General features: G+C 50.7%; 2 long non-coding RNA genes across 3 annotated transcripts; both read left to right on the top strand.

Annotated features, from left to right (window-relative positions):
• The first annotated feature begins 21,398 nt into the window (after window positions 1–21,398).
• On the top strand, window positions 21,399–67,737 carry LOC103885462. Its single transcript, XR_002522785.2, has 2 exons — window positions 21,399–28,710; window positions 62,266–67,737. It is a non-coding gene; the product is annotated as an uncharacterized LOC103885462 (long non-coding RNA).
• A 16,682-nt stretch (window positions 67,738–84,419) lies between these two features.
• Window positions 84,420–109,313, top strand: LOC110743540. Of its 2 annotated transcripts, XR_002522784.2 has the most exons (5): window positions 84,420–86,495; window positions 94,822–94,934; window positions 96,067–96,219; window positions 99,371–99,660; window positions 100,173–109,313. It is a non-coding gene; the product is annotated as an uncharacterized LOC110743540 (long non-coding RNA). The 2 variants fall into 2 exon arrangements; XR_004183836.1 differs by having other exon boundaries at window positions 99,371–109,313.
• Window positions 109,314–122,823: the final 13,510 nt, after the last annotated feature.

The raw sequence follows: 122,823 nt of genomic DNA, 5'->3' as shown, positions 1-122,823 counted from the left end.
CACCCCCTCCCCCAAGAACTCAGGTGCAGGACGGGGTGGGAGGTGACCGCCGGGGAGGTTTTGTGCTGCGCTGCCTTCTTCCCCGGGCGACCCCAGGACGTGCAGTCGTTCCCGGGTGTATCCATTACCGCTCCCCACTCTTTGGCAACGAGTGTGAATTGCGGAACTGGATGGGATAAGGGGCGGGAGACATCTCTCTGTCTGTCGCGTTCTCCCACGCTCAGGAACGAGGGTTGGAAGTCGATTTAGGGGAAAGGAACAGAAAAGGTCTCAGCCTTGGTCTCCGACTGCGCTCCCCTCCCCCCTTCCGGGCTCGACCGGCCCCGGCCTCCTCCGTCCGGCTCCCGGGTAAACACCGGCTCCGGAGAGGTCGGAAAACAGAGACCGGATCAGCCGGTTCCTGGCCCCGCCTCCCAGGGCGCTGCTCCCTCCTCCGTCCCTCCCCCACCACCCGCTCCGCGTCGCGCGCTTTTGCTCGGCCAGCGTCCTCGCTCCCTAGGCCGGTACTGTGTGGGCCTCGCTCCGGACCCCGAGGTCGGTCCAGCCGCTGGGATTAGCCGACCGCAGGGACTAATCCCGGATGAGCCTCGTGTAAACCCGGATCGACCGCGGGGACGGCTGGGGTTGCTGGCACCCCTTCATCCGTTCCCAGACGCGGAGCATCGCGGGGCCTAGAGCCCACCCCGAGGCTCCTTGCTGCTTTCGGAGAGACCCGAGTTGTATCTGCAGTTGGGGGCGGAGCGGGGCAGGAGATGAAGAAGGCAGGGCCGGGATCTGACGCGCCGAGAGCCTGGCCGCGGGGTGACCGGGGTGTGGGGCGGAAAGGCAGAGATCTCTCGGGCAGTATTTGAATCTACGGGGTTAACTCAGCTCCCTAGCTCAGTCTGCAACCGAAGCTCCCTACCTATCCTTCAGTTACAGAATCACAGACCCTCCCCCTACCAGTGGCTGTGGCAACCCTTTCCTAAACCTGAAGCCTCACCTCATTAGAAGAGGCGCTGAATCAGCGGGGGAGGGCCCCGCATTGTCTCCACCCCTGACTTGACCCTACAGTGGAAGGTGAGGAGTTCCTTCTGTTAAGGCCTAGCCCAGGAAAAGGTGTCTGAAGTTAAGGAAGTTGGAGGAGATGTGGTGGCCGACTGGGTACCAGAATCCTGTCACTGGTTGATTTACTCATTCTACAAACATTTCCTGAGCCCCTCCCATGTGCCAAACCCGCACAGGGTACTGGACCCCAAGAATGACACACAGTCTCTGTGGGAAAGGCAGACAGGTAAACAATGACCACATCTTGTGTTTGGCCCTGCCTTGAGCCGGAAATTCTGGCAGGAGACCCAAAGGCACTGTCCTCTCCAAAGTCTAGAGGCTTCCTGGAAGGGGTGGTGCCAGAGCTGAGTTTCAAAGGGCAAATGAGGGATAGGCTACTGAGGAAGGGGTCAGCCTTGCAAGCTGAGGAGGAGTGTGTGCCAGGGACTGGAGGTGGAGGAGGAGGTGAGGTGGCTCAGGACAGGAGAAGCTGGAGAAGAAGGCAGGGGCCACAACTAACGACCTGCTGGTCAATTTAAAGTGCTTGGATTGAGGGGTTGGGGAGGAGCCACTTACAGATTTTAAGCCTATAAAAGAAAAGGTCAGATTTACATTCTTCCAGATTCTGTGTTCCTCCCTTCGCTGCCCCAGGTTTCTCTGGGTTTGCTTGGGTTGGGAGTGGAGATACACAGGCAGACAGACAGGAAGAGGAACCACGTGCAGTTTAGACTGGTTAAGAATGGTCCCTGGCTGGTCAGGGTGGCTCACACCTGTAATCCCAGCACTTTGGGAGGCCAAGCTGGGCAGATCACGAGGTGAGGAGTTCAAAACCAGCCTGGCCAACATGAGGAAACCCCATCTCTACTAAAAATATCAAAATTAGCTGAGCATGGTGGTGCACACCTGTAATCCCAGCTACTTGGGAGGCTGAGGCAGGAGAATCGTTGGAACCCGGGAGGCAGAGGTTGCAGTGAGCCGAGATTGCACCACTGCACTCCAGCCTGGGCAACAGAGCAAGACTCCTTCTTGGAAAACAAAAGAATGGTCCCCATTTTCTGTCACACTTAGAGTCAGAGAGACCTATGTTAGAAATTTGACTATACTTCTTTCTAGTGGCATGACCTTGGGTAGGTGGCTGAGCCTCAGTTTCTTCCTCTGTAAGGTGGGAATAATAGTGCTTACCATCACCAAAGGTTATTGTGGGGCTTCAATGAGATAATTTGTCCACTTTTTTATCACACATCTAGCACCTACTAAGTGGCAGGCACTGTGTCAGGTGCTAGCATTATGGTGCTGAATAAGACAGGCATGATGCCTACTCTCTCTCTGGGAACTTGCATTCTAGAGGAAAAGACAGACAATAAACAAATAAATGAGATAATTATAGATTGTGTTAAAGTGCTGTGAAGGAAACAAACAGTGGGACATGAAGGAGGATAACTGGAGGTGGGGGAGGGGAAGGGACTGATTTACCCAGCCTAGCCAGGGAAGCTTCCGTGAGGAAACCTGAAGGTTGGCCAGTGTACTCCAGCCTAGGCGACAAGGTGAGACCCTGTCTCAAAAAAAGAAAAAAACCCTGAAGGTTTAGAGCTTGGCAAACTGCAGGGAAATTGCCTTCAAAGGCCCTGAGGTGGGAGAAAAGAGCATTGCCGCAGTACTGTAAGATGCTAAGCTTCCTGAGGGCAGTTACCTGGGTCTCTTTTCTTCTAACCTTCTGGGCAAAGTGAGTAGAAATGGAGGGGAGTTGGCCGGGTGTGGTGGCTCACACCTGTAATCTCAGCACTTTGGGAAGCTGAGGCCGGCAGATCACCTGAGGTCAGGAGTTTGAGACCAGCCTGATCAACATGGAAAAACCTCGTCTCTACCAAAAAAAAGAAAAACAAAAATACAGCTGGGCGCGGTAGCTCAAGCCTGTAATCCCAGCAGTTTGGGAAGCCAAGGCAGGCGGATCACAAGGTCAGGAGAGCGAGACCATCCTGGCTAACATGGTGAAACCCCGTCTTTACTAAAAATACAAAAAAATTAGCCGGGTGTGGTGGCAGGCACCTGTGGTCCCAGCTACTGGGGAGGCTGAGGCAGGAGAATGGTGTGAACCCGGGAGGCGGAGCTTGCAGTGAGCCGAGATCTTGCTACTGCACTCCAGCCTGGGCGACAGAGCGAGACTCCGTCTCAAAAACAAAAACAAAAAAATTAGCCGAGCATGGTGGTGCATGCCTGTAATCCCAGCTAATCAGGAGGCTGAGGCAGGAGAATCGCTTGAACCCAGGAGGTGGAGGTTGCAGTGAGCCGAGATCACACCATTGCACTCCCGCCTGGGCAGCAAGAGTGAAACTATGTCTCTAAAAAAGAAAAAAGAAATGGAGGACAGTTTCCATCCTGCTGGGCCAACCCACTTCCCCTCCAACCTCATCCCCTGGAGTAATATTGGGGAGATGCGGGCTTCATAAGTCAGCCCATCTGTCCAGCTTAATCTTCCAGCTGTTCTATAGCTGCCCCCAACCCCCCTCCCAGTTTCAGGACAGGTCTCAGCACACTTTTTCCCAGTGGGTTCTGGAGTTCCTAGTCCTCTTGGGCAGGAGGGGCAGGTTAGGGCCCCTCCAGAATCTGCCAGTCCAGATCCTGGATGAAACAGAATTTAGTATCCGACTTGCAGGGGCCAAGGGGAGGATGTTTCCCAGATGAAGATGAGCAAGGGCTTTAGGGGCTTAGGCCTTTTGGAGTTTCCCCTTGGCCTGGGTCTTGCTTCAGGGAGGTGGCCTGGATCCCTGTCTGGTTCCCCCTCAAAGAATGTTTCCTGGAACATGGATGCATTTCACATACAGCCGCCCGCCCCTGCTGCAGAGCGCACACAGCTCCTCTCACACACACTCACCATCCAGCTGCACCGTGCATCTCCATGGCAACCAGTAGGCCTGGTCCATGGATGTTAGAAATAAGTGCCAGAGGAAGAGGAGAGAGAGAGGGAGAGGGAGAAGGGGAGAAAGAGAAATAAAGAGACTTAGAAAGATAACCTCCCAAGGAGAGGCCTACCCTTTCCTTACACCCCTCGCCAGGAAGACGTGATTCGGGCCCTGAGGATGGAGGAGCTCAGGGTGGGGACTAAGCAGTAGATTAGGGGCTGTCTGGACACAGGTAATAGGGCACAGTGGGCAGTGAGGAGCGGGCAGAATAAAAGGAACTTTCTTGACGGTCTGGAGTCTTGGGATAAGAATACTTGGTCTAGGTGAAAAAGGCAGATGGGGGTGGGTGGGTAGGGGTGGGAGATTTGGGGAAGCTACTTTCTCTTCTTCCCGGCCTAATTGAGTGTTCAGTCCAAAACCACCTCTTAGTCACTTAGTCTAATTAGAATTGTTCTGGAGAAGACAGTGGAGGAGGGGAAGGAGAAGCAGGGGTGTGAAGGGGGAGGGTGGGTGGAGACAAAGCTGGGTGAAGGTGGGGGTGGGAGTTCCTTCCACCACCTGCCATCCATTCTATCGCCACCCAATGGATGGGGTGGGCTGTGACAATACAGGCTGATGGGTCACTCTAACAGCGCCCCAGCTGCCACTAGCACCCCCTCACGCCCACTTGCTTTTTACTCTGCCCCTTCTCATCTGTCTCCATGTATCTCTGTCTCTAGCTCTAGCTCTCACTCTCACTCTCTCTCCTGCTCACCCTGTCTAGCTCCTCACCTTCCTGTCTCCCCTTCCTGGGAGTCTCCTGACCTCTGGCCACCAATATTTGTCTATGGAACAAATAAAGGATATAGGATTGCTGATCTGGGCCGATCCACTGGGGAGTGGAGGAGGAGCAGGAGGAGGGGATTATACTGAGAGGAGCCCTGTCTTTGGGGAGAAAGAGAGAGTGGGGTGGATGCTGGCCTGGCATGACTTCCCTGGCCACCCACCCACACAGGTCAGGGGGTGTGTATGTGTGAGTTTGGTCTTGAGCTGGAGGGGCTGACTCTCTCAGACAAGTTACTTAATCTCTCTGTGCATCACTTTTTCTAACTATGAGATGAGGATAATACATTCCAAAAATGCAGTGTGGATTTAAGGTGAGAATGCACGTAAGTTGCTTAGCATGGTATATTGTAAGGGCTCAATAAATGGCAGCTTTTATCATCACTCCAGACTCCTGTCCTTTCTCTGGGGTCCTTCTGGAGCCAGGACATCTGCATCTTCCAATCCCCTCCTCCTGCTGCTGCTTCTCCATTCTTGGGGGGCCCAAATTGCCTCTCAGTTCCCGGACCCATTGCCCTTGCCCGGCTCCCAGGGCTACTCACTACAGTGTCCCCATGCAGGGGATGAGACTGGGATCCTGACCTCTGCCTACAAGGTCTGGAAGGACACACCTCTCCTCCAGCTTAGGGTCTGTTTTTCCCTTCTCTGCAGGCCTCAGAGGGGAAGAAAGGGGACAGCCATACATGATGTAGGGGAAGCGTACTTGCTGAGAGGGACAATAAGGGATGAGCAGTGTCCAGAAGCCTAAATATTTCATGGGGCTGCAGCACTGGGAAGGGCAAAGTCCCTGAGCTGTGTTTGTGCATATGCGCGTGACTCCACATGGCTTGGAGCGGTTCCATATGCCCAATGCCCTCCTTACCCCCCAACCCTCAAAATGCTACACTCAGGAAAGCTGCTCTCGCGAAACCCTTTCCTGGCCAAGATCCCTCCAAAACCTTCCCAGCACATGTATATTTCATTTCCTATCGCTGTAGTAGTTCCTATGGCTTTTAGGCTGTTTACACAGTCATGTCTTTTTTTGCCCCTGTGTTCAGTGTTCCGCCCACCCCCCAGGGATAAAAAAGACACGACTCCCAAGGACTGGTACCCTTAACCCTCCTTCCCTCACCCTTATCAGGAGACCCCTGTAGCTGGAAAAAGCTGGTGGGTTGGGAGCAGGGGCAGAGGTTGGGGTGGTAGGGAGGAGGCCGAGGTCTCCTGAGTTTATATCTCTGTCATGGTTGACTAAGGAGGAAGGTGTCCAGCAGAACAGGTGGGAATGAGGGGGACAGCTTCAGAGTCTAGTGGCTTCCATGCCCCCTGCTTGCAGATGAGCTGGGGGACTGCCTCTGCCAAACCTCTGCCTCAGGGTAGTCCCTGTAGGGCTGCTGTCTATGACCCTTTCCTGACAACATATCTAAGGGAATAGAAGGTGTCTCTTTCAATCTTGGTCAAAGGCCCCCCTTGTCCCTTTCCTTGACCATATTCCAATCTATGATTATTTAATCTTTTTGTACATTCAATTTCTGCCTCTTCCCACTAGAATAAAAGTTTGCAGGAGGCAAGAACCTTGTTTAACTTATTTACCACCACCAAAAATATTTGTTGCATGAATACATGAATGAGTGAATGGAAGGAATTCTGCTTGGAGATTCTGTAAACCAGAGCAAGAAAAGGGAGGGAGAAGGAGGGCAGGCCCCAGATGAGTAGGGCTGTAGGTGAGAACTGTGGTGAAAAGAGGGAAAGAGGGTTAGAAGGTGAAGAGAGTGGGTGGGATAGGTTGGGAGGAACAATGGGGAAGAGGAGGGACCTGGGATGGAAGTAGATGGAGCTAGAACCAGGAGGCATGGACTTTAGGGGAAGGGATTCAGGTCCCCAGAGGCCCCAGAGGCAGGGGCTTTGGGTAGGAGGAAGGCAAACCTGGAATAGGGAGCCAAGGACAGGGTGTGTCCTTGGCAAGGGCAAGGGGAAACCTGAAATTCAGGTCGGGGCCACAGTGAGTAGAGTGCAGGGACCCACCAAGAGCAGCCGAGTCATAAGGATTTCCCAGGGCCTGCTGGCACTACCAATGTCCCTACAACTCACTCATCCCCAGATCTCCTCCCCTTGCCCTTCTAAGCCCATAAACAGGAAATGCCCCAGGCTGGGCTGGCCAGGCTGCTCTTACAGAAAGAGCCAGGGATCTTCCTCTGGCTGGGAAGGGTGCACAAAGCCACAGGGGCTCCTGACCCTTTGATTACCCATGCTCTACCCCGGGAGGCCCCTTCGGAAGCCTCGTCTTCCCAAATCAAAGGTGATGACAATATTAACTCATTAGCACTAAGCCCCTAGAGGAAACGATTTGAGGGGTAATCTTTTCACAGGGCCCCACATTGTTCCTTGGCCCTCTCCCCAGCCCAGGGGCTTCCTGAGAAGGCAGGCAAGGGACAGGGGAGATAGCCTGGAGGCTGCGGGGTGGGGAGATTCACCTGAGAAGCAGTGTCTCCCCGGGAATTGGCCAGAGTGGCTATGTGTGCAGGGATGGGGGTGAGGGAGCAGAGGAGATTGGAGGTGTGCACCTGCGGTGGTTGTCATGGTAACCTGGCCCAAGGGGGTGGCCTCTCCCCCAAAGCCCTATAAAGCTTGGAACACAAGAGTGGAGACACACACACACACACACACACACACACACACACACACACACGGTTTTGCAGAACTCTACTCCTGGGTTCTCTCTACTCCTCAGCTGCCCCTCTTCTCTCTACTTCTCTGGGTGAGGCTGACACGAGGGAGGGGGCCTTGGGAAGAGGATGTGTCAGGGTGCCAGCAAGGGGGAAGCCCTCCATAAGGTGGGTAGGGGGTGTGCTTCGCAAATGTGTGGGTTCGTGTGGGATTATGTGTGCAGCGTAGCTCGGTGGTGTCCCCGTATCCGCAGAGGACATGTATATACCCAGGTGACCCAGTCCCAGTCCTGCAGTCAGACCACACAGGAGAGGGATTTGGGAAGGATGATTATTAACAAAGACAACACTAATCACAGTTATCTTTAATTGAGAGTTTATTAAGTTCCAGCTATGTGGTTGTGGTAAACATTTTACAGGCAGTGTCTCATTTGATTCCCACAACAGTAGTACAAGGTAGAAACTATTAGCCCCATTTACAGATGAGAAAACTGAGATTCTAAGAGGTTAAGTAACTTGTTTCAGGTGAAGGAGCTGGAAAGAGGCCAAGACTCTGTAGGAGGGGAGGAGGCACAAGACAGGGGTGCCAGCTGCTGAGGCCACTAGTCCTGTCCCCAGGCCCCAGGGGTCACTCATGCCCATGTGTCCCCATGCTTCCTGGCAGGACTGATCTGGTGCCATGCCAAGAGGCAGGGCTTGGGAACTTCAGATCCTGGTGCCTGCCTGGACTGAGCCAGGCTGGTCTGGGGCAGCTGAGGGCACCTGTGAGAGTGCAGGGGTACACCAAGCAGCGGGCATTGTGATTGGCACGAGCCAGGGGAACGACTGGCAGCCTTGTTCCTGGTAAACACGAGGAGAGGTTACTTCACAAGGAAACAGTAATTAACTTTAATTAGCACCTTGCATCTCAGAATATTATTAACATCTCAATTTCTCTAATCAAGACAGCAGGAGAGGGGCGGCATCTGCTTTGCTGACTCCTTCCTGGCCATGCTCCCTGGCTTGGCTTGGGTTCCTGCCCAGCCCCCACCCCCTGGAAGGCGCCCAGGAGTACCTCCTCAGAGGCGAGTTGCCAAGGGGAGCCTGGGCTGAAGGGCAGAGAGCAGGTACGGGCCAGGGACACACCAGCCAGCCCCAGCAGATGCAGGGAAGCAGGGCAAGGGCAGGGCTCTTTACCTGCCATCTTATCTTTCCAAATAGACTCTAAGCACCGAGGACAGCGAGGCTTCTGTTCCCGATCCCAGGAATACACATGGCTGCCTTTCTATTTTCCCTTCCTCTCTTTCTTCCTTACCCCTTTCCTCCCTCCCTTCTTTCCTTTCTTTGTTTCTTCTCTTCGCTCCTTCTCCCTCCCCTCCTCTCTCTCTCCCTTCTTTTCTTTTTCCCACTCTCTCCCTCACGCTCCCTGTCCTCTCCACTGGAATTCTCCATTTTAACAAGCATTTATTTTTTTATTTTTTTTTTTTTTTTGAGACGGAGTCTTGCTCTGTGCCCCAGGCTGGAGTGCAGTGGCGCGATCTCGGCTCACTGCAAGCTCCGTCCCCCGGGGTTCACGCCATTCTCCTGCCTCAGCCTCCTGAGTAGCTGGGACTACAGGCGCCCGCCACCTCGCCCGGCTAATTTTCTTGTATTTTTAGTAGAGACGGGGTTTCACGGTGTTAGCCAGGATGGTCTCGATCTCCTGACCTCGTGATCCGCCCGTCTCGGCCTCCCAAAGTGCTGGGATTACAGGCTTGAGCCACCGCGCCCGGCCTTAACAAGCATTTATTAAGCAGCCTTTATAGGACAAGGGCCCTGCTCCCACAACTGGGGGTACAGTAATGGGCACAGGATAAATCCTGCCCTTGGGGAGTTTAGAATCCCACAGGAGAGATAAGGCTTGGGTATAAAGAACTCTCATCTGGGCTTCTTACTGACAGGCATCATAATGGCAGGGCAGATAAGGGGCTGAGGGGTTGTAGGAGGGAGGGGGACATAGGAGGGACCAGGACCCTAGTTGTGGGGCACCAAGGCACACGGAGGGCAGCAGGATCCAGAGGCAGCGAGGACATTTGGTGCTGTTCAGCCCTCTTTAGAAGGCCATCACAAGGGAAGTCCCTGAGGGTGCAGAAAGTAACTCTCTTCATTATACCCACCCTCAATGGCTGTTAACCCTGCCACGTGTCTGATATTAATAACTGACTGTCCTCCTTTGTCTAATTACAGCGGCCTGCTGCTTGCACAATTTGTTATTTATTTGGCAGTGTCCTCAAGGCTATCTCCCTAGTCCATCCAATTTGTATTTATTGAGCACCTACTATGCCTGGAGGGCTGAGTCTGCCCTGGAGTAGGCTTCCAGTGCTGGAGCTCCTCTCTACAGAGACTGGAGGGATCAGGAGAGAGCTGCCTACAGGCCTGGGCATTTCAGAAAAAAAACAAAAAACCACAATACATACACACACACACACACACACACACACACCCCACACAGAGAGAGGAACCTGGCAGTATCAGCAGGAGGTTCCCCGTAGGGAAGAGTCTGGTTCCACATTGGCCTCATCAGCACCCCTGCCCTGCTGCTGTACTTGTGCCCACAGTGTCGTCTTTGGGCACCCTCCCACAATTCCATGTCTATTTTTATACCGTTTAGAGGATAGCGTCAGAAGACTAAAGTCCAACTATAAATCTTGTCCAACATTAACCCAGAGGGCAGGTTAAATGTTCAGTGGAGACCCCAATCTCAAACCCATCTAGTTGGGACAGCACACACCATTTGATTTTGTTATTTACCTTGGTTCAGAAAACTGATCCCACATCAAGTTGCCAGGTGCAAAGTGGGACGGGTTATATCTGACCACCCAGCTAATGTGGGCCATAGAACAGGGATGGGCATTTGCTTTTCCTTTGCTGTCACTCTATTCCCCAGTTATGATCGACTTTCCTGGAGGCCTACAAGATTTTACTTATTTAATTCTCATAGTCACCTTAAAAAGTGGGAATTATTATACCCATCTTACCGTGGGGGAAACAAGACAAAGAGATGAAGTCACATAGCTGGTAAGAAAGTGAAAGCATGGTGGGACAAGAACTGCTGGATCACTTCCTCAGTTTTGATCTCCACACTTAATTGGGGGACCTCCGTCCTCCTGGAGCTTGAGTGCTGTGGAGGGGCGATGCTGGGCATGGCCCCTGCCCTTAAGGAAAATCACTTGCCAGTTAGAAACTCTAGCTCTTGGCCAGGCGTGGTGGTTCATGCTGTAATACCAGCACTTTGGAAGGCCAAGGCAGGTGGATCACCTGAGGTCATGAGTTCGAGACCAGCCTGGCAAACGTGGCGAAACCCCATCTCTACTAACAATACAAAAATTAGCTGGGCATGGTGGTGGGCACCTATAGTCCCAGCTACTCGGGAGGCTGAGGCAGGAGAATCACTTGAACCCAGGAGCAGAGGTTGCAGTGAATCAAGATCGCACCACTGCACTCCAGCCTGGGTGACAGAGCGAGACCTCGTCTCAGGAAAAAAAAAAAAAAATTTTAGCTGTCCTTCTCCCTCTCTCTCTACAGTTCCTCCCCACCTCCAGCCCCAGCTCCAGCTCCAGCTCCTCAGGGCAGGGGGCTGGGCCTCTATAATTGTAGAGTAGTCCGCACAGGCGGGGAAGAATCTGAAGTTTCCAAAGGCCTTTTTGATGTTGATGATTATGGTGATGACGAGGCTGCACGTCTCCTTCCAAGACTGGGGCCTTTCTTTGTTTCTCTCTCCGTCGAGGTCTCTCTCTCTCTGCCCTGAGGACTGGTGTTGTCAGAGGACCAGCATTGGCTCCTCTTTTGGGGAGGAAGGCGAAGGACTTGGCCAAAGTGAAAGCTGGGGAGTCAGCCCTGCGTCACCTTCCCGGCGCTGGGCTCGGGGTAGCGCGGATGTGATCATTAGCATAACATTTGCATAAGGAACAATTGAGGAGATTGGAGTTGAGCCTCAGAGGAAACACCTGCAAAGAACAGTGAATGAAAGCTTCTACCCCCACCCTGAGATGTTTCCTACAAAACCCCCCAGGATTGGGGAGGAGGGCAGGAACCCAACGCGACTAAAGATGATGATGATTGGTTGGAATTCCCAGAGGGCCTACTAAGCGCTAGGCACTGAAGTGAATGTTCTATTTCTCTTGATAAAATGTACTACCCTGGGTGGTACATTTTGTAAGCCCCATTTTACAGAGGAGGAAGCTGAGGCTCAGCTTCCCACCCCAGTCATATAGACTATGTTAGTGGTATGGTTGCGCTTTGGAATCAGGTCATGTGACTCAGTGCTTTCCACCTGTCACAGTGGGACAGGGTACTCTGGGCTGACCTTCAGGACCAAGATCCAGTCTCCACGGGTTCTGGGGGATCCTGGGAGGCTCCGAACCAGAGCCCAAAGACAGGCTCCAGCACACAGACACACATGGTCGTGCACACATGCCCAGCCGCTTTGCCTCTCCCCGACCCTGCTTCTAGAGGCAGAAGAGCTGGCTGACTTGGCCCATAACCAGGTTAGCCAAGATCCAATTAACTAGTTAGCGCAGGCAGAGCTGGGGGCAGGCAGGGCGCAGAAGAGCAGGACGGATGGGTTGGGTAATGTGCAGAGACAGCCAGAGACAGTGGCTCCGCTCTAACCTGATAAGCAGCTCCCAGCATCAAGGTGCCCCGCCTGGCAGGCTGAGCAGCCTCGATCTGGGGTGGCTGGTAGGGGAGATGGAGTCTTGTCTCTGTTGCTAGGCCAGAGTGCAGTGCTGCAATCTCAGCTCACTGCAACCTCTGCCTCCCGGGTTCAAACGATTCTCCTGCCTCAGCCTCCCGAGTAGCTGGGACTACAGGCGTGCATCACCACACCCAGCTAATTTTTATCCATTTTTGGTCAAAGTAGATAGCTGGGTTTCATCATGTCATCGTGCAAGAATGGTATGGGTGCAATCTACTTGACCTCGTGATCTGCCCGCCTCGGCCTCCCAAAACTGCTGGAGGAGTTACATGGCGTGAGCCGACCATGCCCAGCCTTGGGCCAGGTCTTTCTAAATTCTAGTCTAGTACTCTTGAGAAGACAATTGAAAAAAAAAAAAATTTCCCATCCCAAAGTCAAGGTGGGTCATGTATCTGTTTAGCTGCGTATCACAAGCTTATTGGAAGCCAACTGTGTGCAAGACACCATGCTGGGCATGGCCATTCAGGGGTAGAGAAAGTGCAACACTGCAGACTTCTCCTGCCTTTATGGAGCTAGGACTGGAGCAGGAATAGCCCTGATAATTCAGTGCTACTTGGGGACTTGGGTATCTCACCTTAGAGTTTTCAAAGGCTTTTTGGATTCCAGGCTGAATGAAAGGCCCATAAGAAAGATACTCTCTTTCTTTCGTCCATCTTAGGGCTACCATGACCATCTCTGGTTTGATTTCCTCGTGTTTTTCAGAAGCTGCACCTAAATGGTCAAGTAACAGTTAGAGCGTGAACTTCTCAAGGTCACACACAGAGACAGAAATGCAAGCCAGTTCTCCTGACTTTAAGGCTCCTTTCCTGTCAGCCTGGAGCTCCCTATTAATGGCAGCATGGGGACTTCCTAACTCTACAAGCTCTAAGTTCTGTCTGATGTCTTCTCACTACCCAATAGTGAAGGAACAGATGTGTGCCACCCATGCCCAGGTGAAGGCTCTCCATTTTCCTCACTCTGTGCCCTGGTAGGAGAATCAGCTGAATTCTTGCTGCTTTGGGTAATCTGGGGCTTTGGGGTCAGGAGCTGGGAGGTGCACAATGAACACAGCAGAACAAGAGGAAGGCCTACACCTGTGTGGGACGTAGCATTTGGGCCATTCTGCAAGAATGTATGTGCACATCTGTGTTGCTCTCTGTTTCTCTGATACCAGCACTAGAAGGGTTAAGACGTCCTAGCCCAGGGGATGGAGAAGTTGTCTGCACAGGAAGCTTCTCTCAGAGTCCCAAAGGCCTGGGGGAGGGGGAAGGGGAGCGATTTTCTCATCTCTTTCCCAGGCTCCTCAGCCTCTCTGGGGACCCAGCTACATGCCGGAGAGGTGGCCCTTGACCCGTCCCCCTCCAGAGGCCCTCCCTAGCCCGAGGAAAGTCTGATCCCGCACAGGGCACTGGGGCACTGGGAGGGTGGGATCCCTCCCAACTTCCTCACCTTGTTTTTTCCCACCATCTCACTTATTCCTTATTAGTGCCTACCCCACTCCTGTCCCAAATGCACCATATTCAGACCCTGAACTTCTTTCCCCACCCCAGTTCCAGGCCCTCAGTTCTCTCTTCCAGCCCCCGCATTTGTAATCTTCTAAAAATAAAAGCCTGTGATTCAAGTAGGCAACTCCGGAAATATACAATCCAGCCCAGGCATCCGCTGGGTGGGGGACAAGGAAGGGCCCACATACAGAGAAATACCCAGACCCAGTTCACCCTGCCCAGGTAAACACAGGAACACAGTTCCTGAGGAGAAATGCGGCAGAGGCAGGAGAATACTGCCAGGTGGGGCTCTTGAACTAAGGTCCCTAGCAAAAGAGCCTGGGGTCTCCTCGTGGCCTCCTGTCTGTCATCATAAGCCATTGCTCCCTCCTACTTTCTCAGCAATGGCTCAGAGAAGTGGGGGCTGCTTCCCCCAGCCACCAGCCCTCACCGTCTAGAGTCTGTACAAAATCCTTAGAAATCCAGGCAGCTTTGGGCCCTATCCCCTTGGAGGGCGTCCTGTTCCCAGGGAGGTGGAACTTCCTAAAGTGGAGTGTACCACTTCAGGCACAGCTGTTCAGAGGCATATATTCCCCATCCCCATTGCCTCCTTCCACACCCTGGCCAGGCCTGAGGGCAAAGGGAGTCCAGGAGCTGTATCATCTAAGATTCCCCATGTATTTCCACAAAAAGGGAGGCTCTCCAGTGGTCTGAAGGGACTCCAGCCCTGACCTGGGCCACATCCTCAGAGTGACAGAAGAACTGGGATCAAATCACACTGAACTTTGGAGACAATCATTCCCATATTGGGCCATATGGACTTCCTGGCTGGAATTTGTGTAACTACTCATAGTACATTTGGGGACCTCATGAACTATAGTAATAATTAATTAGAAGAATTATGGCTAACATTTTTCAAGCACTTACTATGCGCCAGACCTGGGCTAAGTACTACACATGCATCATTCTCACTTGGTCCTGTCAGGAACTTACTTTTATCATCCCTAACTTCTGGGTAAGGAAACTGAGGCCCGGATCACTCACAGAGCTGGCCCTAGGTCACACCAGTAAATGGCAAAGCTGAGACTTGAACTCAGGTCTGCTTGACTCCACAGCCTTTTCCCCTTAACCTCTGTGCCTGTGCCAGGGCGTGACAATGTGGAACCCTGCAGAGGGACATCTGAAAAGCAACTGTTGTCTCAGGCTCAGGTGGGCACCACTCATGTGCTGGGGATAGAAGCCTACTGGGAAGCTGAGGTTTCTTTCTGTGCCACGTGGAAGAGTCAGCGGGCATGACACATGGGGTCAGACGATCCCTGGCTCCTTCCATACCCCACTGCACAGCCTCAGGAAGGCAGCAGCGGCCAGCTGCAGGGTCTCTGGGAAGTTGCCCCGTCAGCCTCATCCCTAGCTCCTCATCCCCAGCTGGCTGGCATCCTGACTGCCGGCCTACAGGCCTGACTGGCCCTTGCCAACCCCAGCCATGCAGCCTTCCAGACAGCAGAAATCCCATTTTCTTCCATTTCCTTCTTGGGGAGGAGGGAAGGGGTGCTGGGCAGGGCAGGCAGCCTGGACAGGGCCCCACCCACAGCATTGTCAAGGAGACAAAGAACTGACCAGAACCTGCCCCTCTTGTCAGCATCTTTGGGTCTCTTCTGAGCCTTTGTCAGCCCAGCACTTCTGCTGTTCCCCCACATCTGGCTTTTGCATCCTGGGGAAGAATCAGCTCCTCCTCTTAGGCCCACGGGAGCTGTCCAGCTCTTCCTATACATGAGCAATCCCTGCTCAAAAGCAGACATTTTGGATTACTGCCTTTTTTGGTTTAGACAAAATTTATCACATGCAATTAGGTGGTGTGCCTGGAGGATCCCACCATTAAAGTATGTGTATATATGTTGAGTGTAGTAGGGATCACTCAAGGGACCTCTTAGACATGTTGCCCATGATAATAATAATGCTAACATTACTGGCTACCATTTATTATCAACCACAAGCCTGACACTGTGCCAAGCCCTTTACATGCATTTTTTTTTTTTTTTTTTTTTTTTTGAGGCGGAGTCTCACTCTGTTGCCCAGGCTGGAGTGCAATGGCATCATCTTGGCTCACTGCAACCTCTGCCTCCCAGGTTCAATTGATTCTCCTGCCTCAGCCTCCCAAGGAGCTGGGACTACAGGCATGCACCACCACACCTGGCTAATTTTTTTTTTTTTTTTTGGTAATTTTTGTATTTTTAGTAGAGATGGGGTTTCGCCATGTTGGCCAGACCAGTCTTGAACTCCTGACCTCAGGTGATCCACCCACCTCAGCCTCCCAAAGTGCTGGGATTACAGGTGTGAGCCACCGTGCCCGACCTACATGCATTCTTATTTAATACTCAACAACCTTATGAGTTAGGTGCTGCTTGTCTTCACTTCACAGAGGAGAAAACTGAGACCAAAGTCTCAGTAAGTAGATGAGCCAGGATTTGAACCCAGACCTGTAGCACATAGGGCTTTCTCTTTTCCCTCTCTTCCTTCCTTCCTTCCTTCCTTCCTTCCTTCCTTCCTTCCTTCCTTCCTTCCTTCCTTCCTTCCTCCCTTACCTCCCTCTTTCCCTCTTTCCCTCCTCCTTCTTCTTATTTTTCTTTTTCTTTCTTTCTTCTCTCTTTCTTTCTTTCTTTTTTCTTTCTTTCTTTCTTTTTTTCCTTTCTTTCTTCCTTTTTTTTTTTTTTTTTGAGACAGGGTCTTGTTCTGTTGCTCAGGCTGGAGTGCAGTGGCACCACCATGACTCACTGTAACCTTGACCCTCTCCCAGGCTCAAGAGATCTTCCTGCCTCAGGCTCCCAAATAGTTGGGACCACAGGCATGCGCCACCACACCCAGCTAATTTTTAAAATTTTTGTAGCAAGACAGAGTTTTGCTATGTTGCCCAGGCTGATCTTGAACTCCTGGACTCAAGCAGTCCTCCTGCCTCAGCCTCCAGAGGTGCTAGGATTACAGGTGTGAGCCACCATGCATGGCCACATGGGCTTTCTTGTGGTCATTCTGCTCTTGGCTGGTTGGCCCTTGTGCATACCCTACTAGTGCACATGCCCCTCTGATAAAGTTGGTAGCATTTCCTGAAACTCTAAAACTGCTCCAGGCAGTTTTGACGAGATAAGACATGTCCTGCAACCTGGGTTGGGCTTTGCTTTAAGTCTCTAATTGGCTGCTAGCCAGCACCCACCTGACTTTACCAGACTCTTCTGATCAATAACTAGTGGATGCTTTTACACTCGTGAAGCATGGTTAAGTCCATCTCATTATGGCAGCTCCTGATAGTTTCCCCCACCAAAGAATCCCTTCACCTCTTTCATGTTTGTCAGTTGAGCTACTAATTTATATGCTCCCTTTGTCCTTTGCTTTTAGGTCCTCCCTGATCCTCCCTCCCACTGTGACCTTGGGGGTCCAGGATAAATTCCATTAAAATTACTGCTCCCTGTTCTTACCAGGATGGCCTTGATACATAAATTTAACTCTAGCCCCACTGTCTGTCTATCCTGTTATCTCTTTCTTAATATTTCTTTGGTCTTATTCCTCCTGCTCCTCCTCTGACTGTCTCTGGTGTCTTGATCACTGCCTCCCTCCTCTGAGCCAATGCCACGGAACCGCCCAACATGTGTAAGTGTGACTGCCTGGAAAATGTAACCTTCAAAGAGCCTGAAGTTGAGTGACAGTAAACAGAACCTTGGAGACCCAGACATCATCTAGGGTTTACATGGACTCAGCGGCAGAGACTTGGAAACAAGGCAAGATGAAAGAGAGGGAGGGATGGGGATGATCAAAAGAATGAGCTGGAGGGAAAAGTGGGAACTAGGGAGAAGTAATATTGATTCAACCAGGCCACAGAATCCTTGCTGTCAATGAGATAAGGGCCTTCGGAGATCAGCTAGTCCAGGAGTGGCAACGATGTTTCATGTCATGAGCTAATGTTGAATGAGTAGTAGCAGCTGCCTGGAATGCATCCTGAAAAGAGAGTGCCGTAGTTGATTAGCAATGTCTGCCATGGGCATTGGATGAGAAATGGTGGCACATGTGCTAGGATTTACCTCCTTGATCTAGTTTCAACCTCTTTATTGTAGCACAACCCAGGAGTCTGCAGGGAAGGGACTTGTCCAAGGTTTTCACAGCGAGTTGCAGGCAGATCTCAAAGCTTTTGCGATCTCCTGAAACCCAGGTGGAATTTGCAAAACTAGATATCGACAAGGGACTCAGGGAGAGTGGTGAGTTTCAGAAGCCCTGAGTGCGGGATAACTAGAAAAGGAGCTTCCACTCTGGAGCTGTGGAGAAGAATGTGGATGCATTGCAGACCAGACACGGGTGAGTGCTTGATTCTCATGGAGTCATCAGTTATCTGGATCTGCCCAGCACCCTGGATACCTTTTTCACCTTTTTCCTCCCAGGGAGAAAAAGGAAACCCCTTAGAGCAGAGGCTTTGGCTCCCTCTAGACAAAGGGTAGAGAACTCAGTGAGGAAGAGAAGAGGAGGGAAAAATGGGCCTGGGCTGCGATGGCACCCTTAGGGGCAGAGCCACTGACTATGTGGCAGTGGAAAGGGCCCTGAAAGAAGGTGGCAGTTAGGAGGAGCTGAAAGCCAGGCAGGAGGCACCTGTGTGTTGGTGTGTGGGCCAGAGAAGAAGAAAGAACCTCCAGGTGACAAGAGCTGCAGAATGGGGATAATGATACCCTGACAAAGCAGCAGAGCTTGGAGCCCAGCCCAGCCAGGGGTCTGGAACAGCTAAGCCGCGATGCACCACTCACAGGTGGAGGATGTGGGCCAGTGGGTGGGATGGAGGTGGGGGCTGAGGTGGCCCAGGATCTGTGCAGCCTTGGAGGTTTGCTCCAGAGCTTTTGTCTCTGTTGTTCTTCCCTTCTCTTTCTTTCCCATCCCATCTCTTACTTTCTCTTTTCTCCCTCCCTCACCCCTCTGTACCACAGAGTCTCCACTGGGAGTTGAAATAGGGGAATAGTGAATAGTGAGAGTGGTGGTGACAGAAAGATCTAGAAGCTGCTTTAATTCAGATCATCTGCCTAAGGCTATGAAAAGAAACTAGGCTGCAAGTGTCCCAGCAGCAGAGAATCAGATCTGGATACCATACCCAATTTTTCACAAGACCTAACTGAGATCTAGAAGGTGAAGACCTCCCCATTGTCAGTGTCACGTCAGTCAAGTCTCCCATCTTCCTTCCCTGTCTCTGTGACCTAACCTGATCTTACCCCAGGATCCCAGGGTGGGCATGTAACTGGACCTGGTCAATCTGTGCCTTCCATCTCCAGGACATGGTGACTCATTAAAAGTTAATCTGGCTGGGCGCTGTGGCCCACCCCTGTAATTCCAGCACTTTGGGAGGCTGAGGCGGGCAGATCATGAGGTCAGGAGTTCAAGACCAGCCTAACCAACATAGTGAAACCCCGTCTCTACTAAAAATAGAAAAATTAGCTGGGCGTGGTGGCGGGCTCCTGTAATCCCAGCTACTAGGGAGGCTGAGGCAGGAGAATTGCTTGAACCCAGGAGGTGGAGGTTGTGGTGAGCCGAGACTGCGCCACTGCACTCCAGCCTGGGCGACAGAGTGAGACTCCTCAAAAAAAAAAAAAAGAAAAGAAAGAAAAAAAAAGTTGATCCAATAACATTAGCAGCAGATCTTTTGCTGAACTATTGAAAGATGAGTGGGTTCTTTCTGTTGGGTTTGCCATACTGGTCAGTGTAAGACTAGAGCTTCTTTTTTTTTTTTTTTTTTGAGGCAGAGTCTTGCTCTGTCACCCAGGCTGTAGTGCAGTGGCGCCATCTTGGCTCACTGCAGCCTCTGCCTCCTGGGTTCAAGCGATTCTCCTGCCTCAGCCTCCCAAGTAGCTGGGACTACAGGTGCCCACCACCACGCCCGGCTAATTTTGTGTTTTTTTAGTAGAGACCGGGGTCTCACCATGTTAGCCAGGATGGTCTCAATCTCCTGACCTTGTGATCCACCCGCCTCAGCCTCCCAAAGTGCTGGGATTACAGGCATGAGCCACCACACCCAGCCTAGAGCTTCTTAAACTGCTTGGAAAGTGGCTATCAGAGAGTAAAGCTAACACAATGGAGAGAGACCCAAAAGCTGGAGTGAGGCAGATGCCAGGTGACAATGTCTGAGCGCCTGGATTCAGCTATGCCTGAAGTCTATTCCTGTGCTTTTCAGTTATGTGACCAAAAAAGCTTAAGCCAGTTTGAGTTGTATTTCTGTCATTTGCATCTAAGAGACTCTAAGTCCACTTAGAGAAACAGAGGGAGAGAGGCCGGGTGCAGTGGCTCACACCTGTAATCCCAGCACTTTGGGAGGCCAAGGTGGGTGGATCACCTGAGGTCAGGAGTTCAAGACCAGGCTGGCCAATATAGTGAAGCCCCATCTCTACTTTAAAAATACAAAAAAAAAAAAAATTAGCCGAGCGTGGTGGCACATGCCTGTAGTACCAGCTACTCAGGAGGACAAGGCAGGAGAACTGCTTGAAACCAGGAGGCGGAGGTTGCAGTAAGCCGATAATCGTGCCACTGCACTCCAGCCAGGGCAATAGAGTGAGACTCTGTCTCAAAAAAAAAAAAAAAAAAAAAGAGAGAGAGAGAAATGGAGGGAGAGAAAGAAAACCCAGAGAGAGACACAACTACAGGGATGAGGACTGAGTCTGATGGGAAAGCAGGTGTGCATGGGGGTGGGGTGGTCATTTAGGATCACTGAACTGACATTCCACAGTGGAGCAGGAATAGCAGAACTTATGGGAAAGAACACACAGCCAAAGATGATTTTCCAGATGGGCCAATCTGAGGTTTCATGAAAGTTTTTTTGCTGCTATATAGGCTGTCTGTCTGTGTAATGACAGTAGTCCATCTGAGCTTCCAGTCTGCACAGGGCGTAGGTCTACTTGGGGTGGGGAGGAAGACAAGGTCATTGGAGTTTATCTGAACAGTCAGCAATCAGTTGCAACCAGTGTCTCCACTAACAACTCATCATGTAATCCTTGCTCCAAGACCAATCTTTATCTGTCTATCTATCTATCTATAGACAGGGTCTCGCACCGTCACCCAGGCTGGAGTGCAGTAGTGCGATCATGGTTCACTGAAGCCTCAAACTCCTGGATTCAAGCAAGTCTTCCACTTCAGCCTCCACAGTAGCTGGGACTACAGTTGCCTGCCACCATGGCTTGCTAATTTCTTTCTTTTTTCTTTTTTATTATTTATTTATTTTTTGAGATGGAGTCTGACTTTCTCACCCAGGCTGGATGCAGTGGCACCATCTCAGCTCACTGCAACCTCCACCTCCTGGGTTCAAGCAATTATTCTGCCTCAACCTTCCAAGTAGCTGGGATTACAGGTGCACGCCACCACACCCTACTAATTTTTGTATTTTTAGTAGAGATGGGGTTTCACCATGTTGGCCAGGCTGGTTTGGAACTCCTGACCTCAAGTGATCTGCCTGCCTTGGCCTCCCAAAGTGCTGGGATTACAGGCGTGAGTCACCACGCCCGGCCACCTCCGGCTACTTTTTGTACTTTTAGTTGAGACAGGGTTTTGCTGTGTTGGCCAGGCTGGTCTCGAACTACTGGCCTCAAGTGATCCACCCACCTTGGCCTCCCAGAGTGCTGGGATTATAGGTATGAGGCCACACCCGGCCAATTTCTTTGTTAATTGTAGAGACGAGGTCTCCCTATGTTGCCCAGGCTGTTCTTGAACTCCTGGGTTCCAGCAATCCTCCTGGCTCAGCCTCCCGAGTAGCTGGGATTACAGGCATGTGCCACCATGCCCTGCTAATTTTGTGTTTTTAGTAGAGATGGGGTTTCTCCATGTTGGCCAGGATGGTCTCAAACTGCTGACCTCAGGCGATCCACCTGCCTCAGCCTCCCAAACTGTTGGGATTACAGGCATGAGCCACTGCACCCGGCGCTCCTCCTTTTTTACAGCTACATAGTCATTCAGTTTATTTATCCAGTCCCTTACTGATGGACATTTGGTTTGTTTCTGATATTTTGCTTTGCAAACAAGAATATCTAATACACTTTGTGCACATGTATGAGTGTTTCTTGAGGATTTATTCCTAGAAGAGAGATTGCTGGCTCAAAATATGTATGAATTTTTCATTTTGAAAAATACTGCCAAGTTGGAGTGGAGAACTTTTTTCTGTGAAGGAGCCCTCCATCCCTAGGGCTGAACCAGTGATGAAAGTCACCCCAGGTAGAAAGAGCATAGCCTTTCCATTCAGATGTATTTGGGTTCAAATCCCAGTTCTGCCACCTCTTTCCTGTGTGACCTTGGTTAAGTCACTTAACCTCTCTGATTTTCTGTTTCCTTAACTGCCCAGTGGAGATTGTAACAGCTGCCTCACAGAGCTGTTGCAAGGATCCTATGGCATCTTGTAGGTCAAGCCTCTAGCATGGGCCTGGTGTGCAGTAGGCTCTTGGCCCATGTTGGTTTCCTTTCCCTGACTGAACCATTTTCTGCATCCATCATGGAAGATAAGCTCTGGGGAGTGGCTGGGGAAGGTGATTTATTAATGAATGTCACACAGAAGTCAGGACTCCACGGTAGCCCCTTCTAAAGCCCACCTCTAAAGGCAACTCTTAGAGTTAAGGACCATTTCAAGTAAAGTTGTAAGGATCTGCTTTTGAGGAAACAGCGTAGGGTACCGACGGAGATCAGACCTCACTGGAGGACCTCTTCCTAAATGATCCCTTCACCGCAGACACTGCCCTCCATGCCTCAGTCTCTGCAGAGGAGGAGGAAGAGAATCCTCAAGAAGAGGAGGGTGGCTGGCTTTTACACAGGGAGTGGCTAGACTTGTCTCTTCACAGAGAATAGAACCAGAAAACAGACATCGGACAGACTGAGGTTGGGCAGCATGGTGGGATTTCTGTCTTGGCACACAGCATGAGTGTGAGGGAAGCGGCAGGGTGCCCCACCGGAGGTCCCCACCCAGGATGGCCTATCCATCTCCCTGTCTTGGTTCAGGGGGAGAGGTCTGGAAATCCTTTGGAGGTAGTGGCCAGATTGTATCCAGCCAGACCCTCAGCAATGCCAAAAGCCTCTTAGCTGCAGGTCACTGTGCTCCACTGTCTCTAGGCCACTGCCCCACCTTCAGGGCTTCAGTTTCTTTCTTTTGGAAACTATATGGGGCATGAGAATCCCAGACTGGGCTGCCATTTCTGGAAAAGGATGTGTGTGTGAGGCTAGCAGCTGCTGTGATGGAGCCTGAGGTGGTGATATTGGCAAAAAAAGGCGGAGCTGAGCAGCATGGTGACAGCAGTGGTGACAAGGCCTCCAGTACACGTAGCCATGATGAGTGACACTCGGTAGGGTAGGCTGTGGCGCCTCTATCCAGAGTCTAAATGCCTGTTTTCAGTTCCATCTCCATATATTACATGCTGTGTGGCCCGGGGTCAGTAGCTTGCCCTTTCTGACCTCGGTTTCGTCGTCAGTAAAATGAAGATGCTAATACCGCCTGTCCTGTCTTCCTCAGTGTCTCCAACCAGCAGTGCCTTGAACATGCCACGAGGCAAGAGTGAATTCAGGTGGAGGTACTTTGCTAAAAGCAGCCCAGGTAGGAGGAGATGACTGAGCAGAACTGGCCGTGTTATCCTCAGAATGATTTCTTACTTCCCCAGGAGACTCCTGTTGCTGTGACGATTTTTCCTGGTTCTCAGTCCCTGGACTCTGGGGTAGCTGAGATCTTCTGGCTGTCGCCTCACATAGCATCTCACAGTGATGTCCTGGCTTCCTGCCCAGGCCCCACTCACCAGTTCTAGTGCTGACCCTGCAGGTCCCAGGTCCCTCCCAGCCGGCCTAGAGGCAGGGCCCAGGCTTGCTGGAAGGAACAACAGGAGACTTGCCTGAAAGCCAAATGTTCTACCCAACAGGACCTGATTATGGTGGCCAAGGGGCTGGACCTGGGCAGTCTCACCCAAGGCACACTTCTCAGGGGTCAGGAGAGTTTCAGCTCTGTGTTTACACATGATTCTAGGCTGAGGGGGAGAGAAAAAGCAGGGTGCGGGGGGTGGCAGATTAGGCAAGGGAATGTGTCCCGTTAGCTCATAGTGGAAGTGGGCTCTAGAGTGCCTTGCCCATGCCCTCTTCATGCTCTAGAGAGGTGGGCAAAGGACAAAGTATGCGACTACCCAGGAGAACCAGCCTCCAGATGGAGACTGGAGATGAAGGCCACTCAGTCCCCTCCATTGCAAAAAGAATAAAAGAAAGGAGTAGGATTGGCCAGTGCTTGCAAATAAACAGGAGGGGGCAGTATTGGGGCAATGACCTCCATCAGGGAAGGTCAGGAAGGGACCTGTCTTTTACTGAGCACCCAGGAGATGCACCTGCACAATTTCATTCATTCTCACAACCACCTTGTGAGGTAGGCACTATCTCCATGGCTCCATTTGGCAAATGAAAAAGATGAAGGTCTGAGAGGTCAAGTTACACTGCTGGGAAGAGGTTGACCTGGAGTGGAAACCCAGGACTGCCTGTCTGACAGCTGAAGGGGCTTTTCGTTCCTTACCTGCCTTCCCAAGGCTCCAGACCATCCCTCCTGCACCTCCGCCTCTCCCAGGCCATGCATCTATGTCCCCAGCCCCCTCCAACAGCTCCATCTCCCTAGAGCTCCTTGCATCTCCTCATTCACTCCTCACTCTTGCTTCCTCTTTGGAATCCAGCCACAGGCTTTTTTCTTCCATCTGAGGGAGAGAAAATGGTCTCGTTCCCCACCCCCAGGTCTTTCCATCCTCTCATCCATCCAAACCTAAGCATCTCTCTCTCTCCTCCCCTCCCCCTCTCTCTTTTTTTTTCTTTCTGTTTATCCATCACTAGAATCCACCCCCCTTCCCTCTTGCCTGTAGGTTCTGTGGCTATAATCAAATCATAACTTTTATTAAATTTAAGATTACTTTTTAATGGAATCAATTTCTTGTGTGGTGCTTCTCTGCCTGCCCGCGGGCTCTGCCGGCTCTGTGCTCAGCATCCCCACCCGCACAATTGTCTCTGCCGCTGGCGTTTCTGGCTAAGCTGCCTCTGAAGGAGGGGCAGGTCTGCCATCCCTAAACACACACAGAGAAACACACACACGCACACTCCTGCACACACACCAAGATGCACCTTCCTGCAAGGCCCAGACACACAGCCGCCAAGCCCCAGGTGCCCATGCTGAGCAGCGGAGAGTGGGAGAGGGGCAGGGGCAGGAGGAGAGAGCTGCAGAGAGAAAGACTGAGGGTGCAAAACAAACACGGAGCCGAGCAGACATTTCTCAGCCTGTTAATTTCCTACAGTTCTGTTTTCCAGCCTCAGAAACAAGCTGGTTTCTGCCAGTCCACCCCCTTCCCTCTGACTGCATTGTGCAGCTGGTAAGCAGAGAGAAGTTGCAGGGAGGAGGGGGTTTCAGAGGAGAAGCGAAGAGATTCAGGTTTTAATATGATTTATCGAAGTACAGGCAAGATGCAGAGATGCTTCTGAAGCTGTGACCCCCAAAAGAAGCCCAACTGGGAGATTTGCAGGCTGGACCAGTCTAACCCTACAGGTCTGGGTTTCAGGACAAAGGGAACCTGGGGGTGCTGCAGGGAATGCTTTGCAGGTAGGAGAGAAAACAGAAAGAGGGGTTGGAGGGCCACTTTGATGGAGGGAGCAGGGGCTGGGGAGAGGTATTGGGGGGTTCTCAAAATGAGCTCATGGGGGGCCTGTAGATGAGGGTTTGCAGACTCAGCAAAGACTTGGCTGCCTCCTTAAGGCATCGGGATGGCTCTGGGCTCTGCTCCAGCTTTTCTGGGAGGCTCCCTGGACAGTCTTGACAGGAGATCATGGGTGGGCAGGTGGATCTGAGGCCTGAAGGTGGCCCCCCTTGGCCCACTACACTGTCCTTAGCGCACATTGTTAGTAAACTGAGTGTCAGGCGGGAGACCTCATGTTCATCCAGGTACATGTTGCAAAGCTCAGTGAATAAGAGCACAGCCTTTGGAATTAGAGAGATCCACAAATCTAGACTCTGAAGCTTTCTAACTGTGTGACCTTGAATAAGTGACCTAACTTCTCTGAGCCTGTTTCCTACTCTGAAATAAGGATTCAGTAAAGTGATGCATGAACATCTAGCGTAAAGCCTGACAGAGTAAGAGTTCAAGTGGATTACTAATGTTTGTATTATATCTTCTAAGCACTAACCAAATGCACACACCTAGCCCATGATCCCCTGCACCTAGGTTGATGGGGACCAGACAGGCCTCCATTCTTGGATGAAATTCAGGCTGGGACCAGAGACCATGATGTGAGTGACAGTTCTCAGGATTGGAATTCAGGACACAGCAGGGCTCTTCTCCCTCCTTCAGATGGAAGAGTGGCTGAGGCTTGTCAGGAGAAGAGGTGAGGGACTGATGAAGGTCCCAGGGTACTGAAGGCCAAACTCCCTTCCTCACCCCTGATTTTCAGGGAGCCATGAACCTGAAGCTGGGTTTCCTCTAGGGCAGAATAAAGGGAAAACATCCTGTGGCCAATTCCTGCCCTGCAGCCTCTGATAGCCTCCTGTTGGTTTGGGGGACTTTACAGGGCTCTGACATCGTTAGACAAGGCCTAGAGAAGGGGGTCTATAAAGATTTAATTTGGCACAGGGCATGAGTGCCCTTTCTATCCCTCTTGTCCTTCAACCCTAGGGGGTAGGAAAAAACTCAAGAATGCAAACAAGGGGCAGAACTGGAAAAGGCTGGTTCTGGTAGTGAAACCCCTCATGTACCCAAACTTGGGAGCAGATGCCAACATGGCTACAGTCACAGTACAACCAGGATCGGCGGCTCGGCCCCATCAGGCTGTACTTTGGAGCCCAGCAGCTTCCTTGGAGAGAGGGACAGTTGGAGTCTTCTCTCCCAGGCAAGAACTCACCTCTCATCTTTCTATTACCCCTAAAAGGAGGCTGTTTCAACGGGCTCAGCAACTCCCTCGGTTTGACCCCTGACAGAAGCATGCCTGCTGAATCTACACCTGGACCTATAGACTTGTAGAGTCTGGGTCTGGATGTTCCCACAGGACCATTATCAGTCATGCATACAGAGCTTTGCTGCCCAAAGGGACTTTCTGAGGGCTGAATATTATTTACTTCAACTCTCCTTTGACAAGGCACCCGAGGCCCAGATGGGGAAAGTTACACAGGACTGTGATGGAACCTGATCAAGATCTCCTGAATCTTCCCAGTGCTGCTTGCTGTGCTTTGTGGCCCTTCCTCTGGCTGTAACTGTAACCCCACCTATACCTTAGGTTGCACATGCTCACACAGCACTTACCATGGGCCAGGCACTTGCTCTGTGTTCCCAGCCACCCTCCGAGGCAGGTGCTATTATGATTCCCATTTTGCAGCTGGGGAGGCTGAGGCTCAGAGAGATTAAATACTTCCCTAAGCTAGTATGCGGTCAAGCTAGAATTTGAAACCAGAATGTCCTGCCCCAGAATCTAGACTCCTAACCGCTATGCTGTGCTAATGCTCTTCTCTGGAAGCTTCACCTGTACCTGGACACATTTACCTTCACTTTCCTCTTCTTCTGTCCTTAGCTTTCACCACCACCTTCACAATTTCTCATTTCAGGCTAAGCCAGATAATCAGCCCAGACACAAGGGCAGGCGCAGCACTGCCAGCAAAATCCCTTTTCCTTTTATCTTCTCCATCACCATCTTAGCCTTATCACGTTCACTATCATGATCAACATCACCATTTATAAAGTCTCTAATGGCAAATGACTGTGTACCTATAGACCAATGCAGATCTAACCCCTGCCTTGGGATGGGAGGATGGGGCCTACAGTAAAGCCAAACAGTATACTCCCTCCCTTTGTAAATAAAGGTACAAAACCAGAATGTGGAAGGCAGTCTCCTTCTTAGAGTCTTTTCTGCAATAAGATGGAGGTGGTGAAGGAGAAGTTTCAAACGGCCAAAGAGTGCCTGCTGAGGGAAATTAATCAATGGCCAAGAAGATTGCTTGTCATCTTTCAATATCTATAAGAAATAACGAGCCTCCAGAGAGGGGGCTAGAGCTCCAAGGAAACAGAAGATCAGTGGGTACTCTGCCCAACTCATGCCTCTAAGGAGCTGCAGGAGAAAGATGGAGCCATAGGTAGCTTCTACCCCTTTGGGTGGTGGCTGACACCCATCTCCCCAGCCACAGTATCTCTCACAGCCCCTGGAAGCCAGCAGCAAGCAACACTTCCCAGGAGTTTTAAAACTGATTCTTCCCTTGCGCCCAAATCCCACCCACCTCCCAACCCAATGAGCTTGCTTGTTGGCTGTCCATGAATGTTGGCTGCCAGAGGTGCCATCATCCGGCACAGGATCTACAGGAAAGAGGGCAATGGCTTCCCGGACCAGAGTCTCCACCCAGAATTCCAGCCAAGGCCCCAGAGCTCCCAGGACCTGGAGAATTTTTTCCCCCTGGTTGTACTTGGAATTGGCTGGTTTTCTGGGCACCAGGCCCAGCTCAGTTTAATTTTTGTTTATTTTTATGTACAGATTCTCTTCTGTTTGGGGATGAGCTTTGTGTAAATTATTATTATTTATATGATAAAGAATAAATCACACCAAATAAAAAAACCCACAATCTCTTTTTCTCAATAGAATTACTGAATTAGGGGCTGAAAGGAACAGCCGACGTGCTGGGGTTTGGTTCAGTCAGGCTTTGGACAGGGATTCTCGCAAAACATCTTAGTAAATGGGCTCCGTTATCCTGGATTTGATGCTACCCACAGTCAGCAGAGGCATAAGGGACCTCCTAGAAAGATGGCAGCGGTTCAGGCCTAAGGGTGGCTTCCTGGTCCTCCAGACATCCCATCCCTGGAGAGATAAGTCGGGCATTTTGAAGTGATTCACTAACTCAGAATGGGGAAAAAAAGGGAAAACAGAGGAGTTGGGGATTCTTGCCAGAACATGATCAAATGCCCTGAATTGGGGTGGGGGTAGGGTTCATAGGAGTTACTTGAATAGTGGCATTATTACATCAGGGAAAAATGAGCCAATCATTTCTTTGCCTATTCATTAAATTTGCATGCCAAGACTCTATTGGTTGGAATGAAATGAGTCAGGAGGCAGGGATGCAGATGGGCAGAGGACCAGCTGAGCCTGGAAAGTGTCCCCAAGTGGCCCCCATCCCAGCCAGGGTAAGGAGAAGACAAATTCACCAAAAATAGTGCACCCTCAACAGAACTTGGATAAAGTTCTGTTTGGGAACTAGATAAAGACACACCCAGGGCAAGGAATCCATCCTGGGGCTAATATCCTAAAGACCAGATGGAGGAAGAAGTCAGCAATAGTTGTTTTTTGCTTGTTTGTTTTTGTTATTTTTGTTGTTGTTTTAAATCTCCTAGGACCTCAGGCTATCGGAGATCCATACCCGTCCTGCTACCAGAGAGTTTTAAAAAACATCTAGGCTGGGCGAGGTGGCTCACACCTGTAATCCCAGCACTTTGGGAGGCCGAGGCGGACGGATCATTTGAGGTCAAGAGTTGGAGACAAGCCTGGCCAACATGGTGAAACCCTGTCTCTATTAAAAATACAAAAAATGAGCTGGGCATGGTGGGATGTGCCTGTAATCCCAGCTACTCAGGAGGCTGAGGCAGGAGAATCGTTTGAACCCGGGAGGTGGAGGTTGCAGTGAGCTGAGATCGTGCCACTGCGCTCTAACCTGGGCCACAGAGTGAAACTCCATCTCAAAAAAAAAAAAAAAAAAAAAATACACACACACAAAAACATCTGGCACCATTGCCTATCAGCTTTTTCTCAAACTGTGTCCTCTTCCTAGAATGGACTTCTCCTATCTTCCCACCTAAGTCCTACCTTTGCGTTGAGGCACAGCTATGACCAGCATCATGGTGGGGTCCCAGAGCAGGGACTCTGGTGTCTCCTCTTGAGCTTCAAAAAGTCTACTCTGCCACTTAATAACTGTGGAAAATTTGGGCAAGTCGCTTAATCCTCCCTGAGCCTTAGTCTCCCCATCTATAAATGGGATAATAATAGCGATCACACATACGCAGAGGCTTAGAATGAGGATTAAATCAGAAAGGTCACATGTAAAATGTGCTTACACAGTAAGTGCTCTATTAAAGTGGTAGTTATTGAGAATGATACTCTAGTAAGCTATCCCAGAGCTCCCCAACTGGGAATTAACTGTGTCCCACTCTGACATGTACCTTGGGAACACAGGGATTCCACCTTAAGGTTTCCGACTGAATCATTTTTCACAATCTCCCCTGAATCAGCTATTATGTAATGAATCTGGCAGTCCCTAGCCATGCTTTGCACTTAGTAGGTGCTTGCTAAGACAATAAATGCTTGTTTAAAATGTTGCCCAACTAGTCAAATTCTCAAACCCTGTAAAATCCCACTAAATTCTAATCTCTTTGTCCTGTGTCCCACACAATGCCTGGTTCAGCCACTTCCAGTGGAGTGGAAAATGGGGAGCAGTGAAAGATGGGCTGGGGCCCCAGGAGGAGAGGGGAGATGAGAGGTGGGAAATAAATGGAGCCTGTAAGAGGTTTTACTGTGTCCAGGCCACATGGATCAATCTGTTTCCACCGCTCTTCCATAGGGCACTTTAAATTCCACCCTCGTCTTTGATTAACCAATGGCTGACCTGAGACATATCTGCTTATGCAGGTCCTCATCCAGCCAGAGGAGGTGGATATTGATTAGCTAGACTAGGGCAATGAACTGTACAGGCTCTGGATTGCCTAAGAGGCCCCTTGAGAGGTGGTCCTTGTAGGTGAGGGAGGTCTCTGAGTCACCGTGAGTACTCATGCACTTGCCCATGAATAGCCATACATTTATATGTGTATGTTTGTGGGTAAATACTGGCCGTTTTATCTTAGTGTGCATTCAGTAATTCATTCATTTGTTCATTTATTATTATTATTATTATTTTTTTAGATGAAGTCTCACTCTTATCCCCCAGGCTGGAGTGCAATGGCATGATCTCGGCTCACTGCAACCTCCACCTCCCAGGTTCAAGCAATTCTCCTGCCTCAGCTTCCTAAGTAGCTGGGATTACAGGTGCCTGTCACCACGCCCAGCTAATTTTTGTATTTTCAGTAGAGATAGGGGTTTCACCATGTTGGCCAGACTGGTCTCAAACTCCTGACCTCAGGTGATCCACCCGCCTCGGCCTCCCAAAGTGCTGGGATTACAGGTGTGAGCCACTGCGCCTGGCCTGTTCATTTATTTACTGAGGCCCTACTGTGGGCTAGCACAATGCTGATGCTAGAATGTGGTAGTTGCTAAGACAAAATTCCTGCCCATACTGAGCTTTTTTTCTAGCGAGTGGAAAGAGTAACAGTAAACAAGCAAATAAATTAACAATTTAGTTTTAGATTGTGAAAGTGCTGTAAAAATAATGAAACAAGATAAAGGGATAGAGAGCAACAGTGCATGTAGAGGGAGCTCCTTTAGGATGGGTGGTTTGGGTCAAGATCTAAATGATGAGAACAAATCAGCCTCAGAAAAAATCTGGAAACAGAGCTTTCCAGGCAGAGGGCACAGCAAGTGCAAAAACTCGGAAAATTGCTTTGGGCCAGTGACTCTAGAGATCTGTGTCATTCTGAGGCAAATGTCAATCAGCTTTTATTGCACGTACACATTTGTATCTTTCCATTGCTGTTAGAATCATGCCGAATTCCTCACTGAGACCTACAGTCTTACAACCCCAACCACTGGCCTCCAATCCCACTGGCCTCTTCCGGTCCTTGAATAAGACTGGCTCCCTCCTGCCACAGGATCTTTGCACAGTCTGATCCCATCACCCTGCATATTGTTTCCTCCCCTCTTTTGGGAGTTAAATCCTTTCTTTCTTTCCTTCTTTCCTTCTTTCTTTCCTTCTTTCTTTCTTTCTTTCTTTCTTTCTTTCTTTCTTTCTTTCTTTCTTTCCTTCCTTCCTTCCTTCTTTCCTTCCTTCTTTTCTCTTCTTTTTTCCTTTCTTCCCTCCTTTCTGTCTTTCTTTCTCTTTTTCTTTCCTTCCTTCCTTCCTTCCTTCCTTCCTTCCTTCCTTCCTTCCTTCCTCCTTTCTTTTCTCTCTTTCCTTCCCTCTCCTCTCCCCTCCCCTCCACTCCCCTCTCCTCTCCTCTCTTTTCTTTCCTCTCTCTTCTTTTGTTGCCCAGGCTGGAGTGCAATGGCACAATCTCGGCTGACTGCAACCTCTGCCTCCCGGGTTCAAGTAATTCTCCTGCCTCAGCCTCCTGAATAGCTGGGACTACAGGCATGCGCCACCACACTTGGCTAATTTTGCATTTTTAGTAGAGACGGGGTTTCTCCATGTTGGTCAGGCTGGTCTCAAACTCCCGACCTCAGGTGATCCGCCCATGTCGGCCTCCCAAAGTGCTGGGATTACAGGTGTGAGCCACTGTGCCAGGCCCCCCCTTTTTTTTTTGAGATGGAGTCTCACTCTGTCACCCAGGCTGGAGTCCAGTGGCACAATCTCTATTCGCTACAATCTGCACCTCCCAGGTTCAAGTGATTCTTCTGCCTCAGCCTCTTGAGTGGCTGGGACTACAGGTATGTGCCACCACGCCTGGCTAATTTTTGTATTTTAGTAGAGATGGGGTTTCACCATGTTGGCCAGGGTGGTCTTGAACCCATGACCTTAGGTGATCCACCCACCTCAGCCTCCCAAAGTGTTGGCATGAGCCACTGTGCCCGGCCAAATCCTACTTTCTTTAGCTCTCAGGAAGCCTACGGTGGGCCACCCTTCTACCTTCCACACTAGATCAGTTTCCTTTGTTAGATGCTTTCATATTACCAAGTTCCTGTAGTCAACTTCTTATCTTACTTACTGATTATGCATTATCTTATCTGATATTAGCATCTGACTTCCCACCAGAATTACAACCCTCTGAGAAAGCTGGTTATCTGAGGTTTTTTTGTTTGTTTTTTGAGACAGTCTCACTCTGTTTCCCAGGCTGAAGTACAGTGGCCTGATCTTGGCTCACTGGAACCTCTGCCTCCCAGGTTCAAGCATTTCTCATGTTTTAGCCTCCAGAGTAGCTGGGACTAGAGGCGCCCGCCATCACGCCCAGCTAATTTTTGTATTTTTAGTAGAGACAGAGTCTCGCCATGTTGGCCAGGCTGTCCTTGAACTCCTGGCGTCAAGTGATCCACCTGCCTTGGCCTCCCAAAGTGCTGAGATTACAGGCATGAGTCACATTCCTGGCCTGAGGGCTGGTTATCTTATCTGTATAACTTATCTGTATCCCCTGTATACAGGGGAATATATTGATAGCCTTCAAATATATTCCATGTTCAATATATTCAATATATTCAGTATATTCAAAATATTCAATATATTACCTCGGGGGAATACATTGGCAGCCTCCAAATATATTCTATGTTCAATATATTCAATATATTCAGTATATTCAAAATATCCAATATATTCCCTCAGGGGAATATATTGGCAGCCTTCAAATTCCATGAGGCTGTCACATAGCAGAGGAAGACCATGTTAACATAGGAGTGGGGAGGTGAAGAAGTGGGTTGTTTTTTTTTTTTTTTTTTTTGAGACGGAGTCTCGCTCTGTCGCCTGGGCTGGATGGAGTGCAGTGGCCAGATCTCAGCTCACTGCAAGCTCCACCTCCCGGGTTTACGCCATTCTCCTGTCTCAGCCTCCCGAGTAGCTGGGACTACAGGCGCCTGCCACCTCGCCTGGCTAGTTTTTTTGTATTTTTTAGTAGAGACGGGGTTTCACCGTGTTAGCCAGGATGGTCTCGATCTCCTGACCTCATGATCTGCCCGTCTCGGCCTCCCAAAGTGCTGGGATTACAGGCTTGAGCCACCGCGCCCTGCCAGTGGGTTGTTAAGGAGAAGTGGGCGGGGTTCCTTCTAAGGAAGGTCTTACAAGAATGAGAAGTTTCAGGGGTAGAACAGGTGCCTTAGGAGGTAGTGAGTTCCCTGTCCTTGGGGGTCTGTAAGCAGACAGGAGAATACAGGGAGGGGCCCCAGGGAGTCTTCATGTCAGCATCAAGGTTCTGTGATTAGTAGTCCACCAGCTGATCAGGTCCTTCAACCCCAACGCAGCTGTGAACATGGGAGCCCCAGGTGCTGAGTGGTGCTGGGTCTGACCCAGGGAGATAAGCGTCTGACTTAAGGAACTTGGTGGTGGGCAGGGTCATTCCCAGCTTCAGACTCGATCAGGGACTCTAGGTGGCTGCTGCTCCCCCTCCTTTCTGCCTAGCTCTGAAAGGGCTAGGAAGGAGAGAAAGCAGTGGGTGGGGGTGGGAGGAGGAGCTTCCGCACGTCTTAAGTGGCTCCCCAGCTGGAGCTATGGTGCATATTTTAAGTGGAGTTTACAGACAATGGATCTCTCTAGGGCTTGGAGGGGAAGGAAGCAGAAATTCAGGACCATTCTGTGAATTCCCAAGTTCTTTGTGTCCATTGTGTGCAGAACAAAGCTGTTTGTTCGGCACATTCACTCAAGATGGGGGGTGGGGGGAGATGGTTAGGCCCCAGTGTTCCGAGGTTCTTGGAGGGGCGGGGCTGCTCAGGGAAGGGGTGGATGGAAGCTGGAGGAACTGGGTGTGAGCCTTAAGGGAAGTGAGGATTGTAAGTATGGTTGTGTGCGTTTGAGCTCCAGGACAGCTCCCTTTAGTAGAAATATTGCTTCCCCCCTACACCTCTCCACCCTTCTCTAGAGATTCTAATCCTCAGAGGCTTCTGACGTTGATGTGTTGTCCAAAGGGTTGGGTTGGGAGGCTGATGGGGGAGTGGAGCTGTCTGTTCACCAGGTAACCTTGGACAAGCCACTGCCTCCCGGAGGCCCGGAGCCCTCACCCTCTTGCTCTGTTTCCACAGTTGAAGGGCCAGCTAGAGATGGTCTCTCACAGCCACAAAATTAGGTCCCCTCTGTACCACATCCTCAATCTCACCAAGCCTGGGCTCCTTCCTGACTCTCACCCAGTAAGTTCACAGTCTTGGTTGCCAGTGGAGGCTGTGTATCCCCAGAGTGAAGGGAAATGAGAGATGAGGCCAATGTAGGGCCTAGAACCTCACTAATGAGAAAATCCCCACTTACTGGTTAGTTAGCAGCTGTTGGACACTGTGTATACATTCTCTTATAGGGCCTGGATTAAAAGCCCTGCTCCTAGCCAGGTGCAGTGGTGCTGCACACCTGTAGTCCCAGGTTCTCAGGAGGCTGAGGCGGGAGGATCAATTGAGCCCAGGAGTTTGAGAACAGCCTGGGCAACATAGCAAGACCCCGTATGTTTAAAAAAAAAAAAAAAAAGCCCCATAGCTGGGTCACCTTAACCACCTTAACATCTCTGAGCCTCAGTTTCCTCTCTGTAGGATAAACTAGATATAATGATAATAATAATAATAATATCTACCTCACTGGGCTGTTTTGAGGATTAAATGAGATATAACATCTCAAGCACTATCTCTGGAAAGGTGGTAGAGTTCATAAATGTTGGTCATATACCTATATATAATTACTATCTCCATTTTTCAGATATGGAAAGCAAGTCTTGGAGAAGGTAGGCATCACACAGTGAATAAATTAGGGCAGATAATTCAAATCCAGGCTGGTTGATTGTGAAACTGAGTTGCTGACCATTGCTCAGCGCCTCCTGCAGAGATGGGACTGATGCCTGTCCTGACTTTCCGACAGCACCTGCCAATGGTCCAAAAGCCAAGTTTCCTTCTCCCAGCAGGAGGAGTTGCATTGTTTAACCAGGGCTGGGCTCTGAGAATCCCCTCTAGCCCTTCCCACAATCCTACTGTAAATCAGAGTCCCCTCACTCCCCAGTGACCTCTGCAAGGTAGTGTCTTATGCTGGAGGGGCACCAGAGTTAGGGACAGGAGCAGCTTCAGTACTCCTGGGCTGAGTTCCAGAGCCCAGTTGTTGCACCTGGCCTCTGAGCTACAGTTTGGCCGGTGGCTGGAGACATGGGCCTGGAGGCTGGGACCTGGCCCTGTTATGCTTGGAGCCATAAGGCCATCAGACAGCCTGGCTAGGTCTTGGATCTCCACAGAGATAGAGCTGGGAGAGGCACAGATCCATGAACTGAGACAGAGCTGGGATTGAGAGTAGAGGCTGGAGCCTTGGGGTTGGGGGGTCTGCAGGTTGGCAGAAGGCACTGAGCCATGGCTTCTTCCCATTCCTGTCCTAGCCCTCATCCACTGTAGTCCTACTCTTTCCATTCATTTCACTCTCTCTGGTCTTGGGTTCTCCATTGAATGAGAAGAGGAAGAAAAAAAGGGAGAGAACTGGGGGAAGGGGTGTCCACTTTGCCAATGTGAAGCAGTTCTTGTTCTGTGAATGAAGGTGATGTGGGTTCAGGGTGGAGGAAGGGGGGTGGAAGGAAGCGCTGGGTAGGGCAGCTGGGGATGGGGTTGCCATGGGAACGGCAGCCTGTCAGGAGCCCTGCCTTCAAAGCTGAGGTGTGTGTGTTGCAGGTTCCTGGGGGAGGCGGGTGGTGTATGTGTGTCTGGGGTGGGGAAGCAGCTCTGATGTAAGCCCCCTGGGACTCCAGCTCCTGGATTCCAGATCAAAACCTTAACCTGGGTGGGAAGCAGCATCATGTGATGCTTCCTGGCAGACACCCCTCAGCCTCAAACCCTTTTCTGTGGAATGTAAGGCAGAGATGGGGGTTAAATCAACCCTGGTGGGAGGCGGGCTGTGATGGAAGTTGTCTGCCAACACTACCCCCTTCATTTCAAATGGGGCAGGAGGGAAAGGGGATCTTACTGTGGGCAGGGAGGAATGGGGAAAAAGGGGGTTTGCTTCATCCTCTAGGCCTCGGTTAGGGGCCAGGCTCCACAATGACAGTTTCCTGAGGCCTCTGGCTCCAATTCCTCAGAAAGCTTGGAACCTAGGAATAGGGCTCAGAGGGAAGGAAGCCCACTGGGCTGTTTGTGAGATCTCCAGCTGCCCTCACTCCCATCTCACACCACCGCCACCATGACCCTCTGGCCACTAGGGGGGGCCATGGCCCAGCATCCATGGGGTTGAGGGACAGGTCAGTCCAGAGACCCAAGGTGGCCCAGTGGGGCAGTGTGGCTGAGATGTAGCCTCAGTGGCATTTGCCTTTCACGAGGTTGGCCCAGCTCATCCAGGCCCCAGCAAAACCTGAGGGGCTTTAGAGGGCACTCAACACCCTGGTGCTGCCAATTCAGTCCCGCCTTCTCAGCTGCCCAGGCAGACCTTTCCAGAGACCACCAGCCAATTCAAAACAGCTCTCAAGTGCCTACTACTCGCCAGCACTGTGCTAGGCATTGCCAGCGAGTTTGAATCTAATGTGAGAGATGGACACTAACAGAGGCTTAAAACACATGCACCAAAGTCAGGAAAACCTGGACTTGAATCCTCACTTTACTATTTCTAACTGGTTGAGTGACCTTGGGCAAGTTACTTAATTTGTGTCTCAGTTTCCTTATCTGCAAAATGCTAATAGTACTGGAGATGCAGGGAGCTGTGAAGAGGATTAAATGAGAAAGCATGTTTAAAGCCTTTGCTGTAGCATCTGGCACACAGGAAACCCTCAGTAAAGGTAACTATTGTTGGTAGGTGAACCAGGGTGCTGAGTACTAGCATGGAGGTAGAAGCAAAGCAATGAGCAGTCCTGGAGAAAAAAAAATTCAATCTGGGCTGGGCATGGTGGCTCACACCTCCTAGAACTTTGGGATGCCAAGGCAGGAGGATCGTTTGAGCCCAGGAATTCAAGACCAGCCTGGATGACATAGAGAGATCCTGTCTCTACCAAAAAAAAAAAAAAAAAAAACTAAAAATTAGCTGGGCATGATGGCACGTGCCTGTGGTCCCAGCTGCTCGGGAGGCTGAGGTGGGAGGATCACTTGAGCCCAAGAGGTTGAGGCTGCAGTAGGCCATGATCATGCCTCTGCACTCCAGCCAGGGTGATGGAGTGAGACCCTGTCAAAAAAAAAAAAAAAGAAAAAAAAAAGAAGGAGAACTGGACTCGGTGGCTCACGCCTATAATCCCAGCACTTTGGGAGGTCGAGGCGGGCGTTATCACCTGAGGTCAGGAATTTGAGACCAGCCTGGCCAACATGGTGAAACCCTGTCTCAACTGAAAGTATAAAAATTAGCCAGGCATGATGGCGGGTGCCTGTAATCCCAGCTACTTGGGGAGGCTGAGGTGGGAGAATCACTTGAACCCAGGAGGCAGAGGTTGCAGTGAGCCAAGATTGCGCCACTGCACTCCAGCCTGGCGACAGGGTAAGACTCCATCTCAAAAAAAAAAAAAAAGAAAAAAAAAGAAAAAAGAAAAAAGAAAAAGAAAAAGAAAAAGAAAAAAAAGAAAATTAAGAAAATTCAATGTGTTGAGATTATCAGGGAAGGCTTCTTGGATGTGGTGCCTGATATGGGCCTGAAGGAAAGACAATATTTCTATAGCAGGGTTGGTAAGGGCTGTAGCAGGTAGAAGGAACTCCAGGAGGAAAGGCATTTAGGAATCTTTATTTCTTCCTTGCAGCACAAAATGGCAGCCCTATGTCTCCCCCCTGGGGCATCTCTCTCCTACATCCCTATTTCCAGAGGCTCTCCCACCCACCTGGAACCCTGCCTTGGGCTCCCTCCTCCTGCTCCTCCTCCTCTTCCTTTCTCTTTCACTCCCACTCCTATTCATCTTCTTCCTCCTTCCTTCTTCCCCTAGAAAAGCCAGCTCAGAGAGAGCACGTTTCATAAACAGTGACCACTGCCCTGTGAGTGTCTGGACCAGTAGCTCTCACCCAGGGGTGGTTTTGCTCCCCACGGGACATTTGGCAATGTCTGGGGACATTGGTTGTCACAACCCGGGGTGGGGGGATGCTGCTAGCTGCTAGCTTCTAGTGGGTAGAGGCCAGGGATACAACTAAACATCCTACAGTGCACAGGACAGCCCGCACAACAAAGAAGCACCTGGTCCCAAATATCAATAGTGCTGAGGCTGAGAAACCTTGGCTTAGGTAGAGAACGGCAGCTGGGGAGAAATGCAGCCCCCTGCCCCAGGCTCCTCCAAAACCCCACCCCAAGAGTCTCTAATCCCCTTCCCCAGTCTCTTCCCATCTTCTAGTCCAGCCCTCAGTGTCCCCTGGCCTCATACTACCCACCACTCCTGCGCCTCTGCCCCCTCTCCTAGGGTCTTGTCCCCGCTCTTATCCTCTCCCACCTTCCCACTGTGGAAGGCCTGTCAGGCAGGAGTCAGCCTGCGGCTGCACGAGGCTTCGGAGACCGAGCTGCCTGCTGCACTCGGTGCTGCCTGTCCACTGATTGGCCGAGGTTGCCGTTTCCATGGTGATCTCTGGCAAAGCCCAGGCCCCCCCACCCCCTTAGCACCCGCGACAGGCCCTATTCAGTGGCGAGAGCAGCGACAGGCAGGTTAATAAAACAGGAGCCGCGTGAGGAGCCGGGCTGTGGGCCGAGGTCCCAGCGTGGTGGCCCGCCCGGAGGAGAGGGGGACGGATGGGGGCAGGGAGCGAGGAGCTTGCTCGCTGCGTCGCCGCCCTCCCCGACTCTGTCAACTGCAGGTTCTGGGGCTGCACCAGCTCTCGGGGAATTGGGGTTTGTCTCCTGGAATGCACCTTCCCATAGTGGCCTCTGGGGGCAGTGTCCCCTCCCCCATGGGTTCCACTGGGCCCCTCTAATCAGAAGGGTTGGAGTTCTGGGGCTGGGGCTGGGGAAACGGAGAGATGGAGATGGGGTAAAGAAGAAAAATGGCAGGGAAAGACTAGAATGGGGATCGGGCGGAGACTGGGGTGAGATGAGGATGGGTGGGAGTGGAGTCCAGGTTGGGGATGGAGAAATGAAAAGGGGAATGAGGAAGGAGATGGGAATGAGGCCACGGGGAGGAAGGGATGAGTTGGAGGAAATGGAGGGTAGAAACCTGCGCATGGAGAAGAGGCTGGGATGGGGAGAGGGAGGGAGCTGGTGGAAGGTGCAAGGTGGGGACGGGCGTGGGATGCAGGAAGAAGGTGGAGATGAGAGATTGGGATGGGAGCTAAGATAGAGTGAGATGAAGAAGGGTGGGGTGGGAGAGGGATGGAGAGGGTTGTTAAGAAGGGTGCGATGAGGGAGAGAGTGTCTGGGAGATAGGCACAGCCTCTGACTAGCTCACCTCTATGCCCAGCACAAGTGCTCAGCAAGTGTGTGCTTGTCACATAGTCCATGCTCACACATGTTTGTGGAATTAATGAATGGGGTGGGAAATGCTGGGCTGTAGTGGGAGAACTTTCCTGCTGGAATCAATGCCACACCTCTTCCTCAATATCAACACTGAGTGCTCCCAGTGGAGTCTGTGCCAAACTCCTTCATGGACGACCTAATTTAGTACTTTCAATAATCCTTTGAGGCAGGCACTATTACTATGTGACAGAGGTCCAGAGAGGTTGAGTAACTTCCCCAAAGTCACACAGCTCTGATTCTTGCCTCAGATACAGTGGACACATGGTCAGCTTCTGTGTCTGGACCTGAATATTTGGCTGAAGACCCAAACCACGCAGATTGGTGGTTGGGGAGGGCAGGGAGTTCTGTGTCACAAGAGCCCAAGATTGGAGACTGGTTGTGATGCTGAGTGGAGTGGCAGGCTCCTGGATTGCCAACCATGACTCAGTTTTCCCGGCTGGTGGAGATGCTAGGTCTGCTGTTGCTTGGTGCATCATTGTAGTTGCAGTTCCATATGACAGATGCAGAGACCCTTAGCAGTTCTCAAATGCTGTCCCTGAAGTCATTCATTTTGAGACAATGGGGAAGCCCAGAGCAGGTGCCCCAAGGTGTGGAGTGGAAAGGACTTTGAAATAAAATAGTATAGTCCAGCTCTGCCATCTGTGTTGTGGCCTTATGCAGATGACTTAATTTCCCCAAGCCTCAGTTTTTCCGTCTATAAAATGGAGATAATAGTACCACCTAGGGTGATGATACAGATTACAGTGAGATGATATCTATGGAAAAATTGGCACAGAGAAAGTTCTCAGGAAATGTGGTTCCCTTCTCTCCAGGGTGCCTTTGCAGGTGCTTCTGTTTCTCCTTCTGGGAAGTGTGTGATCCATCACTCCAGGACCCAGAGGGGAGAAGGAGAAAGAAGGGACTCCTGCATCTGTGTTGTCACCACCTCCAGAGGACTCAGAGTGAGAAGGGGAAACTAAACTTTATAGGCTTAGAAAGAGAAGCAGGATGGGTAGGTCCCATGCAGTGAGGATGCTTTTTTTTTTTTTTTTTTTTTTTTTTTTTTTTTTTGGTCTCCTGAGAAGTTGATGGATCCAGGCTGAAGGAATGAGGTGGGGTTCACACCCCATACCTTCTCCCTCCACTCTAGCTCTTCCCGCCCCCAGCCTGAGCAAGGGAGGACCACTGAGAGAGGCCAAGCCTCTGAACCAGAGCCAAAGCCTCTCCATCCCAGGCCAACCAGCTGGCTGCTGCCCTTCCAGCTTGCTCGGTGGCCAGTTGGGCCAGGCCAGTGGCTAGGAGCCCAGGCCTGGAAGGGCAGAGGCAGCTGCAGCAACCTGAGCACTCGATAAACCATTAATTCTTAATAAACGACAGGCTGTGCATTATTTAACAATAATGATACTTTCTGTTCCATTATAGATTAAAACACCGGCCTCTTCTTATTAATCCTACGTTTCAAAAGCTTGTAAATCCTGCACAGCCGGAAGAGATAAAAGCCGGCTCATCCCCATCCCGGGGCTGACATGCTTGCACTGACAGTGGCTCAGCGGCTTGACTTGTGTATGCACACGCGTGTGCTCTGGGCCCACCCACCGCCCAGCTGCATCGACAGCTGCAGGTGCAGGGCTACCGCCACTCTCCACCTTAGCTGCGCTCTCCCTCCCTCAATCGCCTGTCTCTCATTTTTGTTTTTCTTCCTCAGCGTTTTTCTCTGATTTTTTTCCCTTTTTCTGTTTATCTGTTCTTCTCTATCTTGCTTCTCCCTCTCTTTGTATCTCCCTGTTTTCTCTGCTTCTTCTTCCTCCTCTTTTCCAATCTCCCCCTTTCTCTCTGTCTCTCTCACACACAGATACACACAAGTACATATATCACCTGCCTCTCCATCACCTGCCTCTCCTTCATCTTCACACCATTCAACCAAACAAACCTGCAATATGCACAGACTCTATCTCCATATGGTCTTTGCTTTTTTCAGGGGTCCTCAGAGGGATGTGGTGGGGAGAAGGAAGATAATTCCATAGAGAAGGAAAAGAAGGAGGAACACAGAGAAGAAAGGCAGAGGCAGAAAACCTGAGACCAACCAGGCTGAGTAGTTTCTGAGCCCTCTTGGCAGACTCTGAGAGTCACACAGAGAGCATCTAGTGCGATCCTCAGTGGATGCTCAAATCCCTTCTGTATTGCCCTCAGGCTGTATTTACATACTCCCAGGGACAGGGAGCTCACTACCTATGGAGGCAGCCTTTTATATTACTACGAAGAAAGTTTCTTCAGTAGGAGTTCATATTCACTTTCAGCCTTCCTTTGGCAAATGCCAGACCTTTGGAAATCTGAAGGCTACCATTCCAGCTTCCTGATGACACCTTCGGTCTCAAGCTAACCTTCCCCATCCTTCCTCCAGACCTCATGTGTCAGTGGGCTGAGCCCTTCCTTTATCCTAGTTCACCTGTTCAGTGCCACCAGGGTGTGTCAGAGAACCAGTAAAAGTGGCTCCAATGCTGACCACAGTCCTTCCTGTGGTGCAGCCAGAACACAGGCCAGCTGGGCCCTCCTCCCGTCTGGGGATCAGAAACCATTACAGAAGGTTTGAGAAGAAAAATCACACTGACCTTGAATGTCTCTCCCAAGGTCATTGCAAAAAATAATATCTGTTGTCATTTATTGAACTTTTACTACACAGTAGGTACCCTGTTTACATCCCTTATCTTGTTCAATCCCATAAGCGTTGTTCCATTATTATTCCATTTTGCAGATGAAGTAACACACCTGGAGTGATTAAGTTAACTTGGCCATGGTCACACAGCTAAGTAAGTGGTGAAGTCAGAATTTGAACCTGGTACTGACTCTGAAGCCCTTGCTTTTAATCTGTGGATATTCTCCCCAGCTATTTGGAAACAAAAGTTTTTTTTTTAGTCGAGTGGGCCCCCAAAGTCAGAGAGACTGCTGTCCATGAAGCTAAAACATTCTCTCCAGGACTGGACTAATGGTGTCCCACCATGGGCTTTCCAGGTGCGGGTGGAGCTGGGGTAGGGATCTCTGGCATTTCGGTTTATACTTGCTGGATGTTTCTTTAGGTCGAGGAGGAAGATAGTGTTCCTAACACTTACTGAATATTCTATCTGCCAGGTTCTATTCATCTCCTTTAATCTTCACCATGACTCTGTAGCAGTGGATGCTAGCCCCATTTTAAAAAGTAGCAAACTGAGGCTCCAAGAGGCTAAGTCGCTGGCATTTATGCTTATAGCTCATGAGTTTTGGAGTTTGTCTGTGATGTTTCCTAAGAGCAGATGAAATGGAACACTTACTTTTATGGAATGAGGCGTTGCCGGATTTTTTTTAGAAAGGGCAGCGTGGTGTGTGTGTGTGTGGGTGTGTGTGTGTGTGTGTGTGTGTGTGTGTAGGGTAAATGGGAGAGGAATAATCTTCAAGAAACACAGAATTGGGGAGAGGAGCTGAGCGGCTTTCTCCTTTTTTTGAAATGCACAAATGGGAAATTTAACCTGATCCCTTGTGGCTTCTGGGCCAACCCCTGAGTGAAGTCGGATCACTTTTGCAAAGGAAAATTTTATCCATTTTTTGGCTTTTATGGGGCTTCCTCAATGAGCAAAACCTCTCCTGTTGGTGCTTAGAGAGGATTTCTCTTCTTGGCCTACAGTGATGCCGTGTAATCTCCCAAAAAATATGGTGCTAATATTCGCCGGGTTAGGGTTAGTTATTTTTATGTCTTTGTCATTTTGTTTCTCGGCAGCTCTTTCTGCCGCCTGGAAAGGACGCGGCAGACACTTTATTTCCAGAGTCATATTTTTTAATTTGATCAAAGCAAATTTCACTCGTTCTCTGTATAAATTATTTAACTCATTTCTTTTAGGTTAAATGTCTCAATAGAAAGATAGAAAGTCTTTCCATCACATTTTCTTCCAGGATTTTAATCAGCTCCTGTAGATTGTATGAACTTCTTTCCCAGTCCTCCATCCTTCTCTGTCTTAAGTCTCTTTCCCTTCCTCCCTCTCTCTCCCTATCTGCTCTTCTCCGGCCTCTGCCCCCAACTCCTCCTGAGTCCTGGGGCTCAGCCCCAGCCTCCATTCCCTTATGGCTCTGTGTGGGGAGTATGGGGGCAACTTGAACACGCAGGGCTCTAGGAGCACACAGCAGCCCCCTTCAGTTGGATGAGTTACCAAAGGCACCCTTCCTCTGAACTGACCCAGTCCACAGCCCTAACAGCTGTGTCAGGGCTCAATGGCAGGCCCTGCTCGTCCCCCTCAGCCAGCTCTCTATGCACAACCACTAGCTGCTGCTCCTGCCTCTGCCAAAACCTGTGCCTGCCCCCCCACTCCCATTTCGCCTCTAGGGCTGCTGGCTCAGGCTGAATTTCAATGTAGGAGCCTCTCCCCAAATTCCAGCTGTTTCCTAATAAAAATTCTATCCTACTCAATCAATGCTCCTTGTCACAGGCCGGGTTTCTTCGTGTCTTATTTCACTCTGGTCTGGTTCCCTCGGTCCCAGGGCTCCTCAGGCAGACCCCTCCTCCCCAGAGGCTTAAAGCCGCCCTCTGACAATAGTGTAGGGCTGGGGTTAGGAGACCCAGCCAGAGGTTTGGGGCTAAGAAGTGGGGTGCTGCAGAGGACTTCCTCCAGGGAAGCGCTTGGACTCTGTGTGGGGCCCCTGCCTCCCACCTTGGCAGCCCCGTCTCTGGCCCCAGGCACTGTCAAGGGAACAGAAAGCAGCAGGGCAAGCTCATTACCCGTGGACATTCTTCCTTCCCTCATATCACATTGTTTCAGCCAAGAACAAGTCTCCAGTGGGAATTCCCTTTCATCTTACTTTTAAAATATACAGTAATTAACAAACTAATGCTATTAACTGCAACAACGAGGAAATTACAATAAAATTGCTGCAGAGTCCACAAGCAGTGGGTGTAGGGACTGGTGGGTCCTGGCTCCGTGTGGAGGGGAGGGACCCAGTCTGGGCCCAGGTGTCATCATCTCAACCACAGCAGGGCCCTCTCAGGCTGGGAAACTTCTGCCAGGGCTGGTGAGTCCACTGCAGGTCAAGCCAGGGCTTGGACACAGCTACTCCATTTCCTGTGCAGGAAGAGTCAGGATCCCGGCCATTCTTCCAGCCCCGGAGGTTTGCTCTTTTATGAAACACTTAAATAATAGAGCTGTGGCCCAGTGCTGACCTGGGCATGTCTGTGAGGACATGGCCCCTGCTCTGAAGCAGGCCCAGTGACTTCCCTTCAGGGTCACTGTAGGTTCCGACAAGGCCTCCAGAGGATGAGGCTCAAAGAAAGCCTTAGGGAGGGACTGCTGTGCCTCTGCTGCCTCCTTCTCTGGCCCTGCGGAAGCATCTTCAGGGGCTCCCCGTCCATCCTCCTGCCTTCCTTCCAGCACAGTCAGGCTGTGCCTCCCTTCCTGGGGGAGGTTTTGCTCAGGTACAGCTAAAGATACCAGGAAGGAGTAGGTCTGTTGTTGTCTGATTGCCTGGAAGTCTGTTCCCAGTCTGACTTCAGTCTTTCATGCTGTAGTCCTCTGTAATTTCCTCTGGTGAGTTTCCAGCAAGCCTGGTTGATAAATTCCATGGGTCTCTCCCATTCCTTCCTCTTTCCCTCAGGTTTTACAACCTCCCTGTCAGTCCTTAAATCCTCTTCCCCCATCAGGGAGCCATGGTCACCAGAAAGAGCAACCTGTTCTCATTCTCCCTCTCTAAACTTTCTCCCAGAGGCCACTCATCGCCTTGCATACCAACAAATGTCTGCTCAGAACTTCTAGAAGTTCTGTTCAGTTACCCACAGAGAAGTTGCATGCTTATTCCATTTTACAGATGAGGAAACCAAGGCTCAGAGAGGTTAAGTGGCTTGTTTGAGATCACACAGCCAGGCAGAAGCATCATCAGGACTAGAACTGTGGTTATGTTTTCCACAGGTCCCCACCTTCCTTGTCTCTTCTTGTCTCTTAGGGGAACAGATACTCAAGGGGAGAAGAGATAAACCTGGCTTTCCTTTATCTCTGTGGCTGTGCTGGCCTGGGGAGGTGAACAAAAAATAAAAAGATAGCTCATTTCATGTATCTCATTATGACGCCAGCATTATGAATTGTGTTATCATAATGCAGATTGTATACATGGGGAAACTGAGGCTTGGAGCAGCACAGAGCTTTGCCTAAGGTCACAGTGCTGGTGGTGACCAGAGTCAGAACTTAAACCCAGTCCTGTCTGCCTGCAGAGCCCACCCCTGCCCTTAGCCACTCGCCTGAAGGGTAAGACCCAGCCCAACTTGAAGTCGGTGACAGTGAGTCCAGCCGGGCTGAGTGTGGAGTCCGAGAACCTCATTAGGAGTGAAGCTGCCACATGTGTCAAAACCCCCGCCAGCCCCACTCCGACTTGCAGCACACAGTGTAAACATCCTTACTAATTCACCAAACTCAATCACGTTACCGGGATGGATTTTCCCATCATTACTCCTGAGTGAGTGACAACCTGCTCAGACACTTGCCTTCCCCGCTGCCTTGGGAGAGTCTCAGAAATCAGAATGCTTCGCTCCCTAAGTTGATTTCAACTTGTCCTAAAGTCATTTTAATTGGTGAAGCGTCAGAGGCAATTTGGGTGACTTTCTGAGAGCCCCTTGGCACCAGCACTGGGCTGGCGGGGAGCGGGGCTCGAATGCTACCTCCACCCTTGGTGGGCACTTTCCCCTCTGCTGATTGGTCAGGAGGCTGTGCTCTGTGCTTTATTTTCATGTTTCTTGCTGAAGTTCCTCCGGCTGGTTCCTGAGGATAACAAGATTCATTTTCTCAATGGCTCTGACAGATAGGATTGTTATTGTTATTACACTCATATACCACCTTTCCTCCGAGGAGCTTAAGGCGCTTTACAAATTTGAAAATTATCTAATAATCTTCCAGCAACCCTGAGAGATGGGGAGAAGCTGCAGTTAGAGGCACTGCAGTGCAGCCAAAGGGCCCCCACATTCCTCGCCCCGACCAGGGAGGGCGGGCATGTGGCCATGGTTGGGCTGAGGACACTTGGGGCTTGAGGTCTCCCGTGGCTCCTGCTGAATAAGGAAGAGGGAGATGCCTTGCTGGGAGGAGGGAGAGAGAAGAAGGGAGGAAGGAAGAGAAGAAGGGAGGGAGACAGATCCAGCTCCAAAGGACAAAATCCAATGGGAGGGAGCTCAGGCAAGGAGAGTTTTCTTTAAAGACACAAGAAATGAGAGGAAGCAGGAGGCTCCCAGGGGCTTGCGGGTAGGAGAGCCGAAATTCAAAATGGAAATCTACCAAAGCAGCAACTAGGCTGGTTGCAAAGGACCCAGCTCAGGCATGAGAACATGGGCAGAAATATCAAGAGAATTCAAATTGCAAATTTAGATGCTTGCTCTGAGGTGGGTGTGGGAAGCCTCTGTGGACCTCTTTTTTTTTTTTTCACCTGTGAGCTGAGATGTATGGCATTAGGTCTCTGCCAACCTGACATCCTATGATTCTGTATTCCTTAAAATTTCGTCTTGCCAGAGGTGACCATAGTAATTGCAGCACCTTTACTAAGCGTGAAGGGAAAGCTACTATCAAAGTGACAGAAGGGCTCAACTGCATTGCCATTATTTTCTCGAGAAGGAGGTGTGCAAGACACAGCCTTATTTGAGGCTGTCCTTTTGGGATTAGGGATTTTGATGGTTCTAGGCAGTAGCCTTTTGGGAACCAAGTATGGTTAAGAGCTGGTCTCTGAGATCAGACAAACATGGTGACCTTGAGCAAATGACAAAACCACTTGGACCCTCAGTTTCTTCATCTGTTCAAGAATAATGATCATGATGACCTGAGGATACTGTAAGGATGAACTGAGAGTTCTTGGCACAGTGCCTGGCACAGTCACCTATGAAGTTGAAGATGAGTAGAAGGGAATATAGATGCTGGCAACAGGGTTTCTTCTAAACACCTGTCCTCCCTCAAGGGCTGGGACAGCCCTGGCAAGATTCAGGGGAAATTAGCAGGCTGGGGATTCAGGTGGGAAGGGTGAGGCAGGGGCTGAAGACCTGGCATGATGGCCTCTGAGGCATCTATTCTTCATCCTCTTTCTGCACCAGGACCACCAGATCATGGCTATTATCCTAATTCTCTTCACTGCCTTTTCCACTGCCCTATCTTCCCCTGCAGCCATGCCTGGTGCTAGAATTGCATCATGAGCCCAGCCTCTAGAAAAGGCCTGTGGTCCCCCTCTGCTTTGGCCGGTGTAGGGGCCCTTGCTGAGGGGCCCAAGGGAGGACATTAGGAAGTGAAGGTGGTTCTATAGACTGGAGTCTGAAAGGCAGATTGCAGAGGAAGGACAGTGAGCTGGAGAGAAGACAGAGAAGCTGTAGAGGGTGAAGAGAGAATGCAAGACAAGGAGGCCCTTGTAGTTCTCTCCTTCTATAGAAATGAGACACAGTAAGTCCTCACTAGATGGGAACTATTATTAATACATATTTCTTTTTTTTTTTTTTTTTTGAGACGGAGTCTTGCTCTGTCACCCAGGCTGGAGTGCAGTGGCCGGATCTCAGCTCACTGCAAGCTCCACCTCCCGGTTTTAAGCCATTCTCCTGCCTCAGCCTCCGGAGTAGCTGGGACTACAGGCACCCGCCACTTCGCCCGGCTAGTTTTTTGTATTTTTTAGTAGAGACGGGGTTTCACCGTGTTAGCCAGGATGGTCTCGATCTCCTGACCTCGTGATCCGCCCGTCTCGGCCTCCCAAAGTGCTGGGATTACAAGCTTGAGCCACCGCGCCCGGCCTAATACATATTTCTAAAAAATAATTAAGAAATTCCAAAACATTCAGTTCTCCAAGATGCTGTGAAGCTGGTATCATTCACCCATTATCACTTAGGCATTCATTCAACAAATATTTATTAAGCACTGACTTTGTGTCAGACCCTATGCTAGCCACTGGAGTACAACGATGAGCAAAAACAGACATGAACCCTGCCCTCATAGAGCTTAGAGTCTAGTAAGGGAGAGAGACATCGAATAGGCAAATATACAAACGAAATAACTTTTTTTTTTTGGATTCTGTCGCCCAGGCTGGAGTGCAGTGGCATGATCTCAGCTCACTGCAAACTCCGCCTTCTGGGTTCACGCCATTCTCCTGCCTCAGTCTCCCGAGTAGCTGGGACTACAGGCACCTGCCACCACACCCAGCTAATTTTTTGTATTTTCAGTAGAGACAGGGTTTCACTGTGTTAGCCAGGATGGTCTCAATCTCCTGACCTTGTGATCCGCCTGCCTCGGCCTCCCAAAGTGCTGGGATTACAGGCGTGACCCACCACGCCCGGCCAAACACACGAAATAACTTTAAGGCCAGGCATGGTGGCTCATGCTTGGAATCCCAGCACTTTGAGAGGCTGAGGCAGGTGGATCACCTGAGGTCAGGAGTTTGAGACCAGCCTGGCCAACGTGGCAAAACCCCGTCTCTACTAAAAACACACAAAAAATTAGCTGGGCATGGTGGTGCCTGCCTGTAGTCCCAGATACTTGGGAGGCTGAGGCAGAAGAATCATTTGAACCTGGGAGGCAGAGGTTGCAGTGAACTGAGATCATGCCATTGCACTCCAGCCCGGACGACAGGGCAAGACTCTGTCTCAAAAAAAAAAAAAAAAAAAAAAAAAAAAAAATAGGCCGGGTGCGGTGGCTCACACCTGTAATCCCAGCACTTTGGAAGGCTGAGGCGGGTGGATCACGAGGTCAGGAGATTGAGACCATCCTGGCTAACACGGTGAAACCCTGTCTCTACTAAAAATACAAAAAAATTAGCTGGGCGCAGTGGCGGGCGCCTGTAGTCCCAGCTACTTGGGAGGCTGAGGCAGGAGAATGGCGTGAACCTGGGAGGCGGAGCTTGCAGTGAGCCGAGATCGCGCCACTGCCCTCCAACCTGGGTGACAGAGCGAGACTCTGCCTCAAAATAATAATAATAATAATAATAATAATAATAATATAAAAAATTTTAAATGTACTTTGTTCATTTCATCATGTACTAAACAATATCTGGGAGAGCAAAACTGAGGGGACCAATCCTAGAGGGCTGGCCAGGGAAAATCTCCCTGTGGAAGTGCTAGTTAAGATAAGATCTAAAGGCCAGATGGGGGCCACCTGGTGGCTCATGACTGTAATCCTAGCACTTTGGAAGGCTAAGGCGGGTAGATCACCTGAGGTAAGGAGTTCGAGACCAGCCTGTTCCACATGGGGAAACCTCATCTCTACTAAAAACACAAAAATTAGCCAGGTGTGGTGTGGTGGTGGGCACCTGTAATCCCAGCTACTCGGGAGACTGAGTCAGAATTGCTTGAACCCGGGAGGCGGAGGTTGCAGTGAGCCGAGATTGAGCCACTACACTCCAGCCTGGGTGACAGAGCCAGACTCTGTCTCAAAACTAAACAAATAAATAAAAAATAAAGGTCGGATGGGAACCGTCCAGCCACAGATTGAAGAGGGAAGGCAAAGGGGACAGTGATACAGTGATGCAGAGACCGATGGGCAGGGTCAGCAGGGTGAGGGCCATGTAGGGTCTTGGAAGAAGGTAAAACAGTTTTTTTTTTTTTTTTTTTTTTTTTTTTTTACTCTTAAGTACAATGGGAAGTTACTGAAGGGGAATGATTTGAGTTTTTCATGATCCCCTTGGCTTTTGAATGAAGAATGTAATGGGGAGGGGGATGGGAGTAGAAGTCACAAGACCAGTGAGCAGGGTATTTCAGGAACTAACAAAGTAGAGAGCCTCACATAATTTCTACCCTCCACTCACTCAGGGTCTAGAATACAGTGACTCTCAATGTTGGTTAAGTGTTAGAATCACTCAGTGAGTTTTAAGAATGCTGATGCCTAGGCTGCACCCAGACCACTCAAATCAGGATCTCTGAGGCTAGGACCCCGCATTGGTCCTTTCTGAAGCTTCCCAGATGATTCCAATATACTGTCCCAACACAATCTCTATCTCCAAGAAGAGGAGGAAAGGAATTCTTTGACTGAGCGCCTACTATGTGTCTGTGGCTATGCCAGTTTAATTTGCTTACATTAGTTCAGTGAATCCCCACCACAACTGTCAGAGATGGGCATTATTGTACCTACTTTATGGATGGGGATACTGAGACTCAAAGTATTTTGCTTCCCTTCCCCCTGCCCTTGAGAAAGTCACTTAAGCCTCTTTGAGACTCGGTTTCTTTGTGTAAATTGGAGATAATTTCTATTCCATAGAATTGTCAGGAGAATTAAACAAGGCAGGGCTGCCTACATCTGGAACATATTAAGAGTACAATAGATTGTAACTATTATTAGCAGAGCCCCAGGCCCCAGAGTTAGTAAGAGGCGGAGGCAGGCTATGAGCCACCATACTGCACTGTCCCCTATCGCACAGCCACCAATTCCACGGAAGGAGGCTGAATTCTGGCTTGTTCCTGTGGATTCCCAGTGAGTCCCAGCCCAGGCACAAGGATCAGAGCACCCTGACCATGCCTCCAAGTCAGCATCCACACTAGACACTCTGCCACATGGTTGCAATTTTAGTAGGCCTTCCCTGCTTTTCTCTGAATTATGATTCCCTTTCACAAATAGGGGCAAGTGGCTTGCCCAAAGGCATAAAGTAAGTTAAAGACAGCTAGGGATGAGGGCAGGTTTCCTGCCTAAGACATTTTCCTCTTCCACAAGGGAGTAGAGGGGAAGAAGAGGCTTGTCGCATTGGGGGAGCTATTATTAATATATCTTTTTAAAAATAAATAAGAAGCTCCAAAACATCCAGCCCTCTAAGATATTGTGGAGCTGATATCATTGATTCATTACCACTTATTCATTCGTATCACTAGAGCTAGTGCTGGGGCACCAAGAAGGGTGGGTGGTCTGAGGGCAAAGGGCGGGGCCAAAGCACTTCCCAGCACTGGTGGTGCTTCCAGCAGACCCTGGCTAGACCCAGCACCATGAGAGCTCCCACTGCTATCCCTCTTCCCAGAGAGGACCCCCAGCTGGAGCTCAGATGTTTTTGTCTAGGTCTACTCTGCCCATGCTGGGGACCCTGTGGGTCCCCCAGCCATGTCAGTAGAACAGAGTGGCTATGAACACAGGCTCTGAAGTCAGGCAGACTTAAGCTTCAATCCTAGCCCTGCCTCTTTTGAGCTGCAATATCTGGTATAGGTCTCTTAACTTCTCTAAGTCTCGGTTTCCTCATCTGTAAAATGGAAATAAGTGAAAAATAATGTACATGAATTTGGTTGATAAGGAAGGAGCTCCAATATATATTATTCTTTGAAAACAAAATGAAACCAAGATGCAGAACCGTTTTAATATAGTATGAAGCAAACCAAATGATTAAAAAAGGGATACCTCTCTATGTGGCGGGGGGGCTTGCATATCATAGACTACATCAGAAAGTCCACAAAACAACGGAACACTGCTTCTTTGCGGAGTAGGGCTGGAGTTGGAGTAGGAAGAAGAGTTACTCTTCATTGAGTGTAGCTGGTACTATTTGAGTTGTTTACTTTGTGGAGATTTTATTTTTTATTTATTTTTTATTTTTTGAGATGGAGTCTCGCTTTGTTGTCCAGGCTGGAGTGCAGTGGCACGATCTCGGCTCACTGCAAGCTCCGCCTCCCGGGTTCATGCCATTCTCCTGCCTCAGCCTCCTGAGTAGCTGGGACTACAGGCGCCCACCACCACACCCGGCTAGTTTTTTTTTGTATTTTTATTAGAGACAGAGTTTCACCATGTTAGCCAAGATGATCTCAATCTCCTGACCTCGTGATCCACCCGCCTTGGCCTCCCAAAGTACTGGGATTACAGGCGTGAGCCACCGCGCCCGGCCGGAGATTTTATTTTTTCAGCTAAACTGCTTTTTAAAAATTGGGTTAATAATACTTAGAGGGTTGACTTGAGAATTAAATGAATTAATGCATGTAAAGTGCTTAGTACAATGCCTAGCACAGAGCAAATATTCAATTCCACACCACAGATATTTATTGGGCATGTGATAGATTCAACTGGTCCTAATTCTTCACTGCTTCCACCACTTCCATGCCCTTGCCAGGGCATCAGCACTTTCTTTGGCCAAGGGGGAGCTGGCATAGTCGGGCATGCTCTTTTGCATTCATTCCTGTCTTTTGTAGAACATGCCTCAGGTAGCTGCTAGTTCAACAAGGATGAGAGATGGGGGGGCAGACCTGCACCAAATTCACAGGTTAGAACCAAGCCCATCTGAGCCAAGTTTAGATCAACCGAAACCCAGTCAACCTGCAGGAAACAATACTTATTGTTTGTTGTATGACCCTGACTTTCTGAGTGGTTTGTTATACAGCATTACTGCGGCAAAAGCTAATTAATATAGAGCACCTACTATATGCCAGGCCCTATGCTAAGTACGGGGGATACAGTGGTGAACAAAGCCAGATACAGTTCCTGCCCTCATGGAGTTGATTCTCTAATGATGAGAGGGCCATGAGAGCATTTCATGGCAGGGAGTGTTGATCTAGGTAGGGGGTCAAAAAAGCTTCCTGAGGAAGTGACACTCGAACTGAGGCCTGAAGGATGAGTACAAGTTAACTAGGTAAACTCTTCCAGACAGGAATAGAATGTTCAAGAGCCCTGAGGCTTGAAGGAAGCACGGCTCCTACCAGGGACTGACAGTGGCTGAATAAGAGGGGCAGGAGTGAGAGGAGGAGGTATAGGTTAGATGATTGGGGGTGGATGAAGATCAGGCAAGGATTTTTTATTTTTATTTATTTATTTATTTTTGAGATGGAGTCTCACTCTGTGGCCCAGGCTGGAGTGCAGTGGCATGATCTCGGCTCACTGCAACCTCTGCCTCCCAGGCTCAAGTGATTCTCCTACCTCAGCCTCCTGAGTAGCTGGGATTACAGGCTCGCCGCACCGTACCCAGCTAATTTTTGTATTTTTAGTAAAGATGGGGTTTCGCCATGTTGGCCAGGCTGGTCTCAAACTCCTGACCTTAGGTGATCCGACCGCCTCGACCTCCCAAAGTGCTAGGATTACAGGTGTGAGCCACCGTTTCTGGCCGGATTTTTTTTTTAAGTAACAGGAAACTACAGAAGGGTTTGAGAAAAGAGCTTGGTGGAAGGAGAGGAAGACGTTAATTTTGGAAGAGGTCCTTTGGACTGCGATTATAAACATACTGGCAGTTATGTTGGTTGAGGCAGTGGTAGAACTATCACAACATCTGCGCCCAACTCTGTATCTCTGCCACATTGTGATCTTGCTTTTGTGTCCAAATCGAGAGGCTCCAGGCCTCTGGCCCTTTCCTCAGATTACTGGTGTTCTTGAAAATGTAGGGTCTGGCTGGGCACGGTGACTCACACCTGTAATCCCTGCACTTTGGGAGGCTGAGGTGGGGGATCACTTGAGGTGAGGACTTCAAGATCAGCCTGGCCAACATGGTGAAACCCCCGTCTCTACTAAAAATACAAATATTAGCTGAGTGTGGTGATGCACGCCTGTAATCCCAGCTACTTGGGAGGCTGATGCAGGAGAATTGCTTGAACCAGGAGACAGAGGTTGCAGAGACTGCAGTGAGGTGAGATCACACCACTGCACCCCAGCCTGGGCCACAGAATGAGACTCCATGTCAAAAAAGAAAGAGAGAGAGAGAGAGAGAGAGAGAAAGAGGGAAGGAGAGGGAAGGAGGGAAGGAGGGAAAGAAGGAAAGAAGGAAAGAAGGAGTAGGGTCTTCTTCATCCATAACATGTATGTTTCTAAAACTCTTGCCCATCTTCTGGGCATCTTGGGTCTCTCTCAGTTGGGCTGGTGGTGCTGGCCTCTGGACTGGTAGAGGCTGAAGCCTGCCCCCAGAGCTCCTGCATCTGAGGCTGGATGATGACTCCTCCCAGATGGGTGGGAGGGGCAGGAGGCACCAAAGGCCCTGCCATCTGCAAACCTCACATCAGTGCAAATCAATGCAAGATTAAAATTCATGATGGTTCCGGGGCACAACTGCAAACAATTTGTTCAGTAAACTTTGCTCTAATTGTCATTCGTAGAATTTCCTGTTAATCAGGACCCTTGGGCTCTTTGGGGCTGAGATGCTCTGTCTCCCCATGACAGGGCAGGGAGCATGTGTGGGTGGGTGTGAAAAGCAGCAGGAGGGAGGGTGTTCAAATGTGGGTGTCTGTAATTATATGCCTGCTATGTCTTGGTGTGTGGACACAAGTGACGGAGTGGGTGTCCATCTACAGCTTTGCCCCAGGGGTACCTCTGTGCCACTCTGTGTGGATCTCTGTGTTGGGGGGTGTGGGGTGAGCTGGTCTGCTGGGGAGTGTGTCCAGGTGTGTGCCTAGTCGTTGGGGTAATGGCTATTAGTTGGGGTATGTGTCCAGGCATTGAGGATGTGCATATCAGAGTGTGTATGCTGGGGCCTGTGTGTATTTGTGTGTTGGTGCCTGCACACAGTGTCCAGGTGTGGTCTTTTGGTCAATATCATGTAGGTAGAGTCTCAGTCTCAGTCTCAGTGTAGGGGCTGCTGGGCCCACAGCTCACTTTGATTTCTCTCTGGCTCCAAGAGAGATGGTTACTGGTGGCAATCGAGTTAGGACCTCAAAGGGTGTCCTGCCCGTGAGCCCTTGGCTTATCCATGCTTGCTGTCACCAAAGCGGACTTGGGCTCCCAGTGGCAACATTCCCCCAACCCCATGTCCACCACCCCTTTCACTAGGGCCCTGTTGTCCATCGCCCATCATAAACCCAAGACGCAAGCCCTAAAGGCTTTTGAGGGTTCTGCTGAAAATTTTCAGTGACCTCAAATACAACCAGAACTCACATGAAGAAATACAAGGCTTAATTAAATGCCTACAAAAACCTAACATTATGCCAACTGCAGAGGTGCTCACAGGGCTATATACAAGTCAGAGGTAACGTGGGACCTGGTTGTGTTTTATTGTGTGTGATGTTATGTAACGTGTAGTTTCCAGGAGTAAGGAGACGCCAGCAGGTCTAAAGGCAGCCAGCTCCCAACTCTCACTTTCACAGGGAGGAGTCCTCTGCCCTTGTGCAGTGATGGGGGTCACCTTAGCACGCCAAACAGAGACTGACATCCTGATACAGAGACTGGAAAAAGTTGTAGCCGTGTGTGTGTGTGTGTGTGTGTGTGTGTGTGTGTGTGTGTGTTTTCGGGCTTCTGAGTGCCAGGGCTGCCTGCAGCTCGCATCTCTGAAATTTCCAAAGAGTTTTATCCTCAGGCCGGGTGCGGTGGCTCACGCCTGTAATCCCAGCACTTTGAGAGGCTAAGGCGGGTGGATCATCTGAGGTCAGGAGTTTGAGACCAGCCTCGCCAACATGGCGAAACCCCACCTACCAAGAGTACAAAAATTAGCCGGGCATGGTGGCCGGAGCCTATAATCCCAGCTACTCGGGAGGCTGAGGCAGGAGACTCACTTGAACCCGGGAGGTGGATGAGATTGTGCCACTACACTCCAGCCTGAGCCACAAGAGTGAGACTGCAGCGCTTGTGTAATTGTGTGGAAGGGACTGCGTCTTATGCCCAGATGGTTATGATGCTTCTTTATGTGTGTGTGTGTGAGGGTGGGGGGTGTCCAAGCAGATAACTTGCCTGGGGGTGAGGGCGTTTGGGGGGGTGCAGGTGGCCCCAGCCCTAGTATCCCTCACAATCATTACCTCAGCAGGAACAGCTCTTGCCTTGGGCCTACCCTCCCTGTTTCAAGCAGCTGCTGCTTTTCCCCAAATTAACCTCTCTGCTCCAGCTTCTCATTTTCCTGCTAGGGGGCCGTGGGCTGGCTGGGGAGGAGTCTCTAGGGGACAGTGCCCCCAGGAGGCGAGCTGATATTCCAAAGCCTTCTGCCCCTGCCCCTCATCCACAGGGGGTCCTCTTCTTTCTTGCCTGTGGCTGTGGAGAACAGAGATCCTGTGACTGCGGATCTGAGTGTGAGGCTGTGTGTGCACATGCATGAGGCTGGGGCTGGACTATGAATGGTTCAGAAGCACTATGGCAGGGTCCTGGCTGCCTTCAAGGAGCAGGGTGCTCTCTTGGTTCCAGAAAAGGGTCCTGAGCCCCTTCTGGCAATCGGAAAGGGCAAAAAGAGCCTGAATTGCAGGTAACAGGAATGTGGCTAGGGAAGTTGTGGGCCCACCTTAGGCACCCAGGAGAGTCAGCCCAGGCAATAGGCATGCAGTACCCCTCTACCTGCCCACAGGGCCAAACCCAGGTGAAGGAGACTGAGAATGTCAGCAGAAGTTGCTGTGGAGAGCGGGAAGCTGGGAGTCAGATGAGAGAAGGGGGAAAGAAAGGAAGAGTTAATCCCAAAGGACCTTATCTGAATGCTCTGTCTGTCACCTCTCTGAGCCTGGGGAGGAAGGAATGGGCATAACAGAATCAAGGTGAGACCTAGGGACGGTGCAGAGAAGGGACCCCAGGGCTGCAGAAGGTGGATGGACAGCTGTTGCCAAGCTGGGCATTTGGAGCTCTTATGGCTGCATGGAAGGACCCTAGGTCACAACAATGCCAGGTGGGGATAGGATATCACCCAGAGCACCTTGGCTCTGACTCCAAGACATTCGAATTCTGCCATGTGTTGCCGGTACACGATTATGAGCAAGACCCGGGCCAGCCTTCGTGGAATAAACAGGCTGCTGAAAGAGGCAGGGAAGTCACCAGCCTGGGATGGGAGAAGCTCAGGGCTGTGGTCACCCGGAGATAGCACATGACCCAGCCTAGGGGTCAGAAAAATTTCTTGGAGGAAGTGACATCTCAGCCTAGGCCTGAATGATTATAGTGACAGCACGAGTTATCATTTGTAATAATGGTAACAAATGATTACAATATTGAGCACCTGCCACATGCAAGATATATGATCTCATTTACTTTTCTGAACTGCTTTGTGAGCGAGGCACTCATATCCCCATCTTACAGATGAGAAAACCAAGGCCCAGAAAGGTGCAGTACTTTAAGAACATATAGCTAACAAGTGAGAGAACCAAGATTTCAAGTACACCAAACCTAGAGTATTTACCCACATTGGGGAAGAGCCTCCTGGGGTCCTGAGTCACCTTTCCTTTTTTAAATTTTATTTTTAAATTTGTATTTATTTATTTGAGACAGAGTCTTGCTCTGTCACCCAGGCTGGAATGCGGTGGCATGATCTCGACTCACTATAACCTCTACCTCCCGGGTTTAAGCGATTCTTCTGCCTCAGCCTCCTGAGTAGCTGGGAGTACAGGTGCATGTCACCACACCCGGCTAATTTTTGTATTTTTAGTAGAGACGGAGTTTCCCCATGTTGGCCAGGTTGGTCTTGAACTCCTGACCTCAGGTGATCCACCCACCTTGGCCCCCCAAAGTGCTGGGATTACAGGTGTGACCCACCACGCCTGGCCTGTTTTTTATTTATTTATTTTTTATTTTTGAGATAAAGTCTCCCTCTGTCACCCAGACTGGAGTGCAGTGGTGCCATCTCCACTCACTGCAACCTCCACCTTCTGCGTTTAAGTGATTCTGCTGCCTCAGCCTCCTGAATAGCTGGGATTACAGGCGTCTTGCCACCATGCCCTTTTTTTTTTTTTTTTTTTTTTTTTGTATTTTTAGTAAAGACGGGGTTTCACCATGTTGGCCAGGCTGATCTCGAACCCCTGACCTCAGATAATCTACCCGCCTTGGCCTCCCAAAGTGTTGGGATTAGAGGCGTGAGCCACTGCACCCGGCTCTGAGTCTGAAGTCCTAACTTCAGCAGCAGCAGTAGCAGCACAGGCTTCTGGGAACCCCTGCTGAATCCAGGCGGCTGGCCTGGCAGCCTGGACCAGGCCCCAGTGAGCGAGATATAGAGGAGATTGGGAGGAGCAGGTGAGTCCTCAGCCCCATGTTTGCAGAGACTGACATCTACCTGGCCCTGTTTTCATTTGCTTTTTGGTGGAGAAGGGAAAAGGCCCAAGTTTTATGACACTAGCTTGTGATTCTATTTTCTGTTTAAATTCTGGGTGAGGGAAAAATAAGAGACATCAGAGAAACCTTCAGAATCTCATTTCGAGAGTCTGAGCTGCAGATAAATGAGCCTCCTGCAGAAACGCTACATCAAAGCGAATTTTCTCAGCTGTATTTTCTTTCTTTTAATAGGGCCATTTACTACATTAATATTCCAGGAAGTCATTTTAATTTCATGTTTATCATCCATTGGGAAAGTTAAACAGGATCAATATGTAACCAGTGGCGCATTGGGGGATCTTGGGGGAAAAGGGGAACGTTTGGAGGCTTTGGTGATTCCACATCTGGGAGTCCTTAGGAGGGGAAGGGTGGGGAGGGGAGGAGGCTGGGGAATGGAAGGAGGGATGGGAGGCAGAGGGGGAGGGGAGGGGAAGCACAGGGGAGTTGTAAGATGGTAATTGTCTGAACCATGCACTGGAACAGTTATTGAGCATCTACTAGTGTGAGGCATTGCTCATGCCGTAGGTTTTTAAATTCTCACAACGACTCATGAAATAGGTATTCTTATTCCCATCCTTACACATGGGGAAACTGAGGCTCAAGAAGTTTGTCACACACATGCCCAAGATCTTAGAGAACTCTGATTCATTCCTTCAATAAATATATGTTAAGTACCTGCTATGTGCCAGATATTTACCTAGCAGCTGGAGGCTTTAGGTCAATGAAAGTTAATTTACCAAAAGCCTAAGGATCCATGTCAGATTCACTGAATGTCTCTTTTGGTGAATTGTCTGCTTCTAGCGATGGGTGGGCCCCGCTTTTATGGAGGTTATAGTCACATGGGGAGGCAGGCTTTCATCAAATAATCACACAAGGAAAGAGACATGCAACCCTGTGGTAGAGGCTCAGGGCTTGAGAGCCTGGAATCAGGGGCTTCCTCCAGAATAGCAGGTCAGAGAAGGGTTCCCAGGTGTGGTGACGCTCCCACTGAGATCTGAGGGCAGCATGGTGGGCAGCTGGTTGAGACGGAAGAGCAGAGCCAGTTCCAGGGAGCAAGAAAAGGGGTACTGCAGTCAGGAGGAGCAAGGGACTTCAAGGAGCTGCTGAGGTGGACGGCAGACTGCGATGGGACCTTCTGAGCCAGGGTAAGGACTGGGGGAGCCCCAGAAGGCCATGAGGCAGATTTATACCCTGAGTCAAGTTGTTTGACCATGGTCCTCTGCCCTGGGCTCTGTAAGGCAAATGGCTGGACAATGGCAAGAGAGAGGGATGAAAGCAGTGGGTCTCCGAAAGAGCCCTGAGAGAGAAGGCTGGAATTTTATTTATTTATTTATTTTTTTTGAGACGGAGCCTGGCTCTGTCACCAGGCTGGAATGCAGTGACTCGACCTCAGCTACTGCAACCTCCACCTCCCAGGTTCAAGCGATTCTCCTGCCTCAGCCTCCTGAGTAGCTGGGACTACAGGTGCGCACCACCACACCCGGCTAATTTTTGCATTTTTAGTAAAGATGGGGTTTCACCACGTTGGCCAGGATGGTCTCGATCTCTTGACCTCATGATCTGCCCGTCTTGGCCTTCCAAAGTGCTGGGATTACAGGCGTGAGACACCGCACCCGGCCAGTGCCGGATTTTAAAAGGAAGGGATGGGTCTTCAGGAACTGAGGGGTGGAGAGGGTAAAATCCTCAGAATTATCCGCGGTGATTCCTTCTTTCTCCCATTCCTCACTTTTGATGATCAGCTCATCCTGGGGGCTTTCCCTTTCACAATACATCCAGAATCAGACCTCTCAGCATTGCCTCTGTCACTACCTCCCTGAACTAAGCTGCCACCTACTCTCACCTGGGTTTTTGTAATAGCTTCCTAACTCTCCTCTCTGCTTCTGCCTTTGGCCCCCTATAGTCTAGTCTCAATACCACCGTCCCAGCAATACCTTTAAAACATCAATCAGATCATGCCTAAAACCCTCTGACAGATTCTTGTCTCATTCAGATAAAAGCTAAAAGTCCTTACAAAGACCAACAAGACCCTACACGAGCTGCACTTCCTCCGGGATTTGTGACTCTGATTCCTACTATGCTACCTTTGCTAACACAGCTACTCTGGCCTCCTTGCTGTTCCTGTAACATGACAGGTGCAGTTCCACCTCAGAGCCTTTGCACTGCCGTTTCCTCTTCCTGAGCAGCGCTGTTCCCCCAAATATTTGCTCGCTCCTTTGCTTCCTTCAAGACACTTTCTTGGTGAGACCAACTCAGACCGCCCTGTCTGAACTGCAACCCTCCCCATCAGCGCTCCAACCCCTCCTCTGTTGCCTCATTTTGTTCTATTGTATTTACCATCTCTAATATAGGTTATAATGTACTTATTTGTCTTGTTTATGGTCTGTCTCCCACTAATTGTAAGTTCCACAAGGGCAGGGGTTTTTGTCCATTTTGTTCACTGTTCTATTGCCAGTGCCTAGAACAGCACCTCTGTGTCATAGGTGCTCAACCAGCCAGATAAGAAGGGACACTTCCCATTTTGGGAGGCAGAGAGCAAGGCTTCAAAGGGAATGCTATTTCTGCACTAAGTTGTTTTAAATTTATTTTTATTTCACTGGCTGCTAACAACAGCTCTTCATGTTGACAACGATTGCTGGCCCCATGTTATAGATGACGCAGTTGAGGCTCAGGGAGGTAGTGAAGAAAGTGGGAGAGGCCGGGCCTAGTGGCTCATGCCTGTAATCCCAGCACTTTGGGAGGCTGAGGTGGGAGGATCGCTTGAGGCCAGGAGTTTGAGGTCACCCTGGGCAACATGGCAAGACCCTGACTTTTTAAAAATAAAAAAAATTAGCCAGGTATGGTAGCACACACCCCTAGTCCCTGCTACTCTGGAAGATGAGTGGGAAGATTGCTTGAGCCCAGGAGTTTGAGGCTGCAGTGAGCCACAATCACATCACTGCATTCCAGCCCAGGTGACAGAGCAAGAGAAATCCTGTCTTAAAAAAAAAAAAGAAAAGGAGGTCGGAGAGCTGGAGCATCTTTCAAATCTCAAAGGATAGGTGCTGGTGCAGGCTGCCTGGGCTGAAAGTCTGGCACCTGCACTTTCCAGCTGCGGGAGCTTGGACAAGCTTCAGTCCTCTCTGTGCCTCAGTGTTGTCATCTGCAGAATGGGAACGATCATACTACCTATCTGCAAGCATTGTTGGGAGGATTAAATGAGATCATACATGCACATTCGTTTGCTCTGGCTACATGGAAGGTGCTCGGTAATGTCAGCTATTATTATTGGAGCTGCACTCTGCTGTCTGAGTCAAGCCTCTGGGCTACTCCCTACCCAGCCAGGGGTCTCCATCCCATTTCCACAGGGGACTTCAGGTCAGCCCAGGGCTCTGCCTTCACATGGTGGTGGTCAGACTTGTCCAGTTCCATTTGTTTAGGAGGAATTTAATTTCTCCCTAAGCCGAGAGTCTTCTGCCCCCTCCTGCCCTCTCTCTTGCTCTCATCAGCTGCAAAATGAGCTCTGGGAGCTTTCCCCCTAGTCCAGAAACCCAAGGTGAAGAATTTCATTAACAATCAAGAGGACATAATCAACATTCTAATAATTCCAGATCCACACTCCCCTTTTGCAGCCCCTCCAAAGTGCCCCCATCCCCCCACTCCACCCTGTTCCTGGCTCTCCCAGACACACTCACCTTGACAAAGAAATCTCATTTCCTCTCCAGCAAAATTTGCTTTGCTATTAAATTCAGCACCTTACCTCCTGCCCTGATGATGATGAGGCGACATACTCCAGACTTCTCAGAATCCTGCTTCTGAAAGAGACACTAGTGAGAACAAGGACGTCATGAGGGACTTGCTTCTCTTACACCTCCTGGAAGGTTCCAAGGTAGGGTCATACACTTTTCCCCTAGGTCCTCAGGAACCTCATACCAGATGGCCAGAGAAGCAGAACGTCTCCTGGTGTGAGGGGAAGATGGGGTGCTCCAGTGATTTCTTCTCCAGGCCCACTGAGGATCTAGAGGTGATACATGGCCTTTTCAGTGGGCTGCATTTTACCCACCTTAAAGCCCCTACCCCAGCCTTTAGGAAGATCTAGCCTAGACTTCCTTCTGGCTGTATAACCTTGGATAAATTAATCCTTCTGAGTCTCAGTTTCCCTATCTATAAAATGGGAATGATAGCAATCATGCCTCTCTCTCAAGGTTGCTGAGGGAAGAAATGAGTTCATGCTTAGAAGAGTGGCTGGTGTGGACTTGACACACAATCAATAATAGCTGCCACTATTATCATAAATGCAGTAGTGTCTTTGGCACTTGAAGTCTGCAGCATGGCACTGCCACCCCGCCTCTCTCCTGCCTCATCCCTTCCTTCATACACTTGGAATACATGATTGAGTTTTTATTGATAGAGTGGTGTGGGGGCTGAATATGTTCAACAGGCATTTACAGTACAGTGTGGAGAGTGCTATGGCAGGCTAAGTGCTGGGCGCCATGACAACCCATACCCATAAAGGGGGTGCCTCAGTGGTGGTCAGAGGCTTTCAACAGGAGCTGACTTCTGAACCGAGACCTGAGGAACACAGAGAGATTTGCCTGGAGATAATGAGTGACGGAGACTCTGAGAGTGGAGACCATCAGCGCCCAGGCCTGGAGGGGACAGCAGGCAGGGACCTGAGGAACTTGTGCAATGGGGATGGCAGTCAGGAGCTGAGGCCAGAGCGGAGGAGTTTGGCTTTCATCCTGAGGGCAGTGTGGAGCCACTGTAGGACACTGAGGAGAGCAGTGACATGGATGTTCTTACAGAAACATATCCCTGGTTTCAGTGCGGGGACTGGAAGGGAGAGGGGTGAGGGTGGAGAGTGAGGAGGTCGATGGGCCTGGGCTGCGGAGGCAGAGACAAATGGACATGTGCCTTCCAGGAGTGATCCTGGCCAAGGCTGGAATTCTGATGATTGCTGGCTGAAGAGTCTGGCCTGAGCACTCCACCCCTGGAGGGTGCCTGGAAGAGGCACAGGGGTTGAGGGAAGGTTTGCACATCTGGGCCCTGGGGCGGAGGCGTCTTGTGGCCCAGGTCCCTGTCTGGGAAGGGGCTTGAGGGAGCCTTGGGGAGCAGGAGGCAGGGTAAAGAGAAGGTGCCCAGGAATCCCCTGCAACTCCGGCTTGGCCCAGCTCAGCTCTCTATGCAGCTGGAGCCACAAGGATTCCAGGCTCAAGGGAGGCTGTAGCAGCATGTTTAATTCTCTAATCTCTGAATCCTCCTGAAATCCCTTTCAGCCTTGCACAGCCCTCTGGTGCACCTCCTGATGGTGGCTGGTGGGTACCTCCTTGTGCTTCTTGCATGCACACCACACCCTCTAACCCATACATCTATACGCAGATGCACACACAGCATGTTTCAGGCTCTGATGAGCCCTGGTAGAAGGGAGGCAGGGAGTTAGAGAGCACCTAGGAGAAAAAGGAGGAGGTGGGAGAAGTAGGAGAGAGAAGGAGGGGAAGGAGGATCTTGGAGGCTCTCTGGTGGTGATAAGGTGGTGAAACTCCCAGCTCCAGTTTCCGTGGCTCAGGATGGGATTAACCCCTTAGGGGAGAGGGGAGAAGGGAAAGGTGTCACTGCGCCAAGTGACAGGGAGTGTGCTCTCCCTAGTGGAGTTTCAGTTGGGTATCAAACCTCCAGACCCCTTCTCTTCTAGCTCCCTTGGGGCAGATGGCCCTGTGTCACCTCCCCAAAGCCACCTCCGCCCTTTCCCCTCCAGCGGACCTGCAGCAGGTCATGTGGTGTGCACGCACATGTGTATGAGAGTGCCTGTGTGTGTAAGCTTTAGGAGAGGGAAGTGTGGGGGTGTAGAGGGAAAGGAGAGGAAGCAAAGCCTGGCCACCTCTTCTAACACAGACAGACAGGAGAGAGTATTCCCACACTTGGGGGAGGTAAGACAGATGGTTGGTAGCCTCCCTGAAGGTCTCTCTCCCTCTCCTCTCTGGGCCCCAATCCTCCCTCCAAACAGCAGTCCTATCACCCTCCTACCTAAGATCTTTCTATAGTTCTTCAATGCCCTCAGAATAAAGTCCAAACTCTCAAGCCAGCCTCTGTCCACCCTCCAGCCTCTGCTCTTGACACCAAAGCCTCCAGGCTTCTTCTCAGTCCTGTTCCCTCTGCTTAGAACATTCTTCATGTCCAGCTCCATACCTTATCCTTGTTTATATGGCTAATTTTTCCTCATCCTGTCAGTCTCAGAAACTAGGAAGCTTTCTCAGACTATACCTCCAAGCTAGATAATGTTTCTCCTTTGGGTAGGTACCCCAGGGCCACTGCGGGCACCCCCAACCACTACCGCCATTGCCTGTGCTTCTTCCATCCTAGGCCTGATCACTCTGTGTTGTAACTGTGAGGGCAGGAACTTGCTTGCTAGAATCCTCAATGCCTGACGTGGTGCCTAGGACTCATTAGATATTGGTGGAAGGAAATCCCAGGAATTACCAAATGATAATCTTTCTTTTCTGCTAGTAGAAGCATAGAGAAAACTGAAACGATTCCCAATCACCCTCACTTTTTTTTTTTAAGAGAAAGTCTCAGTATGTTGCCCAGGCTTGCCTTGAACTCCTAGACTCAAGCGATCCTCCTGCCTCTGCCTCCCAAATAGCTAGGACTACAGGCATGTGCCCCGATACCTAGAAGAGTCCTCTATTTTTAAGGCCCAGACAGTGGAAGAGACTTGGCCAAGGTCATACAGAGGGAGTATCTGAGCCAGGAAAAGAACCAGGAGTCCTAACTCCCAGACCCTTGTCCTCCCATGGTGGAGGGGAGGCAGCTGGCAGGAGGTGTAGAGGGGTTGCAGTGGGAAGAGATTCAGTGTGAGGATCCTGCAGCAGCAGGGCCTGTGATGTATGTGCAGACGTGCGTGATTCGTGGCTGGGCACCCTCCTCAGGCCCATGCTCTTGGCTGGCCCACAGGAAAGAGGCCCAGCTCCCTGGAGGAGCCCACCTGGGACTGGATGGTGGGGGTGTTGGGGAGCAGAGCTGGCCAGGCCCTGGGATTGGGGGTTATTGACGTCATCTCAAACCCCTGTGGAAGCTGACAGTGAAGACCCAGGGGAGAAGGCAGGCACTGGGGATGCAATCACAGGCTAATAGCCTCCCAGCCTGAGATGCAATTAGGGGGAGGTTCCCAGTGGGCCTGGAGGCAGTGGGAAGGGCAATTCCTTGTTTGGAGGTGAGAGTGGGGCCTACATCTGCAATCCTGGACTCAGGTTCAGCGGGGCCAGATGGGAGCATGGGTGGGGTAAGGAGACCTCCCAAAAGAAGGTACGGTTGCAGACATGAGTGAGGCAGAGGGGTACTTGGAGGTAAAGCACCATCATGGAAGATTAATAATTGGGAAAGCTACTTTCCCTAGACCCCAGATATAATAGTGAAAGAGCCAAGCTAAGTTATTTTAGGTCCTTAGCCTTTCTGCCTGGTGATTTCCCTCCCTGTAAGATGGGAACAATAATAATAGTATCTATCTTAGAGAGCGACTGTGGAGGTTAAATGAGAAAAAAGCATATAGAGCGCTTAGCTCAGAACCTGGCCCTCACCAAGTGCTCAATGATCATGATGATGGTGATGCTTTAGGGAGGTGGTATCACATACTGGGCACTAACAGGAACCCTGGAATCATGCAGATCTGTGTTCAAATCTCAGCTTTTCCACTTACCAGCTCAATGACTTTAGGCAGAAGACTGAGCCTTGGGTTTGTCATCGGTAGATAGAACCAGTAACAGTATTTACCCCAGCCAGGGGTGAGAGGAAGTGTGATAGGGGATGTAAGCTACCTGGAACTCAGGTTCTCCCTAAATGGTAGCTGCCTCAGCAGCCATGCCACTTCTCAGGTCTCAGATCACAAGCCTGGTCCAAGATCTTCTGTCCCCGAGACCACAAGGCAGCCCTCTCTGACCCCTACATCTGACCTTGGGTCCAGCAAGGGCCATACCACTCCAATCTATCCAAGATAAAGGTCTGGAGAGCTGCCTTTCAGCTGGAGCCTTGAGAGAGACCAACAGGTACACATGACTGTGGTTGGAGGGCAAGTTTTGTTTAGAGATTAACCAGATACGCTGCCTGCTGCAGCTCTGAAAGCCAAAACCTGCTGGACAAGTTCAGTATTCCCAGAACTGCAGCCCCAGGCCCAGGTCATCAGCTTGGAAGGGAATGGAATGAGTAGGGAGGGATGATGGTAATTTGAACTGGCCTTTATCTATAGTGTCTTTATCTAGCACTTTATCTACATTGTCCAGTATGATCCTCATAACAACCCCATGAAGGAGGGTACAGGAATCATCTATATTTTACAGATGAGGAAACTGAAGCCAGAGAGGTGAACGCCTGGTCAGAGGCTGCCTAACTAGTCGGTGGCTCAAACTCAGGATTGTCCCAGAGCCTGGGCTCTGCAGTTAGCGCAGCAGTTTCTGAGCTTGGGGGATGCTCAGAATGGGGGAAGCTATATTGAGCGGGATCCCCCCACACCCAATTCTGGAGGTCTAGAGGAATATGCAAATTGGACCTGGTTTTATTGGCAGCCCCCCTCCCCGACTCCCCATTTAGATGCTGGTGATCCAAGGACTGCACTTGGAGAACTCTGCCCTAGGACCACTGGGGAAAGGCCCAGGCTGGTATCCAGCCTGCAAGGTCATTGACTGGGCCAGGAGTATGGGTGCAGCAAGGGCAGGAGATGGCCCCACCCCTGCATTCCAGAGTCCAAGGTCTCTCCCCACCTGCCTGCCCACCTGGAATTAGTCCAGGTGCTTTGAGATAAAGAGGAAATCCAGTCCCAACCCTGCCGAGGTGGCTGCTTTGGGGTAAATATAAACCTGGACTTCCTAGGCCCTGGATCTCAGCAAGCTGAGCCCAAGGTGTCCCCTCATTGGTTGGTGGAGAAGATGGAAATCAAATCAGTGGCACCCAACTCCCTCGAAGAGGTGCTGACCTAGTTCCCCTCCCTCCAGCTCCAACACAGGCTTTGGAAGAGGAAGCCGCACTCCATCCCCGGGGCCCAGCTCAGTCAGCTGGGTCCAGCAGCAAGAGCATGTGTTGTCTTGGGCCTGGGTTCAAATCCCAGCCCTGTTAGTTACTGGCCGTGTGGCCTGAATCCCAGTTTCCTTGTGTGTAAAACGGGGATAGTGGACTCTACCTCTGCAAAGATTAATAAAGAACATTTGCAAGGAAAGCACAAGCATTCTGCAAATGTTTGTTTTCTTTCCTCTCTGGCAACCGAAATCCACCATTAGCAGCACAGACATCCCCAGACTCCTCTTTAAAATGCACAGAGCCGGGAAGAGAGGGACAGTTATTAAGTCCACCTGAGATGAAGCACGTGCAATGCTCTGACTTTCACAGCTGTAGGATGGAAATGATTATGTTGTTCCAGTTATTGAGTTACTGACACCTGAGAAAAGCAGGGCTGGCAGGGCCTTAGAAAGCAGATTCTGGTCTCACTCCCTTATTTTAAAAAGGGGAAAAGCAGAGAGGAGGAGCTGCTAGCTCAAGGTCACCCAGAGTCAGGGACTGAAAGAGTCAGGCTCAAATCCAGTTTGCCTGTGATTTTGCTTATGCTAGGATAGACAGGTCCTGGGAAGCAGGCCCAGGCTACTATGGGATGGGAGGGGCCCTAACAAGGTATCCCTGCTGCTGCTGTCCACTTCCCTAGCCCTTGGAACAATACCTGGCACATAGTAGGTATTTATTGAATGAGGGCACCCAGTAGGCATTTACTGAATGAATGAATGAATGAATGAATGAATGTGGTGGCAGGAAGACAAAGGCACCCTCCCAGGACAGGAAGGTGTCTCTGTGAGACTGTGGTCACCTTGATAAGGGGCCCTCAGGGCCTTCCCAGGGCTGAGCCCACATGTCCATCTCGTCTCCTCCAGATGGCAGCTATGGGGGCAGAGGAAGGAATATTCTGAGAGGAGAGGAAGCTGCAGCCAGGGGGATGGAGGTTAGACAGCAGGCGAGTCATGGGAAGGAGCGCAGAACGGAGGCTGGGGATGGCTTCTGCCATCAGAGCTCTGTGAGGGAGGAGTGGGGCTCTGTGTGTGTCTGAGGGAAGGCAGGGGAGCTCTGTGAAGTTATGGGGTGCCTAGGGGAGCCCTGAATCACATTTGCTAAGAGCCTGAGACACCTGGGGGGCTCCACGGGCAAAGGCCACCTCCACTCTTCAGAGGCAGATCCAGCTCAGCTCTGGCTGCTGAGAATCCTGTCGCCATGGAGATGGGGAGCTGGCTCCTCTGACAGCATTGGCGGCACTGGGCGTGGCCTGCCCTCAGCATGATTTGCAGGTGGGGGTGGGCAAGTTGGGGCAGCAAAGGGATTCTGTAGGACCTGGTCAGGTGCAACGTTGACTGATGCATGCAATGTGGCTGCTGCTGGCTTTAGAGTCCACTGACCTGGGCCTGAGTCCCAGTTACTAACTGGCGGCCCTGAACAAGGGCCATGGCATCTCTGAGCCTCAGTCCCAGCATCTGTAAAATGGGGTTGGCAGTATTGTTCACAGGGTAGTTGTGACATTCACTTGAGCCTGCCTATGGGGAGCACAGTGCTGGGGCCCAGCGAAGACTCAGTAAGTGGTGACGGTTACTTCTTAATTGGTGATAGGATTGGGGCCCTGCAGGAGCCTGCCCCAAGGCAGCAGCCCCCTGCCCTCAGCCTGCTCCCTGGGACTCCCAGGTGAGACTGGAGAGAGGCCTGACACCTCCTCCACAGACAAAGGCGATCAGGAGTCAGGAGTTATGTCATCCTTTGAACATGGGCCTGGAGGCTCTGCCGCAGGCGCATCTGAAAAATAAATAATAACAACGTGAATAATTCACAGAATCTGTGTGAATAATTCACCATGGCCTCCCAAACCCCAGCCGATTAGTCACCGCAGACCCAGGCTTCGGTCTTGTCTGCCGCAGGCTGCCCCACTGGCCCTAGGGAGTGTGGCCTGGCCACAGGGGCAGGAGGTGGAGGGCATGTGGGGACACTGGAGGAGCCCTCTGGAGGCTACAGGGTCCTGAAGGGCAGCCAGGAGGTAGGGCTGATGGTCTCTCTGGGTTTTGCAGAGACCCACAGGCTGGGGAAGCCAAAGGGGACTGGCCTAGCGTTCCCAAGGGAGTGGGACCCTGCACTGGCCATATCAAGCCACTTTCCTCTCTGGGCTGCATTTTGGAGACTTGGACTTACTATACTTTAGTAGCCAGTAACCAGCTCTGGCTGGGCAACTCCAATGCAGCCCCATCTCTCCAGGGACCCAGCTGTACCTCTTAGCCCTGAAATAGATCCTGAGAAGCCCACACAGCCCTGTCATGTTTCTCTTGGGAGTTAGGACAAGGTAGGGGTGAAATGCCTCAGCTCAGGACTCAGACATCTGTTGAACCCTTAGTTGCCCGTTGTATGGCCTGGCCGAATGACTCAAATGTTCCAGGTCTCCATTTCCTCATCTGTAAAATGGGGATTAAAAAACACCCACGTCATAATGTTATTATTGTTCTGCAGATGAAATGATGTAATGACCATAAATTGCTTTGTGCAATGCCTGGCACATAGTAAGTGCTAAAAAACAGTGGCTGTTATAGATAGATATTTGTTATCTTTCCAAAGATAGCATATTGGGGATTCAGGATAAGAAGAGGGATGCACAGACATTGCAGATGTTCATATAAAACATGATCTGCAGGCCCAAGAGATGGGTATAGACTGCCAGGCTGTTTGTTAGGACTCCGAGATCCTGTCAGTATACACTCCACTGAAAACACTGAGTCTCCTGTTTGTGTTCTCGTGAGCACTTGCCACATTTGTTAATTGTTTTCTTATTTACTTTTTTATGATCTGCCTTCCCCACTAGACCCTGTCCACCAGGACAGGGACCTCATCTGTCTTGTTCTCCATTGTATCCCTAGTCCCTAGACTATGACCTCACACATAGTAGATGCTCAGTAAATATTTGTCAATTGAGTAAATGGATTCATCAGGAGGCATGAGATCGTGAAGGGCTGCAGGAGCAGAGTCTTCATCACGGGTAGAGCACGAGGGGCTCTCAGACAGTTGCTGGGTGTGCAGCTCAGGGAGGGGAAGGTGGTTCTAGGGCTGGCCCCTGGCAGACTGGCTCTTGGTGATGCTGCAGGGCTGTGATGATACCCATCTGCCCCTTTCTTCTCACTTCCCAGGTAAGCTCTCTCAAAACCAACAGTATAAGGGAAGCTTAATGGTGGCACAGGTTTGCGTCTTCCCCAGTAATGATTTAATCGCTTGTTTAGAATTTCCTGTGGCATTAATGATTATCCCCCAGAACAGGAGGAATATTTGGTTGTGTTCTCATGGTGAGCAAGCTGCCTGTTAGCAGGGAGCTGAGCCTGTTCTTCTGTATTCTTCCTCTCTCACCTGCCTGCCACTCACTTGCTAGGTGATGGAGATGGATGAGCTCATGTGTGCAAAGGGGCTGGGAGGACACCTGGAGGCTGCAGGGAGTTGGGGGTGGGGGACTGAGAAAGAGAGGCAGACACCGTGGAGAAGTAGCAAGAATTAGAGACCGAGAGAGAAAATGAGATTGCGAGTTTGTGTTCTTAGGTCGAGTAATCCCCAAACTGAGCTCACAGCTTCTGTTCTTCCTAGTAGCTTCACTCCTCGTTTTGCAAAACCTGTGCATGAACATGTACTCTTGTGTGTATGCACATGTGGGCATCTCTAGAGCAGTGGTTCTCAGAGTGTGGTACTCGGGCCAGCAGCATCAGCAGCACTTGATGTGCTTGAAATGCACATTTTCGGGCCCCTCCCCAAACCTACTGAATCAGAAACCCAAGAAGTGGGGCTTAGCACTCAAATAGGATTTCTAGGTGATTCTGGTGCACCCAAATTAGAGAAGCCCTGTTCTGATGTATACAGTGTGTAGAGATGTGTGAGGTGGATGTGTGTGCCATGTGAACATGGCCACGTGGACATACATGCGGGTGTCTGAGCATTTGGAAACTACAGCAGCAAAAACCCGGGCAGAAATCAGGCCCCCACCAGAGAGCCCAGGGTGCCTGTTATTTGGAAGAAGGGGCTCAGGTCCAGCTAGCAACTCCCCCATCATAGCCACCTACCCCATGGTGTCCACAAGACTCCCGTACCTGGGATAAAGTTGGCATGTCAGCAGGATCTGCAGCGAGCTGCTAGTCGCATCCCTGACACTCCAGCGTGGCTGAAATAGGGACTGCATCCTGGCCCCAGTACTCTAGGGACTTACAGTCCTAGGGACCCGTCCCACTTCTCCTTGCTGCTCTTGGGCTTGAAGAAGTGAGTTTTTGGGGATTAACTAATTTAAGGAGGATTATGCAGGGCTAGGGGGAATGAATTATCAGCGAAGAGAACCGCAGCACCCACCTGCTGGAGCAGCCAGCAATGCAGCATCACTGAGGCCTGTGGATGATATTTCAGGAGGAGGTGGGTAGGGTGAGAGAGACCCCTGAGGCTCTGAGGGTAGCTCCTGGGTGTGAACGTGCTGTGTGAGCGAGGGGAGGGGAGGAAAGGAGTCTGGGGAAGGAGGGAGCAGGTAGAGGACGAGGACAAATAAATTGGTTAGGTAGAGGGGGAGGCCACAGGAGGGTGGATAGACTGATAGAAGGAAGGAAGAGAGGGAGAAGGGAGGGGTGGGGGAAGAGAGCACAGAGGGAGAAGCTCTGGATGGAGAGGGGAAGATAAGGAGAGGTGGGGAAGCCAGGACAGCCGAATAATGCAGTGCGATCCCAGGGAGGTCTATAGGGGAGCTGGCTGGAGGGAAGTCACTAGGGAGTGGGGGCTCCATGCTTAGGGAGGAGGGGTCACGGGGGCCTCTCCCACCCTAGGCTAACCAGAGCAAAGGGGCATGAGCTTGAACTTCACAGGTAATCTGAGAAAAGTGAACTGCTTATTGAGTTTGGTATTTAACAAGACAAATAAGTGGCAGGAGTATGAATAATTAGGAAGTAATGAAGACTTTGCACAAATAGCATTTTATTTAAAAAAAAAAATAGCAAAGAAAATACTGAGAACATGGGCAAATTGACCATCTTGGCCAGGTGAGTGAGTCAGCAAGCCAAGACACAACCCCTGACAGCCCAGCTGGGCCTGGGGATGGGAGGAGGGAGCAGCCAGGCGGCCAAATCCTGCCAGGGTGGGCGGGGACGTTGATACAATTCACCTCCCCACTGCTTCCCAGTCTGCGGCTTGGCTCACTCTGCTGGGGCACCCGGGACCCATTTGGGGGAGACCACGGCAGTCCCCAGCATGATGCTGACCTCAAACATCTAGGCCCAAACCCCCAGCATCTCTTGCTTCCTTTAATTACCGCTGGGGACCTGTCATCCATTAATTTTGTGTAGCCCTTTCTGAACTCCATTCTATTTTCAGCTTGTGAAGACCCCTTGGGGGTAACAAATTCCAGAAGTTGGACAGCAGCTGTGTAAAGCAGGACTTCCCTTTAGAAATCCTAAATTAAGTAACAACAGCTTTAGAAGGGACCTCCTGGTTCTGGGCTGATGCTTCCTTAGCAGTAACTTGGGAAGTTTGGGCCAACACTACCGCCTCACCCCTCTGCAAGGTTTCTAATAGCCCCTCGGCTCCTACATTTCAAATGTTCTGAGCTTTGAGGTCAGACAGATTTAGGCCCAAACAGGGACTCTACCACTTCCTGGTTGTGTGACCTTTAGCAAATCACTTCTTTCTGTCTTCAGTGTTTCCATCTGAAAAAATGATAAACAATTATACCTTCTATTTCCAAGATTGTTGGGACATGACAAAATAATGTATGCAAATAATCTCAAATAGTTCTTGGCACATGGTAAGTGGGAGCTCTGTGGAGCACCCACCCTGTGCCAAACGCTGTTCTAGGGGAAGGTGATAGAATAAAACAGGGAGGCCCCTGCCCTCAGGGAGCTACCATCCCAGGAGGATGCTGGAGATGACCATAGGCCACGAAGCAAATCAATGGGGGATTCCAAAGAGTGATCTGAGCTATGAGGATAATGGAAAGGTCACAGGTGGGTGGGGGATAGATGGCTCATCAGGGAAGGTCTTTCTGGTAAAGTGACATTTGGGTTGAGACATGTGAGCTGAGAAGAAGCCAGATGAGTGTGCATGTGGAGGAGGCATTCTTGTGAGTAGTCTCAGGATTTGTAAGTAGTTCAGGGCCACATTTTTTGCATCCTGCATGGTTTCATAGAATTGGATTCCTTGCCCCTCATCCCACTCTTTATCTCAGGTTTCCCTCATCTCTGCGCTTAGAGTCCTCTTGTCTGTTCATGGGTCCTGGGTCTGGGAAAGTGGTAGAGCAAACGGGGCTAAGAGCCCCGCCTCCTTCTTCCCTCACTCCCTCACTCCCACACTGTCCCTCCCGTGGTTCTCCCGCCGCCTCGCTGGCTGCCCAGGGTGATGGATGCTTCCTTGAAGGGCTGAGTCATGTGTGCCTCTTGCAAGCTCTGGGCAACATCTCTGCTACTGCTGCGCTCCCTGCTTCACTCCTGGCCCCTGTGGGAAGGCACATTTATAGGGGTTTTCCCCGGGGACTGCATGTGCATCTGCTTCACCCTGGCTTGGAGGCTGCAGGAGAATGGGCCGCTGCGCAGAGAAATTTTCTTCAATGCACAGATGGGGAAACTGAGACCTGGAAGGGAGAAGAGGCTCCTAAGGTTGTGCTGCCACTGAGCAGGGGCTGAGCAGGGGCTTGAGGCCAGATCTCCAGACTCCGTCCAGTGCTCTCTTTCCTGGCACACTTGGCTGTTTGCCCATGTTTAGGTCTTTGTCAGGGTCTTCGCTTCTCAAATTCCAGACCTAGGTCTGTGCAGCCCCCTCTGAGGAGCCCCAGCCCAGCACTCTGTGTAAGTAGCCTTTATTAGTAGTGATAGCCTAGAGTGCTGTGTTGAGGTTTTTGATGCTGCATGGGGCTTCATAGGAAAGTGTTATATAATAGTTCAGTGCTTCTCAAACTCCAGTGTGCATCAGAATCACCTGGAGGACTTGTTAAGCCACAGATTGCTGGCTTTCACCGCTGAAGTTTCCCATTCAAGGGGTCTGGTGTGAGGTCTGATGATTTGCAGTCCTAAGAAATTCTCAGGTGATGCTGATGATGCTGGTCTGAGGACCACACTTTGAGAACATCTGCTGTAATTGATTAGTGCTGTCTGCTCTGGGCATGAGAATAGGGAATTGTGACAAGTATGGCATATATTTACCATTTTTCTTCTAGTAGGACTGTAGAATCTTTTTGTTATAAATTATAAATCTATAAATAAATAGTAAATATTTTGTAGGCAGCCAGAGTAATTTTTTCAAAATACAAACCTAATCATATTACTTAAAATCCTTTGAGGAACCTGCAGACAAAGAGAAAATGACATAATGTGGCTTACAAAGTCCTACCCAGTGCAGACACTGCCCACCATAACAGCCCATCTTATATCATATGGCCACCTATGTATCCCTCTAGTCCATCTCATTGTCTAGCATAGCTTTGGCCACAGGGCATTTGCACATACTGTTCCCACTGCCTGGAGTGCTCCTACTGCCCAGTTAGGCTCCTTGCCTAATAAAGTCCAACTTGTTTAGAGATCTCAGGTCAGTCATTGTTTCTTCAGGAATGCTGTCCCCAACCTTTCTGGTCTGGTCAAATTCTCCCATCATGTGTTCTCACAGCCAGGTGAGCCCCTTCTGTGATGTTTTTAGCACAATAATAGTTCCATGGAAGTGGTTATTTGATTAATGTCTGTCTAGACCAGACTATGGGACCCAGCTCTAGGAAAGATAGAGACCATATATTCTTTCTACTTATTATTGATTCTATAGAGCCCAGCATGGTGCCTGTTATATAGTAGGGGCTCTGTAAATATTTATAGAAAGAGAGCAAGTGGAGACGATGTTGTGAATTTCCACTGGGCTTCTGTTTAAGATTTTGCTGGAAGGGGAAGGAGGGATGTGGTCAACCAGCAACCAGCAAATGTTTATTGAGCACCTACTGTGTTTTGAGGTATTTAGGCCTCAAGGCCTTGAGGTTCCTTTGCCTTAGCCAAGAACAAGCTCCAAGGTGGACAGTGAGAAGGGGGAAAAGAAGCTTGAATTTACTGCACCCTCTCTGTGGGCTGATCTTTTGCTTTATGTATGCTATCTTGTTGCATTCTCAGAATGGGTCAGCACTATTACCATTTTCCAGATGAAGAAACTGAGGTTCTGAGAGGACAGGTGGATTGTGTGTGAGGCCTGTGCATGAATTCCCTTCTTCCTTCTACCCTAGTAAAGTCTGAGGGGGCCCAATAAGGAAGAGCACAGATATTAGGGTGGCTGAGAGGAGGGACTCTACGTTCTGTTCAAGCAATTCAGGCTATTCTTTCACCAATTTTATAGACCTTGTTGCTGGTGGCACAGGTTATTCAGCAGTGGAAAGACAAAGTCCCTGCCCTCATAGAGCTTACATTCTAGTTACAGGAGATATGGAACAAATAAACAGATAAATAAGGTATTGTCAGATGGTGTAAATTCTGTGAAGGAACTAAATTGGGGTAATGGGCCAGCAAGTGGATATGGGATATATTTTATCTTTGAGACAGGGTCTCACTCTGTTGCCCAGACTAGGGCTGGAGTGCAGAGGTGGGAATCGTATCTCACTACAGCCTCAAACTCATGGGCTCAAGTGATCCTCCCACCTCAGCCTGTAGTTGGGACGACAGGAGCAAGCCACCACACCCAGCTATTTTTTAAAGAATATTTTGTAGGGATGGGGTCTCACTAGGATGATCTTGAGCTCCTGGGCTCAAGTGATCTTCCTGCCTTGTCCTTCCAAGTGCTGGGATTACAGGCACAAGCCACCATGCTCCACCAGGAGATATTTTAAATGGGGGCTTCAAGGAAGGCCTTTTGGAGTAGGTCAGTGGTCTCCAACCTTTTTGGCACCGGGGACCAGTTTCATGGAAGGCAATTTTTCCATGGACCCAGGGTGGGGGTCGGGGTGGTGGTGATGGTTTCAGGATGAAACTGTTCCACCTCAGATCATTAGGCATTAGATTCTCATAAGGAGTACGCAGCCTAGATCCCTTGCATGCGCAGTTCACAATAGAGTTCACGCCCCTATGAAAATCTAAAGCATTCTCTGACAGGAGGCAGAACTCAGGTGGTACCGGTCCGTGACCTGGAGGTTGGGGACCCCTGGAGTAGGTGACATTTAAACTGAGGCCTAAATTATGAGAAGGATCTAACCAGGGCCAACTTCTCCATTAGGGACAGTAGCACAGTGCCCACAATACTTTTAGGGGCCCTCAAAATATTTTAATTTCTATTTTTTTTTTTTTTAAGACAGAGTCTCGCTCTGTCGCCCAGGCTGGAGTGCAGTGGCGCAATCTCAGCTCACTGCAAGCTCCACCTCCCAGGTTCACGCCATTCTCCTGCCTCAGCCTCCCGAGTAGCTGGGACTACAGGAGCCCACCACCACACTCGGCTAATTTTTTTTGTATTTTTAGTAGAGACGGGGTTTCACTGTGTTAGCCAGGATGGTCTCGATCTCCTGACCTCGCGATCCGCCCGCCTCAGCCTCCCAAAGTGCTGGGATTACAAGCGTGAGCCACCGCACCCAGCCTAATTTATTTTAAAATCAGAAGAAAACAATAAACTTTTAGGTTAAAGAAACTATATGTTAAAATCATCTTCTTTCTTTCTTTCTTTCTTTCTTTCTTTCTTTCTTTCTTTCTTTCTTTCTTTCTTTCTTTCTTTCTCTCTCTTCTCTCTCTCTCTCTCTCTCTTTCTTTCTTTCTTTCTTTTTTGAGACAGAGTCTCATTCTGTCACCCAGGCTGGAGTGCAATGGCGTGATCTTGGCTCATTGTAACCTCCATCTTCCGGGTTCAAGCAATTCTTGTGCCTTGGCTTCCCGAGTAGCTAAGATTACAGGCACACACCTCCACACCCAGCTAATTTTTTGTATTTTTAGTAGAGACGGGGTTTCGCCATGTTGCCCAGGCTGGTCTTGAACTCCTGAGCTCAAGTAATCTGCCAGCCTCGGCCTCCCAAAGTGCTAGGATTATAGGCGTGAGTCACTGTGCCTGGCCAAAATAGTTTCTTTAACATAACTATGCTTATACCAATGCAGTGCTAAAATATAATTTGTATATATTTTCATGAAAGAAGCGATCCCACAAAGGCAAAAGTGCCTCGGACCCACACAAATCACAGTGTGGCTCTCGCTCCAACCATGGGGAAAGCCACAGAAGAGCATTCCAGGCAGAGGGAATGGCAAGTGCGAAGGTCCTGAGGTGGGAATGAGCTGGACATGTTTGAAAAACAGCAAGAAGGACCTTGAGTGAGGTAAGTAGCTTGGGGAGAGTGATGAGAAATGAGTTCGCAGGGTCAGATCGCGGAAGGACTGTGCATAGAGAGATGCAGGCCAGGGTGAGGAGGTGAGCTGATGACCAAGGGGGCTGCCACTGACTGCTCTTGGGGGCAGCGGGTAGTGAGCTGCTTCTCAGTGTCAGAACAGCTAGGACCGTACCTGGGCTTGCAAGGTGACCAGTGTGTCCCCTTTAGGGGAAGGCTTGAATACAAACCTGCCTGCTACATCTTTCCAGCCAAGATGCAGGCCCAGGGAAAGCCTGTCTCCTGACAACTCACAATCCCTAAGAGATTTCCTGGATCCTCCTGCCCCTGAGAAAAATAGTGGGCTGCGCCTCAGGCATAGTGCTGAGCAGGTGTTGCTTGGCAGGTGTTTCTGAGTTGGGGGCTGAGCCCCTCTGTCTTGGCCTCATTTCTGGGGCTCACAGCCCCTCCCTGGGACAGCCAGTATTGGAGTGGGGGGATGGGACTTCAGCAAGTGAGATACAGTGAGGAGCTATTTAAAGCTGCCGGCAGCTCTCCCCTTCTGTTCGCGGCTCTGCTGGGTGGGAGCTGCCATCGTCACGCACCCACCGGTGCCTCAGGAACACAGCAGCCCAGCGCACCCACACGGAGACACGTGGGGAGGGTCTTGGTGCACTTCCACAGGCTGGCAGGGGTCCCACAGCTTGCAGGGCAAGGCTGATAAAGCAGGAATGGACCCTGGACAGCCCCTCACTCTCACCCCGAGTTTCTACCTACAGCCCAGAAAAGTGGCCTACATTTAGGTCACCCGCCCTCCATTGGCTACAAGTGCAAACAATTAATGGCTTCCTGAGGGTGTTGGTGGAGGCAAGGGGATCTTCAGGCCCTGTGGGACTGGTCTTGCTTCTTGTGCCCTGGAGGTGGTCCCGTGCCTTGGGGGAGGAGCTACAGGCACCCAGTCCGCCCAAAGCTGTGGCCTGGAATGAGCGTCTTCCTGGAATGTTTGGGTCCCACCACAGAAGACTGACTGTAGGGGCTGCCTAGGGCCTGCAGGGGCTAAAAGTGCAAGCTGTGGAGGCAAATGGGCTGTGTTATGAGCCCAGGCACGTGACTTGACCTCTTTGAGCCTCAGTTTTCTTCTCTGTGAAGGAGAGAAGGGGGCATTGGGTGTGATCAAGGGGACCTATGAGCCTTTTTCATCTCTGTGATATGGGTATAAAAACAATGTCCATCTCAGATGGTTGGGGAGATTTTGAGTTAAAAATGTCCAGCTTTCTCACAGCCTAGCGAGTGAGCAATCAATGAGTGAAAGCTTTTTACCTGTATTATTATTGTTATCATTTATTTGAAATTGCTCTCCTGTCCCCCAAAACCAAAGGGTCATAGTGATCCTCTTCAGGACCCGGTGGATACAGACATAGACTGCAGGGTCCTGGGGAGGGGAAGCAGCAGGTGAGTTTGGCCTTTGGGTGACTATGTGCCATCTGTGGCCTGGACACACACTGGCCCCTGGCACTTACTGGGACTCCCTGTGAAGTCATCAGCCAGCCTTAATGACTGTTGGAGGCTCCATCCCTATTCTGCTGCTCACTAGCAGAACACCCTGCTCACAGACCCAGGTTCAAGAGCTACCATCAGCTCCTCCTCAGGTGAGAACTGCTGATCAGCCAGTCCAGGGCAAGGGGGAACTTGGGCTCTTCTTTCTGGACCAGACAGATAGACAGTTCTATGCAGGGTCAACCCTGAAACACAGAACCACCTGCAGTGTCAGACCACAGTGATAAGGGGATCTCTAAGGGGAGTGTCCTAAATAGGGATGACCTCTGGCGACTCAAAACTGCACAGGGAAAGGAGAGATGGGGAAGCCTCAGGTCTGAGAGGTGAGGGCTAGAATCAGCAAAGTGAGTACTGGGAGCAGAGGCCTGGCATTAGGTGCAGCCAGGGAGACAGGCGAGGAGCAGGTAGATGGAGCTCCAAGGAGCCCACCCAGTGGCCTTTCACCACAGCCAGGTTTCTTCACCTCCTTTAATGCCTTCTTCTGACCCATCCCCTTCATCCACATTCACCATGCCTTGAACAAACCTCATGCAATGTCCCATCACTCCAGCCAGTGTCCCCTTCATCACACCCAACGCCCCTTCTCCCCTCCAGGCCCTTTTCACTGAACCTCCTTCACTTTCATCCCATCCGATTACATCCCAAGGTGCTACGACCTCCACCTAACCCCTCCATTATCCCACCCAGGCACCTCTCCAGGCATCCCCAAGTCCTCTGCCAAAGTCCCAGGACTCTAACTTCAGCCCAGCTAGTTCCCTATTCTGGGTCCCCATCACCCCCCTCCGTGAGCCGCCCCGGAGCTGAATCAGAGCCATAGAACTAACATTTTGCACACACGTCTCTCCAGATGACAGGCAAGCTGGGCCTTCTGCCCTCGGCCCACACACACCCGTGCTCAGGAAGCACAGAGAGCCAGGGCTGCACCCCACATGGGTGAGGAAGAGGGCTGGGGGTGGAGGTAGGGGCCCTTCCCTGCTGGAGAGCTAGCCCAGCCTTGGCCCCTGGGGCCTTTGTTCAAGGCTTGGGACTCACCTTTTAGGGAGCAGAACATGTGTGAGATGAAGAAACACACGGGACTGGCAGACAGAGGCAGTGAGAGAGTTCCTGTCAGAGACAGGGACAGGACAGAGCAAGGCACGACAGGGAAACAGGGAAGGAGAGAGAGGGAGGGATGGAGGCTGAATTAAGACAGAGATCAGAGATGGACAAGGAGAGACAGAAATAGGAAAAGAGAAAGGGAGAGTAACTGAGGGAAAAAGCAAACTCTCTCAGGGAGGGAATGCAGAGGAAAGGAAGCAGAGATGAGCAAAAGGAAGAGGAGGCACTTGTGAGCCTGGGGGAGGGAGAAGAAAAGGGACTCTGAGAAGGATGGAGAGCTCAGATGGGAAGGAGCTGTCAGGAACCTGAGCAGATCCTGAAGAGAGGCCTCCGAGAAGCTCAGGGAAAAACAACCCAGGGCTTCTGCAGGATGATCCAGGGCTGTGCCTGGAGCGGGAGAGCAGAGGCAGCTCCCAGGACTCAGAGGGGAACTGCTGGCAGGTGAACTGAAAATACTGGGAAGGACCACGCACTTCCTGACCTGGCAGAACCTGGGCCCAGGACTCGGGCCAGGAAGGGTTGGGCTGATCCCAGAGCAGGCCTCCTGACCCTAACCGGTATTCTTTTGCTACCCAGCATTGCTTCTGCCCGTATTCCTAATAGCACCATTTATTTGAGAACCTACTATGTAACAGGTGCTTACAGCCATTCTCTCTTCCAATCCTTTCACAAAATGCTTGCAAGGCCAAATCATTGTTACCCCCTCAGATGCAAAAACTGAGACTCAGAAACATGAAAAACCTTGTCTAGATCTGACTCCACCACATTACCTATGAACCTTTTTTCTAGCAGTACCATAAAGTCTCATCTAAGCATTAACATTTTGTGAGTCTGCAGTTTGCCCACTTACCAACACATAAACATGGGTGGACCCCAGGAGACACACACATGCACACACACAAAGGTATCCCCAGAGGGGACTTGGTATCTGTCCTTCATCTGTCCTGTGGCTTCCCCACCCCCAGCCCCAGCTCCTCTTGCTTCCCCTCCACAGTATTTCAGATCACCTCCCTCTAGCTCAGCAGCTAAGCACAAGGATGATGTCATTCCTTTTATTTAAAGAAAAGGGCTGAGCTGGAGCTCAGGATGGGGGACAATATGGGAGCAAAAGCCAAGTGACTGGCCTCACAGCTCCTGGCCTCTTACGTTCCCCGACCTGCAGTCTGCTGAGCTGCCTCATGACTCCTGCCACATCCCCTGAGGAGCACCCCAGAGAGGGCCCTACTTACCATTGGAGCAGTATGGGGAGACCAACAGGTTAACCAAGAAGCAAGGTGTCCAAGGCCTGTGAGAGTGTTACCAGCTAGTGTGTTTGTTAAGGGCTCTCTGGAGTCAAGAGACATGCTTTTGTTAAAGGCATACAGGGGAAACTGAGGCTCTGGGACATTAAGTCATCCACAGTGGTTATCTGTGCATGGCATTCCAGTAGGAGGGTGCCGGGGAGGAGGACTGAGTAGGGAACTTACTACCATAATCACTAGGTCTAAGTTCTTTCTCTTTCATGCTCTAATGGTCACAGTCTAGCCACTTGTTTCTTCCTGGAACACCTGAGAGGGGGCTTCAGCACAGAAAGAGCCCCTGGCTCAGGAGTTGGTCTGCTCGGCTACCATGGCCTGAGTTCTCATCCATGCCAGGACCTCTCAGCAATATCTCCAACTCTTTCATGCTCCAGCCTCACTCCCTTCTGGAAGGTCCTTTTTTGAGGAGTATGGAGCATTTAGTACCTCATTTAAATATAACAACATTGCTAAGAGATTGGTACAACTATTACCCCATTTTACAGACCAGGCAACTGAGGCTTGGAAAGGGTAAGCTACCTGCCCAAGTCACACAGCTGGTAAGTGGCAGAGCTGGGGTACAAACCCAGGCCTGTCATGTTCTAAAGCCACTATCCTCTGCTTCTCACTATTCTGCAGGACTCTCCCCCAAGACCCCCTGTCCTCCCCTGCAATGGACTGAATGTTTGTCTCCTCCAAATTCATATATTGAAATCCTAACCTCCAAGGTGGAGCCTTTGGAAGGGGATTAGGTCAGGAAGTCAGAATCCTCGTGAGCAGAATTAGGATCCTAATAAAATAGATCCCAGAGAGCTCCTTCACTCCTTCTGCCATGTGAAGACACAGCAAAAGGGCACCGTCTAGGAGAAGTGGGCCCTCACCAGACACTGAGTCTGCTGGCACTTTGATCTTGGACTTTCCAGCCTCCAGAACTGTGAAAAATCAATTTTTATTGTTTTTAAGCTCTCTATTTTATGATATTTTGTTATAGCAGCTCAAACAGACTAAGACATCCCTCAATGAGGTTAAGAGGTTTATTGAGTCTGCAAGCCTTTTTTCTCTATAACCTTATCCCAGCAAGAGACTCCACACCAGGGGACTGGGACCACTCTCTTCTGTTCCCCCATCAGTTTCCAGGGTCTCTAACTCTGGCAGTTTTTAGTGAGTGCCTGCTAGAAACAGGCAGAGATGCTCGTTTTATATTTTATTTAGCCACTAATTGCCTGCATTTAAAAGGCATCAGAGTGCCATCCGCGTCCTCTGCTTCATGCCCTGATGCGTGTTTCTGCATGAAGGGACACTGGGGCAGGGGAGTGAGGGGGAGAGGGGCCACAGTCTCCCCAGTGACAGCTTTAAAAGCCTGACCCCAGCGCTGAGTGCTGGAGGATGTCAGGTTGTCACCCTGAGAAGCGAGAGGGGGCATGCAGGGGCTGGGGCCTCTGCAGAAAGGAGGAGAGAGGTCAGGGCCCTGGCGAGGGCCAGGAAAGAGTTGTGGGGGGGCATTCCATGTCCCCACTCACCCCTAGGATGAGGGCCCAGCTGATGGAGATCTATCCAGAATGCCTTGTTTTCAGCTCCACTTTCCAGCCTGGAGGACTCTGCAACAAGCAGCTGCCTGGAAAACGGTATGGTATGGGCCTTGGGCAGTCACGTCTGTTGCGATCAGTAAGGAGACAGCATTTGAGCCTTGGCTTTGCCCAAGAGCAAGAGAAGGAAGTCAGGGGAGATGGGGGTAAGGGTGGGAAGGTGGAGGTAAATGGATGAGACAGGTGATAGGTATATGGCAGCTAACTTTTGAGAAGGCCCCAGTATTCTCCCTTTGGATTTTCCACCTGCTCAGGAGGTGCACGCCCTGGTAGATGAAGAGAAAACTTGCTTCTCACCATTTCCCAATCACTTCCAAGTCTAACTCTGAGCCAAATATAACCTCACTCTGACACCAAGCCTCATACCAACAGCAAACCTACAATCAGCCACAACCCTATTGACCCTCTCCTCATCTCTAAATCCAAGCCTCATCCAACAACAGTTTCAACCCTAATCCCACCCTTCATACCAAAATCAAGCCAAGTGCTCCAACTCAAACCCTAAGAGCAATTATAATCCTAATATCATTTCCAACCCCAACCCCAACCTAATCTTAACCAATCCGTCACTCATCCCAGACTTCAACCCTAGTTCTTACTGTAATATCCATCTCAGAGGGAAGTCCATCCCCAACTTCCTTCCCAGTCCTTATTTCTCACCTGACCCAACCCCTTCTCTAACAACAATTTTACCTCCTAACTGCAACTTGCCCTGGCACTACATCTAGCCCCTGGCTTGGCCCCATGGCACCTAGACAAGGCTGATTGAGGATTAGAGGACTGCCATCTTCAGCCAAGCCACCAAGCCATGGGAACTTCATGGTGGTGCCCCCCTCCTCCCCAACATTTTTTTTTTTTTTTGAGACGGAGTCTCGCTGTGTCGCCCAGGCTGGAGTGCAGTGGCCGGATCTCAGCTCACTGCAAGCTCCGCCTCCCGGGTTTTTACGCCATTCTCCTGCCTCAGCCTCCCGAGTAGCCGGGACTACAGGCGCCTGCCACCTCGCCCGGCTAGTTTTTCGTATTTTTTAGTAGAGACGGGGTTTCACCGTGTGAGCCAGGATGGTCTCGAACTCCTGACCTCGTGATCCGCCCGTCTCGGCCTCCCAAAGTGCTGGGATTACAGGCTTGAGCCACCGCGCCCGGCCATCCCCAACATTTTTGAGTGCTCAAAGTCCCAGCTCTAAGTCTAGGAGTCTGGGCTCTTCCTGCTATGTTCAGCTCCCAGCCACCGGCCCCAATGACACCAGCCGCTGGGCCCGAACTAAGAAGCCATGCTTCTCCTGAGCAATGGCAAGAAATTAGCACTTGGCTGGGCTGCCCCATCATTGCTGTTCCTCACAGCTCGCTGGGTAATTTCTACAAGACCAAAGCCTGAGCCTAATGGGCCACCTGCTTCCAGCCCGGTGGACAGTCAGGGAAAGCAGCCTCCAGGGTCTCCCACAGACTAAGGGGCTCTGCGCTCTGCTAAAAGGATGGTGCTTACAGTTGTCAGGAGAGAAGGACACTCTGAAAGCTTGGGATCCTACAGCTGTTGGGTGAGAATGAGCAAGTTAGAGTGCTCTGCTGAGCCTAAAAAGCAGGAAAATATTATCTGCGGCGATGGGAAAACGAGTCATCTCTGTTAGTGACTTGAGTGCCAAAGAGCCATGTCTGGGCTCAGCACACGCCAAGTGGAGTGGTGAAGCCTCCAGCGTGTACAGCCATCCAAGCAGCCTCACTGAGAACAGCTCTGTGTACCATGCCCTGTTCCTGGGCCCACCACCGTCCACCCTCGAGTCACCCGGCGACGAACACCAGCCACCAGCCATCACCACCGCATGCTCTGGCACCCCACCAGTCCGCTGTCATCACCCACCCCTCTTCCTGGGGTCGGTCTGTCTGCTCAGATGGGGAGCTGGATGGCTGGGCTGGCCGCCAGCTCTGCGTTTCCTGCCGGGCCCAGTGCGCCATAGTTGCTCACCAAAAGCTAACTGAAGGGTCTGAACTTTCTCCAGCTTTGTTTCCCAGCAACTTCCACTTCCTGGGAGGGAGGAATGGTGACTTCTGCTCCATCCTACGAGGAAGGCAAGATGGCCTGGTGGCTAAGAGGCACAACTCTAGAAACAAACAAACATGCCTGACCGCTAACCATACCTCCAGCCCTATCATTTGCTAGCTGGGTAAGCCTTGGGAAAGGCATCTTGACTTCTCTGAACCTCAGTTTTCTGTTCCGTAAAATGAAGATAATTATGGTACCTGTCTCAAAGAGCTGCTTTAAGAATTCAGTGAGGTAGCACACAGTAAGTGTGTGTGTGTGTAAGTGCTGAGCGTAGTGGTTGACACATAGTAGGTCCTCAGTAAACATTAACTTATGATCATGATGTGGCTACAGACATTGGTGGCCTGACTTCAAGCCAGGGTCCCAAGAGGGGGTCAGCTTGGTCATTGTACTGGAGAGGGCCCTAAACTTGATCTGTTTATGGTCTTGTTGGAAGCACCTGCTTTGCTTTGTCTTCATCCCACCAGACATTCTCCTTTCCCCTGTCCCACCCTGGGCCAGAGAACTCAATCATTCCTTCATTCACATATTCACACATTCACTCATTCACTTCATTCACTCATTCAATATCCAACAAATATTTATAGATTGATTATTCTAATCCAGGCCCTGTGCTATGGGCTGGGGGATAAGTAAACAGGTCAAGGTGCCTACTTTCATGATACTCATGGCCTAATGCGAAGGGGGCTGGGTGTTTTATCAGTGCTAGGGTGAGGGGCATACAGGAGGACACCCTGGTCTAAGGAATGGGTTCCTGGAGGTGAGCTTGTATAAGCTAACATCTGGAGGACAAATAGGAGTTAGCTGGGCAAAGGTAGCCAGGCAAAGTGGAGAAAGAGTGTCCCAGGCAGAGGAAAACAGCCCCGGCAAAGGCCTGGGTGGGAGAAGACAAGCAAGCTTTGAGTGATGAGTTTCCTGAGTCGAAGTGGAGCCATAGGCAATGATGCACCATGCAGGCTGGAGTTGTTCTCCTTCCTGGGAGGTCTCCCTGCTGGGATGGTACTGCTGATACTTTTTCCTTCTCTCCACTTGCAGCCTCCACAAGGAGACCTGTCCTGAGCCCCTGGCTGATTGTTGGGGAAAGGAAGGAGAGAGGGTAAGACCTAGGAGAGGAATTTGCACCCTGGGAGGGACTGAGATGGAAAGAAACCAGGAAGGGTGATTCCTTAGCTGGAGATAATATCTACAGTAACCAGTCCACTGAGGCATGAACTCCATTTTCTTGCTCAATCTTCATAACAGCATTATAAGAAGATACTCTTATTAGTTCCATTTTGCAAATGATGAGACTAACGCACTGAGAGTTTCAGTAACATGCTTCACACCTACAGAATGTGGCCCTGGTGTCAGTCTCCAGAGCCACAGGCCAGTCTAAGAGCCACCTTAACCAGGTGGCTCTTAACCCAGGCCACCCTTGATATGGGGCAGCACAGGGGTGGGGGTGGGGACCAGGGACAGGAAGGTAGTGGAGGGAATGGTTCTTGGGGTAACTGCCCTTGGCCTCTTGACCAGCCAGTCTCTTAGATACAGTCCAGGGAGCAAGTGCCTGCCAGAGCCTGGCAGGACAAAGTTCCCCATTCAGAGCTCTGATGATCTCCTCTCCCAGCTGCTCAGCTCCTTGCAAAGCATTTTCCCTTAATAGCCTCCCATTCAACAGGATGGCTGCAGCCCACATCTGTGGAAACCAGGCCACAGCAACTCCTCCTACCAGGCCAGCAGGGCTGCCATGGCCATGGTCACCACGTCCTGAGCTTCTCCTTGTCCCTCCAAGTCAGAAAACTTACAAGCCCCTTCCACTCCACCTGCTGTTTCCAGGATTCTGCCTATAGCAGAGGGATGGAACTGAGATGCTTTTCCTCAGATCAGCCTGTCCTTAACTTTTCTCTGCACAATGCATCTTCAGGGTGAGGTTGGGGAGCAGGAGGATGGGTAGAGCTCCTGGGTTCTCATCACTCCTCTGCCTGTAACTTCCTTCGTGACCTTGGAAAAGTCACTTTACCTCTTTGGGACTCCCATTTCCTCAACTGTAGAATAAGAAGAGGGCCCAGCCTGAAATCAGAAGCCCAGACTTGAATCCTGGATCTGCCACTAACAAGGTGTGACTTTTGACATACCTCTCTGAACCTCAGTTCCCTTTTCTGTATAAACAAATCGACCCCCCTCTGCAGCTACCGAGAGGATTCAAAGAGATAACCCGTGTGAAGCACTTAGCATAGTGCCTGGCTTACAGTAAACAACCAATACATGGTAGCTGTAATTATTGTTATTACCATTATCATAATTGGTGTTTTTCAAACTTTTTAGCTGTAGACTTTTTTTTACGTTCAAATGCAAATTTTGAAGCAGAACCCCGACACCATATGTAAAAAGTTATGTGCTGGAAGAGTGCTTGTCCACGCCTCCCGCCAGCTCCTCCCAGTGCTGATGCACAGGGTCCTCTGGTTTTGACCAGTAGGTCCCAGACCCAGCTGATTACCAGACCATCCTGGGAGGATTTTAAAACCAATATCCCAAGCCCCGCTCCTGAGATTCTCATTCAGGGAGTCTGGGGTAAGCCCAGAGAGTAGAGCTTATGGAAACATCCAGGTAGTTCTTTTTTTTTTCTTTTCTTTTTTTTTTTTGAGTCAGAGTCTCACTCTGTTGCTTAGGCTGGAGTGCAGTGGCGTGATCTCGGCTCACTACAAGCTCCGCCTCCCAGGTTCACACCATTCTCCCACCTCAGCCTCCAGAGTAGCTGGGACTACAGGCGCCCGCCCGCCACCCCACCCGGATAATTTTTTGTATCTTTTAGTAGAGACGGGGTTTCACCGTGTTAGCCAGGATGGTCTCGATCTCCTAACCTCGTGATCCACCCACCTTGGCCTCCCAAAGTGCTGGGATTACAGGCATGAGCCACCGCGCCCGGCCATATCCAGGTAGTTCTAATGATTTCCCAGGTTGGGGCACCATTAAGGACCTTTCTGGATCTGACAGCAGGACTTTGAGTACAAGGGCCTCCTTCCCTATGGTCCTCTCTTAGGTTGAGAAATAGCCCACATAGGCCCAGTGGGTTCCAGTTGTTTCCATGTCCTCTCAGCTGGCCTCCCATCGAGCTTCCCTTCTGCAAGTTCTCTCTTGGAGTCCTGACTGAAAGGGAACATGGAGAAAATGCTCCTTGACTTCCCTCCAGGCCCAGCCCACAGTCACCATGTTCCTGCTCCTCCTTTCCAGGCCTACCTGTCTTGAGGGCTTTCCATGTGCCAGGCACTATGCCAAGTACCTTACATTTACTATCTTGCTAAGTCCTCACAAAGCCCTGTGAGGTATGAATTATCATCATCCCTGCTTGACAGATGAGAAAACAGAAGCAGAGAGGTGAGGTGAGTTGATCAAAGCCACACAGCTGTAAATAGTCAAGATGAAACTCTACCCTAGGCCTGCGTGACCCCATAACTCATGCTCTTACCTGTTCTGCTGATGTCCTCCCCTCTGTGCCCCCAACTCCTAACCTTACTCTATCAGTCTCTACTCTCTGCCTCCCACATCCCCAGGAACCTGCCAAAGTTTCTCCCAAGGAGCACGGCTTCGGGCCACAGCTCCTCCCCATGGCAGGCAAGAAGAACCACAGCAAGGGCTGACCTAACTGGCATCTGAGAATGTCCTGGGTCCCAAATAGGGGTAGAGAGGCCAGGCACTTGCTTGGGAGATGAGAGATGAACGGGTGAATCCAGCCATCCAGCCAGTCTCTCCTAAGTGGATCTTCCATCTGCCATGTGGCATTCATCCATCCTTCCATCCAGAGACCAGTTCAGCCTGTATTTACCAGCCCTGGTCATCTGTCAATCTTCCTTCTGACATCAGAGGCCACTCCATGGTCCTTACTTGCTGCTTTGCTCACCCATTGGTCAGTCCATCTTTACAGACCAAGGGCCTTGGTTTGTGAGGTTTTGGGGTGGAGATCCCTGATCTCAGTGAGAACAGACCTAGCCACTGTTACCACAGACCTCATAATCAGACACCCACAGAGCCAGCATCCATCCAGCAGCACCCCCAGGTCATGTTGTGGAACAAAGTCTCCCTTTCTGCCGCTACCACCACCTCATCTCCCCTGGGCTCAGCTGCCCCCACTGCTGGGGACCTTTCCCTTTGTGACCTGTCTTGGTAATTTGGAAGGTGATTAACAGCAATCACGCTTGAGTTTGACATCCAGGCACGGCCGCTAAATTGAGGCTCACAAAGCCTCCTTGACATCCAATATGTTATATGCTTTTCCCCTTAATTAGGAGCTAAAGTGGATAAATATGAAGTTGCCATGGCAACAGCCTCCCGGGTTGGTGGAGGGATGCAGCTCAGTTTCCGTCGGCTGGCTGGCTGACATGTTGGCTGATGGACCAAACCAGCTCTGGGAGGGGTGGGATGGAGCCCTCTCCCACTTTCCTGGAACCTGCCCTCCAAACCCCAGTTTTGGTTACTCTCTCCATCACTGCTCATCAGACTTCACAGAGTCTGATAATGCCCCACCTGGTCCATAGATCTCAGTTGTTCTAACTCCCTTATGGAACAGCTAGAAAAACTGAGGAGGTTGGTTGCTGCCCAAGGAGTGAGAGGCAGACAAGATCTAACACCCACATCTCCTGACTTCCAGACTAGTCAATAGTGGTTCTTAACTGTCTGGAGTACCTAGATCCCTTGAAGAATCTGTTGAAAGCTATGCTACATAGGCCAGAGATCAGCCACACCGTGGGGTTCCGACCCAGGACTGCAGCGAATCTGGTTTTAAAACTTCATTAACAGTCTAGCACATACTGTGTGCTTTTTCTCACATGCTCTAAATTAATCTTCGCAATCCTATGAGGTAGGTACGATAATTATCCCCATTTTACAGAGTTTCAGAGAGGTTTAGCCATTTTCTAATGTCACACAGCTAGCAGGTGGAGGAGTCAGGATTTGGACCCAGGTCTGTCTGCAGACTGCAAAGTCCAAGCTCTAACGGCTATACTCTACTGCCACCTGGACGACCTTTCTCTGACCCACATGTAATGACTGTAGCAGCTCTGGGGTTTCAGCCAAGGAGTCCTTCTCTTGCCTAGGGAAGTGAGGACACTCTGAAAAACTCCTCCCTCTCTTCCTCTAGCTCTACAGGAGGATGGGTGGAGGAGAGTCTCTTGGCTCCTGTCTCATACAAGCCTTCTGTTGAGGAAGAGCCAGCCCCAAACACTGCTAATAGAGGTCAAGATGTTTAAATCTTGAAGGAAGAAGCCAGGGTTCCATTCAAAGAACCTACAAAAGAAAGCACCTCAGAGCTACCAAAGTCCTATTTTTGGGAGACCAAACTGGGTCTTCCTCCTTTCCCACCTTCTCCTTCTTTGCCAAAACCACCTGCTGCAGAGCCCTGTGTTTGGGCAGGGAGAGGAGGCAGCACTCCCTCCCCAGCCCCCAACCCAGAGCATGTCCCCTCGCTTGGAGATCCATCAGGCCCAGGCCTTGCTGGCAGGTGGGAGGGGAGCCATGCCTGCCTCCGTGAGGAGCTGGGACTCGGGGCTCCTCCAGCGCCCCCGCACCACGTGGCGTGGGTGCTGGCAGCGGGAGCTGGGGCTGGTGGCTTGGCCCCCGAACTTCCTTTCCTTCCAGTTCTGACTAAAAATAGAGACAGCAAGGACGCATCTCGTTCTGTCAGACAGTGTAGGGGGGATGCCTGTGCAGACATAGGCCCCCTCTTTCTGAGCATGTGAGACCCAGCCCCCAGTTCTCCCCATATACACCCCTGCCTCACAGCCTGCCTCTGTGGCAGCAGCCATTGCCCAGGATCTAGGGTTAGGGCAGGGGATCTTCAGCTTTCCCTAAAGTCTTAACGAACATTCTCATTGGTCTCTGACTTTAGGGAAGGGTCTGGGCCAGGGCTGCAGCCCAGAGGAGTGGAAGACCTGGCTTCACGGGTTTCCTCTCCCTCTCCCTTCAAGCTATGTAGGATGGGTGGGACAAGGCTTCAGGACTGGGCCTCTTCGTATCTTTCAGTACTGGAATTAGGTGCAGAAGTCCAGGTAGCTGAGTGGAGCCCTAGGGTGGTAGTAGTGGGCGAGAGAGAGCATGTGTTCTAAGGATGTCTTGTATCTTGCACTTCTCAGGGAATATGACTGTCAAACCCCAGGGTCCCTCCTACCTCTTGGCTTCCTGCAGGTCCTCTCTCCAGGTGATTGAGAGAAACTCCTGGTCTCCTGTTTGGGTGCTGGGTTCCTGTAGGCAGCCCTACCCATCAGAGAGGCTCAGGTGGGGTGTACAATAGGGGTGAGGGATGAGTCTGGAATCATCCGCTGTTCCCCTCTACCCAGCTCCCCACACCCAGCTGCCCAGTTCAGAGCTATGCAAAACACATACACACACACACACACACACACACACACACACACACACACTTTCCTGGACACAGTGAATTTATAAGACTACACCAGGTCCTGAGGGCAAGAAAAACTGGGGAGGTGGGGCTAAGCTGTGGACAGGCACAAAAATGGTACCTTTACCATGGCTCCTTGTTACCCAAGGAAGTGGTTTCTTCCTGGGGCAGAAGCTGAGCTCCAGACTTCTGATTTACCTCTACCCAATCCAATCTAAGCACACAAGACTCCAAACACTTACTGGTTCAATCACACAGGAGGTGGTGAGAAGTAGGAGAGAAGAGGCAGTTTGTTGTTTATCACTAGTGCCTGGAACAGTGCCTGGCACATAGTAGGTGCTTGGAAACCTTTGTTAAGTGAGTGAATGAAAGAATGAATAAATGAATGAATGAGATGCAGGCACAAACCAAGACAGGAAGGGAATCATTAAAGCTATCATTATGGTACTTTTAAAACGGGGCTCGACTGGGAAATTAGAGCCAAGGGCAGCTAATAATTTGGTGTCTCTTCGAACCAATGCTCTTTCAATATTTATTCAATATTTATTTGGAAGAGAGACTGCGTGGAGACTGTGCAGAGAAGGGGGCCTGTTCACAGCCTTCAGCCTCTCCTCCACCTGCTGAACAATTCACTGCTGGCCCTAACCTTGCTGGCCCTACTGAGCTTCACCAAAACTCTTTGGTTCTCCACGCCCCGCCCCCTCAGAAGGGAAAGCAGTTTAATGAACAGTAGCCCAACAGTCCCTGGCGATCTCACCTCTGTACCTAGCAGCTTATAGAAGTGTTCCTGCCAACACCCTCCACCCCCGCAGTGGTTTGTGCCTGGTAAATACTCTTTCCTCCAACACATTAGGTGACCAGTGAAGCTTTAGTGCCCCTTAGAGATGAGTGCCCCAGGCAGCTGCATAGTGGGCCCCCTCCATCAGGCCTCTTCTCCAAATGACTACGGAGGGGAACGGCATGGAGGAGGATTTCCTCAGTGCCCTCCTCAGCTCCTGGCCATCACCCACCACCATATTTAGGAGGAAAGTTCAGGAGGGGGAAGAGGAGTGTGTGCAGGGGTCAAACCCCGTTGCTTCTAGCTCAGAGCAGGTGAGAGGAGAGTGACCAACTGGCTGCCAGAAGGGGCTACCACTTCCTCCCAGTGAGCTCTAGACCAGGCCTGTAGCTCTTGGTCCCCACTCTGCAGGGGAGCATCCTGAGCCCCATGAGTACAAGCCAGCCTGAGGCAGATGGCATCAGAGGTGCTGAAGTAATACTGTCTGACTTCCATTCCCTGGGGATGCCCAGAGAAACCAGATGTCTGGCCAATGAGGTGCTCACCGGAGCAAAGTCTTTAAGTAAATACATAGTCACTCACTTCCATTTCCTCCACTCTGCTCGCCTTACCCTCCCCTGCTTTCTGCATGCAGGCCCCAACTCCCATCTCAGCCCACCGTCCCCCTGCCCCCTCAGCCTCCCTGCAGCTAACTTCCCTTCTCCCACGCCCACAACCAGCCTCTCCATCCCCTCCTCAGCCTCCTGCCACCTGAGCAGCCATAAAATGAAACATCTGAGCACCTGTACAGATGAATAAATAATAAAAACATTAACAGTATTTCTTGAGCACTCACTGTGTGCAAGGCACTAGGCTAAATACTTTTTTTTTTTTTTGAGACAGAGTTTCGCTCTTGTTGCCCAGGCTGGAGTGCAGTGATGCGATCTCGCCTCACCACAACCATCACCTCCCGGGTTCAAGCGATTCTTCTGCCTCAACCTCCCGAGTAGCTGGGATTACAGGCATGTGTCACCACACCTGGTTAATTTTGTATTTCTAGTAGAGACGGGGTTTCTCCATGTTGGTCAGGCTGGTCTCGAACTCCCAACCTCAGGTGATTTGCCAGCCTCGGCCTCCCAAATTGCTGGGACTGCAGGTGTGAGCCACCATGCCCAGCTCTAAATACTTCACTATGTGCATTATCTCATTTACTCCTCATATATCCCCTGTCCCCTGATATATGGGTAACATAGGCTATTCAGGACAAGGCTCTGGGGTCAGACAGAGTCTCAGCCTTCCTACTTACCAGCTGTGTGAGGCACAGGAAAATCACTTAACCTCTCTGAGCCTGGTTTCTCATCTTCAAAATGGGGAGGTTAAGAATACCTACCTTATAGGGTTGTATGAAGACATAAAGAAATAAAGTGCCAGCCGGGCGCGGTGGCTCAAGCCTGTAATCCCAGCACTTTGGGAGGCCGAGACGGGCGGATCATGAGGTCAGGAGATTGAGACCATCCTGGCTGACACGGTGAAACCCCGTCTCTACTAAAAAATACAAAAACTTAGCCGGGCGAGGTGGCGGGCGCCTGTAGTCCCAGCTACTCGGGAGGCTGAGGCAGGAGAATGGCGTAAACCCGGGAGGCGGAGCTTGCAGTGAGCTGAGATCCGGCCACTGCACTCCAGCCTGGGCGACAGAGCGAGACTCCGTCTCAAAACAAAAAAAAGAGAAAGAAATAAAGTGCCTAGGCTGAATGTGGTGGCTCACGCCCTTAATCTCTGCACTTTGGGAGGTTGAGACAGGCAGACCACTTGAGCCCAGGAGTTTGAGACCAGCCTGGGCAACACGGCAAAACCCCATGGTGCCTGTAGTCCCAGCTACTGGTGGGGTAGAGGGTGTGCTGAGGTTGGAGGATCACCCGAGTCGGGGAGGTCTAGGCTGCAGTGAACCTTGATCTTGCCACTACACTCCAACCTGGGCAACAGCACCAGACCCTGTCTCAAAAAAAAAAAAAAAAAAAGAGAGAGAGAGAAAATTCTTAGCACAGTACCTGGCACAAAGGCTTGTTCATGCCGGCTGTTACCATTATTATTATCTTCTTTTTAGATGAGAAAACCAGGGAGGTTGTCATATGTCAGCGTCACGTGCAGCTAGATCGTAGCAGTGTTAGGATTCTAACTAAGGCCTCCCTAGTCCTATCTGAGGGGCTGCAGGCTGGGGCCAAGTCAGATATTCTCTCCTTCCCCGGCTCCCTCCTCCTCTCCAGGGTCACAGGCTTCTCTTTTTTCTTGCCCAAGGAAAGGAAACTTCGTGGCTCCCTAGTGACAGCCAACATCCCACAATGCTCTCGGGAATGTGTGCACACGCCCACCTGCCGGGCCTGGAGGAATTCAGGCTTTAGATTTGAAAGGTAATTCAATCCCCCGGTGCTTCCTCCCCTCCCCCGCAGCGCTGGGTGTTCAAGACGGCGACAAAGACCCAGTTTCAGAGGAACAAGCCCGCAAGTGCAGAGCCACAGGCACGCGCTCAGCCTCGCTTACAGGCAGCCCCTTGGTCATAGGCACACGCTCTTCCCCTTGCAGCAGTTACTAGAGACATAGACCACCCCTGGTTCAGCAGTCACTCACCCCTAACCTGCCCACCCCTGGCCTCTCAAACCTCCAGACTTTGCCAATTCTCCACACATTCCTCAGCTCCCCATGTCCATCAGGCTCTCCGTCCCTCTCCCTCGCTCCATCCTTAGGAAGCTCCCCTTCCTCTACCCATCCATTTCTCTTCCTTCCAGGCCCCAGACCCTGGGTTACTTCTCGGAGTGAGCACTCAGTGACTGCCCTTTCACCAACAGTGGGGGCAGTCCCCTGCAACCCCACATCCCCACCTCTGTTTCTTTCTACCATTGGCTCAGCTCAGCCCAGGCTCTGAGATTGGTGCCCAGCACTTGGGGCTGGGGCAGGAGGCAGCCTGGAGCAACTCAGCACTCCTGTTTAATTAATAATGGTTAATAAGTCAACATGTAATTAGAGGATGAGGGCACATGGCTGTGCTCCTTGGGCCTTGCCCTGGGGGAGTGGACTGGAGCCTGGCCACACATGCCCCTGTACCGCCCAGGTGCTGGCCAGATCAGCCTCTTGATTCCCTTTGCTTACGCTGGGTCCTGCCACTAGGTCTCTCACCTGTGGTCCCCTCTTCATTCAGCCTTCAGGGTCTTCCCCACTTACTCCTGCCTTGGCTTCCTCCCTGCCTTCCACACTGGGCTGAAGGAGCCCATTCCCTACAGTCCTGGGGATCCCAATGTCTCTGGGGATCACAATTTCCTGAGGGGCCAGGCCAGTCCCTGACTCCCACGCAGGCCTTGAGTACAAGAAGTCCCTGGAAGGAATCCACAGCAAGTTAAGCCCCACACCTCTCCTGATGACCCCCTTTGGCTCCTGCACTCTGTCCTCCATTGACATTCTCCCCACTCCCACTCAGCAGGGAGCCAGAGAGAGCCCTCCAGGGACCTCCCTGTCCCAGCCTGCGCCCTGTCCTCTTCCCTGCTCCAGCTCCTAGAAAAGGCTTTTGGGTGATGGAAGTCAGCTCCCTTCCCGGCACTCCGCACCCCACTGTCCACGGGAGACAGTGTGTTGCCCTCCAGTGGCAATAGCTGGCAGCAACCTACGGAGGAAAGAGTGTCCAGGCTCCTTGGAGTGTCTCAGGTCAGTCCATATGGGGGTGGGAGGTGGGGAGGGAGAGTGCCATACCTTTGTCTACTCACCTTTGTCAACTCACCACTTGCAGGCTGGGTTGCGGACTACCTTTCCCAGCAGCCTAGTTAGCTCTTATCCTGTTACTCTGGCCCTGTGCTATCAAGTTCACCTCTGACTTCTTTCCCCAAAGTATCAATGAATTACTAAACGGCAATAAACATGATCAACACTCCTGTGTGCCAGGCAAAGGGATTTACAAGCATTGGCCCACTCAGTCCACACAGCAATCCCAAGAGGCAGGAGCAGTTGTCAACACCATTTTACAGATGAGGAAACAGTTGCAGTGAAATTAGGGAACCTCCTGGCTCACCCAGCCAGGAGGCGTTGAGCTAGGATTCTGACTCTACAGCCCGACTCTTCCCCAGGAGATATTTGGCCTAGGGTTATTAGTGGAAGGCGGTAAGGAGGTGAGAAGGTGGGGTTAGGGATTGGAGAGGAGTGTGGTACATGCAAGGGTGCAAGGGGAGTGGCAGGGGGTGCAGGAGTGTCAGGAGCAGGAGAGGATTCCAAAGAGTGATGTGAGGGGAGCACATGAAGTGTGGGGGAGGTGTGTGAGAGGTGAGGGATGAACAGGAGTGGGGGAGTGTCAGGCATGTGAATGGGTGTAGAAGGTAGAGTGGATGGGATGGAGGTGTTCACAGAGCAGGTGAGGGGTCAAAGGGCAGGATGAGGATAAAGTAGGAGGGGAGGGAAGTGTCAGGTGTGTGGGGTGTGTGAAGGAGAGGTGGAGAGGGAGGCAGGAGGGGTATGCAGGGTGAAAGGCAGCCAGAGTGAGTAGGCGGTGGGGGTGCTAGGTGTGGAGGGGGTGTAAGAGTGCATGGAGTGGTTAGGGAGAAAGTGAGAAGGGTAGAAAAAGGTGTGGAGGAATGAGCAGGTCCCTGAAGGCCTGGAGGACCCGAGCAGGGGAGGAGGTGAAGGAGGGGACTGGGTGGCATGGAGAGGGGTGGATAGGCCTGAGAGGCTTTGACAGCTTGGCTTTTGTCCCTGTCCACATCCCCAGCTGCGGCAGCCCCCACCAGACCTGGCCTTACTGCCAGGCTCATTTCAGGGATGGGTGGAAATTTCCATTTCAGCAAAATCCATTTGTAAAGCCCTGGAGCTTTGAGCCTCGTTCTGCTCTGCCCGCCTGGCTCTGCCCACATGGCTCTGGCCTGCCCAGCTAGCCCCACTCTCCACCCCAGACCTCCCTCTGCTCTCCCTCCCCAGCAGGCAGAGCGTGGGCTCAGGGCCTGGGCTCCCTGAGCCCCACTCCAACTCTAGCACTGCAGCCTACAGAGGACCACCCTCCCCATCCCCCATCCCAGCCAAGCATCTTGACATTTTAGGGTGCCCCACGGATCTGGCAGAAGTGGGAGATTGGTCAGTGCTTTGTCTCAGTTAGGGGACCACAGCATGCAGTCTACCCCCACTGCCCGCTGTCCCAGTGCAGAGGGTGTTTTCGATGCTACAGCACAGCAAAATGGGAAGAGCTCTTCAAGGTAATCCTATTTAGACCCTTTTGTTTTATAGATAGGGAAATGGAGGCCCAGAGAGGTAAAGGTACTTACTAGTCCAGGGCGCTACACAACTGGTTGGTGTGCAGAGCCAGAATGACCATATTGCCTAGAGGAGGAGTTGTGGAAAAACAGAGCCATGCAAACTTCAAACAGGCTCTGTTGAAAAGGTGTGCCTCCAACCTGTGATTTTACTTCTCTGCACCTCGGTTTGTTCTACCAAGTGGAGCTCATGACCATTCTCCCAGGCTGGTGTGATGATGATGAGCTGGCCACAGCCAGATGCAGGAAAGTGGGGGTGGATCACAAAAGCCCTAGTGTTCTTGAGTTCATGGGGAAGGCAGGAGCAATATCAGTTCTAGATTCATCCTGCCATTAGTGACCAGACCCCTTTGCCTTGTCCTACAGCTTCCCAAGAACTACAGAAATTTCAAGGAACAGCAGGGATGACATGGCCAGGGATTGAGGCACTGGGTGGGAAGGTGAACTGGTCTCTTGGGGTAGAAAATGAAGGGACAGGGTGGGCCATCTCAGGCCTCTGGGCAAGGAAAGCTTTTCTTCTCCAGCTCTAAAGGAGTGGCCACTCTGGCCTCAGGGTGGAAACATGGGTTCTCTGGGCCAAAGTCAGAGCCCTGCATTGAGGGGAAAGGCTGAACTCTCCTAGGACAGGGGCAAGGTCTATCTTGCTCACTTCTGCATCCCAGCATAGCACCTGGCATGGAGGGTATACCCCTCAAGCCTTGCCACAGCTAGAGGCAGTTCAGGACAGATCTTAGTAACTGGTATCAGGAAAGCACCTAGGGCTACCTGCCCTAGACTGCTCTCTGACCAAGCTCTGTGTCTTACACACACACTGTGGCACATGCCGTGGCACATGCTGGAGCCAGCCTTAGCTCTAGCACATGCCCCAGCACATCCTCCAGCTGCTGCCCTCCTTCCCCAGCCCCCACAGGAATCCCAGGTCCCATCTGCTCCACTTCTCTGCATTTCCCGTGAACATCTGGACTGCTCCTGAAATCTGGCTCCTTGTTTCATCCAGAGGGAGCTGCTAGAGGGAAGAGGAGACTCCTGGGTCCCATTAGTTCTGAGCTGGGGCCAGGGAAGGCCCTGCCTGACCCCCACTCCCAGCCTGCAGCTGCCAGAATGAACTAGCCTAACAGAACTCTGGTTCTTGTCTCCTATTATCCCTACCCTTGAACACTCCCTCACCTGTAGGGTTGTAACACCCAACATACCCCACACAGCCTCCCCAACATCTGCCCAAGGGTCACACGGTTCTCTGTGCCAGAATCTGTGCATGTGTTTAGCTTTGCACTCTACACACAAAGGTTCCCAGAGCTTCCTGGAATGGGCTGTGCTCCAGAACCACACACTCTATGGGCAGGCTGCTCCTCTCCTTCCCCACCCTGTGGTGGTGGTGGTTGAGGCTGGGGCGGGGGGTATGGAGGAACCAAGGCCTTTGGTCCCTGGCAGCAAACATTCTGAGTCCTACGTCAGAGACATGCATCCTAGGAGGACCAGGCTGGGAATGACCTTGGCCCATAACCTTCCCTTTTCCCACTCCGCCTGCCCTACTTCTACTTCACCTGCTCCCTTACTCTCCACAGACGATCCAAGATTCTTGTTTTATTTTGGGAGAGGACCGCTCCCTTTACGGGATGCTCTCCATGGTCCTGAACCAGAGTCCCGGGACAGAATTACTTCTCAACCTTGAACAAGCGGTGGCTCCTAGCACACATCTTGGAGGCATTCTGACCCAAGTAAGAAAGGAGACGATAGTGAAAGGGAAGGCACTGGAGAGAGACAAAGAGTGTGTGCAAGACACACAGGGATAAAGAGACCAACGCGAGACTGCCAGGAGGAAGAAAAAGTGATTTGGTTGTTCCTTTTAAGAAAGGTAATCTTCCCAAGTACTTGGTGTCCTCGCTCTATGCAAATGCCTGCTCCTCGCTCCCGTTTGACCCTGAAACTCTCTAGACGTCCCACTTTCCATTTCCTTCTCTCACGCTGGGTCCAGCCTCTCCCTGATTTAGGGTCTGTGTGCTTGGGGACCACTCAAAGTCCTGGACCTAAAGGCTCAGCTGTTGCTTCTTCCTCCTCGAAAGCCGAGAGAAAAGACTTCCCTCCAGATTTCTCTCGCCCCACGCCCCTCTAAGAACAGGTCTAGGTGGCAAAGGGCCTGCTCAGTCGCCCTAAGAGCGGCGCCCGCCCCAGCCTGGTCCCCTTCCGGTCGCGGGATGCCTGTGGCACTGCGGGGCCGGAGAGAGGAGGGCCTTTACTGGCCGAGCCAGCCCAGGAGCCCCCAGGGCCGCACTGGAAGGAAGGAGCTGGTGAAATAGAAGAGTGGCAAGCGGTTTCCCGCTCGGTTGTGGCTGTTATTATTTATTTATTCATGTATTTTTTATTAAGGAGGAGATGTCGGCCTAATGATCGGGGAGCCCGGCTGGCTCGGAGGAGTGGAGCTGGAGGTAATGGGGCGCTATCCACACACGCAGGGCCTCTCTCCAGCCGCGGGGACCCCCTCGGAAACCTCTCCTCGGCTCCCCTCCCTCTCCCTCCGCACCGCGCTTCTGCAGTGCCGAGGGCCACCAGAACACATACACCCGTGGCCTCTCCCGCTTCCCCTCGGGCGGGACGTTCCTCTCCCGTCCTCACCCCTACCGGGTGCTGCCGACGCCGGAGCCAGAGCTGGAGCCACGGAAGGAGCCTCCGTTTCTCCGCGGAGACCCCCTTTCCAGCGTCCCGCTCAACCATCCCCTCACCCGACCGTCCCCTCCCAGGCTCCTTCTCTGACTACAGAGCCAGCTCCCAGCTCTTGACAGAGAAGGAAATAACCCAGCCCTTGTCCCCTAGTCAGGGGCAACCTCGCCTTTATCAAGAACCAGACTTAGCTTCAGCTTTCAGCCAAGAGCAAGCTTCCGACCGACTGACCCAGACACACCTCAAGTCTTAATTCAGTTCTCAATAGGGGGCTAGCCTCAGACCTAGACTAAATCCTCAGGCCCTGGAAGTGGACAGACTGCAGCTTGGTCCTAATTTTGAGTCTTTATCTGGGAAGCTACACTCAGACTAAGAACCCCCTCCAATGGTAGGGCTGGCCTTAATCTCAGTCCGTATTTGTGGAATAGCCTTAGACCCAACCTCCAGAGGTTAGCCCAGTCCCAGAATTTAGGGTAGTCAAGAAGGTGGAAGCTTTTGGAGGCCAATGGCAAAAATAGTTGGGTGAGTATGGCTTGGGGAGGGGGGACAACTGGTTGTTCCCTTTGGCTCAGATCACTATAGCTTTACCTCACTGGCAGAGGGTCACCTCCTGCTTATTGCAAGGACCTAACTGAGGGCACACTCTGGTTTCATGGGAGGGAGTGGAGGGGTGCTCTGGGGACCTACACCTATGTGAGCACAAGGCCACAATTTCCATCATGCTTCCCTTGATGTCCAACAAATGCTGGACCAATGGAAATAATTTTTCCAGAAAACATCAGTAGAGCCCTGCTCTGTGCCAGAACCTGGGGACAAAGAGAACATCTCTGATAAGCCTGCTCTGTCTAATGGTGGCTGGGGTTGCAACAGCATAAACATCGTAGCAGCACCTAGCTATTGAGCATGTACTTATGCCAGGCCTTGTTCTTCACGACATTATCTCACTGAATCATTACAGCCCTACAAGGTACACAATTATTATTCCCATTTTATTTATTAAATAGCATTTTATTATTACAGAGGTAATAAGTATGAATTGTGCAAAATTTTAAAAGTACAGAAAGCAAAAATATAAAAATAAAAACATCATATTTCTACCACCATTAACACCTTAATGCATCTCCCTCCAGATCTTTTCCTTACATACAAGTATCTTTTTACCAAAATGTGATTGAATTATGCATACTGCTTTATGATCTGTTTTTTAATAAACAATTTCTACCTTTCCTATTTAAGTAAATTTTCATCCCTTTTAATACCCAGAACCTATAAAAATTTCCCCAAATGACCCCCAAGAAGTCCTTTACAGTTGGTCCGAATCCAATACAGGGATAGCATCTGATCATTACGTGTATTAAATTGCTAAAATGGTGCACTCCCCTGGTTTTTTTGGCCATCAATGCATTGAAATATTCAGGTTAGTTTTCCCACATAATATTCTTCCTTCCAGCTGCCTGGTTACTTCCTTGTGCTGTTGTTGAGGTTGTGAAACTATCCCAGTGTTTCCTGTAAACCGAGAGTTAGATCTAAAGGTTAGAATAATTCAAGTTCAACATTCTTGGCTAGAACACATGTGAGGCGATGTCATATACTTCACTTTGCACCATATCAGAAGACATAGAACATCAAATTCATCCACCATGAGAAATGCTCATATAGACACCTGCTGATGATAGTTATGATTTCCTCCCCACCTTCCTTCTAGTAAATTATGTTTGTGGGTTATTCTGACACCATGCAAATGTCCATTTCCCCATCAGCCATTCACCTAATGGTTATTAATACCAATACATAATCTTTGCCTGATTACTCTCATGTTTAAAGATGAAAAAACTGAGACTCAGACCGGGGAACAAAGTCACTCAAGCTCACACAATCAGCAAATTAGGACTCTGACTAGAAATCAAGTTTTCTTCCTCTTTCCCACCAAACTAAGTTGGGAGCACGTTAGGTGTCTGGCACACATTTAAATGTGTAAAAACCTTCTGAGGAGGGGGATTTCCTCTCCTTATGGACTAGGCTTACCAGAGGTGGAAAAGCATCTTGGTGAGCCCCAGTCTGCCTCCTGGTTGAGAGCTGATGCCACTAATATGGTTATCAGTGAAGTAACTCTACTCAGCAACTGCTATGTGGCAGCCCATGCTAAGTGCTTTACGAACATTAGCTTCTCGAATTATCCCAAGAAACCTGCAAGGTATGCATTATTACTAGACCCCCACCCTTTTACAGATGAGAAAAATGAGGCTCAGAGAGGTTAAGTACTTGCCTAAGGCTGCATAGCTCATGATCAATGGAGCCAGGATTAGTTCTGACTCCAAAACTCAGGCACTTTACCGCCTTCTTGACCTGGCCTCTCAAGCCGGCCTCTCTCCCATTCCCAAGGCTGTAGAGTGAAGCTAATGAACAATGCTTGGGGCCTCCTCCTTGTGTGGCTGGTTCTGACATTGCCCACAGCTCTGTGACTATCTGTCAGCATCAGCAAGAGCATCACAGGGTTCTCTGGGTCCCCTCTGCTGGCCTCTACTCACCATATGGCTCTTGCCAGAATATGACTTGGTTCCTCCAGCCTCTGCATCTCATTAATCCTTCCAAGCTCTGCTCCCCCTGATCCGAGCCCTGGCCCTAATGCCTCCATCAGAGCTCCTCACACTGGTTTATGAAACACTTTCCTTTGCTCACATTTATGTAGTTCGAATCCCAAGACTACCCTTGAAGGAGGCAGGGAAATGGGCTCCATTTGATAGATGCAGACATTGAGGCTTAGGGTGAGGAAAGCTCTGGGCCCAGACCTGCTATGCGCCTGTCCCAGTCAGCATTTTCAAGATGGGCTCAGGCCCCTTAAGCAAAGTCAGGACTAACCTCAGAGTTGATGCCTTGCTGCTATTTGGAATGTGAAGCTTGTCCTTGGGTGGGGCCTGTGGCAGTGGATTTGGGGTCAGCCCTGTATCCTCTAGCCTTGCCAGGGAGCAAGTCTCTGAAATGTTACCAGCACTGAGGGCATCCTGAGAAATGTCAATAAATGCTGATTTGGGTCCCTTGGTGGAGGGTGGAGCCAGCCTTTTTCTGCAGAGCCTCCCTCCACCATCTCCCTGTTTCCAACTGCAGAAGAAAGAGAAGCCAAAGAACCCTTAGAGTTTGCCTAATCCAACCCAACCATCTTAGAGATGGGAGAACTGAGATCCCAGAACTCACAGAGCAAGGCAGCATCTATTTTTTTCACCGGAAACATCAAGAATTAGTCATGGACCTCCACCCATCCACCCTATTCCCCATTCCCCACCACGGTCTATCTGGAGCCCCTTGAGTCAAGACCCTGGTTCCTAGAAGTCACAGGAGCAGAAGGAAGGACTAAGGAGCTAGCTCAGGGTTGTGGGCCCAGCATTAGGGGCTGCAGGAAGGAGAACAGCTTGAGCCAGCCACCATACCAGCCTCTGCCCTCCTCACCACAATACTAGATTGACACCTGGACCAGCTCTTCCTGAACCTCTAAAATGGAGAAAATAAAGGTCCTACCAAATGGTGGAGGCAGTGACACAGTAGCCTCCATGCGCTCTGGGAACTGACTGCCTTCTCCAGGCCCTGTGTGGCTAGTGCTTCTCCCATTTCATACCTCTTTCTGTGAGAGTCCCTTGCTCTATCATCCTCTAGACCCTATCAAGGGAAGGCTACTTCTTCTCCCAGCCCAGTGAGTCCTACCAAGACTCCATCCTTTCATTTTCACTGCTATGGAGTACAAAGGACCCCATCTCTCCATCTCAGGCAATCATCCAAGGCCCTGATAAGTCCGGACCTCATGTTTTTGGCTACATTTTCCACTCCTCTGGTCTTCCCACAGTTGTCCATTCAGTTGTAGTATACAGTGACTGTTCAGAGTCCTCTCTGTGCTGAGAACAGGAGTTGAGTGAGAGAGGTTGGTTCCATTCTTATCTTCCATGCCTGCCGTATCACAGGTGCACAGTAAATATTTATTGAGTAAATAAATATGGAGGTTCAAGACCAGGTCAGGCCTGTCCTTAACAGTCTGTACTTTTACCTCAAAGCACTTTGAGGTTGATTTTCCCCATGGACTGTAAGCTGTTCCCTGAGGATAGGGACCATGTTTTCTGGTTCATGTCTGCATCCTTAGTGATTAATCCAGCACCTGGCCCACAGTAGATGTCTATTAAATCTTCATGGAAGGAAATATGTGAATGAATGAATGATACATACATTCATAAATGAATGAGCAACCTAGGTAGACAAGGACTTTTATCCTATTATTATAATGAGGAAATGAGCTTTAGGAGAGAATGGAAACCTGGCTTGCACTTCCCACATGTTAAATATTAGAGGCAAGATTTTAACGCAGGGAAAGCTGGCCCAGAAGGTTTGGAGCTACTGACCAGGGAGTAGGTGATAAAGGTGGGTAAAAGCCTGGATGGGCAAACCTCAGGGATTAGGTCCAAGCAGATGGAGCCTCTGCCCTGCAGGAAGGACTTTCTTAGAATTATCCTGCTTCTGGGTAGAGAAGCAGGGAAGCCTAATTGGTTTCTTCAGCTCCTGGAGCTGGATCCATAAATTATGGCTCCATTGAAAGCACAGGTGCCTCCTCTCTAGGGACCCTGGTATGACTTGATGTGAGTTCCCAGTGACATGAAGAGGCTTGCAGCCTCCACATGCAGGTCCCCATGCCACCCTGCCCAGAATAGAAGGCACTGCTCAATAAGGTCTGCCCATCAGCTGCAGTGTTTGAGGTATGCAGGTACCCAAGGGAGGAGCAGGGGAAGGAAGGGGCCCAGGAACAGCAGCCGAGCACAGGGAGGCAGAGTGAGAGAGTGATGAAGACCCAAATAGCCTTCCCTCAGTGAACTCCATCCCATTAACCATTTATTGAGTACCTACCTTGTGTCAGATGCTGTGCTGGGCACTGGAGACCCAAAGACAGCTCAGATGCAGGACAGAGGGGGAGAGGCAGCTACAGAGACAATAATCACAACATGGGTGATAAGTGCTTGAGAGGGATGTACAAAGTGCTCTGAGAGCTCACAGCACCAGGCCATTAATTCTTCCTCTGGTGGAGAGGATTTTGGAAGACTTCGCTGAGGAGGAGGTGTTTCAGCTGCGTTTGGTCGGCTCCGAGGTTGGCAGAGGGAGGGAAGGGCACTTCAGGCAGAGGTGAGCATGTGCAAAGGCGGGGGGTAGGAAAGAGGAACTAGGGGATTTCTCTGTGGCTGGAGCTGAGGGGGAGGCATGAGGAGACACTGGATGGGGAGCCTCAGGCCAGTATTTGAAAGGCTATGAATGGTCCTACTAGAGAATTTGGATTGGATCCAGTCGTGGGCAAAGGGGAGCCATTGAAGAATTTTAAGCAGGGGTGTGTTTTAGAAAGCCTTATCCAGGGGAGATGGAACGAACCAGGATGGTGGCCAAGGGGCAGAGAAAAAGGAATGGATTCCAGGAACATTTTGGGGGGGAAAAATGGACCAGACTTTCCCTGGCTCTGTCATTCTTTTGGACTTTTCTTGCCTTTCTAGGCAGGCTCCAAGTTCCCCTGGGGATGGAGGCTGCTCACTCCTTTCTCTGTGTCTGGCGCAGGCTTCTGCATACACAGAGCTGAACCTACAGGGTCTGACTGACTGACGAGAACAGAGCAGCAGAGCTGACTCCCAGTGGTCAGGGAGTCCTGCTCTGCGGATGACCTGGTGACTTCTCTCCGACTCAGTCCACAAGCCCCAGAGCAGGATGAGGCTTAGCCCAGGCCTCTGGGGAAGGCCAGGAGGTCCTCCCCACCCTCCCTTCTTTTCTCTCCCTCTCCTCCCACCCCTCCTCCCCTGAGCCCAAGCTTTCTTGCTGGGAGGCTCTCAGAGCCAGCAGAGCTGTGGATGAAATGGTTCGGTGGCTCCAGCCCAGCTGCTGCCATGGCAACCAGGCTGCCTGCCAGACCCAGTCAGGAGCAGGCCCAGCCTTCCTGCTCTAGCACTACGATTCCCAGAATGCAAAGCACCTGAGGCTGTGAGAGAAACCCACCTCCTAGATGGTATCCAGCCAGAGCCTTCCAGCTTGGAAGATGCATAGGGGCACCCCAAAAGGAACACAGTACAGAATATGGGCACCTGTGTGTGCAGAGAGCATGGGATACTTCTGGAGGAGGCCAGAGAACCCCTCCTGATGTTGGCCTACTGGACATACCAGAAGGAGGCCAATGGCTTCAGGAAGGGACAAAGGCTGGGGATGGGTACTAGTCCTGCTTTTGCCACCAGCTTGTGGTGTTGCTTGAAAACTCTCTCAGAACTCCACTACCCTCAGTCTCTAACACCACCTTCACAGTCCAAGCCTAGGTGGTTGCAACATGCCACTAATTGGTGTCTTTGCCTCCTTTAGACCCCCTCCTTTCCTTCTTCATGCTGAAGACTAAGCGACCTTTTCAAAATGCAATTCTGATCATATCACTACCTCCCATGCTCAGCCCCCTGCTGTTTAAACTATTCAGTGTTTAAACCTTTTGCTCTTAGATGAAGAAGCAAATTCCCTCTGTCAGCTGACAAGGCTCTGCATGGCCTGGTCTGTGTCTAGTTTCCAGCCTTCCTACTCACTCCATACACTTCAGCCCTTCTGGACTTTCATTTCCTTGCAGAAGCCATGCTCCCTCCTGCCACAGGGCATTTGCACAAGCTGCTCCCTCTCTCTCTCCAGAACACTTTTTCCTCCACTGTTGCTCTACACAAACCTCTCTTTCACAAAAATATTTTCTTCTAAGGAAGCCTCCTCTAACTTTCCTGACTTGACCAAATCCTCCTTTTATATATTAGCATTGGCACCATGAGCCTCTCCTTTATAGTACTGTCCCAGTTGCACTTTTACATTTATCTGTACAGGCAACTATGCACCTCCCCACCAGATCATAGCCTCTGTGAGAGGAGAGAGAGTGCCTTTTTGGCTGTGACTGCAACCTCAGGATCTAGCACCATATATGACACATAGCAGATACTCAAGAGCCATTTGTTGAAATAAATGAATCTGTTTAAGTCTCATTCTTCCCACCTGAGAGCCCCCCATGTGTCATGCACTGCAAAGCGGGGGGCGGGCAGGCATACAGTACTGGACAAGACACACAAGCATGGTCCTTCCTATTATTGTGCTCACAGTCCAGTGGGAGACAGACATTGAATATATAATGACCAGACTGCTGAGTAGTTCAAATGGCGAAGGATATAGAGCCATGGTGGCACAAAGCCCTGGGATCTGGACAGGTCCACCAAGGAAGAGAAGCAGGAGTCAGCAGGCAAAAGGGATGCAATAATGTCAAAGAATGTTGCAGGCAGATGGAACGGCATGAGCGAGGATACTGCTGAAGCAGAGAGGGCTTGGATTGTTTGAGGCATGAAGTAAGGACAGAGTCACTGGAGCCTGAAGTGAGTGGGAGGCGGTGGTAGCTCCATCCACATGCTTTGATTTTACTGGCTAGAAGTGCAGACGAGCTGTCTTTTCAAACTGGCTGGATCTTGTCTTCTACACTCCTCTCCCTATTCTCAGGCCCGGGATGAGGCCCAGCGTGGACATACCCAGGCTGTCCCACTCCTCATATGGCCTTCACCGCTGACCACTCACTGCTGTATTCAGGTGTCTGGTGGGGGCCCTGCCCATGTCCGGTCTGATGGGGCTGTGACATTTGTATGTGTATTAGGGGGTGATATGCTGTGGTAGCAGCCAATCAATCCTGTAGCATACATTGCTGACAAGTCTGGGGGAGATCCCCTGAAAAGGGAGACTGGCCTGGGGCGTGGATGTGGGTGTGCAGCTTGCCTGGGAAATGAGGCATGACTTACCAGCTGCAAAGACTTCAACGGGTGGGGGCAGCAGAGGCCCCTGGGCACAGGGCAGGGAGAGCTCTTCTCCTTGCATTTGTTGCTGCCTCTCAAGGGTCCTCCGTAGGGTGGGAAAACTCTTCCTGGCAGGTTTAACCCTTCCTTTGAACTTGGCAGTTCCCCTACAAGTAGTCCGAAGTGTGTGTGTGTGTGTGTGTGTGTGTGTGTGTGTGTGTGTGTGTAAAATGAAGTGGCATCTGGGCTGGAAATAATGGACTTTAGCTTTCTTATTTCACTGCAGGTATTCCAACCACTACCCCTCTAACACACACACACACACACACACACACACTGAGGCCAGATCCCAGGTTTTGCTGAGGTTTCCCTGTGGGCAGGAGCTTCTAGCTTACCCATTTCTCAGGAGAGTGTTTTTCAAAGTGTGAGCTTCAGACCCACTACATCAGAATCCTGTGAAATGCTTGTGAAAATGCAGGCTCCCAGAGGACCCTGATGCATGTAGTTCACAGATTACATTTTAAGAAGCATTGTCCTAAAGGATACCTAATTCTGCCCAAAATAAGTGCTGAAGCATTCCCCTCCCCAGAAGTGTCTCCCCATGGTGATCCAACCCTGGACTCTGCATTCTCCCACTCATCTCTAGACCTCCACTAGAAGGGCAAACCAGCCCTGCCCCTTCAGACCCCTTTCCAAATCCCTGCCTCATTGTGCATTCTGTAAACATGGACCAAGAACTCATTATGTGCTGGGTGCTGGGGTTCTGGGAAGAACCTGACAGCCAGCATCTCTACTCTCATGGGTCTTGTAATTTGGCAGTGAAGACAAATATTGTAAAAGCAAATAAATAAATAAACAAGATAATTGTGGCAGGTGCTATGAGGAAGATAAAACAGTTATCTGATAGAGTATGCCTGGAGGGGACTGCTTAATTTGGGGGTTCAAGGAAGGAGGCCACTTTGGTGCCTGTGTTTTAAGGAAGGTTCTGGAAATAAAAGAAAAATCCCTCCTCTCTCTTTGCTACTGTTTTTATCTCTCTTTCTTTTCTCTGGCTCAGCCTGGCTCTCTGTTTCTGTTTCAACTCCCTCTTTGTCTCATTTCTTCTCTCCTCCACTGCTTCCCTCCCTCCCTCTCCCATTGCCTCCCTCTTCTTCCCACCCTACCTCCCTCTCTTCTGCTCCCTTCAGAGGAACTGAAGAAACTAGATCTCCCTGTCTCTCAGGCTAGATAGCAGTAATTGAGCTGTGGGCTCGCTCAGCAGCTGGACCTGAGAGTAGGGCTAGAGGAGGGAGCGGGGAGGTCAGAGGGGAGCTGGAGGAATGAGAGCAGGGAGGGGTCTGGGAGGGTGAGGGCACTCAGAGGGGCTGGAGGTGGCTACTGAGCCAGGTAATCTAATCAGGGGGTGAGTCATAAAGATCACTCACTCCCGTGCACAGGACCAGCCTAGGAAATCACATTAATTTAAAGAGGGTGTAAAATCCACGGAGAATTCCCCTCTCTCCACCACACACATGAAGATAAACTGTCTTCAGCTTCCAATATGATCTTACAACAGCTTGTCAGTGACAAAACAGCCTCAAATCCTCCCATTTATCAAACGGCCAATCCTGTTAGCAGCTTAAAAGAGACATAATTACCTGCGGCCTTTTGTGTGATTCTTTATACTAACACCGTTTCCTTCTTCCTGGCAGAATTCCAGAAAGTGAGCTCAGAATTCATTCCTGGTGATGGAGGGGATCTTCAGAGATGTTAAAGTTGGGGGGGCAAGAGGGGCTGAAGTCAGAAGTTCTGCTCTGCGGGCAAGTCTTGGACTGGGATGTGGGTTAGCACCATGGACAGGGCCAAGGGCTGAGGGAGCCTGGGAGCGGCCTTGTGTGCAACCGGTAAAGCGGCACCAAGCCCCACTCACGTTTGTAGACACCTGGGGGCCAGCAGACACCTGCCGGCGGCCGGCAGGCATCTGGAGGGCTAGGTACCAGCTGCCTTTACCGAAAAGGCAGTGTAGGCCTCTGCCCAGGGTGCATAAGCACTGCCAGTGGGGACAGAAGATCGACGTGGCTAGGCCTGTGGATCAGTAACTTGGGTAGAGTTCTCTACTCTCAGGTAGAGCGAGGAGTTTTTGTGACTTCAGAATCTGCCATGCTGCTACCAGGGAGAACACTAATGTTCCCAGCTAATATTTACTGAGTGCTTGCTGTGGGCCGGGCCCTCTGCTCAGCACTTTATACACACGATCTTAATTAATATAAACCTCATGTAACCCTATTCTAACATCCATTTTATAGATGAGGAACCAGATGGCGAGTGAGGCTAAGTCACATGTGCAAGGTCACTCAGGGATGACTCAAACTTGTGGTCTATGAACTGGGCTGCCTCCAAGGCAGGCTCTGGCCATGAGGAGAGATCAGTTCTGTGATTCTGGGTTGGTCCCTCTCCCCCTCTGCCCTTGTTCCTCAGGGAGCTCAGTTGGCACAGGTCTCTGTTCTCAGTACTTTGATGGATAAGAGAACTCTGACCTTTCCTTCCATGAAGAATAAGACTTCCTAAAAACAGGCTTCTTTCTGGCAAGAGCTGCTCTGCAAGCTTGCATCTGCATTCTCTCAGCCCCTCCCTCGCCCTGCTGGTCCAGGTCCCTGCTGGGCTTCATCCCTCCATTCCAGGAGGTCACCTCACCCCTCCCCTCCCACTTCCCACTGCCCGAGGCCCTACTTGCTTCCAGCCTTCCCCGCATTCTTTTCTACTTTCCAGGAGGCCCAGAGGACTCATCTCCTGGGAGGAAACCATCAGAGTCCATTTGGAAGTCAGATAAAGAGGCAGACAGTGAGACAGACAGCAAGAGACAGACAAGAGACAGACTGAAAATGAAATTTGAAGCACTGTTGAATCAATGATTATGGTCAAATCCTGTTGAGAGACGAGCCCAGGGTAAACTATCCAGGGGTATCTCACAAGATTTCTAGGACTCACTTTTGCTTAGCTGGTATCTGCTGCCCTCAGCCCTCCATCCTTGCCCCTTTCCCTCCCTGGGCTGCCTCCCAGACCAGCATCCTTCTCCCCACCCCACCCAGTCTCAGGGTATTCATCACTGCATTAGTGATTTATCAAAGGCTCCGACGGTTGCTGTTTGGCAAAATCAATCTGTGAAGAATGGGACCAACCCAAGGCCCCCTGTTCTCCTGAGCCCCCACCATCAATCTGCCCCAAAAGAACCCCATGGCTCTGACATCAGCACTGCCCCCGCCCCCACCCCAGCCTTGAGTGGGTCTCTGGATCCCTTCCTGTCCTTAGAGAGAAGAGAAAGAAGGAGAGAGAAAGAGAGAGAGAGAGAGAGAGAGAGAGAGATTGAGAGAGAGTGCGTATGTGTTTTGGTGACTTCTCTTAGATGTTTATTTTGTTGTTTTTCAGTGAGAAAGTCCCAGCTCTATTAAATGCAATCAATACTTGGCCCAAGAGAAGCTTCCCTTCTCTGAGACATTTGAAACCTGATCAAATCATTTTGCCCCAACACAAAGTAATTTATCAATTTCAAAACCTTTCTAATCAGTGGAGGCTGTGGAGTCCCCATTCCTGCCTGCCATCTTCTGCTGCAGGACGGGCACACACACATGCAAATACACACACACCCGAGTTGCGCATAAACTCCTTTATTCTCTCTGCAAACCACCCTCCCTCCCTCCCACCTCCCAGAGACTGCAGAATGTCTTCCCCTCAGTTCAACCTCCAGGCTAGGTGCCATTCTCAGCATCTTCAGCTCAGTCTGTGTGCTCCTAGCCCAGAGAGGCTGCAGGGCCTGCAGCACTCAGCCCTGGGGAGATGGAGGTAGGCATGAGTCCAGCCACAGTGCACTAGTGAGTGCACTCCTCTCACTTGGTGTGTAAACAGTAGGGTGGGGTGGGGGTGGGGACTCTGGTTCATAGGCAGGGTCCAGAACTGGGTCCAGGAAGCTGGAAGGAGCCCCAGGGCCACCCAAGTTGTCCTTTAGGACCTTGGCATAAGTCTCCAAGGGGCAAACAAGATCTGCTGGCTGGAGTGAGGTTTGCTGGCTGAACCTGGGGATGATGTCACTACACTCTCCTGCCTCTAAAGCTGCTATTTTTGCCCTCGAGAGGGCTGTGTCTAAAGGGAGATTGTGACAGCAGTAAAATCACCTTGCAACTCACCCTCCCGCTCCCAGGAAGAGTGGCTTGAGCCTTTACCGCTCCATTAGATTGGATTCTCGGCAGGATTCTCGGCAGGTCTTTTGTGGCCGCCAGCTGTGGTGGCCAGATAGGCCACTGACCTTTGAGGAGGGGCCACCCACTGAATGGCTAATTTAAATGCTCTCCTTACAATGGACTTTGCACATTTGGCCCTCAGAGAGTGACTGAGGGAAGTGACTCAGCAAGCCAGAGGCCTTGTTCACAAGGGAACTCAGGAGCATAGATGACATATGAACTTTCCGAAACCGCTGCCCACAGAACAGTCAATCCAAAGGCCTTATCTTGGCATTCAAGGCCCCTCCATCTGGCCTAACCTAAAATCCCCAGGAAACCTTTCACACTTAGTGTTTGGAAGGCACTCTGTAAATATGTGTGCAATCAATAAATGGGTGGAAATCTCTGTGTGGCTCTGCCCCCTATTTCATGCCTTCCTTCGCCAAGTCTATCATAGCTCCTCTAGGGCTAGGAGCAAGGACTTTGCATATCTTTGGAGCCCTCATAGCTCCTTGCCCAGGGCTCTGCACAAAGTAATATTAAACTAGAGTGAGCACAGTGCCCTGTGGTTTACAAGGTATTTTAATATTAACTGTCTGATTTAATTCTGCAATAATGCTAGGGATAGATATTATCCTGTTTTATACTGAGAGGACTCAAGGTTCAGAGAGGTGAAGTCACTTGTCCATTACACAGAAAGTAAACAATAAACCTGGGATGCCAATGCAAGTTCTCTGAATCCAGATCCTAAAATCTTTCTACCTCATTCATTTGTTCATTTATTACATAAATAGTGAGCTTCCTCTTTATGCCAAATGTTAAGTTTTCTTCATGGCAATCTGAAACTAGGTGACATTGTACCCTATCTGTAGATTGGAAAATAGAGGTGAAGTGATTTGCCCATGATGGCACAGTAAATAAACAGAGGATGGAAGCAGATTGAACCCAGATTTTTTTTTTTCTTTTTTTCTTTTTCTTCTGTGTTTGAGAGGGAGTCTTGCTCTGTTGCCCAGGCTGGAGTGCAGTGGCGTGATCTTGGCTCACTGCAAGCTCCGCCTCCCAGGTTCACGCCATTCTCCTGCCTCAGCCTCCCGAGTAGCTGGGACTACAGGCTCCTACCATCGTGCCCAACTAATTTTTTTGTATTTGTAGTAGAGACGGGGTTTCACCGTGTTAGCCAGGATGGTCTCGATCTCCTGACCTCGTGATCCTCCCGTCTCGGCCTCCCAAAGTGCTGGGATTACAGGCGTGAGCCACTGTGCCCAGCTGAAGTAGGATTATTATTAGGTACAGAGGGCTTGTGAGCCATAATGCGGACCAAGGGCCAGATGCTGGCTTGAGAGCCCAGAATTTACAGCTTTTTTTCCTAGCTGTGCCATGAACATAATATCTACAGTGACCAGTCATTCAATCAATAAGCACTGATTATTTGGGTGTGTAATGAGTGTTTATTATTATCATCAGTAAGCTGGTATAGCATAGAGCTCAGATTCTGGAGTCAGAGAAACACAGTTCACTCTTAGCTTGGCTACTAGATACTGGACTTTTCTTTTTTTTTTTAGACAGTGTCTCACTCTGTCACCCAGGGTGGGGTGGTGCAGCAGCACAATCACAGCTCACTGCAACCCGACCTCTCCAGCTCAGGTGATTTTCCCAGCTACTTGGGAGGCCTGACCTTGTGATCTGCCCGCCCCACTAAAGAAAAAAATTAGCGGGGTGTATGGCTGCACGCTTGTAGTCCCAGCTACTGGGGAGGCTGAGGCAGGCGCTTGAACCTAGGAGGTGGAAGTTGCCATGAGCCAAGATCACACCACTGCACTCCAGCCTGGTGACAGAGCAAGATTCCGTCTCAAAATAAAACAAAACAAAACAACAATAACAACAACAACAAAAAAAAACCCTGCCCCTACTTTTTGAACAGTCACTGCATGTCAAGTCCTGTGTTAGGCTCCTTACATGCACTCACATAACCTGATGTAATCCTCACATATGGCATAGGTGTTATCTTCCCTATTTGAAGGATGTAGAAACCAAAGCTCAGAGAGATTGAGTCACTTGTCCCCAGCCACACAGCATATCAAAGAGATACTATTGTAAAAATGCTACCTCTTTCCTTGATCATGCAAACCATCTCGGCACAGCTGCTCCAGTCCCAGCACCCCACCATGATTGCCAGTGGGGATTATAAACATCATTTCCCTGGGAGTTTGGGAAGAGAGTAAAATTGTGGCACCAAGGGGCACTGCAGCTGAAAGTGGTTCCCAGTGCTTAGAGAGACACACAGATCCAGGGCTAAACTCTGTTGGGAGACAAGTAGAAACCAGGAGTCAGTGAGGAAGTAGCTGGGAGAGTAGCTGACTTCTGGGAATACAGTGCCCATTACTAGCTATGATCCCCCAACCCCACCCCTCCAGACCTGAGAACTGCCCAAGCCTCCTCTTGGAGGAGACATCCCTCCTCTTAATGAATGGCTGCAGTGCTACTTGGCCCCACTACCGCATCCCACATTGATGGATGAAAGTGCCTCTGCAAATTAGAGAAATAACTAATGTGCTATTCCTAGACCCTGCTGCCTACAGGTGATGGGGGCTTTTCTGGGTTAACTCAAGAACTGGAAGGAATAAGTCCTCTGAATAACAACCCAAAGCAGCAGTGGGGAGAGGCTCCCGGCCTGGTGGGGGTGGATTTATATTTCCTACAGGGTATTCTCAGTGTCACCTCTCATCACCATAATATTTACATCAAATGCAAAAGGCCTCCTCGGAATAGAGCCCTGAGGTTGTAAATGCCAAATCCAAGAATGTCAGTGAATGCAAAAGATCGGGTTCTTTGAGCAGCAGTCTCCCCCTGCCAGGCAATGCCTGCTGCAACCCTGGGTGCAGGCAGGGTGGGCTCCAGAGCCACCACGAACCTCACCCAAAATCAAGAAAGGCTGGGAACATGTAGGAAGCCCAAAGGCATACATCTCTGGTCCAGGAACACCAGGCAGCCTTGTCCCTTTCACTTGGCTTCACTCGAAGTCTGAGGAAATGTGTTCACACGTGTTCCCTGTGCTAGAAGGAGGCTAGGCCACCTCATGGTCAGAATGACAGCTGGACAGATGGGCTCTCTCTGATGAACCCCAGAGCCTCAGTGATCAGGCCTCAATGTGGTCTGTAGCCCATCAGCTGACTGCTCTACCCAGCCTGTCCTCCTTCCTCTCGCTGCCCCCTTGGGGCCTAGCGAAGCTTTTCTGAAGTCATTCATTCATCAAACATTTATTGAGCACTTATTAAGCACCAGGCCCTGGGAATACAATGGTGAACCAAAGAGACACAGTTCGTACCCTGAAGGAGCTCATGTTCTAGTGGGCAAAACAGATAATGAACAAGTGAACAGATCAATAACTTCAGATGCTGTTAAGTACTGTGGAGAAAATAAATTGGGATGAAGGGGTAGAGAGGGAAGGAGGGAGGCAGCTGTTGACTGGGCAGTCAGGGAAGGCCTTCTGGGAGGTGGAGTTTGACCTGAAGAATGAGAATAAGCCATTCTTCTTTTTTTTTTTTTTTTGAGACGGAATCTTGCTCTGTGGTCCAGGCTGGAGTGCAGTGGCCGGATCTCAGCTCACTGCAAGCTCCGCCTCCCGGGTTCACACCATTCTCCTGCCTCAGCCTCCCACGTAGCTGGGACTACAGGCGCCTGCCACCTCGCCTGGCTAGTTTTTTGTATTTTTTAGTAGAGACGGGGTTTCACCATGTTAGCCAGGATGGTCTCGATCTCCTGACCTCGTGATCCACCCGTTTCAGTCTCCCAAAGTGCTGGGATTACAGGCTTGAGCCACCGCGCCCGGCCCCGAGAATAAGCCACTCTATAAAGATTTGGAGGAAGAAGGTTCCAAGCAGGCAGATCAGCAAGTGCAAGAGCTTTAAGAAGAGAATGAGCACATGTGCTAGAGGAGCATAAAAAGGCCTGGTGCTGGGGCAGAGTGAGAAATGAGGTGGCAGAGAGGGGCATGGTCTTGCTGGCCATGTAAAAGAAGATAATTTCTCACTAAAAGCACTGGGAAGCCATGAGAGTGATTTGGGCAGAGGATGGCACTATCTGATTTACATTTTAATTTTGCTCAGATAACAAAAATCTTGGTCTAGTTCTGGCTTCACAAGTTACTCAGTGCAAGATCTTGAGCCAGTTGCTGCGTTTCATTAAACCTCAGGTTCCTTAAGAACTTCTTGGGGTGTCAGAAGAACATGAGTTAACTTCGTGTCTAGCTCAGAGCCCAGCATCGATAGCTGCACAATCAATGTCCCACTTTGTCTCTCTCCCCTCTGCTTTTCCTCTGAGCCCTAGCCTCTCCCCAGTTGTCATGCACTAAGTACACTCCAGGGCCTAGCTGGGATCTCAGAGTGGAAGGAAGGGGACTCATCCACAGGTGTCAGGACCAGCTGAGGTAGACCCAGTGTTCCCATCACCAGTGCCCGAGTATTTCAGGAACCACTCTTCAGGGTCGCAGATCAGACCCTGCATGGGTACACCAAGGGGCTGTATGCTGCCAGGGAAGTGACCAGGATGTCTGGGCCCATTTGCATGCAGACACTATGCATTTCCCTGTATTTCCACGCCATTTGCTACACCAAAATGGTAGGCCCAGCATGCAGGGGAAAGGTTATCACTGCTAGCTGAGGTCATGCTCCTTTACACTCACCTGTACTTTGCATGCAACCTTTGATCCCATAAGTTGCCTGGGGGAGAACTGGGAGAAAAGGGAAGCTGGAGAGAGCCAATAAGGAAGGCAGTTTGGAGACTAAGCCAGGGCTGAGAGCAGACAGGGTGACCCTTACTTCTCCTGGGACCTGGGCCCACACTGCTGGCTCCAAAGTGAGGAAGAGGTGGCTGCCTAAGAGAGAATCCCTCCAGCAGCTGCCTGGGTAGCCACATATCCACTTGCCTGGCCTCAGGGGACAAGGCACTTCTCCTACCTCCCTCCCAGCACTGGGACCCACAGAAAGGATCTGATGAGGTTAATTAATTGCTTGTAAAAAGTTATTTGGAAGGAAAAGAGCCATCATGTCTGGGAGCCAGAGGATGGCAGCAGCAAAGTCCTATCATTTAAGACAGGGGTGCAAAGGGCAGGGCTATGATGGTGTCAGGCAAGGAAAGGAGTGGGACAGCAGAAGGAAGGGACATGGGACAAGTCTCAGAGAATAGCCTCAGGGAAGCCTCTGATCCCAGAATGTTTGGGGAGCCCACAGGGGGAGAGAGTTTGGTTGAACAAGGGTGGTAAGGCCCAGGCTGTCTCATCCCAGTGCCTGAGATAAGAGGAAAGAGAAACACAACCCGAGCTGGGGACTCTTCCTCCCCTTCCTCACTGGGATGCTCTTCCTCTTCCTTCCAACTGGATGAGTCTGAAGCCAAGGGCTCCCCCAGCAAGCCTCCCCCAACCACCACCCACCCTGACCTCTGGAAAATCCTCTCTTTTCATTCTTTTGGGGCTCAGTATCCCCTCACTGAGTCTCCCATGTGAGAGACCCTCCTTCACATCCTGTCTCTCAAAAATTCCTGTAGCCCTGACAAGGCCCCCAACTACATCCTGAACTTTATATGTCGGTTCACTGTACTCAGCATCTCCACCATAGCCAAAGGCATTGAAATAGGGCAGGCTGGAAACAGGCAGAGAAAGCTGGTGCTGCAGGAACCCAGAGGTGCTGACCAAGGTCCTGAACAGTCTCAATTCCTGCTACAGAGGAACTTCATAATGCTCCTCGTGCACCCTATGGCCCCATCCCCGCCCACACACCCACCCTGGCTCCACCTCCAAGGTTTCATCCTGAATGTGAACCATATAAGGGATGGCGATGATCAGGGAGCTGATCTCGATGAGCTCCTTCAGGTTACAAGCCAGCCTTCCCTACAAAGCTGCAGCCTCTGCCCCTCCCTTTTTGTCCTTAACACTGGCTCTGTCTGTTCTACCAGCCTTGTCAAGGACAGCCCCTACAATCTGACCACACAGCAGCTGGTAGGGCCCGGGGCTGCACTTGACATCCTGATCCAACCATATTCTCAGAGAGGAAACAGGTTGGGAGTTCCGCATGCTTGCACACACCTGCACATATCATGCACACGCTCACACTCTCAATGTCAGCCTAGACTAGAGAAGTAGTTCTTAGATTTCCTGGGTCATGGACTATCTGGCTGTGATCTCCTCGGAAAAAAAGATGCGTATGTACCCAACTCTTTGCACATCCCATCAGGAGGGCCTGGGATGGGGTGGCCCTTTCTGATTCCTGCCCTCCACTGTAAACCTTGCCCAGGGAGTGGGGCTCTGCCAAGAAGATGTTCTCTGGGCAGATGCATTGAGTTTGGGGCACTCCCCAGGAACAGTGCCAGTGGGGCTGGGCTGAGGTGCAAGAGGAATCAGAACCATCTCCAAGGCCACCTCCAGCTGTCAAACACAAGGACTCAGTGGTTCTGTACCACACATGCCTCTTGCTAACCAATGCAGTCAAGGCATCATCCACTCTGCTTTGATCTTCTTGAATCAAGACAGATGAGCTCTGAGCTCCTGGTATCTACCTGAGTCATCGCACAGTCTGACCAAGTTTTTGCCATTTACAGTGAGCACTAACCACATAGATGAGGAAACAGGGCTCTGCCTGGCTTCAAATGTTCCTGTGACCAACCACAGACCAACTTCTTTGGGTTCAATGCACATACCTGTAGACTGTGCACATACATGCACTGACATGCAAGGCACACATACTCACAGGTCAGGACACACACACAAATTATGCAGAAGCATACAGAAACACATGAATCATAAAAGCAGGCTGAAACATGCAAAACTCTGAAAAGCACATGCATGTACAAACTTCACATACATGCAAACCATATGGACACACATACATGATCTAAAATGTAACCCCCCATTCCCACCCCCTAGGGAGTGTCCCAACCCCACTGAACTTTTCATTTCTCTCTGCCATGGCCTCTCACTCTCCCTCACCTTTGTGTAATCTGTTCCCTATGATTGAATCATTCTTCCCTTCTTTTCCTCACATGGTGGATTCCTAGTAAGCTTTTGTATGAGGTACCTGGGGTTGCCATAAAAAATTACTATGGCTGGGTGGCTTTAAAACAGCAGAAATTTATTCTCTCACACTTCTGGAGGCCAGAAGTCTGAAATCAAGGTGTCAGCAGGATTGGTTACTTCCTGGAGGCTCAGAGAGAAAATCTGTTCCATGTCTCTCTCTGAGTGCCAGAAAGGTTCTTACCCTTGTCTGAGTGCACTAGGAGGGGCAAAAAGCAGTCAACTGTGGTCTCCCGCCCTCAAGAGCTTCCGGTGGCTGCAATCGTTGGTTTGTAGACACATCACCCCAATCTTGCCTCTGTGGTCACATAGCATTCTTCCTGTGTCTGTTTCTGTGTTCCCTCTTCTTAGAAGGACACCAGAGTCTTTCAATTAGGGTGCACACTAATCCAGTATGACTTCATCTTAACTTGATGACATCTGCAAAGACCCTATTTCTATATAAGGTCACACTGATAGGTACTGGGAGTTAGGACTTGAATATATTTTGGAGGGGGTGGGACACAATTTAACCCTCAACAGACTAAGTCTTAACCAACTTTTCCTTTCTGCGTGAGTTCTTCCCTGATCTGTCTCCCTAGACTGGTTAAAGTCAGGGTCCCTGGCCTGTGCTGCCCCATCACGGCACTTAGCTCACTTATTATTATTGTCACTTCTTTAATGGTCTCTCTTCCCAGCTCTGAGGGGCTAGGGCAGTCCATTTCTTACTCACCATCGTATCCCCAGCACCTGGCACAGTGCCCAGCTGTGACAGGATCTCAATAAATGCTTGTTGAATTAATTAAACCATTTATTCACATAGTGCCATACATCAACCATAATTCACATGTATGAGCACAGATACCTTACATATGTGCACAAACATGTAAATCAAGGGTACACACAGACACAGGAAATCTATATACAGTGTACACACACATGCTAGGCCCTGAATACAGTTCAGCAGATTCCAATTAGCCAAGCAGTCATGGATGAGTTCCAAGAAAGCCCAACCCTTCTGTAAGTGCACTGGGAGAGGCAAAAAGGGGTCAGCTGTGGTCTCCTGCCCTCAAGGGACTGATGGGCTAATTGGAAAAACAAGACTAATATATGATGAGAGATACCACAGAATTTGGTTATATTCTGTGAGCTGTGAAGGCTCAGAGGAAGGAGCTCTTGTAGGCTGGAGTAGTCCAGAGAGGCTCCCTGGGGGAGGTGAGAGTTGAGATCAGCCTTCCTGTGTGGGCAGGATTTGGACAGAGAGAAGAGAGAGGGAAGAAGCGGAGAGAAAAGGAGAGGCATGAAATCAACATGTACAGCAAAGGCCCAGGGGCCAGTTCATGGGACCAGTCTGATGGAAGGAACCCATGCTAGCAGCTGTGTAAGGAAGGGAGATCTAGATGACAGAGGCCCCCCGTGCAAGTTGGAGGTTCTCCAGCTTGTCACAACACCAGTTAGTCCAGGCTCTTCCTGCTAGGTGTGGGGTGCTATTTCTCCAGAGCTTAGTGACCCCGGCTTCAAAGGGCTGGGGGGAAGGCAGGAACGTGCTGACTGTGTATCTCAAGCCGTGGGAGCACGGGGCAGGCCCTGGCAGGACTCCTCCTCCCCAGGAAGCCCCGAGTGGCAGCAGCACCTGCTAGAAAGGCAGAGTCAAGCCCAGTGACTCCCTGCCTAGGAGAGGTATGTGACAGGCTTACAGAAAGCTTCAGGGACACTTTTGTTGGCAAAGCAGCTCCTGTGAGCCCCCAGTGACAGGGTGGGTATGGGTGGCCATCAGGTGGAGAGAAAGCCTCTCCAAGTTCCTTCCCAACCCCAGAGTCCTGACACTAGCAGGTCCCTTAAGACAGGCCTTAGAGCTCCTGGCCTCTCATGACCCTAGCTCTCTGGCCTCAGAGCCCCAGTGGTGACAATGCCCAGCTAAAGCACTGAGATGAGCTGGGGGAAGTGACAAGAGTCCTGCCTGTGAAGTATTTTGCAACATTTAAGAGCAGGAGCTCTGGATATTTGGATTCAAATCCCAGCTCCACGCCATTCTTGTTTGTTCTTGGGCAAGTAGCAACCACTCTGAGCTTGCATTTCCTCATCTGTAAAATGGGGATAAATGTAGCTCTTTCCATCAAGGTTATGACACTTGAGTGACTCTTACTAACTATTCAGGAAATGGGAGCTTTATGTGTTTGTCTAAATGCTCCGATTCTATCTGCATTAATATTAGTGGCTGGTGTGCAGTCAGAGCCCAGGACATCCCATCTCAACTCAAAAGTCAGACAGGAAAACCTCACACGTTGCCCAGACTGCAGAAGGACGCCTTAGTGTATGGGCATCTAAGCACCTTTCTCAGGTCCTACCTCAGAGCACAGCAACGTCCCCTGCCCCCTCCCATGCCTCCTACAGCCCAGGAGACCTGAAGTAGACAAAGTAGTGAAAGCTGATGAGGTATCAGTTTCATGGCCACAGCATGCCCTGCCCAACTGGGCCTGAGCCTGTTTCTGAGTGGGGTGTATCCTGGGGCTTTAGCCTAAGCTCAGATAAGGCAAAGAAGTAGAGAGAAGAGGCTTAGAAAGGAAGAGGGGGCAGCAGTACCTGCCTCTCATAAGAGATGCTTTGGAGACGCTGAGTTTCTTTTTTTCAATACAGAAAGAAATGATCATTTGTCACCTAGGTTTAGGAATCCTGCACCAACAGAGAAGGGCTGAGCCTGGGGCCTGGGAAGCCAATATAGGGCCTCTATCACCCTTCAGGCCTCTGCCTGACCTTGAAATGGTCCAGGTCCTAGGGATTTGGGGCCAGGAAGTAGTGGTTGCCATGGGAACTTGGAGAAGCCCCCAGGAAGAGAATGGAGACTGCAAGGAAGAGAAGAGGGGCCAGAGGTTAGAAAAGAGAAAATTCGGCTTGGGCCAGGGCCTTCCTACTGTGGATACCACCTCCCCGTCACTTCATGCACTGCTCAGAAAGGCCCCAGTTGTGAGTAGGGGAGAGATAGGCAGTAAGTTCTGTGTTTGAAAGGTGAAGTGATGTTCTTGAATCTATAGTGATGGGGTTGTGGAAAACCAGTCCCTGGGGGCACCTGGGTGAGTCACTGAAGAAGATCTGGGCAACCAGGTAGAGCTGGAGCCAGGCAAGGGGTGATATTCACCAGCTCCTGGACATCTATAGCTATTGGCTCTACAAACAACGCGGGAGACAGCCCTCCTGCAAGAAGCAGGAGCAAGATGAGTGGTCCAGGCCAAGTGAGCACTGGAAATGTGAGAATGGATGATTACCCCTGCTGGAGGACTGACCGGCCAAGCAGGCTCAATGGAGAGGGAAGGACAAGAAGAAGCCCA

Source organism: Papio anubis, chromosome 5 (genome assembly GCF_008728515.1).
Source record: "Papio anubis isolate 15944 chromosome 5, Panubis1.0, whole genome shotgun sequence".
Classification (NCBI taxonomy): Eukaryota; Metazoa; Chordata; class Mammalia; order Primates; family Cercopithecidae; genus Papio; species Papio anubis.
The sequence above is the reverse complement of the archived record's forward strand: the minus strand, read 5'-3'. Positions and strand labels throughout refer to the sequence as shown.